This window comes from Nyctereutes procyonoides, unplaced genomic scaffold, assembly GCF_905146905.1.
Source record: "Nyctereutes procyonoides isolate TBG_1078 unplaced genomic scaffold, NYPRO_anot_genome, whole genome shotgun sequence".
NCBI lineage: Eukaryota > Metazoa > Chordata > Mammalia > Carnivora > Canidae > Nyctereutes > Nyctereutes procyonoides.
This window is the reverse complement of record NW_026575137.1, coordinates 6414163-6536058: the sequence shown is the minus strand read 5'-3', so window position 1 is coordinate 6536058 and position 121896 is coordinate 6414163. Positions and strand designations below refer to the sequence as shown.

At 39.2% G+C, this 121896-nt stretch overlaps 2 protein-coding genes across 6 annotated transcripts; one reads left to right on the top strand and one right to left on the bottom strand.

The window, feature by feature from the left end:
• Positions 1 to 319: 319 nt before the first annotated feature.
• On the top strand, positions 320 to 61982 carry NBN (nibrin). 3 transcript variants are annotated; one of them, XM_055303479.1, is made up of 16 exons: positions 320 to 1098; positions 3941 to 4071; positions 5121 to 5269; positions 5731 to 5890; positions 8150 to 8253; positions 17708 to 17825; positions 18821 to 19014; positions 24975 to 25072; positions 34463 to 34589; positions 36944 to 37219; positions 38928 to 39354; positions 47314 to 47385; positions 48096 to 48251; positions 50916 to 51029; positions 60270 to 60319; positions 61799 to 61982. In XM_055303479.1, the coding sequence occupies exons 1-16, from the start codon at positions 819 to 821 to the stop codon at positions 61827 to 61829; spliced, it is 2487 nt and encodes an 828-aa protein (XP_055159454.1). In that variant the 5' UTR covers positions 320 to 818; the 3' UTR covers positions 61830 to 61982. The 3 variants fall into 3 exon arrangements, with proteins under 3 accessions (XP_055159454.1, XP_055159456.1, XP_055159455.1); XM_055303481.1 differs by lacking the exon at positions 320 to 1098 and adding an exon at positions 1176 to 1480; XM_055303480.1 differs by lacking the exon at positions 320 to 1098 and adding an exon at positions 2855 to 2926.
• Positions 61983 to 72290: 10308 nt separating this feature from the next.
• OSGIN2 (oxidative stress induced growth inhibitor family member 2) lies at positions 72291 to 95451 on the bottom strand. Of its 3 annotated transcripts, none has more exons than XM_055303407.1 (6): positions 95428 to 95451; positions 86793 to 86947; positions 81826 to 81962; positions 81045 to 81236; positions 76531 to 76622; positions 72291 to 74180 (listed from the first exon to the last, which is right to left on the bottom strand). In XM_055303407.1, exons 2-6 carry the CDS (start codon positions 86857 to 86859, stop codon positions 73151 to 73153), a joined length of 1518 nt encoding a protein of 505 aa, XP_055159382.1. In that variant the 5' UTR covers positions 86860 to 86947; positions 95428 to 95451; the 3' UTR covers positions 72291 to 73150. The 3 variants fall into 3 exon arrangements, with proteins under 3 accessions (XP_055159382.1, XP_055159381.1, XP_055159379.1); XM_055303406.1 differs by lacking the exon at positions 95428 to 95451 and adding an exon at positions 95229 to 95281; XM_055303404.1 differs by lacking the exon at positions 95428 to 95451 and adding an exon at positions 94571 to 94696.
• Positions 95452 to 121896: the final 26445 nt, after the last annotated feature.

Below are 121896 nucleotides of genomic sequence, written 5' to 3'. Positions count from 1 at the left end.
AAAGCCCTGCTTAATCATAATTATCCTTTTTTATGTACCACTTGATTCAATTTTTGCATTTAGGCTATAACAGGTTGATAAATATGCCTCCTAAAGTAACATTTTTTTTTTTTCCTTCTCATTACAATTACTTTAGAAAACAAGAAATTGGGATGCCTTGGTGGCTCAGTGGTTGAGCCTTTGGCTCAGGGCGTGATCCTGGTCCAGGATCGAGTCCCACATCGGGCTCCCTGGGAGGAGCCTGCTTCTCCCTCTGTATCTCTCTCTGCCTCTGTGCCTATCATGAATAAATAATTAAAAAAAAAAAAGAAAACAAGAAATTATATGATCCCAAGCATGCTCTTGGATGTTTACTTTGTAAGTGTGCAGGATGTAGAATGGATTAGTGCAAGGTGAAGAAGATTAGGGGTCAACTGGAGTATTGAGAGCTTGGACCAGTTTGGTACCAGCGGAAACGAAAAGGAAGGAGAGACTCTGCAGCGTTTAGCTCCTGATTAGACGGAAGGGGAGCATCATGAAATAGAGCAGCTGGGAGAACCTGACGTCAGCTTGGAGAAGAGCAGAAATAATGAGTTGACTCGGGTTACAATCTTTTTACCGTCCTCGTAATGATCAATCACCATCATCAGGATTCCTACAAAGGGATAACCGCGGTTTAAGAACTCGCCAGTGCACGCCATTCCATAACCGGCTGGCATGTTAATGCATTTAATTACAAAGTTTCCTGACGTTGCTTTGTAGCTAGAAAAAAAAAAAAAAGAAAATCCCGTTCACCATCAGACACCGTAATTCACCGTACATCCGCTGAGCACCCCGCGATGGGATCCCTAGGCCGGGCCGGGCCGGCCAGCACGGGGGTACACGCTGCGCAGTTCCCGCCGTCGACCACCAGGGGGCGAGCGGGAGCGCACGTCGCCCGCGTCCCCTCTCCCCTCCCCCCCCTGCGGCCTCCGCCCCGCGGCCCAGCTCCCGGGAGCGCGCACGCCCCGGAGCCCACGCGGACCGCGGGAGCTGCAGCCGCGCGCTCGGCCGGGGCGCGGGGGCCTCGGGGGACCCAGGCCATGTGGAAGCTGCTGCCCGCCGCGGGCCCGGCCCGAGGTGAGGGCGGGGGAAGGGCCCGGCCCGCCGTCCCGGGAGCAGCCGGCTGCGCGGGGCCGAGGCTGCGGGCCGGGGCTTCCGGTCCCGGTGTCCGCCTTCCGGGGCCGCGGGGCCGCCGCGTCCGTCCGGCGTGCGGGGGGGGGGGGGCGCCGCGTTCCGGGGCCGCTTCCCGGCGCGCAGGCCCCGCAGAGCCGAGTGCTGGCCGGCCGCCGCCGCGTCCCCGGGGCGCTCTCCGGTGCGACCTCCAGGGCCTCCCCTGGTGGGTCCCTCCGGTGCCTCCTCAGGGGCGTCCTCCAAGGGCGTCCCCCGGTGCCTCCTCCGGGGCGTCCCTCCGGTGTCTCCTCCGGTACTTCCCCCGGGGCGTCCCCCGGTGCATCCCTCGGTGCGTCCCCCGCGGCGTCCCTCGGTGCGTCCTCCGGTGCGTCCCCCCTGGGCGTCCTTCCGGGCGTCCTCCGGTGCCTCCCCCGTTGCTTCCCCCTGGACGTCCTCCGGTGCATCCCCCCTGGACGTCCTCCGGTGCCTCCCCCGGTACCTCCCCTGGGGCGTCCCCCCTGGCCGTCCTCCGGTACCTCCCCCGGGGCGTCCTCCGGTGCGTCCCCCGGTGCGTCCTCCGGTGCCTCCCCCGGTACCTCCCCCGGGGCGTCCCTCGGTTGCGTCCTCCGTCCTCCGGTGCGTCCTCCGGTGCGTCCTCCGGTGCCTCCCCTGTTGCTTCCCCCTGGACGTCCTCCGGTGCATCCCCCCTGGACGTCCTCCGGTGCCTCCCCCGGTACCTCCCCTGGGGCGTCCCCCCTGGCCGTCCTCCGGTACCTCCCCCGGGGCGTCCCTCGATGCGTCCCCCCTGGGCGTCCTCCGGTGCGTCCCCCGGTGCGTCCTCCGGTGCCTCCCCCGGTACCTCCCCCGGGGCGTCCCTCGATGCGTCCCCCCTGGGCGTCCTCCGGTGCGTCCCCCGGTGCGTCCTCCGGTGCCTCCCCCGGTACCTCCCCCGGGGCGTCCCTCGGTTGCGTCCTCCGTCCTCCGGTGCGTCCTCCGGTGCCTCCCCCGATACCTCCCCCGGGGCGTCCCCCGGTGCTTCAGGCTTCGGGCGAGACGCCGGGAAGGAGTCCCCGGGGCCGGGCGGCGGGCGCCTGCGTGGTGCGCACCTTGCCCAACTCGGCGAGAAGCCGGAGACCGTTGGCTGAACGGCGGCCCCGGGGACCCCTGCGAGCGCCGGCGGGGGCAGGGCCGGGAGCCGGTGGGAGCCGGAGCGGCCGCCCCGTGGCTGCCTCGGCCCCGGCACCTGTCGGCACCTGCCGGCACCTGCCGCAGTGGGAAGCACCCTCTGCCCTCCGTGGCCCGCCTTCTTGACTTTTGGGGGGTTGAGAACTCTCAGCAGCATTTAGTGGACCCCGTGGGCCCACTCCTCTGGGGGGAAAAATAAGTAAACTGAGGCACGATTTTCCCCCTTGAAACAGCCCCCCTCTAGGCCGCGAGTTTCTGATGGACGAAAGCCCGGGTCCGAGCGTGGCTTGCCTTCGCGGGCCCGGGTTACCTGCCCGCATGACCCCGCCACTCCAGGGATGGACTCCCAGGCGCCCCCGCCAGCTTCTGCTAGTCTCCCACTAACTCGCTGTTAGACAATTTGTGATTTTCAACGTGTTTTTGAGCTAATGAGACTTGCCCACTTGTTTGAAACGCTCCCTTTAACATAAACGCGCAGCTCCCCCAAAATGCACACTTTAAATCAGGTCCGAACTTGCTTTGCATGGACCTGCCTGTGGTGCTTTGCTCCTGACTTCCTGAGTGGCGTGCATTCTCATTCCTGTGACTTTACGGCGTCCTGTACCACCTGGTAGGGGAAGTTTCTGTAAACTGCAAATGTTTCTTTACAGTTTTTTGCATCATATTTTCCTAATGGGTTTTTGGATCTGTTTAGGGGAGGTGGGGGGGGGGGCAGAGGGACATATCCAATCCCAAGCAGACTCCCCTGCTGAGCACCCAGCCCAACATGGGGCTGGGTCTCAGGACCTGGAGATCGCGACTCCCGAGATCAGCACCTGGAGATCCAGACCCCCAAGATCAAGACCCGGAGATTGGGACACCGAGATCAGCACCTGGATATTGGGACCCCCGAGATCAGTACCTGGAGATCACGACCCCCGAGATCAGCACCTGGAGATCCGGACCCCCAAGATCAGCACCTGGTGATTGGGACCCCGGAGATCAGGACCCGAGGTCAAGATCCGGAGATCAGGACCCCCAAGATCAGCACCTGGAGATCCAGACCCCCGAGATCAAGACCCGGAGATTGGGACACCGAGATCAGCACCTGGAGATTGGGACCCCGGAGATCGGGGCCCCTCGAGATCGGCATCTGGAGATCAGGACCTGAGATCAAGACTCAGAGATCGGGACTCTCAGATCAGCACCTGGAGATGGGGACCCCCAAGATCAGCACCTGTAGATCGGGACCCGGAGATCAGGACCCCCTGAGATCAAGACCCGGAGATCGGGGACCCCCAAGATCAGGACCCGGAGATAGTGACCCCGAGATCAGCACCTGGAGATCGGGACCCCCGAGATCAGGACCTGAGAGGAAACCAAGAGTCAAATGCTTAAGGAACAGAGCCAGTCACCTCTGACACTTTTCAGTAGTTATCTCTTGAAAACGCTGTAGTTTTCCATCTAGTTAAGTAATCATTTGCATCTTTCAGCGAGGCTTTACTAGAAAGCACAAGTTTGATGTCTATAAAGTTGGTTACTAACATTTAAGCGCAAAATAAAAGTATGTTAAATATTTGCTGTATATATATGTATACATGTGTGTATCTATACATTTACCTTTTTTTTTATATATAATTTTCAGAACCATTCAGACTTTTGACTGGTGTTGAATACATTGTTGGAAGGAAAAACTGTAGCATTCTAATCGAAGGCGATCAGTCAATCAGTCGAAGTCATGCTGCCTTAACTGCTAACTTTTCTGTAACCAACCTGGTACGTTACTCATTTTATTTCACTAGTTTAAGTAAGGGGGTCAAAATTACAAGATTATTTGGGTGTGTAAGAGTTTGTAGGATTTTGAATTCCATAATTAGTTTTTTTTTTAATGTTAAAATGACTTAATTTTGGTAGCGGTAACAGTGGTGCGTGTGTGTGTTTCGATATTTGAAGTTTCTATTCCAGTGTTTTACTCTATTGTAGTGATTTAGAAGCTCAAAGGAAGTAGAGCATATTTATACTTATTTAATGAACATTAAGTGTTTGTTGTGTCCTGCTTTAAAGAGTTTGTGTAGCCATGTGAACACAGGCATTTCCCACATAATGTAGGTTTTCACAGTGGGAATTGGTTTATTTTATTAGGAAAAGCAGTTGTTGCTTATGTCCCACAGTTCTTTTGAGTTTGTTTTGGTTGGTTAGCTTTAATCACAACGGTGGGTGGTAAATGTTATATAAACGGCTGTGCACCTGATAATGCTGGTGATAATAAGAAAAGCCATTATTTTGAGCAAACACTACATATCAACAGATGCTGCATCTGTTCAGTAATATTTAGGTTTTGTGTCTTTATTTTTCTAGTTGTAAAGGATTATTGTTGAAATTCCTAAAGGAAAAATAAAATTGTTACTGCAAGTCAGACATTCTAAGCCTTTTCTCATTGGACCATTTTTTACTGTGTTATTTTGATAATGTAAAAAAAAAAAAAAACTTAGGGACGAAGCTGTCATGTGTGAAACAGACTACACAAAGGCAAAGAATTCTCAAATGTGTGAAATTGAGGGGTCATTCTACCCTGACTGACAAAAATAAAGAAAATGCTTGTTCTGAGAGGAATGATCCTGGAATTCAGACATTTGCCATTAATTTCTAGTTGACTGATGATTCTGTGTAGGCAACCGAAACTAATTATTGCCTTCTATGGTGGGCGGTTAGCCATCTATCAATTACCTAGTCAAAAAGTTACTAGCTTTTTATTTTGAAACCTTTTCGCTTGGGAAACTGTATTTACCGCGTGGTAAAAGACTTAAATGTATTGATTGTTTCAGAGTCAAACAGATGAAATTCCTATATTGACGTTAAAAGATAATTCTAAGTATGGTACCTTTGTTAATGAGGAAAGAATGCAGCATGGCCTTTCTCAAGTTTTGAAGACAGGGGATAGGGTTACTTTTGGAGTATTTGAAAGTAAATTCAGGTAAGAACTTTTTAAATTCCTATTAAAAATGGACAGCTTTCTTTTGCACAGCCCAAATTTTAAAGGACCTGATATTTATGGATAATGAATTTAAAACCATTTAATTTAGTTCCTACTTAGCATATTAGTGAACTTTGCATCACATGTGGGTGGTGCATTTTGTCAATCACAGGTAGTGATTAAGAGGGAATAAGAGTTTGAGTGGTCTCCAAGAACCTGATGGGAGCTACATTTGTTTAATTCTACATAAGTGAACGTATAATGTTAACTTCAGTCATTGGCTTTTTTTCTTAAGTGCAACTCAAGACTTAGGAAGTGATAATTTCATAAATTAGAAAGGGTAATAATACATAAGAATTAAAATAACAGCATGTGATGTGAACTTGAAGTTTAAAGTACTATAAGATGCCATCTCTGGAGCTGTGATAGTATAATTTTATGTAACTTGTTCTCATTTACAGAGTAGAATATGAGCCTTTGGTTGCATGCTCTTCTTGTTTAGATGTTTCTGGGAAAACTGCTTTAAATCAAGCTATTTTGCAACTTGGAGGACTTACTGTAAACAATTGGACAGAAGAATGTACTCATCTTGTCATGATATCAGTCAAAGTTACCATTAAAGTAGGTTAAATGCCTTGTTATTATGTTAAAATAAGTTTTGTGAATCTAAGCTTACTCACCAGCTATACACAGACATTGTTAAGGCCATTTATTTTAAAACTATCAGAGCTGTTAGATGTGGGTTTATATATGTCACATTAAATGTATACCATTTAGGCTAGAATTACTTTTCAGATAACCTGTTTATTATTTGAGACAAGCAAAAACATGTAAGATTATATCTCAGATTTTGATTTAGCATTTTAAAGATGATTTATGTTCTATTTTCACCAATAAGTTTACTACAGTGTGCAGTTGGTATCTTCAGTCTAAAAACGAAGTGACTGAGGTTGACCGCCAGTCTCAGAGTTAGCATCTCTAGTCCCTTCTATCAAGTTGTCTTCCTCCAGTTCATCTCATGGTCTCATCCTCTCTTACTTAGTCTCTTTTTGGTATAATGCCCTGATCACAAAGACTCTTTAAGTTCTTACAGTTTAATGTGTCTTTGCCATCCAGAGATACGTAGATATCTACCATTAGAAGATGCTGACTCTTCATTAAAACTGATATATTTTGGTATGTTTTCAGATTTTGCATCTTCATCAGATTTGGTTATATCCAAAGCTAATTGAAGAATGACATTGGGAGGTGATTCATCTCCTTTAAACAGGTTGACTGTAGATAGGTGAGATTGTTTTAAGTTAACGTCTATAGTGATAAGCAACAAATATTTAGATTCCTTTATTAGATGATACAGAAATCCTTTAATATCTAATAAGAATATGTGTATTATAGCTAAACAGGTATCCTAGAGAAAGGCTTGATTGAACCTCAAGTTAAACTTGTATGTTGGAGGGGTTATCTCTGATAAGGATCAGGTTCTTTCTTTGCAAGGTTATGAAATTTATAAATTCAGAGTGATTGGCCTCCTGAGTACTAATTTATGCTAATAAACCAAAACGTCTATTTATTAGTTTATATTAGGGATGCACCTTTATAGCAACCACATATTTATATGTGGACTCCAACACAATCCCCTTAAAGATACTAAAGTACCTGAGAAGTAAAATTTAAGTAATTATGAGCTTGCTGGGTGAATATGAAATAAGAGCAAAGGCAGTTAGATGGTCTCCAGAGATACTTTACTGAGTCGTGACAGACCTGGAACTGGTACCCATTCACCAGAGTATACACTATTCCAGTGACTGGGAGACAAATGGCGCAGGTATTAGAGTCACTGGATATATACTGACAACATTGCAGAGCAGTCCTTTTTCAGTGTATTTGATCAGTCGTGTGCCAAAAAAGAAAGCCTAGTTATTATATTATTTTTTTGGTTAATTTCCCAAAAGTACGGGTTACTTTATATTTTTTAAATCATTAAGTGTTAGAACCAAAAAGAAACCTAAGGAATATTCAGTTCCATTTTTATTTTTTGAAGAGGAAACTGAGTCATGGAGTAATTAAATCCATTACCCAAGATCCCAGGTATTGAAGCTTGCTCAGTCCGTTGTTAAATTCCACATCACTGCTTCCTGCCAGACGCCAGTTACTTCACTCACGTTTGAGGTTGGTGTATTCAGATTCCAGTCTTGAGACACCTTAGGTTGTTTGCTTGTATTTAAGTAATACTCCATGTTATTAGAAGCATACTTAGAGATTCTTCAGTTGGGTTATTTCCATAGATTATGCTGAATCTTTATTTTCATCTCCAGTGGTGGTATTTTCTAATCTTTTTCAGATTTTGTGGTGTATTTTATTTGCTGTTTATAGCTTAGTTCACTTGTTACTTGAAGTTTCTCCACCCTCACCCCCATAGTCTCTTTGTACTTCTTTTGAGCTTTTACTCCACCTCAAGTAGTTATTCTTTTATTTACTTTCTTAAAAATACTTTATTCCATACTTACAATCTGTTCAAAAGACATTTAGGCAGCAAAGATCTTACAGCTCACGTTTTTCTCTTTTTAACATGTTAAGAACTCTTAAATTGGAATACACTTTAAAATGGGCTTATGTTACCTTGTTCTGCCCTCCCCAAAGCAATTTTTAAATTAATATTGTAATTGGTGGTTCCTTAAAATTAAGTGATTATATAGCAATGTGTATACTGAAACTAAACAGTGACCAAATACTGACTTCTATTTTATGGTTTGTGGCTCCTTTATAAATTTAGAGAGATGAAAGGAAAAATGTCCCTTTATAGTCTCTAACTTAAAACTTTTCTTTAAAGAAAAGCTAGCAATGAGTATTTATATTCACATATGTTTTTCTTCTTTCCAGACAATATGTGCACTCATTTGTGGACGTCCAATTGTAAAGCCAGAATATTTTACTGAACTTCTTAAAGCAGTTAAGGCCAATAAGCAGCCTCCACAAATTGAAAGGTATATCCTGTATTTTTTTTTTAACATACCAATTTATTAGGATATAATAAAGGATACTAACCAACAGCCAGATGAAGGATGCGCAAGGCAAGGTATGGGGAAAAGGCAAGGAGCTTCATGTTCTCTCCAGGCAGGCCCCTCTCCCTGCACCTCCATGTGTTCACCAACTGGGAAGCTCCTATATCATGTATTTTAAATATTATTATGACATACAGAATGTGTGATAGCACTGATTTTATTTAGGTCGATTCCCTCTTTAACGACTGTTTCAAGATGTGGTGTTCAGTTTAACAAACTGAGCCCCCAGATGCCCCCATATCTGCCAATATTTAAACAAAAAAAGTTGAAGGACCGCACATGGCGCAGAGGTACCATCCAAAGGCCACATGTCCCATGTTGAGTATCATGCAATCAGGACCTCTGGAATTGTGTGATGCAGCCTTCCTGTTCTGGAGTCATGTAGTCTCGGTCCAGAATATCAATAGCGCTGTGGCCTTGGGAATGGAGTTTATTTCTTTTGAGCATCAGTTACCGCATTTGAAAAATGAGACTAACACCTGTCCTGTGTTTTAAGTACTTAGTAGTATTAGTAATTTTAAGTAATAGAGTGTACAAGTTCTGAGCATTTTGCTTGGCACTGTATTAGGTGCTTGTTAAAAGAAATGCTGCTAATTGCAATAATACCAGGTAAGATTCAAGTAGCTTTATGATGATGATGGTGGTGATGATGATTTTAGATGCTCTGCTAAATTTGTGAATGACCAGACTAAGGGATCTTAGCTGCTATATATAGTATTTGTGATGCTTTGAAGTAATCTATGGTTGAGGAGGAAGATGTTTGAATTTTTATTTTCAGATTTAGTCAACTTAGCACAAGAACATGCTTGTTTAAAATAATACCAATAAGTTACAGTCTATATGACATAATAGGTAGACTGTGTGTTTATAAGCTCATCTTAATCTCTATATGACAGGGACGCCTGGGTGGCTCAGCGGTTGGGCATCTGCCTTTGGGTGTGGTCCTGGTCCCAGGATCGAGTCCCGTATCGGGCTCCCTCCAGGGAGCCTGCTTCTCCCTCTGCCTGTGTCTGCCTCTCTCTCTCTCTGTGTCTCTCATGAATGAATAAATAAAATCTTAAAAAAAAAAATCTCGATAGGACAACTTTGAATATCTGAGTGTTTAAAAATCTAAAGTGTCATGCAAGTTAAGAATCTTATTAATAGTTGTAAAATGCCATTAGTTGTCATAAACTATTTTGCCCAATGCTGGTTTTTTTTTTTTTTTTTTTTGAGGGGTGGGTGGGTACTCTTTATGCCTAATAATTTGTGTCTGCTTTTAAAAGTAACTGAAATTTTTCTTCTTGGGGAGGTTTATTTTTTTTTCATTTGGGAGGTTTTCTTCTTGTGAAGCCTATTCATGGTTTTCCCAATAAACAATAAGTAATGATCCTTGATACAAATAAGTGATTATTAATCCTATATTACTCGGGAGTGGAGGTGTCTGATAGGTTTTACCACTCGTGATGTATGTGTTATGGTCTTGAAGTTTTTAGAATTAGTCATTGATGTCTACTTATTGTTCAGATTCTCAGGTGTATTTAACCTGGGTCTATTTTTGACTTTAGGTTTAGCATAAGTTTTTCTGGCTTCAATTTATGACTATATTAACTTAGATGACTACAATAAAACATCTCTACTGTAAGATTGTTTAGTAACTTCTAATTCAGTCTTAGCCATGAAAAGCATTTACACTAGCTCATGCTTGATCATGTCAACTGATAATTATATTTTAATATTTTTTTAAAGTAAGTATATTTTTGCCTTGATAGATTCATATGCTTATTGGAATCCATTTTGATATCCTTGTTGTCTTATTTGACTATATAACTATATAAGTTCAACTATCAAATAGAAAAAGGATTAAATTTAAATTAGTAGGGTGGGTTATGAAAGGTTTATGAAACAAATTGTGGTGGCTCCTTAACAAAATGTAACTACCTCTTCTTTTAGTTCTGAAAAAGCATTATCAGTGTATTTAAAATAAAAAGGATGTTTTTAACCTAAAAAAAGTATAATTCTATTTAGTGCAATTGTGTCTTCATCTTTGCACTGTTACCAAAGGACAGGTTAAGACAGAGTTTAGCATGATTTGTGAGATCTCATTTGCCTATCCTGTCATCAGAATACCAATATAGATGAAGTCATTTTTAGAAGACTCCATTTCAAAGTATTTATTTTGGTAATTTATACTTTATTAAAGGAATTTCATTAAAATACTGTAGATTTTCTGGATGTAAAGAAATGATCCCTTAAAAAAGAAAAGGAGTTAACCTTTTATTTGAATTTTTGTAGTCTTATTTTATGGAGTGCTGTTTAAACTACTGAATTTCAAATAACAAGCATCATTGCTGGGAAAAAACTGTTGGGAGAAACTTAGTCTTTGCGTTCATAGACAACTTGTCAAATGTGCCAAGAATGCTAGGCCCTTACTACCTTGAATACCTAGGCCATTTCTCGTGGTTTGTAGTGAGAAGCCTTGAGGGAAGAGTTAGTGTCCTTTTTGGGACAAAGAATAGGCCTGCTTATAGCTTGCTGTGAAACTCCTGGATTCTCAAGTTCATTGTTCCTCTCTCCTGTAACACAGCCTGCTGTATGTGCCTTCTATATCATCCCCACAGAACTTGGTCCGGGAGGAGATCGACTACAAATATGCTGAGGCTTGCCACTCACTTTGTCTCTGACGCAGGAGTCTTGTGTCTTCTGCCCACATCCAAGAAACAGGAATAGGCTAACTTATTGGCTTGAAATCAGATATCAGACCCAAGAGAAACATTAGCCTGAAACAATCTTAGTTTTTGGAGTTGACTGTATATAATCAATCAAAATTCAAGGCAAAGAAATGTAACATATAGCAGTTCTTTTCTTGGAGATAACCTTACATATACAGGTTGTGGATGTCAATGTAATTGGGCCTTTTAGAGATCAACGAAAGGAAATGCTATAGTAAGTTCTTATATGAATCATGAACATATGCCTGTAGGAGTGATGAAATAAATAGCTGTTCAGATGTTGGACAAATGAATATTGTGGCTTGAAATACAGTTTCCATTGCCAGAATTATACATAAGTTGAGAAGAATTCTGTATTTGGAAAATCTTGGGACAGAAATTAAGATGATGTGCTTTGAGTTTGATGAAATTTATTGAAGAAGATATAAAGAATTTAAATAAAGTCATAGGGGATCCCTGGATGGCTCAGCAGTTTAGCACCTGCCTTCGGCCCAGGGCGTGATCCTGGGGTCCCGGGATCAAGTCCCACATCAGACTCCCTGGATGGAGCCTGCTTCTCCCTCTGCCTGTGTCTCTGCCTCTCTCTCTCTCTCTCTCTCTCTCTCTCTCTGTGTGTATCATGAATAAATAAATAAAATCTTTAAAAAAAGTCATAAAATGTACATAAGAAAAGTCAGCTATTTCTAGATTAAAATTTTAGAGAATTTGTGAATTATATGTACTAGTTGCTATATAATAAAACATTATTTGCAGCTCAAAGTTTCTGTAGAAGCATGCCAAAATGTTTCAATTTTTTCATTATAGAAATTAGAAATTATATTTGTGGTAGCCTAGTATTTAGGCATTGTACCTCTGACCTTGGTCTCTGCCAAGTTAATTGACTCTTTTCCAAATTTTTAACTAGCTATTAAGTAACTGGAGCCTCAGAAATGCTTTAAAACTTGTAGAACATATTGCTTCAGAAATACTGATTTTTAGTGATGTTTTCCTCACTTTTATTATTTCTTTTCTTGTTCTCCTCCTTATACTATTAAGGAAAAAAGGCTTATCTAAGTATATAAAGTTCAGAACATAGCATGCTACTTATCACTGTATAATCAATGATTTCATATATCATGTGTGTGATCTCACAAATCATATCTGACTCCAACATTTGGTTAGGTTCTTCACAGTACAGTGATGTTTTTTTTTTTGTTTTTTGTTTTGCAAGATCAGTCTTACTAGTCTTAACTGAATGGCTCAAATTTACCACTGTTTTTAAAAGAAAAGCAAAATATATTTTTTTAGTCCCAGAATTTTAATGCTCAAATCTGCATATTGAGGGAATAAAGAGATGTTTATACTTTCATCTACTTTTAATAGATGAATTTTTAATTTCTATTTTGTACAATCAAATATTTCTGAGTGCCTACCATGAATTAGGCAAGATAGACCTGAGGATACAGTGATGAGCCAAAAAGCATTACAGTTTCTGTCCTCATGGCACTTGGTAGAAAAGCCAAATACTAAAAATTACACACATTAAAGTTAGAACTCTGGTAGTACCATCAAGGAAAACTAACGGTGTATTCTCCTCTATCTGTAGGAACCTGGTTCAAGGTTTAACAAAATGTTCAGTCTTCATTGAACTAAACTAGAGTTGACTGTTCTCTGGGCATAGTAAACTATTATTTGTGACAAAATTAAAAATGACTATTTTTAAGTGGTGTAGATAATTTAAAGATCATGTTCCGTTGTCACTGGAAGGCAGTAAGACTCCCATCTACTCAGCTATATGTACGTGTTAAACACACATCATTTTTTTTTTTTTTTTGCTTAGAACTGGTTACATCATCCAGTGTTATAGTACTATGTACACCAATTCATAAACTAGCCATTTGTAAGTGAAGTGATGCTTGCATTTCACACTGATAGAAGTGTGAAATATTGGAGAATTCTTGTCAAAAGGGAGAGAATAAAAGGCATTCAAAGAGATAACTAAAAATTTATCCGACGTATGAATTAGATATATTTACTAATTTTCTAGCATGAACTTTTCTTATTATAGATTTAACTTTAATGGTTAAAATAGTTTCTACTATCCTCTGTGTCTTTAAAAGAAAATAAACAGAATTGTAAAGTCAGTTATTTAGAAAATCAGATAACACAGTGGGCTGCATTTCACCCTATTGGCTAAGTCAGCTGTTTCCTGCAGATAACTCATTTACTTGAGATTACAAGTTCTAGGAATCACTGTCTTAGAATAGATGTACAATATCCACTGTAGAATGTTAAAACACGTGCATTTGTGGTTTAATCAGTTATCAAAACTTTTTAAAAATGTAATTGCTTAATCACAACTCAGCTAACTTTGTGAAATATGTATGCTGCCAAGAGAAATCTGAGGGGAAAAAAAAATGTAAGGAAGTTAGTTCTAAAATGTGGGATGGTGATCCTCATGACCAAAATATTTTTACCATATTGGGTGTTGTTCTCTGTAGATGGTTAACTCTTGATTGTTTAGGGACTAGTAGTCTAGGTTGTGAATTTCCCGTCCTACATTGTCTTCTCATCATCACTGTGATATATTAGTAATTTTTTAAATTAAAGTTTTTAGAGCAATTTTAGGTTCATACCAAAATCGAGAGGAAGTTATAGAAGCTTCCCATTTACCTCCTGTTTGCACACATGCAGCCCCCCCCCCACCCCAGTTAGGGGTTTCCCCCATCAAAGTGTCATGAGCCTACACTGACCTCATAATCACCCAAAGTCCATAGTATACATTAGAGTTTACTCCTGGTGTTGTACATTCCGTGGCTTTGGATAAAAACATAATACATATATCCATCATAGTATCATACCAAGTATTTTCACTGCACTGAAAACCCTCTGTACCCTATTTATTGTTCCCACTCCCCGCAACTCCCAGCCACAACTGAACTTTCACTATTTCCATAGTTTTGCCTTTTCCAGAATTTCATACAGTTGAATTAAATAGTAGGTAGCCTTTTCAGAATGGCTTTTTTCACTTAGTAACTTGCATTTAAAATTCTCAATATTTTTCATGACTTGGTAGCTCGTTTCTTTTTAGCACTGAATAATATTCCATTGTTTGAATGTACTACGGTTTATCCATTCGCTTACCAAAGGACATTTCCGTTGCTTCCACCTTATGACAGTTAAGAATAAAGCTGCTATTCACATCCATGTGCAGGTTTTAGTATGGACATAACTTTTTCAGCTCTTTTGGATAAATACCAGGGAGTGCATCATACAGTAAGAATGTGTTTAGTTTTGTGAGAAAGTGCCAAACTGTCTTCCAAAATGGCTTTATCGTTTTACATTCTCACCAGCAATGAATGAAAAGTTCTTATCACTTCACATTCTCACAAGCTTTGGTGGTGTTTGTGTCGTGGATTTTGGCCATTCTTATATATGTGTAACAGTGTCTAAGTGTTCTAATTTACATTTTTCTGATAACATGATATTGAACATCTGCTTATTTGCTATCTGTACATGTCTTTGGTGAGATAGCTGTTAAGATTTTGGCCCCTTTAAAAAAAATTCTGTATGTAAATTCAATTTAGATAACGTATGGTGTATTATTACTTTTGGGGGTTGAAGTTAGTGATGCATCAGCTGCATATAACGCCCAGTGCTCATTCCATCAAGTGTCCTTAATGCTCATCACTCAATTACCCCATCCCCCCACCCATCTCCCCTCCAGCAGCCCTGTTTCGTATACTTGAGTCTTTTATGATTTGCCTCTCTCTCTGTTTTTATCTTATTTTTCCTTCCCTTCCCCTAAGTTCATCTGTTTTCTTAAATTCCACATGTGAATGAGATTATATGGTAGTTTTTCTCTGATTTATTTTACTTAGCGTAATAGTCTCTAGTTCCATCCACATTGTTACAAATGGCAAGACTTCATTTTTTGGGGTGGTTGAGTAATATTCCAGTGTGTGTGTGTGTGTGTGTGTGTGTGTGTGTGTCACATCTTTATCCATTCATCTTTCAGTGGACATCTGAGCTCTTTTCATATTTTAGCTATTAGGGACATTGCTGCTCTAAATATTGGGGGGTTCATGTGTCCCTTCAAGTTACTATTTTTGTATCCCTTGGATAAATACCTAGTAGTGTAATTGTGGGTTGTAGGGCAATTCTGTTTTTAACTTTTTGAGAAATTCTGTACTTTTTCCAGACTGGCCATACCAACTAACAGTGTAAGAGAGTTTCCCATTCTCTGTATCCTTACCAAAATCCGTTGTTTCCTGACTTGTTAATTTTCGCCATTCTGATCAGTGTGAGGTAATATCATTGTGGTTTTGATTTGTGTTTCCCTGAAGAGGAGTGATGTGTCTGTTAGGCATTTGTATGTTTTCTTGCAGAAATGTCTGTTCATGTCCTCTGCCCATTTCTTGACTGGATTTTTTAGTTTTGGGGTATTGAGTTTGATAAGTTCTTTATAGATTTTGGATATTAGCCATTTATCTGATAATTGCAAATATCTTCTCCTATTCCATGGGTTGCTTTTAGTTTTGTTGTTTCCTTTGATGTGCAAAAGCTCTTTTTCCTGATGAAGTCCTAATAGTTCATTTTTGCTTTTGTTTCCCTTGCCTCTGGAGATGTGTCTAGCAAGAAGCTGCTTCAGGATTTTGGCCCATTCTTTAATCAGGTTGTTTGTTTTCTTACTTTTGGAGAGTTCTTTGTGTATTTTGGGTAACAGTCCTTTATCAGATGTGTGTTTTGCAAATATTTTCCCCCAGTCTCTGGTACATCATCTCATTTTCTTGACATTGTCCTTCACAGAGCAGAAGTCTTAATCTTTTTTTTTTTTTTAGAAGTTTTAAATTTTAATGAAGTTTATTTAGCATATCATTTACTTCATTCATAGATCATGCCTGTTGCTGTATCTGAAAAGTCACTGCCATAGCGAAGGTCATCTAGATTTTTGTCTGTTATTTTCTAGCAGTTTTATAGTTTAGCACTTTACTTTAGGTCTGTGACCATTTTGAGTTAATTTTTGTGAAGGCTGTAAGCTCTGCGTCCAGATTCTATTTTTGCCTGTGAAGGTCCAATATCCAGTATCATCATCATTTGGTGAAAAGACTAAGCTCCATTGTACTGCCTTTGTTCCTTTGTTAAAGATCACTTGACTGTGTTTATATTAGTCTATTTCTGGGCTCTTTATTCTCTTTTGTGTGTTTTTTCATAATACCAGATTCTCTTGATTACTGTAGCTTTATAATAAATCTTGGGTAGTACTAGTACTCCAACTTTGTTCTTCCTTAATATTGTGTTGGCTGTCCTGGATCTTTTGCCTCCCCATATAAACATTAGAATCTGTCAGTTTCCACAAAATAACTTGCTGGGAGTTTTATTGGAATTACATTTAATCTATAGATCAAGTTGGGAAGAACTGACACCTTGACAATATTGAGTCTTCTTATCCATGAGCATATTTAGTAATTAGTAATTTTTACTTGAAGGTAGAGAGTTAAGCTAACAGACTGATCAAATTGTTGTAGCAAAAGATTTAATTATATAGAAAGTTGAAACTGGACTGATATGAGGCTTGAGAATTATTTGTTGATATAGTGTCTCTATTTTCTTTTTTTCCCTCATTTTTATGAGAGAGAGAAAGAATCCCAAGCAGGCTCCACACCCAGGATGGAGCCTCATGTCCCACAACCCCGAGATCCTGACCTGAGCTGAAATCAAGAGTCACATGCTTAACAAACTGACCCACGTAGGTGCCCCCAGAAGATTGTGTATGTGTGTGTTTTAAAGATTTTTATTTATTTATTCATGAGAGAGAGAGAGAGTGAGAGAGGCAGAGACACAGGCAGAGGGAGAAGCAGGCTCCACACAGGGAGCCCGATGTGGGACTTGATCCCGGGTCTCCAGGATCACGCCCTGGGCTGAAGGCAGGCACTAAATCGCTGAGCCACCCAGGGATCCCCAAGATTGTGTTTTTTAATCTCACTTTGGAAATTTTATTTAAACTGACAAAATATTTGAAGTTTTAAAATTGCCTGAGCTTTGGGATGCCTGGATGGCTCAGCAACTGAGCATCTGCTTTCAGCCCAGGGTGGGATTCTGCAGTCCCTGGATCGAGTCCCACATCGATCGGGCTCCCTGCATGGAACCTGCTTCTCCCTCTGCCTGTGTCTCTGCCTCTCTCTCTCTGTGTCTCATGAATCAATCGATCAATCAATCAATCTTAAAAAAAAATTTTTCCTGAGCTTCTCCAAAGGAATTTTTTTTCCCAAAGGGGTTTTTAATAAAACACTTAATAGTAGTTTGCAGAATTGGATGTGAACATAACACTCCTTGATTCCCAGGAAACGTAAGATGCCAATAGAAATTGATCTTTATGGACGCTGTCTCAGCCTTTTAAAATTCACGTAACTTGTTTGATTCATGTATATTAAATCATATTTTAGGATTGTCCGCTCTTGGATTATATTTTTTCAGAAAATAAGGAACAACTATGCTTTTTTATATGGCACCTGCCACCATTTTGTCTCTGAAAAAAAATGCTTTCTTTTAAAAAAATAATAATTCAGTGATGTTACAGAAATTAAACCTTCCAGTGTCTAGATAGCTATTCTATTTATAAATTTAACAGTATGCATACAAAACAGTATATAATTAGAATATACTTTTAATTTCTTTTTTAACAGTTATTACCCACCTATTGATGAACCAGCTATTGGAAATAAAAACATTGATCTGTCAGGACGACAGGAAAGAAAGCAAATCTTCAGAGGGAAAATGTTTGTATTTCTAAATGCCAAACAGGTAATGTTATGAGAAGAATTTTCCTAATGAAGACATAAACTAGATAAATTATTACTGTTATCAACTGTTAATGCATATTTTTTGAGATTTTGTATAGAAGTGAGAAGTGAAAAAACTCTCTAGGCACTAGGAGTTGTCCAGTATTCATGTATATGAGATTTTTTTGACATATGTTAATTGGCCAATTAAGTTTCTATAAATATGTGGGTTAGGGGGTGGGGACAGAAAACTGATTTACGTCTTTACTTGGTCATTTAGTAGCTGTTGAATGTCTTCAGTGTACCAAAATGGGGATTCAAGGAGCTTATGTTATAGGTGGACAGTGCAAGCAAGCCCACAGTTAGAGCATTGTTAATTATGATAAGGAAGGGCAAACAATGTAACAATCCCAGGGCTGCCAGGATACCTGGTGAAGTGGGGATTCTCTGAGTGGAAGCTCAGATTGTCTTCTAAAAAGTAGAACCAGTTCTGTTTCAACTCTACTTTTATTTTACTTCCCTAATACAAGCGAATGGATAAAAGAGATGTGATACACACACATATGTTATGGAATACTACTCAGCCATAAAAAAGAATGAAATCTTGCCATTTATAGTGATGTGGATGGAACTAGAATATAATGCTAAGTGAAATAAGTGAGTGAGAGAAAGACAAATACCATATTATTTCACTCATATGTGGAATCTAAGAAACAAAACAAATGAGCAAATAGAAGAAAAAGAGAGACAAACCATGGAACAGATTCTTAACTGTAGAGAACAAACTGATGGTTACCAGAGGGGGAGTTTGCAGGGTATGGGGGAAGTAGGTGATGGGGACTAAGGAGTGTATTTGTGATGGGCACTGGGTGATCTATGGAAGTATTGAATTATATTGTACACCTGAAACTAATATAACACCGTTAACTATACAGGAATTAAATTTAAAAGAATGAACTGAAGGAATGAATTGTGCCTATTTCATTATATTTTTTCTGTTTTTTGTTTGTTTTTTAGTATAAGAAGTTAAGTTCAGCAGTTATTTTTGGAGGAGGAGATGCTAGGTTGATAACTGAAGAAAATAAGGAAGAATATAGTTTCTTTTCAGCTCCTGGAATTTGTGTTGTTGATGTAGGAATAACAAATTCACAAACTCTAATTCCTGACTCTCAGAAAAAATGGATTCATTCAATTATGGATAAGCTGCAAAGGTACAGAATTATCTTAATTATTTTTAAAAAGGCAATTTTATATGTAACTTTTTTATTTTACTGAATTTGATATAAAAAGATATACAAGAATTACAAACATTTTGTTATATATGGTACTTGAAAATTTATGGTGCGTTAGTGTGCTAGAGGTACAGCATCCTTATCTGTGACAAAGTTCAAATGTAAGATTTTTTTCCTGAAACTGCCTACAGCTGGAATATATTTGTTCCTTGGTGATTATTACCATTAGGAATGCATATAACATTTTTCAGCCCTGTCACATAGGCTGTCATTCAAAAGCAAGAAAAAATGTCATATATCCAAGAATAGGATTTGTAGTGAGGAGACAATGTGAAAGAGCTAAACAAAGGGTTTTTGTCCTAAAGTCTTCATTGGTATTAATAATCTTAACTTTTTTGTTTTTTAAAGTTTTATTTATTCATGAAAGTGAGAGAGAGAGAGAGAGGCAGAGACACAGGCAGAAGGAGAAGCAGGCTCCCTGCAGGGAGCCTGATGCAGGACTTGATCCCAGGACCCTGAGATCACATCCTGAGCCAAAGGGAGACACTCAACCACTGAGCCACCCAGGCGTCCCTAATCTTAACATTTTTGAGGCTAACAAGTATTATAAAATGTTAGGTTTGCAGGCTGCTGACCAAATTTCTGTTCACCTACCATAAATAGGTAGAGTATTTATGTCTCAAAAGTCCAGAAAGGAGAAAAAATGAGTGGGAAATATCAGAAAGGGAGACAGAACACGAGAGACTCCTAACTCTGGGAAACGAACTAGGGGTGGTGGAAGGGGAGGTGGGCAGGGGGTGGGGGTGACTGGGTGATGGGCACTGAGGTGGGCACTTGATGGGATGAGCACTGGGTGTTATTCTATATGTTGGCAAATTGAACACCCATAAAAAATAAATTTATTAAAAAAAAATGTCCGTAGCTGTTTCCCTACAATATTCATTTTTCCTCTCCCAATAGTCTTCCTGAACATGGAGATTCCCCTTGTTTTATTTTATATATTTGCTAAAACAAAAAATAAAATTTTAGACTTCTGTCCCATAGATATTTTCCTTAATGGGGTTGTATTAACTACTACAAAGAGAAAATAAAGTAACATCTTACTTATATCCAGAATTTACTGTGGTTCTCTTACCTGTTAGGCACCGGAATATAATAGTTACGGCAGCTATGGTCCCTGCCACCACTGGAGCTTACTGTCTAGAGGGAGAGGCAGATAAAGATGAGTAAACAGATAATTACAAATATGCAAAAGGGAAGCAGAATAACAGGGAAAAGGGGAGAAATTTATTCTTAATAGAATGAAGAAAAGAAGGCCTTTTTTAGACAACATTTTACCTGTGACCGGGCTTTGAAAGAACCAAGCAAAATAAGAGCAGTGAAAGCTCCACTTACATCGTACTGTATCACGATATCATCGTGAGCAGATCCTGTTCCAGGAGTTTCATGTATATAAAGACATTCGTCCTCACACAGCTCTGTGTATTATTTACTGTTATGGTAACCACGGTGCAGCTAGGACAAAAGGGATGGAACACAGGGAGTGAGCAAGAGAGCCAGAATGTGACCCCAGGCAATCTGGTTACACAGTCTCTGCTTTTCACCCTTACATCTCACTGCCCTTCAGCATATACCATGATCACGAGGTAAGAAAGTAGCCAGAGTGCAAAGTTGATCAGAGGCTGGTGGCTTTATCGTGAGATATCATTTGGTTCTGTAGTCTTTGGCCCCATTACAACTTGTTTTTTGGGGGGAGGGCAGTCTTTGAGAAAGACTGTCACTTAACACGTATCTACTTCGTCCAAGCCACTGAAAGTCATTGGAGGTGCAGGTAGATCAAGCAAGTGGCCACTAAAGCCAGCTGTTGACTGAATTTTGGATAACACACCATTAGCATTATGTAAGAAGTATGGGTATAGGATATCAGGGGTTACAATTAAATGTCTTCTGAAGAAAATTCAAAAGTGTAAGAGGACGATGTTGCTAAGATATTTTCCCAACATCTTAGCTCAAATGTGGGAACTCTTCCTGTTAATTTATTTTCTCTTTATTTTCCTCCTTCTTTGCCTTCCCTCTCTTCATCTGTTTCACAGTTTTGCACAAAATAGGATGAATGATATTCCTTGGTTCATGATACACTGTCATCATTGAACCATAACAATACACACTAATTTTGTTCACTAGTGAAGTAGTTATTTTAAGTTATATAATAAATGTGTAAGAAGCTACTCCTAAAATGCAAGCTGGATACTAAAAAATACCTACCTCTGTGTTACCCCCAGTCTCCTCCTACATAGAATAACATTCATCTGGAATCCTTTGCTTATCATTTACTTACTTTTACATATAGTTTTATTGTTTCTTTATTTCTAAAATATGTGTGCATATGTTCTAATTGTTTTAACTTTATAACCTGGTCTTCATACTACTATGTAATCTTTGGGGATTTTTCCCACATAATGATACATTACTGATAAGAATTCATCCATTTTGTTACATGTTACTGTAATTAATTTGTTTTGATGGTAAAATATATTTCATTGTGTGAATATACCACAGTTTGTTGATTCCACATTGAAAAAAATCTTCTTTCTGGTTTTTATTATCGTAAACATTGTTACTGAGATCATTTTTGTGCATTTCCTGGTTGTACTCAATATTCTTCTTAGGGTTAGAACTACTGGGTCATAGGTTATATGAATATTCAATCTCTGGAGTTAGTATCAAACTGTTCCACCTTATAGTTCTCCCCCCACAGTATGTAAGAGATTAAATAGATGCACACTGTTTTCCACACTTGATATGGTTAGACTTTACCATTTTTGTTAATTGAATGGATATACAATCCTATCCTGTGATTTTCATTTCTATTTTTCTCATCACCGGTGATGCTTAACATTTCTTCTGATACTTCCTGGACATCTGTTTTTCTTGTTCTGAAATATCTACTCATGTCTTTTACCCAGTTTTCTATCACTATAATTGTATTTTTTTAATATGAATTTCCCGGTTTTTGTGTGAGTGTGTGTGTTAGTTTTGACCATTTTATCACATGGGTTGGTTCATAAATTTACCACCTTAGTCAAGATACAGAACAATTCCTTCACCACAAGGATCCTTCCTGTTGTTCTTTTAAAACCACACCCACTTCCCTTCCTCCCTCCCCACCTCCAACTTCCTGTCCCCGAATCCTGGCAAGCCACTAATTTATTCTCCATTTTTAAAATTTTATCTTTTAAAATAATGTTGCATAAATTAAATGATAGCATATACACTTTAGGACTGGTTTTCTCATTCAGTATAATTCCTTGGAGATTCATCTAAGTTGTGTGTATCAGTTGTTTATCCTTTTTTATTGTTGAGTAGTAGTGTATGTGTATATATGTGTACACTACAATTTGTTGAGTAATTCTTCCATTGAAGGAAATCTGCATTTTTTAAATTTTTGTTATTAATAACACCTCTGAACATGCATGTACAAGTTTCTTTGTGAATGTAAGTTTTCATTTCCTTGGGATACATGCCCAAGAGTGTAGCAATTCCTGGCTCATATGGTAGTTGTATATTTTCTACTCTCCTTTTTTATTTGTAGAAGTTCTTTATATTTCTCGATATTAATTCTTTTTTCACTTGTATGTATTGCAGAATCTTTTACCACTTTGTAATGTTTTACTGTATGATACATGAAATCATTTAATTTAATTTTATTATTATTATTTTTTAAATATTTTATTTATTTATTCATGACAGACACACACAGAGAGAGAGAGAGAGAGAGAGGCAGAGACACAGGCAGAGGAAGGAGCAGGCTCCATGCAGGGAACCCGACGTGGGACTTGATCCTGGGTCTCCAGGATCAGGCCCTGGGCCAAAGGCGGCACTAAACTGTTGGGCCACTGGGGCTGCCCTCATTTAATTTTAATATACTAAAAACTTTCTTAGTACTTTTTATATTTTAAGAAGTCTTTTTCTATTCATAGATTAAAAAGATGTTCACCTAAATTTTTTACTAATTTGTTGCTAGTGTTTTGATATTTTGTGTTTGAAGTTTGCTTTTAATCTTTTTGGAATGGATTCTATTTTACACCAAAGTTCCATATGTACATAGGACTGTTTTTGGCTTTACTGTATTCCATTGGTCAATATGTCTTTATACCAATACCACATTTACCAAATTGTCTTAATTTTTGTGACTTCAATGAAGTCCTCATATCTGGTATGGCAAATGTCTTTGCTCTTCTTTAGAAGCAACCTGTCCGTTTTTTACTCTTTATTTTTGCATATACATTTTAGAATCATCTTTTCAAAAACTCTATTGGGATTTTTATTAGGACTTCCATTGAATTCACAAATCAGTTTAGGGAAAATTAACAATTTTTATAATTTCCCTCTAAAGATCTTGAGTTCCTTTTATTAGATTTATTCTTAGGTACTACATATTCTGTGTAGATATTATATGCTGGTAGGTAGAGTATAAATAGATAATATTCTCTCTTTAATTACATTTTCTAGTTTATTGTTGCTGTATATAAATTTAGAAGACATTTAGATATTAATATTATATCCTGCCATCGTGTTAGCTTCCCCTTTTATTTTTAATGTATCTATACTCCTTTTTTTAATAAAAATCATTATAAATAATGTTTCTATCATGTTTTTTAATCCTTGTACCTCTTATGTTTCTTTTTCCCTCTGCCTTTCTGTTTTGTACCTACTGGGACGTTTAGAGCAGTGTTGTATAGAGGTCGTATTAGTAGCCACATTTATCTTACTATTGACTTCATTATTTTTTAAGATTATATTTATTAATGAGAAACACAGAGAGAGAGGCAGAAATATAGGCAGAGGGAGAAGCAGGCTCCCTTTGGGGAGCCCGATGTGCGACTTGATCCCAGGATCTCAGGATCATGACCTAAACAAAAGGCAGAGGCTCAAACACTGAGACCCCCAGGTGCCCCTCACATTGACTTTAAAAGGATATGTTTCCCCGTTTAGGATAATGCAATTATCTGTATAACATTATTGCATAATACAAAATATTTCTATTTTATGGAACCAATCTTTATAACTAATTTACATAATATATTTACAGTTTCAAAAAAGATAATATGCCAATTTTGAATTGCTTGAATTATAAATAAGTATATGTGATCACTTGATTATGATACTATAAAAATATATTTTAATATAGTACTATCATGTAACTGTATGTATAGTTGAGTTCTATTACATTAATCCAGGACATAGAAAAAACAAATGTTAAGCATTTGAGAAAGACCTTTTAAATTACTACAACCACTTAAAACATCTTTACAATAAGTATTAAAAAGAGTTTTGTAGTTTTTAAAGTCTGAGGTGTAGTTTTATGTAGCAGTGTTATTGTCTTTGTTTCATTCACATAATAGAAAACAGAAGGTAGTTCACTATAAGATTCCTTTAAGGAGAAGATTCCTTAATACATGTAAATTTGTAAAATGATTTTATTTCCTAAACTTAAAATTACAAAACATGTATAGATAGAGCTTATGATATGTCTTTATATTTTCTCCTTCCTTTCCTTTCTCTTCCCTTCTTTTTTAAGTTTTATCTTTGGATCCTAGTAATAGATTTACTTATAAAAATGTATTTTATTGCCTCATCTGGTATTACTGTTTTCTTACTCTGAAAATTATAGAATTTTAGGAATGGAAGGCTCTATCTCCTTTATTTTAGGCCTTTATTTTACAGATAAGATGACTGAATTGCTAAAGAGTGGTGGACTTGCCCAATATAACCTTGCCCCCCAGTACACCAGTGCTCCATGTATTTGTAATTTTCTCCATACCATAAAATTGTGTTATCTCTTTGGGGAAGGAATAAAAAGATTCAACTTGACATCACCTTAATAAAAGTTGTTAGTTTTAATATATTATCATACTTAAACTATTTTATTCTCTTAGGCAGGGGCTTAGACCTATTCCTGAAGCAGAAATTGGATTGGCAGTCATTTTCATGACTACAGAGAGTTACTGTAATCCTCGGAGCCAGCCTGATACAGGTAAATAAAGCATTATTTTATTGATTCTTTAGCAACTTTATTTGTAACTTTGTGATAGGCTGCGTATGCACATTGCTCTGTACTTGTCAGGGATGACCATTTTCACCATCTTTTAAAACTCATCTATTCATTCATTTATTTATTTGATAAGTATTTGTGGCTGCCTTATACTACTGGGCACTGTTTCTTTTATGACAATTTTATTTTTATTTATTTTTTATTACATTTTTTTGAAATTTAAATTCAATTTGCCAACATATAATACCCAGTGCTCATCGCATCAAGTGCTGGGCACTGTTTCTAAAGAAACTGGTAAATCAAGTAAAACAAGATCACTGTTACTGTAAACTTTATATGCTAAAGGTCAGGATTCAAACAGTTGACAGGCAAACAATCTGATAAGTTCAATTAAAGCCAAGCACCAAGAGAAAGCTAAATCAAGACCTGAAATTCTGCTTGTGCAGCTTCTGCTCAAGAAGTCTGCTGCTATCCCCTCTTAACAGCCACTGCCACACTTGAACCTTCTGTTGTCTTCCTTTCCTGAGGGCTGTTATAATGGTGTCCAGTCCTGCCTCTTCACTCATTTCTACAGTTAGCATTTCACTTTGCCAGTATAATCATCTTTTCTTTCTTTTTTTTTTAAGATTTTATTTATTTATTCATGACAGACACACAGAGAGAGAGGCAGAGACATAACAGAGGGAGAAGCTGGCTCCTCGCATGGAGCTTGATGTGGGACTCGATCCTGGAACTACAGGATCATGCTCTGAGCCGAAGGCAGACGCTCAACCGCTGAGCTACCCAGTCGTCCCTATAATCATCTTTTCTTAAAACCTTTTACTAATTCATTATTTATGAAATAAAACCCTAAGCTCCTTGTCCAGAGTTCTGAGCCCTCAACAGTTTAGCTAAAGCCTTTCTCCTCCCAGCCTCATTAAAAAAAAAAAAAAAATATATATATATATATATATATATATATATATCCCTACAGTTTATATGTGCTATTAAAATATATATCTATCTATCTCCCTACAGTTTATATGTGCTATATTATTTATAGTTTCCACACTCCTCAGTCTTGCTCATCATGGTCCCTATTCTAGAATGCCAACGCTGCTCTTCAAAATTTGACTCATTTTGCAGATACTTAACTTCTTTCATGAAATTTTTCTAAGTTGTTTTTTCTCCAGTGACTGTCCTCCAAGTCAAAATTGTTTTGTTTTCTATACTCCAGTAACTTGTTTTTGCATTCCAGTTAGACTTTTTTTCCTACTTTGAAATAGAACTAGTTGTTTCCATGTCTCTTTCAGCCACTAGATTAATTATAAGCTCCAATTAATTTTGGATTCCCTGACAGCACCAAGCATAGTACTTATTTGTAGTAGGTATGAATATATTTACTTAATTAAACTAAATTATTGACACACAGTATTATCTTGGCCGCTGTGGAGCAACAAAGTTTTATTATCCACTGTGGGAAATGTGTTTATAGGCCAAAAGGTAAGCCACCTCGTAAGGCTGAGAACAGTAAAGGTTCCATAAATAATTCATGGCCAAGGCAATTCTAAAATTTGTGTGTTTTCTTTTCTATTTTATCATTTCATATAGAAACAGGGTCATGAGTAAAAATCAACACTTTATTTACTTTTTATTTTTTATTTTTTTTTATTGGAGTTCAATTTGCCAATATAGAGCATAACACCCAGTGCTCATCCCATCAAGTGCCCCCCTCAGTGTCCATCACCCAGTCACCCCCACACCCCGCCCACCTCCACCTCCCTTTCCACCACCCCTTGTTCGTTTCCCAGAGTTAGGAGTCTCTCATGTTCTGTCTCCCTCTCTGATATTTCCCACTCATTTTTTCTCCTTTCCCCTTTATTCCCTTTCACTATTTGTTATATTCCCGAAATGAATGAGACCATATAATGTTTGTACCTCTCCGATTGATTTATTTCACTCAGCATAATACCCTCCAGTTCCATCCACGTCGAAGCAAATGGTGGGTATTTGTCGTTACTAATGGCTGAGTAATATTCCATTGTATACATAAACCACATCTTCTTTATCCATTCATCTTTCGATGGACACCGAGGCTCCTTCCACAGTTGGGCTACTGTGGACATTGCTGCTGTAAACATTGGGGTGCAGGTGTCCTGGTGTTTCACCGCATCTGTATCTTTGGGGTAAATCCCCAGCAGTGCAATTGCTGGGTCGTAGGGAAGATCTACTTTTAACTCTTTGAGGAATCTCCACACAGTTTTCCAGAGTGGCTGCACCAGTTTACATTCCCACCAACAGCACGAGAGGGTCTCCCTTTCTCCACATCCTCTCCAACATTTGTGGTTTCCTGCCTTGTTAATTTTCCCCATTCTCACTGGTGTGAGGTGGTATCTCATTGTGGTTTTGATTTGTATTTCCCTGATGGCAAGTGATGCGGAGCATTTTCTCATGTGCCTGTTGGCCATGTCTATGTCTTCCTCTGTGAGATTTCTCTTCATGTCTTTTGCCCATTTCATGATTGGATTGTTTGTTTCTTTGGTGTTGAGTTTAATAAGTTCTTTATAGATCTTGGAAACTAGCCCTTTATCTGAAACGTCATTTGCAAATATCTTCTCCCATTCTGTAGGTTGTCTTTGAGTTTTGTTGACTGTATCCTTTGCTGTGCAAAAGCTTCTTATCTTGATGAAGTCCCAATAGTTCATTTTTGCTTTTGTTTCTTTTGCCTTCGTGGATGTATCTTGCAAGAAGTTACTATGGCCAAGTTCAAAAAGGGTGTTGCCTGTGTTCTCTTCTAAGATTTTGATGGAATCTTGTCTCACATTTAGATCTTTCATCCATTTTGAGTTTATCTTTGTGTATGGTGTAAGAGAGTGGTCTAGTTTCATTCTTCTGCATGTGGATGTCCAATTTTCCTAGCACCATTTATTGAAGAGACTGTCTTTTTTCCAGTGGATAGTCCTTGCTCCTTTGTCGAATATTTGTTGACCATAAAGTGGGGGTCCACTTCTGGATTCTCTATTCTGTTCTATTGATCTCTGTGTCTGTTTTTGTGCCAGTACCACAGTGTCTTGATGACCACAGCTTTGTAGTACAACCTGAAATCTGGCATTGTGATGCCCCTGGCTCTGGTTTTCTTTTTTAATATTCCCCTGGCTATTCGGGGTCTTTTCTGATTCCACACAAATCTTAAGATAATTTGTTCCAACTCTCTGAAGAAAGTCCATGGTATTTTGATAGGGATTGCATTAAATGTGTAAATTGCCCTGGGTAACATTGACATTTTCACAATATTAATTCTTCCAATCCATGAGCATGAAATATTTTTCCATCCCTTTGTGTCTTCCTCAATTTCTTTCAGAAGTGTTCTGTAGTTTTTAGGGTATAGATCCTTTACCTGTTTGGTTAGGTTTATTCCTAGGTTTCTTCTGCTTTTAGGTGCAATTGTAAATGGGATTGACTCCTTAATTTCTCTTTGTCAGTCTCATTGTTAGTGTATAGAAATGCCACTGACTTCTGAGCATTGATTTTGTATCCTGCCACACTGCCGAATTGCTGTATGAGTTCTAGCAATCTTGGGGTGGAGTCTTTTGGGTTTTCTATGTACAGTATCATGTCATCGGCGAAGAGGGAGAGTTTGACTTCTTCTTTGCCAATTTGAATGCCTTTTATGTCTTTTTGTTGCCTGATTGCTGAGGCTAGGACTTCCAGTACTATGTTGAATAGCGGTGGTGAGAGTGGACGTCCCTGTCTTGTTCCTGATCTTAGGGGAAAGGCTCCCAGCATTTCCCCATTGAGAATGATATTTTCTGTGGGCTTTTCGTAGATGGCTTTTAAGATGTTGAGGAATGTTCCCTCTATCCCTACACTCTGAAGAGTTTTGATCAGGAATGGATGCTGTATTTTGTCAAATGCTTTCTCTGCATCTATTGAGAGGATCATATGATTCTTGGTTTTTCTCTTGCTGATATGATCAATCACATTGATTGTTTTACGAGTGTTGAACCAGCCTTGCATCCCCAGGATAAATCCCACTTGGTCATGGTGAATAATCTTCTTAATGTACTGTTAAGAAGCCAATGATCCGATTGGCTAGTATCTTGTTGAGAATTTTTGCATCTGTGTTCATCAGGGATATTGGTCTATAATTCTCCTTTTTGGTGGGGTCTTTGTCTGGTTTTGGAATTAAGGTGATGCTGGCCTCATAGAACGAGTTTGGAAGTAATCCATCTCTTTCTATCTTTCCGAACAGCTTCAGTAGAATAGGTATGGTTTCTTCTTTAAATGTTTGATAGAATTCCCCTGGGAAGCTATCTGGCCCCGGACTTTTATGTCTTGGGTGGTTTTTGATGACTGCTTCAATTTCCTCCCTGGTTATTGGCCTGTTCAGGTTTTCTATTTCTTCCTGTTCCAGTTTTGGTAGTTTGTGGTTTTCCAGGAATGCGTCCATTTCTTCTAGATTGCCTAATTTATTGGCGTATAGCTGCTCATAATATGTTTTTAAAATCGTTTGTATTTCCTTGGTGTTGGTGGTGATCTCTCCTTTCTCATTCATGATTTTATTAATTTAAGTCTTTTCTCTCTTCTTTTTAATAAGGCTGGCTAATGGTTTATCTATCTTATTAATTCTTTCAAAGAACCAACTCCTGGTTTTGTTGATCTGTTCCACAGTTATTCTGGTCTCTATTTCATTGAGTTCTGCTCGAATTTTTATTAACTTTCTTCTTCTGCTGGGTGTAGGATCTATTTGCTGTTTTTTCTCCAGCTCCTTTAGGTGCAAGGTTCGCTTTTGTATTTGAGTTCTTTCAGTTTTTGGATGGATGCTTGTATTGCGATGTATTTCCCCCTCAGGACTGCTTTTGCTGCATCCCAAAGATTTTGAAAGGTTGTATCTTCATTCTCATTAGTTTCCATGAATCTTTTTAATTCTTCTCTAATTTCCTGATTGACCCTTTCATCTCTTAGCAGGATGGTCCTTAACCTCCATGTATTTGAAATCCTCCAAACTTCTTGTTGTGATTTAGTTCTAATTTCAAAGCATTATGGTCTGAAAATATGCAGGGCCGATCCCAACCTTTTGGTATTGGTTAAGACCTGATTTGCGACCCACTATGTGGTCTGTTCTTGAGAAATTCTATGTGCACATGAGAAGAATGTGTTTTCAGTTGCATTTGTATATAAAGTTCTGTAAATATCTGTGAAATCCATCTGGTCCAGTGTATCATTTAAAGCTCTCGTTTCTTTAGAGATGTTGTGCTTAGAAGACCTGTCGATTGTAAAAAGCGCTACGTTCAAATCACCAAGTGTAAGTGTATTATTATCTAAGTATTTCTTCACTTTGGTTATTTATTGATTGATATACTTGTCAGCTCCCACATTCGGGCCATAAATATTGATGATTGTTAAGTCCTCTTGTTGGATAGATCCTTTAAGTATGATATAGTGTCCCTCTTCATCTCTCACTTCTTCAGGATGAACTTTAATTTATCTGATATAAGGATGGCTACCCCTGCTTTCTTTTGAGGGTCATTTGAATGATAAGTGGTTCTCCAACCTTTTATTTTCAGGATACAGGTGTCTTTATGTCTAAAATGAGTCTCTTGTAGACAGCAAATAGATGGGTCTTGCTTTTTTATCCAGTCTGAAACCCTGCGCCTTTTGATGGGGTCATTAAACCCATTCACGTTCAGAGTTACTATTGAAAGATACGAGTTTAGTGTCCTCATGATACCTATTCAGTCCCTGTTTTTGTGGATTGTTCCCTTGGACTTCCTCTTTCTTTTACAGAGTACTCCTTAATATTTCTTGGAGAGCTGGTTTGGTGGTCACATATTTTAGTTTCTGCCTATCTTGGAAGCTCTTCATCTCTCCTTCTATTCTGAATGAGAGCCTTGCTGGATAGAGTGTTCTTGGCTTCATGTTCTCTCCATTTAGGACCCTGAATATATCCTGCCAGCCCTTTCTGGCCTGCCAGGTCTCTGTGGAAAGGTCTGCTGTTAATCTTATATTTCTCCCCCATAAAAGTTAGAGATTTCTTGTCTCTTGCTGCTTTAAGGATCTTCTCTTTATCTTTGGAATTTGCAAGCTTCACTATTAAATGTCGAGGTGTTAAGCGGTTTTTATTGATTTTAGGGGGGAATCTCTCTATTTCCTGGATCTGAATGCCTGTTTCCCTTCCCATATTAGGAAAGTTATCAGCTATGATTTGTTCAAATACATATTCTGGACCTCTGTCCCTTTCAGTGCCCTCGGGAACCCCAATTAAACGTAGATTTTTCTTTCTGAGGCTGTCCTTTATTTCCCTTAACCTGTCCTCATGATCTTTTGTTTTTCTTTTTTTTCCTCAGTTTCCCTCTTTGCCATCAACTTGTCTTCTGTGTTACTCACTCGTTCTACCTCGTTAACCCTCGTCGTTAGGACCTCTAGCTTGGATTGCATTTCATTTAATTGATTTTTAATTTCTGCCTGATTAGATCTAAATTCTGCAGTCCTAAAGTTCCTTGAGTCCTTTATGCTTTTTTCTAGAGCCACCAGTAGCTTTATAAATGTGCTTCTGAATTGGCTTTCTGACATTGAATTTTAATCCAAATTTTGTAACTCTGTGGGAGAGAGGACTGTTTCTGATTCTTTCTTTTGAGGTGAGTTTTTTCTTCTAGTCATTTTGCTCAGTGCAGAGTGGCCAAAAACAAGTTGTATTGGGAAAAGGAGAAAAAGAGAGAAGAGAAAAAAAGAAAAGAAAAAGAAAAAAAAGAAGAAGGAAAAAAAAAAGAGAAGAAAAGGAAAAAAGGGGGGGTGAGAAGCAAACAGAAAACAAAACAAGGGGGTGTATCCTCTGATTCTATATACTGTAAATCCCTCGACTTCCCCTGGAACTTTCCAGTGCTGCTTGGTCAATAACTTGCTTTTCCCCTGTCCTTCTATCTAGCTGGTCTTCTGGGGGAGGGGCCTGCTGTTCTGATTCTCAGGTGTGAGCACCTGGGGAGCTGCTCCACCCCCTGCCTGGTGCAGGGCTCAGTGGGAGCTGTTTATCCTGTTTTTCCTGTGAGGCCACTGTAAGGCTCAGTAGGGGTTGTTTATCGTGCGAGGCACCAGAAGGAACAACAACAGTGGCGACGGCCAGTTCTCCAGCTCCGGCGTCAGCTCCTGCAGTAAGTACGGCAGCTCCCAGTCCACAGGGGCCTGGATGCTCCGGGGGCGGGGCGCTGACCTGCACAGTTCGGGCCACCTTTCCATCCAGGAAGGTTGGTGAAGCTCCTGCTTCTCTGGGATGGGGCCCTCCTGTCCTGGGGACTCTCGCTGCATGGCCTTAGCCCAGCTCCTTGCGGGGTCCCTCCTCCTTGGATGCCTTTTGTTTCTTTATCCTCCCCCCCCACACACACCATCTTCCTACCTTGATAGAAGTGTGAACTCTTCTCTCTTGTGGCATTCCAGCTGTTCTCTCTTTAAATCTCAGGCCGAATTCATAGGTTTTCAGGATAATTTGAAAGTTATCTAGGTTAAGTTGGTGGGGACAGGTGACTTGGGGACCCTACTCTTCCACCATCTTGCCCCCTCCCCCGAAATCAACATTTTTGTATGTTTTTCCACATACTCATTGGTGGGTCTATGTAGATTCCAAGTCCTCGACATCTGACTTCTAAACAGTTTTAGAATGCAACCTGTTGTGGGGAAATAGAGTAAATGTATGTCTCTCCCTGTCCTCTTCTCCCTCCTTGTTTCCTTCTTTCCATATTTGTTCATTTATAAGTTCAGCAAGCATTTGTTGAACATCTGTTATATTCCTATAATTATTCTAAATACTTGGAATAAAGAGATGAGCAAATCAAAGTCCTGCCCCTGTAGTATTTTTAGCAAGGAGAACATTGTAAATCTTTTGTTGACAAATCATCCCTTTTCTGGGTCATTAGACTCAACTGATAGTTTTCTTTTAGTGATAATAGAAGCATTTGTAATTACTACTTTTTGCAAACTTCTGTGCAAGCTGAAATGAATTCTAGGAATAGTATGTGTTTAAGGAAATGACCGTGAGCTTCTAAGGAGGTCATATAAGAAAAGTGGCAGAATTTGGAATCAGTAATAAACATCTAAGTAACTCCTATGTCATGAGTACCTACCAAGTGATGATTTAGCTTAGACACTTAGTAGCTGTCAACTTTTTAAAAAATTTTCAGTTAACAATTTAATTCCACTAACTTATATCTACCATGTCCCAAATGTTGTTCAGGAACTGCAGATTTAGAAATGAACACAAACCAGTTCCTATTCTCAAGGAGGTCCCAAGTCTAATAAGGGAAAGTAACAAGTAAATAAGTGTAGTATAAAGTTCTGGGGCTGCTGCTGCCACCGCTGACAGCTAATACTTGTATTGTGCTTAGTGTGTTTGAAGCATTTTTCTAAGTGCTGTCCGTGTATCAATTCATTTTGTCCTCAAAACAAAATGGTTCTGATTTAATGGATGAGGAAACTAAGGCTTAGAGAGGTTAAATAACTTAATGCAGGCCATACAGCTAGTAATGTTAAAAGTTCACAGAGTCATGTAAAGGGTGGTATGGAAACTGTAATGAAGGATCCAATACCTAATTCAGTGTTGGAGGTCCAGTGAAAGTATGCCAGAAGAGTGACACTTGAATTTGAGTTGCTAATTCTAGTAAATAAAAAGATGAAGTAATCATTATGGTTTTCTGGAGTGGCCACAAAAAACTCTGTCTTCTTTTCTTATTTTATTTATTTTATTTTATTTTATTTTATTTTATTTTATTTTATTTTATTTTTATTTTATTTTATTTTATTTTATTTTTTTATTTTTATTTTTATTTTTATGTTTAAGATTTCATTTATTTATTCATGAGAGACACACAGAGGGAGGGAGAAGCAGGCTTCATGCAGGGAGCCGGACATGGGACTCAACCCTGGGTCTCCAGGATCACGACCTGGACTGAAGGCGATGCTAAACTGCTGCACCACACCACTGGGGCTGCCCTTTGTCTTCTTTTCAAATAGTATTTCTTCAGAAAGTGAAACTCACATTAATTTTGATTTGTGTCCATAGTAGAATAGATGATACTCTTTCTGTGTGGAAGAAATGGAATTTTTTGTCTTCTGACTTCAAGCATAATCTGAACTATAATCTGATTTTATTTTTAGGTTGACAATACTTCACAAAGAATTTGATGTAGCTTTAAAATGATTTGATTTAGATGAACCCATTACAGATGCCAACAGGCTGCTTTCGGGCTATTTCATTATTTGTTGGATTCACTGAGTGAAGAGAACTCTGTTCTATGTCACCTACTTAATTTCCTCAGCATGGCACAGTCTAACCATTTTAAGTGACAAAATAATGTCCATATGTCTAGCAGTTGTAATTCTTTCTTTCACTTGTGTGATTTCCAGCATTGAAGATGACTCCAGGGCCAGGCCTTTCCCAAGGCATGTCAGTCAATGAAAAACTAATGTCAGGTGCCCCAATGAATACTACAACGTGTGTAGCTGACACGGAATCAGAGCAAGCAGATACATGGTAAAACTTCACTGTTAAATCATTGTTATTCTGTACGTAAATGGTATATTCAAGAAGTAAAGTCAGCGTCTCTATCAGATCAGCTCTTAGAGGATAAAGCTTGGGAAAAAAATAAAAAATAAAAATTAAAAAAAAAATAAAGCATGGGATAATGGGATGCCAAGGAAAATAATATATTAGGTCAAGGATTAGTAAACTTTCTCTACAGGACCAGAGAGTAAATATTTTTAGCTTTGTGAGCCATTGATCTCTGTCACAGCTACTCAGCTTTGCCATTGTAGCATGAACACAGCCATAGACAACATGTAAATGAATGTGTGGGGCTGTGTTCCAATAAAATTTAATTTACAAAAGCAAGTGGCAGGCCAGATTTGGCCTGTAAGCCATAGTTTGCTAACCCCTGTCTTAATGGTAGAGTTTTTTAGTTGTTCTTTACAAATTAATGTGGAAGACTGTAAAGAATTACACCAGTTTATTTGTGACTATCGAAACAAGTTTGTAATAAGTTTGTACTATGATGTTGCCCTCTTCTGAATATTATTTATAACTTGGGAATACTTTCTATGTGTCTACCTGGTTATCTAAATAATGAATATTTCATAATGATAGTTTTCTAGTGGTTCTCTATATGAAGAGGTTTTTGTTCTTTTTTTTTAAGATTTTATTTATTTTATTTATTCATGAAAGACAGAGAGAGAGAGAGTGAGAGAGAGAGAGGCACAGACACAGGCAGAGGGAGAAGCAGGCTCCATGCAGGGAGCCAGACTTGGGACTCGATCCCGGGACTCCAGGATTAGGCCCTGGGCTGAAGGTGGCGCTAAATGCTGAGCCACAGGGCTGCCCCGGGGCGGGGGGGGGGGGGGGGGGGGGTGTTGGGGGGGGGAGGGTTTGGGCGAGGGTAGCTCATTTGTATTCTCCCTGGTATTTTTAAGGAAGTGTATTTTAAATAATATATAATGAATGATTCATATTGAAAAATACTTGTGATATCACTATATTAAATCACACTTAAATTTTTTTTTTTAAATTTTTTTAAAATTTATTTATTTATGATAGTCACAGAGAGAGAGAGAGAGGCAGAGACATAGGCAGAGGGAGAAGCAGGCTCCATGCACCGGGAGCCCGATATGGGATTCGATCCCGGGTCTCCAGGATCGCGCCCTGAGCCAAAGGCAGGCGCCAAACCGCTGCGCCACCCAGGGATCCCCACACTTAAAATTTTAATACATCCTTTTTTTTTTTTTTTATAGAGGCCAGGTGTAAGTTTTAAAGGAAACTATTAATGTTTTGAAAGTCACATGTATGACCAGTTGTTTTTTGTGAAATAAGAATATTAAAGGCAGTTTATGTAACCATACATTGTAGAACTCTGTGTGTGTATGTGTGTGTGTATTTTAAATATTTTTCTGGTAGTATAGAATTCTATTCCAGGGACTGCCATCTGGCTGAAATGTAACCATATCAATTCATCTATATTCCTGCCATCTGGTTGGAACATAACCATATCAGTTCATCTGAATCTAAATTCATCTTATTTAGATCTAAATATCTCATTATATATGATGCTAGAATTGTAGGAGGTTGTTTTCTTCTGATTTTTCCTTTTTTTAAAATTTTTATTTATTTATGATAGTCACAGAGAGAAAGAGGGGGGCAGAGACATAGGCAGAGGGAGAAGCAGGCTCCATGCACCCGGAGCCCGATGTGGGATTCGATCCTGGGTCTCCAGGATCGTGCCCTGGGCCAAAGGCAGGCGCCAAACCGCTGTGCCACCCAGGGATCCCAATTTTTCCTTTTTAAATAAAATTTTTCATGAAAATAATTCTAAAATTTTAAACAGAGCAAAACTATCACCTAGTTTAATTTATAATAGAGTTGATGTTTCATGTCTGTATGGCAGTTTTTTGTTTTGTTTTGTTTTGTTTTAAAGATTTTATTTATTCACGAAGGACTTAGAGAGGCAGACACACAGGCAGAGGGAGAAGCAGGCTCCATGCAGGGAGCCCGACGTGGGACTTGATCCCGGGTCTCCAGGATCACGCCCTGGGCCGAAGGCAGACGCTCAACCACTGAGCCACCCAGGGATCCCCTGAATGGCAATTTTTTATAATAGAGTATGCCAGACATTGTGTGCTACGGGGGATGAAGAAGAGAAAGTTGCCTTTTTTTCTTTAAGGAGCACTAATATAAAAGGAGCAATTTTCTTGGGATAGTGACATATATTCCCTTAATTATTGTCTAAAAATTATGTTCTAAAGCTTTATCACATTAGTACTATCTAGAGGCCTGAGTTTCTAGATAAGAATTGCTAGAAGTTTGATTGTTTCACCTTGCATTCTTTTCTTCTGTTACAGTATGGATTTGAGTGAAAGACCTAAAGAAATCGAAATCTCCAAAGTGGAACAAAAATTCAGAATGCCTTCACAAGAAACGTCCACTGTGAAGGACCCGCCCAGGATAAGCTCTGATGATAGTAAAGCAGTATCGAATGCTCTGGTTAGGATGAAAATCCCAACCTGTCAGCTTTCACCGACTAAATCCTCAGGTGTAAATAAAAGTAGAGATCACACTTCCCAGCAGCTGCAGACCAACTCCATCAAAAATTACTTTAAGCCTTCTATCAAAAAAAGGTATATTTTTAAATAACACCTCTCTGTATCTGTGGAAAATACTGATATAGTAGAATGGCACAGAGTGTGTTCTGCTTGAAGATGCTTTTGTGGAAAACTGACCCTTTGACCTCATTCCCTCTCGGAAATGTCCAAGTCTCCTCCTTCACTAAGGTCATAATAGAGTCTCTCTCATCCTTTTTTCTTGCTCACCTTAAGCTTACCTGTTGTCTCACTTTGCTGCGCTTTTAGAGAAGAGCTTTCCCATGCCTCAGTTCCTTTGCCTTCTCTCACTTCCTCTAGGACCATGCTTCCTCAGTTATTCTCTCATTTTCAAGCACTTTCAATTATTCTAGCCCCTTCTCGATTCAAAAGCTCTATCTTTTACTTTTTTAAAACCTTCCCTGGACTTGGTTCTTTCCTCTAGCTACTGCCTCTTATCTTTCATACTCACAATTAAACTTCTCAAAAAAGGAGGTTATTATTGCTCCCATTTCCATATGAAATATTTCTTAACCAGCAATATTTCATCTCGACGTGATGTCCTCGAAAGTAGCCATTGACACAGTTGCCAGCTCTAGGGGCCTTTTGGTGCTTTTCAGCTCTTGAACCTTTCTTCTCCGAATGGTGTCTTGGTTTTTGTAGCAGTGGCCTCGCCTGGTTGTTTTTGCCTCTCTGACTTTCCTCCTTCGAGGACTTCTTTCCTTTTTTCTACTGCTACTTTTTATGTGCTTTATACTGTACCTTCAGAGTTTTCATGACTGTATTACAGGTGATCAGTATTTTTGTCCGACCTTAACCTTTTAAGCTTCACTTCTACGTTTCCACAGGAATTTTTTTCTGTTTTCCCAAATTATAGGCCTAAGGCTTTTCTCCTCTATCATTGAATATGTGTTTTCTTTGTTAGTAGTTCATTTTGTCAGAATCTTTGACTCTTTCTCCTTTGCTTCCGCAAAACAGCAGTGTGATTATTTTCACTGTTTTATAAATTCCTCCCTTTCCATATTTTTTGTATTGCCAGCTCTCTAATTTAAACTCTGACCAGCTGACTTACTACAAAAACCTCTTAGTCTGTACCCTGGTAATAGATTAGTATTATTAAAGTATCACTTCGACTATTGCAATTTAACAAAAATTTAGTAAACATCTGGGGAGCAGAGATCCGTGTTTTTATGCTCTCTATGGACCTCAGTACAGTTTAAATGAATAAAGTACTTATTCAGTACTTAGTGAATGAAACAGTATTATATAGAAAACTCTTAGTCATATATTCACATATTACTTGCAGTATATAGTCTGTACTGTATTCTGGATTTAACTACTCTTATTATCATGAATCTAGCTCTTACTAATCCATCAGGTTTTATTCCCAAGGTAATTTTTCCCTGCCTGCAGGTTCCCTACATTGTAAAGTAAGCTACTCTTTCCTGGCAACAAGTGCTTTGTATTTTTGTATCTTTCTGCCTTTTCCTTTACATTGATTTATCAGCTACTGCTGCCTTAGCAGAGAAGATAGACCTCTCCCTATGGTTTTAGCCATTGGGTTGACAGTCCTACGAAAACATGAGTGTCCATATGAAGTATGTGCCATTTTCAAATGTCCCATTTTTTAAATTTCCAATCATACTAATTAATAAAATCAAGAATACTGTGAATTAAATGGGGGGAGTGAATATTGCCAAACCACAAAATCACTTAGCTGTGTTCATTTTGTTTTTGCTTTCTTAAGGGAAAGAGATGAAGGAAATCAAGAAATTTCTTCAGCCAAATCAGCAAGAGTAGAAATGTCTTGTTCTCTTTTAGAACAAACACAATCTTCTACACCCTCAGTATGGGAAAATAAGGAGCAGCATCTATCTCAGAATAAGCCTCTGGAAAAGAAGCCAGATAATTTACTTACAGATAGACATTTCAAGTCCACTGTGAAAAATCCTGCCAATAAATCTCTTTCTACAGAAAAAAGAAAGGAAATTGATGACTTTGCCATAGAAGATGAAGTATTAGATCAGTTATTCAAGAACACAAAACCAGAGCTAGAAACTGGAGTGAAAGTTCAGAAACAAGAGGAAGATGTCAATATTAGAAAAAGGCCAAGATTGGATATAGAAACAAATGGCACTTTTGTTGAAGCAATACCGAAAACTAGTGAGATATCTGTAAGTAACATTTTTTAATGAGAAGCATTACAAATAGAAACTTTGAATGTTAAAAAGATATTTATGATGGTATAAGTATCATTTCCTTGAGGAAAAAGTTAATATCTTCAACACCTAATATTAAGTATAAGAATTTGGGGGCAGCCCCGGTGGCGCAGCGGTTTAACGCCGCCTGCAGCCTGAGGTGTGCTCCTGGAGACCCGGGATCGAGTCCCATATCAGGCTTCCTGCAGGGAGCCTGCTTCTCCCTCTGCCTGTGTCTCTGCCTCTCTCTTCGCTCTCTCTGAATGAATAAATAAATAAATCTTAAAAAAAAAAAAAAGAATTTGTTGGTTGATAAGGTAAATACTAAAAATAGTGCTTCTTTGACAGTATATAATAAATGGCAAATAAAATTGTTACTCATGATTATTTTAATAGATTTCCAGGCTATTCTATTACTATACTATCAAACCTTTGGCCTTGATTGTAAGTATAGGATAAACCTTAATAGAGGAAACAGCACAGAAAAATGAAGAAAGTTAGTAAAACAAGCTATCCACTAAATAATTTTTTTCAGGTAAAATAGGTGTAACATCACTAGGAATTTTTATTTTCATTTTGACTTTCAATATCCTATCCTGTTTTCCTGAAGGTTGCTAATTTGTTTTACCACTTCAGATTATTTCCTATTTTTTTGGATAAGTAAGTTGCCTACTTCCTTTAGAATAGTAAGTCATGAAGCGAAATCATGGACCACATGAAGTTAAAAGGTAATAATCTGATATTTTGTATAAGTCCATTAGCTCCACTCTCTTTCCTCTTGTGGTTATTGGTTATCCTCTCCTGTAAATGGCTACTACATAAGGACAGGACTAAGTAAAAAGATAAGGATTAAGTGATTAGAAGGTATAGTGATTCAATTCAATAGGTATTTGTTGAGAATTTACTGTGTATCAAGCACTATAAATCTATTAACTAATGTTTTGAAAAAGCAAAATATATGTCCTCTTTAGCCAAAATACCAGCATCTTCATATGAAGGAGGGAATCTTCATCATTTATTTGTTTTGAGTGAATCCTAAAAGCCCTTCTGTAGACCAGCTGCATCAGAATCACCTAGTGAGCTTTTTTTTTTTTTTTAAGATTTTTATTTATTTATTCATCAGAGAGAGGGAGAGAGAGGCAGAGACACAGGCAGAGTTTGGAGAAGCAGGCTCCATGCAGGGAGCCTGACGTGGGACTCGATCCCGGGACCCCAGGATCACACCCTGGGCTGAAGGTGGCGCTAAACCGCTGAGCCACCCAGGCTGCCCTGGTGAGCTTTTTAATTTATTTTATTTTATTTTATTTTATTTTATTTTATTTTATTTTATTTTATTTTATTTTATTTTATTTTATTTTATTTATTTATTTGTTTATTTTTGAGAGCTTTTTTAAAAATGTGGATACGCAGACCCAAACCCCAAAGACCCTGATGCAATACATCCAGTTATTTTCCCAGAAAAAGTTTCCACGTTTTATGAGCTAAGAATTCCTTTTGCTGTCTTTAAAAATTCTAAACTCAGCATAAAGTAGATGTGGTTATTTTTTTTCTGTAGAAGAAACCCAGACGTAGGTAATCAAAGCTGCTCAGAAGTTCTGTGCTATTAATTTCTTAGGTGTCTGTTTTTCTCTCTACAAGGTGGTACCTCTAGCCATCACATCAACTTCCCAGGGAGGAAAAACAGAATGGAGAGGGGACAGGACAAAGGCTTTTCCACTTGAGTTCCTCCTCACCTTCTAAGGAGCTCTTTCAGAAACCCCACTTTGAAACTTTGGCTTTCGGCCAGAATTTAATCTTGGGCTGCACCACTCCCCATTCCTCACCCTTAGTCTACAAGAGAGTATGGGAAATGTTTTAAGCTTGGCGCATTGCTGTCCCTAACAAACTGAGTATTAGATAAGGAAGAAAGAGTGAATACTGAGATACCTTTTAGTCAAATTGAGAAATTCAGAGAAAGAGGGGTTCTTTATTATCAAAAATTAGCTGGCACTTTACAGAAAAGATTAATTGAACTAAGTGGTTCATATAACCTGTAAGTTACTATTCTATAAGTTTAGCAATTAACCCTATAGTGGAAGTCCAAGAGATGATTTCTTATGTTTAATAAATTTATGTCTCTTTATAAAGATAGATTTACTCTAGTTGTGTTGCAAATTTACATTGTTACTTTAGCTCAGACTATTCCAAAATCTGTTTTCAGACCACTTAATATTATAAGCACTGAATCTTTAGAAAATTAGACTCTATATTATTTTGGATACACTTTTGAAAATGCTCTTCCCTTGCCATATCCTTCCTCCCCGCTGTTTTTATTTCTAGTTTTTTTCTGATGTATTTTTATTTTCTTTCTCTTTTTGTTTTATTTTTATTTTATTTTTATTTATTTTTTTTTAATTTATGCTATATATATTATGCCACAATTTTATTATTTTTTTAATTTTTATTTATTTATGATAGTCACAGAGAGAGAGAGAGAGAGAGGCAGAGACATAGGCAGAGGGAGAAACAGGCTCCATGCACCGAGAACCCGACGTGGGATTTGATCCCGGGTCTCCAGGATCATGCCCTGGGCCAAAGGCAGGCGCCAAACCGCTGCGCCACCCAGGGATCCCCTCTCTTTGTTTTATTACCTCCTTTAGTTTTTAATAGCCTTTTTTTTTCTTTTTCTTAAATTCTATCCCAAATTGGTCCACTGCTCACAGTGGCCATAGCTCTGTCTGAAAATGGTTGTGGTTTTAATAATAGAACTCCTTGGTTCCTCCTGTATGGCTGCTCATTTCTGCTATCTTGACTGCCCATTTTCCCAGAACTCATGGTCGCCCAAGCAATCAGGCACTAGATCCTAGAGTGGGAGGACCAGGAAATGAACATAACACACTAGTGATACAGGAACCATTAAAGTCTTTTGTGTATCTAAAAAGACCTTTCTTGTATTTATTTTTTTAATTTAAATTCAATTTGCCAACATATAGTATAATACTCAGTGCTCCTGACATCATGTGACCTCCTTAATGCCTGTCACCAAGTTATCCCATCCTCCCCACCCGCCTCCACTTCAGCAACCCTCAGTTTGTTTCCCAGACTTAAAAGTCTCTCATGCTTTGTCTTCTCTCTGATTTTTTTCCCCAGTTTCCTCTCCTTCCCTTATGGTCCCTTGCACTATTACTGTATTTCACATATGAGTGAGACCATATGATAATTGTCTTTCTCCATTTGACTTCATTTACTCAGCACAATACCGTCCAGTTCCATCCATGTTGATGTAATTGGTAGGTATTCATCCTTTCTGTTGGCTGAGTAATATTCCATTGTATGTATAAACCACATCTTTATCCACTCATCTGTCAAAGGACATCTCAGCCTCTTCGACAGTTTGGCTATTGTGGACATTGCTGCTGTGAACATTGAGGTGCAGGTGCTCTTTCATTTCATTACATCTGTATCTTTGGGGTGAATACTCAGTAGTGCAATTGCTAGGTCATAGGGTAGCCCTATTTTAACTTCTTTGAGGAACCTCCATACAGTTTTCCAGAGTGGCTGCACCAGCTTGCATTCCCACCAACAATTTAAGAGGTTCCCCTTTCTCCACATCCTCCTCAGCATTTGTTGTTTCCTGTCTTGTTGATTTTACTCATTCTCACCGGCATAAAGTGGTATCTCATTGTGGTTTGATTTGTATTTCCTGGGTGATAGTGATGTGAGCATTTTTTGGGTGCCTGTTGGCCATTTGTAGGTCTTCTTTGGAGAAATGTCTGTTCATATCTTCTGCCCATTTCTTGACTGGATTATTTGTGTTTTGAGTGTTAAGTTTGGTAAATTCTTTTACATCTTGGATATTAGCCCTTTATCTAGTATGTCATTTGCAAGTATCTTCTCCCATTCTCTAGGTTGCCTTTTAGCTTGGTTGACTGTTTCCTTTGCTGTGCAGAAGCTTTTTATCTTGATGAAGTCCCAATAGTTCATTTTTGCTTTCGTTTCTCTTGCCTTTAGAGACATATCTTGCAAGAAGTTGTTGCAGCTGAGGTCAGAAAGGTTGCTGCTTGTGTTCTCCTCTAGGATTTTGATGGATTCCTGTTTCACATTTAGGTTTTTCATCCCTTTTGAGTTTATCTTTGTGTATGGGTTAAAAGAATGGCCCAGTTTCATTCTTTTGCATGTGACTGTCCAGTTTTCCCAACACTGTTTATTGAAGAGATGGTCTTTTTTCCATTGGATATTCTTTCCTGCTTTGTTGAAGATGAATTGACCATAGAGCTGAATGTCAATTTCTGGGTTCTCTCTTCTGTTCCATTGATCTATGTGTCTGTTTTTGTGCCAACACATGCTGTCTTGATGATCACAGCTTTGTTATATAGCTTGAAGTCAGGGGTTGTGATAGCCCCAGCTTTGGTTTTCTTTTTCTTTTTTGAAGGATTTTATCTATTTATTCATGAGAGACAGAAAGAGAGAGGCAGAGTGAGAAGCAGGCTCCCCACAGAAGCCTGATATGGGACTCGATCCCAGGACCCCGGGAGCACCCCTGGAGCCGAAGGCAGACGATCAACCACTGAGCCACCCAGACATCCCAGTTTTCTTTTTCAGCATTCCTCTGGCTATTTGGGGTCCTTTATGGTTCCATACAAATCTTAGAATTATGTGTTCCGACTCTGTGAAAAATGTCCATGGTATTTTGGTAGGGATTGCATTGAATGTGTAGATTGCCCTGGGTAGCATTAACATTTTCATAATATTTATTCTCCCAATCCATGAGTATGGAATTTTTTTATCTCCTTGTGTCTTCCTCAATTTCTTTCATAAGTTTCTAGGGACACCTGGGTGGCTCAGCAGTTGAGCCTCTGCCTTCAGCTCAGGGTGTGATCTGGGGATCGAGTGCGGCATCGGGCTCCCTGCAGGGAGCCTGCTTCTCCCTCTACCTGTGTCTCTGCCTCTCTCTGTGTGTCTCTCATGAATAAATAAATAAAATCTTAAAAAAAAAAAAGCGTTCTATAGTTTCTAGAGTACAGATCATTTACCTCTTTGGTTAAGTTTATTCCAAGATATCTTATGGTTTTGGTGCAATTATAAATGGGATCAATTCCTTAATTTCTCTTTCTTCAGACTTATTGAAGACCTTTCATTTAATAGCCAAGGTTTACATACTGTATAATGATATCAGGGAATACAGTCATTATATTTTGCTCTGTGGTTCTGCAGCATAATTTCCCTGTCCTTATTTTACTATTTTGGAATCCATAACATTCTAAAAAAAAAAAAAATGCAGTGTAAGGGGCACCTGGGTGGCTCAGCGGTTGAGTATCTGCCTTCAGCTCAGGTCATGATTCTGGGTCTGGGATCAAGTCCCCCTGGAGCCTGCTTCTCCCTCTATGTCTCTGCCTCTTTCTCTCTCTCATGAATAAATAGAATCTTTTTAAAAAAAATACAGTGTAAAATATGTTTTAGAAGACTTTTGAAGAGTATGAATAGTGATTTGATTGTGATACATTTTGGGTAAACTAAAAGTTAAATCACTTTATTCTAGTAAGAACCTGTTACATTAGTGTTTTGACTTTCAGTATTAAGATGATTTTTGACAATTTTGTATTTTGAGATAATTGATTGACGTGCAGTTGTGAGAAATTATATAGAGAGATCCAATATACCTTTCATCCTTTATCCTCTAATTGTAGCATTTTGTGTAACTATAGTACAGTATCACAGCCAGGAAATTGACTTGGATGCAATTCATCAGTCTTACTCAAACAATGGAGATTATTTTTAATTCTTCCACTTTTATCACTTTAAGAATTTATTGTTGGAAAGTCCTTGTACATATTCATGGATTAAAGGAATTGTGCTTAATTTTTCTTGCTATGAAAGTGATTATTGGAAAAAAATTCTTAATCCTTTCATTTAAAAAACTTTTTGCAATTTTAAGGCAAAAATGTGATACTTCTTTTTGACATTAGATTCCTTACGTATATTTCAGAAAGGTAATTTCTAAAATATGTTAACAGTAGAACTGCTCTTTTTCTATTTTGAAATTTAAATATAGATTCTAACACATCTATAATATTTTCTTTAAAAAAAATTCATTTATTTTATAGAGGGAGAGAGAGAGAGAGTGGGAGCTAAGGGGGAGAAGGAAGTGAGAAAATCCCAAGCATACGCCCTGCTGAGCACAGAGCCCATCTTGAGGCTTGCTCTCAGGACCCTGAGATCACGACCTGAGCGTAAACCAAGAACTGGACACTTAACCGATTGTGCCACCCAGGCGCCCCCCTGTAAGATCTTCTACAAGCTGAAGTAGAAAGCTGCTGGCTAGATACTCCTGCTAGGCGTGTATCCTTATTTATATATAAATATATGACCGCTGTAGCTGAGTCTTGGCCTTAAAATTTCCTAGTCTCCATAAAATGCAAACATGAAGCATTATCTTTATTTACATTCCTCTTCTGAATAGTACCCACAGAGTATCTTTTCATCACCCTATTCCACTTTCCTATTACAAATTAAGGTTTCTTCTTCTGTCCTTCCATAGCCTAGTAGTGTAATACCTACCACTTAACTGGTACCACCATTCTGTTTTCAGCAACCCTGCAATAAAGTGGCAGCACTAATGTATTGAACTGATTAGGAAACTGATAGTGGGAGGTAGTAAGTAACTGGGCAATGTCACTTAGCTAGGATTGGAACTGGGACAAAAACACAGGCTACTCCGCTCTTTTGGCTGTTCCTTTTGTCAGCTTTCTCAGAGTGTCCTATAATCAGTTATTCTACATGGTGGGTGTGCTAACATGAAAGGCGGTCGAGAGGATAAGTTCGATAGGCCTTTAAAAGGGAGACTTTCCAGGACTTGGTGATTGACTCACCCTGAGAAATGGAGAGGAAAGAGTATAGAATAATTCCCAAACTTAGACTCTGAGTGCCTGAGTAGTTTGTAGCAATGATTCCCCGAGCTAGGAAGTAACTTGCTCAAGAGGATGAGCAAGTTTGAGGGAGTAGAGCAGGATGGGGACGAGGTGTGTGGGGGGGAAGTAAACTGCTCTGACTGTGATAACTTCCAGTGGGGGATACATATGAAAACAGTGAAAAGGTAACATGGTAGGCTTGGAGTATAAATTTTTAATCTTACTATTGATAAATGAAAACATTAATTCTCTTTAGTTCCTAGGCAAATACAAAGTACGTACATTTGTTTTTCTGCCCATTCTTTCCAACTTTCCTATTACAATTTTTCTGAATTTTTATGACTGCATCATTCAAAATTTGATGTAAAACAATATGTGCCCCTATTGTATCCCAAGGGACTATAGTTTTTACTGACAGTTTCAGAAATCCATCTCTGTAATATGCTTTTATCTGGAACCTGGTCCGGATACATGAATGTGGAGGAGGCATGATTGTATACAAAACAATTTCCATTTTATTGCACACAGATATCTTGAGCAATTGAAGTAACCCTCTTTCCTTTTTCCTGGATTAAGGGTGATTCAAAATTAAATACTAAGCATAAAGTTAGATAGAATCCTTTAAAATTGTTTTTATTTTAGTCTGTAACAGTAGTACATAATCATGTAGAAATATAAAAAATACAAACATAAAAATTTGTTGATGATCCTATTGGCTGTGGATAACCATAGTAAATATTTTGGTATTTTCTTTTTGAAATCTTATTTTGTAAGCTTAAAATCAACTGTTAATGAAATTCTATAGCTATTTTTTATTCACTTAGAATCATTTCTCATACTGTAAAATAACTTATATGAATTTATATTGTTTCCAAATCTTTGCTCTTGTAACTCATACTACAATATCTTTTTCTCTATATTTTTCTATTCTCATCTCCTAGCTTCTCTAGGAAGGTTACTTGTAAGTCTCATAACTGTGTCAAGAACATAAATATGTTTAAAGGTACCATTTTATAATTTTTATGAACAGTATTTTTTATTTCCTTAGCAAGAAAATGAAATTGAGAAGAAATGTGAGCTCAAGAGTGAGTCACTGTGGTCAACGAAAGAAGAACTATCTGTGAGGAAATTTTTATTTTTATAAAATCTTTTATTTTTATAAAAATTAGACTTAAGAACCAATGTCTCATCAATTTATGTCAGTTTACATTCTTAGTATTAATCATTTCTCTTTCTGTAATTTTGTTGTATTTCATGAGATAAAGAATCTTATCTAGCAGCAGGAAGGAATTTCAGGCTGATTTAATCTGCAATTAAAAAATGGCTTTCATTCAGTAAGGTAGTGTATCCAGAATTAATAATTTTTGGAGGTGTCAAAAATAATAAAATAATAAATAATAATAAAATAATAAAATAAAAATCCAAGAAAGCTTAAGTATAGTAGATGAGAACTTTGTAGAACAGATTGTGCAATAATGCTAATTTATGGTTTTAATGAAAAGTAGACAAAACTGAGATTTCTTGCTAAGAAAATATATACAAGAAGATAAATTATTTATTGGGATGATATTAGAATACACTAAATTAAAATGCTGTATGCTTCTATCATATAAATATTTCTAAAATTGCATATTATTTGAGTAAGTAACTTTCTGGTTTGAAGTAGATATGATTTGATTCCAAATACAAAGTTTAAGTGCCAGAAATAAACCTTTTTTGTACTGTTTTTTTCAAGTATTTGAACTTTTTTTTGTAGATTCCCAAGTGACAAATAATATTCTTTTTCCCTATTTTTTTTTTGCTTATGTATCCATCTTAACTCCATTTAAGATCAAAGATGAACTTGAGGATGATGGTGATATGCTTCCAAGGAAGGTGTTACTGACTGAATTTAGATCACTGGTGGTTAATAACTCTACGCCCAGAAACGCATCCAGTGTAAATAGTGATTATGGTCAACCAAAGAATTTCAAGAAATTCAAAAAGGTATGATATTCCTTTAAAATATCACAAGAGGGCAGTGTTTGAAATGTTTTTAGGAATACCGTTGATGCTAAGTAGTGAAACCAATTCCTATTGAAAACTGGTGTTATTTCTTCTGCTTAAAGCAGTTAAAATTACTGTAGGAAGGACATGAACTGACAGGTATTGAATATGTGAATAAATATATAATGAGTATTTGGAAGCAGACTTCACCAAGACTGAATTCTTCAAAGGGTGCTGTTTATCTGGCCTTCCCTACCTTAAGAGGCAGGCTTTGGGTTAAATTGATAGAGTCCTTCTACTTCTAATAGTGATCTGCGTCTACCAGAAGGGGTTCTTTATCTCAGGAATTTATGAAAGAGCTAAACACATTAAATACAATGAAAAGTAATCACTTTACTGTTACATATATATATATAAAAAAATATAAGTATGCACCCTGAGTATTATCATCAGACCGGAGTTTCTTCTCCTCTAGGAACTGATGTTTAACTTATCAGTATGTTTAAAAGAATATTTCTGACCTAGTCTGTATTCTTTTGTTGTTTTTTCTGGAATATTTGCTTCTTATCCCATATCTACTACTGACCACTATCTTATGTTTAAGCATTTAATCAGAATACAGTAATTTTGTCAAAGGTGATTTCTGTGGAAGAATGCTTTTTATTAGACTATGATCTGTATGATTCTCACTGTACTATGAGGTGTTGTAGCTTTTTCTCTCTAATGTGAGCTACTAGTAACATTTGTCAGTTAAATTAATTTTTTACCTACTACGACAGTGTGTAGAAGTTTCTAAACTCCATCTCTTAGAGTGGAAGATAGAAATGTTTCCCACTTAGATGGCACCCACTTACCCTTTTCCATCCCACAGGTGTGTCTCATGAATACCATATGGGCCATTCTTATCTGTATGGTTACTTCATGTTCAATATCATGTTACTAGGTCTCATTGTTAAGTCAAAATTCAAAAGAAGTACTATTCTTTTTTTTTTTTAATTAATGAAGTTACCAAAGATAAAGCAATAATACTCACTTTTGGCCCCAGGGATGATCAAGAAATACAGAATAGTACAAACTGCTAGAAAGTAGTTTGGAAAAATTTTAAACTCTTAAAAAATATTAATATCTTTGACTAAGGAATTTTTTTTTGAGACTATAAAATTCAAACCAAAATTTATGTGGTGGGATGATTTAACTGGATTGGCTCTAATGAAAGAATTTGTTATTTTCTTTATATACCTGAATCCAATAACATGGCTTTTTTGTGTCTTTAAAGTATGTTTAATGATGAAAATTAATTTAAAATTCCCTTTCTGTGGGGGCTGGGTGGCTTAAATGGTTAAATGTCTACCTTCTGCTCAGGGTTATGATCCCAGGGTCCTGAGATCAAACCCCTCATTGGGCTCCCTGCTCAGCAGGGAGGCTGCTTCTCCCTCTGCTCCTCCCCTTGCTCATGCTTTATGTCTCTCAAATAAAAAAATAAATATAAATAAATTCCCTTTCCACTTCATATATTGAAATTTTAAAGGTATGTCCCATAGATATTAAGGTTTTATTATTAACTAAATAGAATATTAGCAGTGAGCTTCATTTGCATTTTCACAATATTTTTAGCACCTGTTTATTGATAAACAATTAAAATTTTAATTAAAAATATAAACTGTCATCTCTAGCATCTTTTACTAGAGATACATAAATTGGAAAGTTTTATTTTTTAAAGATTTTATTTATCCACAGGAGACCCAGAGACAGAGGCAGAGGGAGAAGCAGGCTCCCCGTGGGGAGCCTGATACGGGACTCGATTTAGGACCCCGGGGTCACAAGCTGATCCAAAGCCACCCAGATGCCTCGATTGGAAAGTTTTAAAGACGTACATTTTCATGAGTTCTAGACAAAGCTTAAACTTTGAAATCTTTAAAAGAGGGACGCCTAGGTGGCTCAGTGGTTGAGCGGCTGCCTTTGGCTCAGGGTGTGATCCCAGAATCCTTGGATCGAGTCCCACATCGGGCTCCCTGCAGGGAGCCTGCTCCTCCCTCTGCCTGTGTCTCTGTCTCGCTCTGTCTCTCATGAATAAATAAATAAAATCTTATATATAAAAAAAAGAAACCTTTAGAACAAAATATACTTTATATATTCACCTTAAGTTGCTTCAAATGCTAAATGATGAGCTAAGGCCATTTTTTAATAAAACTCCCAATTAAAAATCTTAATTAAATTCTTGGTACATAAATCCCAGTGATATATCTAAATCTGGGTATAGCAATAGCCAAAAAAATACGGCAAAAAAGTGGGTCTAGCATAGTTACTTATCTCTCACTTTCATTTATAGGATATAAACATTTTTGGCAGTTATATGTAATTAATACGCTTTAATTTTTATTAAGCTTTTTAAAAAATGATCTTAGGGGTACCTGAGTGGCTTAGCTGGCTTGGTAGATGACTCTTGATTTCATCTTAGATCATGATCTCAAGGTCATAAAATCAAGTTCCACATTGGATACTCTGCTCAGCAGCAAGTCTGCTTCAGATTCTCTCTCCTCCCTCTGCCCTCCCCTCCCCTCCCCACTCACTCACACACTCATTCCCTTTCTAAAATAAGAAAAAAAAATGAGACGGTCTTAATTTGTTAATGCATTTAACCTTAAAACTTTTACTATTTAACAGGTCACATTTCCTGGAGCAGGAAAACTTCCACGCATCATTGGAGGATCAGATCTAGTAGCTCATCATGCTCGGAAGAATACAGAATTAGAAGAATGGTTAAGGCAGGAAATGGAGGTCAGTAGGAAATGGGGCCTGGTGACTTGCTTGGTTTACATTTTGGTCCCTCATGGTTTCCTTAGAGCAAATGAGAGACCCTAGATGAAGGTCAAGCCCCTCGTCCAGCTCCTTGCTCAGCAGAGAGTCTGCTTCTCCCTCTACCCTTCCTCCTACTCATCTGCTCTCTCTCTGTCTCAGATAAATAAAATAAAATCTTTAAAAAAAATGAATTTTACATCCTAATGTAAAGGGGAGAAAAGAGACTTAACGTACAAAAATGAAAAAGAAAGCTAACGGGATCACAATTCAAAGATGGTTGTACAGTCATGTGGGGGGGGTCATTGCAAATAATATCAGAGTTACATACTAAGTAAATGTACTGGGCTTTCTGAATCTAGAAATTATCTTTCAGTAGTACCAAGGATTTCTCAGGCATTATTTTACTGAGTTCCACCTTTTTCCTATTCTCTTGTATCTTTTTTTTGCCTACGTTTAATTTTTATAGAACTGCCATATTGTTTTCCAAAGCAACTGCTCCATTTTACATTGTCACTAATACTGCACAAAGGTTCCAGTTTCTCCGTATCCTCTCCAACACTTGTTATTCTCACTTGTTATTCTTCACTGGTTTTTTTTATAGTGGGCATCTAACTCGTGTGAACCTCATTGTGGTTTTGATTTGCACTTTCCTAATGATTAATGATATTGTGCACCTTCGCATATGCTTGTTGGCCATTTGCATATCTTTTTTGGAGAAATATCTATTCAAAAAGCTCTCTTCCTATTACTAATCAGATTGATTTTTTTTATTGTTATGAATTAGAGCTGTTCTTTATGTATTCTGATAATCCTTATCAGATATATGATTTGTATGATTTGCAGGTGTTTTCTCCCTTCCTCTGTGTTACCTTTTCACTCTGTTGTTTGTGTATTTTGATGCACAGAAATCTTAAATTTTGATGTAGTTCAGTTTATCAATTTTGTTGTTGTTACCTGTGCTTTTGGCCTCATATCCAAGGAATCCTTGCCAAATCCAATGTCAGGAAGTCTTTGCCTTTTTTTCTTCTAAGAGTTTTATAGTTTTAGCTCTTATATTTAGATCTTGAATTGATTTTGAGTTCATTTTCATAGGTGTTACAAGATTAGAGTTTAACTTCATTCTCTGTGGTTGCACTTTTGCACTGTGGTTTAATGATGAATGAGCGAGCGCAACATCTCGAAGGTGAAGGAGGGAGTCTCAAGTCAGTTGTAACTATTGACAACTGTTTGCTGTGGGAGACTTGCCTTGGTGCCTCCTCCCATGAGCAGTTGTTACTGATCTATCTCATTTCCCCCCAGAGTCTTTATAAGTTTTAAGAAAGTAAGAAAAATTGTTAAATAATATTGGTAAGTAGTAACTATTTATATGTAGTTCAAATTCTTAAAATTTTTATTATGAAAACTTTTCAGACATACACAAAATAGTGAAACAAACCCCAAACAACAGCTATAACAAATATCAGCATTCATCTGTTTTCTTTCCCAACTTTTTTTTCTTTCTGGAGTATTTTAAAGCAAATCCCAGTCATTTTATCGGTTCATTTATATTTATATGGTCAAACATATACAGATTACTGATCAAATACGTATGTATGGTATCAGAAAATGCTTTTCTATGTCCTTTCTAGTAAGATACTTACATCATCAGTTCACATTGCTTTAAATCCTAGACTAGGACCAGCAGCATAGTTTTTTTGTTTGTTTTTGTTTTTTTTATCAGCATAGCTTTGACACTTGAAATTGCTTTAGATTTTTTTGCAGACTTGCTTTATGGCATGTCTTTGATCATATCTACAACTAATATGTTGTAAAACTAAACCTCAGTTATAACTTGGTTCTTTTGGGAAAATATGAACTGTTTTACTGCTCTTCATGTTAAAATGTGATTTTCAGGAGTTCACTGCACATATCAGCTACATATATACTCTATAATGAGAACTTACAGGAAAGATTATAAAAATATGCTTCTCTGTTTCTTTTTTTTTTTTCTTTTTTTTTTTACTTTCTTCCTGGATGTTTTGAGTCCTAATGGATATTTTGTAAAATGACCATCTAAGTAATTCATAATTCTTTCTACCCCTTACTTACTTTTAACTGGAGAATTTAATAGAATTTAAAGTGGGCATCTTTTCTATAGAGGAAGTTACTGCATGGAAGTCAAGATTTCAGAAACACATGACTGTTGAATTGAGAAATAATCATAGACCTCTTCCAAGTTAGAAAGTTTTCTTCTTAGCCTTTGTATTGCCTGATTATCGAATACTCCGGAAACCCAGAGATGTGCTCCAGAAAGGTCCTCCCAACAGGCTATTTGGTAATTGGCAAGTTAGAGGTATTATCTCTTGAACTCCAATTTGACAGAAGTCAAATTTCACTTTCTTCTCTATCTTCTTTTTTATCTATCTTATCTCTTTTTTTTCCCCCCTCTGGATTGCATTTTTTGATAACTCCTCCAGATTATCTTCCAGTTTTGTACTTTTCCCTTCCACTCCATCTGGTTCGTATTCCCACTGTCCTCTGAGTTTTCATTTAGCTTGTTATATTTTTTCAATTCTGGATGTCTGTTTCATTCATCTCTAAGTCTTATTGTTCCCTGTTGATATTTTTAAGCTTTTCTTTTGTATTATTTGTCTAAAGTATTTGTTGATACGTTTCTGCTACTCTTCTCTTAATGGAGCCTTGTTTCCAAGTATGTATTTTGTGATAGTTGAATGTGAACTGCTTTGTTTTGCTTGGAATTTAATCTGTAGAAATTCCTTGAACCCTGAGTTCAAGTTTATTTCCTCTAGAAAAGAAATGTTTGTGTCTGCAAGTCTTGTTCTACCAATATGAGACCACTTTACCTCTGCTTGTGATTTTTATGGATTACCTAGGTAATATGTATTTGGACCAGAAGTCCAAGTGAAAGGCAGCTTGTCATAAGAGACATTGAAAGAGAGGGAGACACATAGGTAGAGGGATAAGCAGGCTTCCTGCGGGGAGCCCCATGTGGGACTGGATCCCTGGACCTTGGGATCACATCCTGGAGCCCTAGGCAGATGCTCAACCACTGAGCCACCCAGGTGTCCCAGGAGAGTGTTTTAAAAATTTTCTTTCACCTTGTGCTAGGGTCGAGGCAGACAAGTTTCTTTCTTACCTTCTTTTTCTATTGTATTAAACAGTTTATTCCTCTTTCTCCCTTTAATGCTGGAGTCTCTTCTTAGATTCCCCATCTTTGATTTTCTTTTTTCTCACTCATCCTCCATTCAGACATCAAAGCAGAGCCCAGTTTTTTAATGCTTTGCAGATAACCACAGGGCAAGGCAAAAGCTGACCGTGGTACTTGTTAACTTCTCAGGGTTCTTATTTTGTGCCATTGTGGGTTTAGGGTAGTTTTCAGCAGTTTGTGTTTAAAAATACTTTTTAGGGATGCCTGGGTGGCTCAGCGGTTGGACGCCTGCCTTTGGCTCAGGGTGTGATCCCAGAGTCCCGGGATCTAGTCCCACATCAGACTCCCTGCGTGGAGCCTGCTTCTCCCTCTGCCTGTGTCTCTGCCTCTCTCTGTATGTCTCTCTTGAATACATAAACATCTTAAAAAAAAAAAACTTTTTGGTCAAAAAATTGTTAAAAAGTAGGGTTGTTAAGGTCACTCAGGATATTTAGTGTCAAAAAATGGAAGGATGGAAGTCACATCCCTTCTTCCTTTCTTTTTTGAATGAATAAATGGCCTTACTTAAAATGTGCATTTCAAAGAATTATGATAGTACACAAAAGAATGATGAAGTGAAAATCCCGGAGTCCAGAAATTACCTATTTAAACATTAAGTGAATTATTCCAGATACTTCTTTATTGAAGAGGAGTAATAGCCAGACAGAGTGGGAAGAGAGAAAGAGAGCTGATAGGAAGTAAAGCTGAAAGCATTGCTAAATTTTTGCAAATGTTTCTTCTTTTCAAGGTATTTTATTTCCTGAGATCCAAGACCAAGCAGTGATAAATATGACCAAAACCAAACCAAACAAACAAACAAACCCTTGTCAGGTTAGAATCAGTACTTGTTTCAAGCTGCCTATTTTGATTTTAGATATATTTTTTTGGCTCCCTGCTGTAAACAGGAAATTATTTGTACTTCAGCCCTCCCCCCACACCCCCCTCCCCCCATCTTAGGACAGTCCTATTTAGAAAGTACTTGCATGCCTGCAACATTCCTTCTTAGGCTTGCAAGTCATTAATGATGAGAATATATCAATTTTCCATTTGTTTTTCCTGGAATACAGTGTGTTATTTTCATTTGCAGATGCAGGTCTTTTTATTTCAAGGAACTCTTATTATGTCTGTGAAAGCATTTTTATATTTGCTGGGTTGTCTACATTTAAGACATAATTATCCTTTTATTAGATCACCTTTGCTCTCCACATCCATCTCTTCTGCATTCACTGGGGTTTTTTCTTTTTCTTTTTTTTTTTAAAGACTTTATTTATTCATGAGAGAGAGAGAGGAGCAAGCTCCATGCAAGGAGCTCGACGTGGGACTCGATCCCAGGTCTTCAGGATCAGGCCCTGGCCGAAAGCAGGCGCTAAACCACTGAGCCACCCGGGCTGCCCCACTGGGGTTTTCTTAAGCTCTTTTACTATGTCAAAAATTCAGATTTCAGCTGTGTCTGTTCTGTTCTTCATCAGCAATGTGGTCTTGGGCATATTACTTCCTTATGTTTACATTTATTCCTGTGCAAAATGGGAACAATAATAGTACCTCTGTTTCACGGAATTTTTCTAAGGATTAAATAAGATGCTACTTATAAAACATAGCAGTGGAAACAGTCACTGTTAGGTGTTTCTAATTTATTTGATTCTGAAATGGTGTTAATGGGTCTCAGTCTGTTAGCATTTGTTCTCTTTTCATTGTCATTGTGTTTTTTTGTCATCTAACTTTTTGGTTTGTGTTGCTTTCATGTTCTTAGTAACTTCGTTTTTTTTTTATCCTTGGGTTATTTCTTGCAGACTGGGTTCTTCATGCATCTTGCATGTTCTGTTCCAGTTGCTGTCTTTTTTCCCCCCCTTGGTAATGTAGTTTATAGTTTCTTTCATCTTGCAGCTATTTAGAGTAAAATACTCTGTCCAGGTACTTTATTTACTTTGTGAAGTATCGTATGCTATCATGTGCAGGGATTACAATCTAAAGACCATTTGTGCAACTGATGAGTTAATAAGCTCTACATCTGAAACTAATGGTGTACTAATTGAATTTAAATAAAAAATACAGATGAATGGATAAATATACACAATAGAATATTACTCAAACATTAAAGAATGAAATCTTGCCATTCATTTGCAATGACGTGGATGGAGCTAGAGTATATTATGCTAATAAGCAAAATTAGCATAAGCAAAATAAGTCAGAGAAAGACAAATACCAAATGATTTCACTCCTATTTGCAATTTAAGAAACAAAACAGATGAACATAGGGGAAGGAAAGGAAAAATAAGATAAATCAGAGAGAGAGGGAAACCAGAAGAGATTCTGGATTGTAGGACACAAACTGAGGGTTGCTGGAGGGGAGAAGGGTGAGGGGATGGGGTAACCGGGTGGTGGGCATTAAGGAGGGCACGTGATGTGATGAGCACTGCAACTGATGAATCACTGAAGACTCTACCCCTGAAACTGATAATACACTATATGTTAACTAAATTAATTTAAATAGAAATTAAAAAAAAAACAAAGACTGTGAGGCAAAAAGTGAAGTATCAGAATTACTCCTACCCAAGCTCTTAGTGTGTCTGGAGACGATGAATCCAGGAAAGCAAGGGCTCAGCTGGAGCTCTGTGCTGCTCCTTCCGGGGACTGGGATTAAATGTATACCAGGGAGTGTATATCTTACCCCAGAAGACAGTAGTAACCTGCCATTTTAGGTGGTTTTCCTGATTTGTCAGGGCTGCATGGAGCCTGCGCCTTTGGTCAGTGTCAGTCCCGCCTACTTCCCTGTGCCAAGCGTCCCTTCCAGCAGTCCACCAGCAGTGTTTTCTTTCTCCTGCTCAGGCTCCTTTTCCCCAAATGTGGAGTATTACTAAGCATTTTCAGGTTTGGCTTTAGTTTGTATAATGGGCTGGGGCACCGGTAGGAATGTGTTGCATCAATCTTTGGGTTCTCTGCAGGCTGCCTTTTTCAAGTCTGTGCGCTCTTGATGATTAGGGCTGTAGGGTTTTGTTTGTTCTTGTCTGCAGAGGAGTTGAGAGAACGACAGTGTAGCTGCTGACTTTTTTCTGACTTTGATTTATTCGATTAGAATTAGTAGAGAGCCTCCACCAGACCCTCTTTTTACTAGAGCAATTTTAGGTGCAGTAGGTTGGATTTACTCTTTAAGATAAGAGAGTTGAGGGATCCCTGGTGGCTCAGCAGTTTGGCGCCTGCCTTCGGCCCAGGGTGTGATCCTGGAGTCCCGAGATCAAGTCCCACGTCGGGCTCCCTGTATGGAGCCTGCTTCTCCCTCTGCCTGTGTCTCTGCCTCTCTCTCCCTCTCTGTGTCTCTCATGAATGAATAAATAAAATCTTAAAAATAAGATGAGAGAGTTGACTTCGTTGTGCGGCTGCAGTGTGTGTATAGAAGTATGCTCTTGTCGTGGTGTCCTCTTCCTAGGCTCGTCCCAGCTACTCTTCTTAAGTACTTTTTGCCTTTCCTTCTTTTTTAGTTCTTCTTTCTCTACTTCTGCTATAAACCAGGCTTGGTTTTCATGACCACTGAATACATTCCTGAAGTTTCCTTCGATTTAGGATATTTTCATTTTGTGCATTAAACATAATAACGCTTTGAGACACTATCCAGCCTGATTTGAATTTTGAAAGACTGGAGATGTAATTCTCCCCAACCCTTTAAAAAAATGCCAGTAATAGGAAGATTTCTGTTTCTTAAAACTACTTTACTTAATGTTTTTACTAAGGCACATAAAGCTGATTTTTCCTTATTGATTGTTCTTTACTGTATTATGACTTTAAAATTAGTATCTCCTTCCAGGAAGCCTTTTCAGAGTAATTACGATACGATAATGATGCCAGCTGCTTTTTTGACAGCTTTATGGGCATCGTTGTCCTCCCATTTATGTTCTGCTATACCTGTTAGAAAATGTGGAAAGATATATCATGTAAGATCGTTTTGATATTTCACTGTATGGATTGAAAATCATTCTATAAGAATCCCTGTAAGTCATTCTTCTCGGCCCTTCCCAAAGACGCAGAATCAGTGTGATATTGATGGTGCTCCTCGCACTCAGGGAGACCTAGTCAAATCCCACTTTTTCCATATGACAACCTTTTGATCTTCTGCACGTTACTTAACCTAAGTCTTTGTTTCCTTGTTGGTTAAAACTGGGATAATAATCCAATAGCAATAATGAAGTTATATGAAGATCAAATGAGATTGTTTTAGGAAGAGTTTTAAGATAGTATCTGGAAAATGTACAAATGTAAGTTATTAACCCTAAAAATGAACAGTATGTACATTCAGCCTTTTAATGAAGATAAGATACAGGGAATTATAACAGAGGGGAGAAATTGATGGGCATTTGTAAGTTGTGTAGCTGAAGGTTTATGGGAGTTCTTCATAGCAGATATTATTTTTATACTTTTATTTTTTTAATTTATTTTTATTTTTTTTAAAGATTTTATTTATTCATGAAAGAGATTGAGAGAGAGGCAGAGACAGGCAGAGGGAGAAGCAGGCTCCATGCAGGGAGCCCAACGTGGGACTCGATCCCGGGTCTCCAGGATCAGGCCCTGGGCCCAACGCGGCACTAAACCGCTGAGCCATCGGGGCTGCCCTATTTTTATACTTTTAAATGAAGAAGATTGAAAACCATTGCTAAAGGGTGAAGAACATGTTCCTGGACACATAGTAGGCCTTAAGTTAATGCACGCTGAAAGATTGTCAGATATGGGAAGAGGAGAAAAAGGAGGTAGTTTTCTGGGCAGAGGGACAAACAAGAATATCTGTTAGGAAGGGAGTCTAGTCTAGTTGGTAGTTTTGTGATTCACTTTTAACTGGCAAACAGTGTTTGTGAGAAGGGACGTGAGAAGTAATTGAGAATGGAGAATGGGGCCAGGTTATGAAGAGCCTTTCCCATGTTCGGGGCCAAACTCAAGAGTTTGTGTTTTCTTTGGTATGTGGAAAAAATCACTGAAGGCCTTTGAATGGCACACAATAGGGTCATAGCTATTATTTTAGAAAGATGCACCCAGCACAGAGTTTTTCCGGTCCTAACTCTCAAAGATGCGTTAGGAGTCTACTACGAGTTTGTGTGTGTGTGTGTGTGTGTGTGTGTGTGTGTGTGTGTGTGTGTGTGTGTGTTTAAGGTTTTATTTATTCATGAAAGGCACAGAGAGCGAGGCAGAGACATAGGCAGAGGGAGAAGCAGGCTCCTCAAAGGGAGCCCCAGCGCAAGACTCAATTCCAGACCCCAGGATCACATCCTAAGTTGAAGGCAGATGCTCAAAACGCTGAGCCACCCAGGCCTCCCGATGAGTCTGTGTTTAAAATTACTTTGTCAGTGGGGCTCAGGGTGGCTCAGTCGGTTAAGCGTCTGCCTTTGGCTCAGGTCATAATCCCAGGGTCCTGGGATCGAGTCTTGCATCTGTCTCCCTGGCTTCTCCCTCTCTCTCTGCCTCTCCCCACATTCCCCTGCTCATGCTCATGTGTTCTCTCACCCTCTGTCTCTCTCTCTCTCAAATAAATAAAATCTTTTTTGAAAAAAAATTTTAAATTAAAAAAAATAACTTTGCAGTGAAGAGTTCAACTGCAGCTTCAGAGCCCAGGTTTGGGACCTTGGGGATGAAAACCACTTCACCCGTAGAGCTGCTGTAGTTGAAAGTGGGATAGATTTTGCCCTCTCAGCCCCTTCCATCAGTCCTATGACCTCAAAACGATGATATTTCATGTAGTAAAACGGTTCTCCTGGGAAAAAAATTCAAAACTCAACAAGCTAGCAATATATACATATGTTGGTTGCCTTTGGAAAGGGGATTGGCTGGAAAAGGTTGTTTAAGTAGAGGACTTTTGCAGTAATCTTGGCATGAAGTTGAAAATGGAGAGGATCTGATGAACGGGGGAAATACCCTAGAAGCAGAACTCGTAGACCTGCTGACCTCCTGGATGTGGAAAGCTCTGCGATGACTGACCACCCAGTGTAGGAGTTGATTAACCATGTATTTATTCATCACTGAACATATGTTTCAAATTATGTTAATTTTGACAGGTGCAAAACCAGCATGCGAGAGAAGAGTCTCTTGCTGATGATCTCTTCAGGTAAAGTTTAATTTCATCTTTCTCATGAATCTTTGAGATGTGTATAAAATTCAGTTTTTATTCACAGAGATTAAATACTAATTTCTTCTGTCTTATGGGGTGCCAGGCTGGTTCAGTTGCTCGAACATCTGACTCTTAATTTTGTTTTTTTCATTTTTTTTTTTTTTTTACTCTTAATTTTGGCTCAGGTCACAATCTCTCAGGGTTGTGGGATCAAGCCCCACATCGGGCTCTGAGCTCAGTGTGGAGTCTGCTTATCCTTCTCCCTCCACTCCTCCCTGACACAACGCACGCTTGCTCTTTCTCTTGTTCTCTCTCGCATGTGCGTGCGCGCTCTCTCTCTAAAATAAATAAAATCTTTTTAAAAAGAGAAAAAAATAATCAGTCCCTTCACCTAAAGAATGTTTTGTTTTAATGTATGTATTTCTTTTTACTACTTGAGCACCCCTCATTTGGGTTTGCTGGATATGTCTTCAGGGTTTAGGGTTGATTCAGTTGAACTCTATCACAAGATATTTAAAATTTGTGTGAAGGCATTCATGCAAAAGAAGGGTCCTGAACTGGTGAATTTGGTTGATAATGTTTGTGAGATTTTCACCTCTGAGTAGAATCATGAGTGAGTGGGTTTTGAGTTAAGACAAATTACATACCAGAGCATTTGTTCAGGTTTAGTTGGCACAAGCATAAAAACAAAAGGCTGGATTAGAGTTTCAAATCAGTGTTTTGTGGGAGGTTTAGAGGAGTTATAATGGTCGATTACAATTTAATTCTGATTTAACACGTTTTCAGCATTCCTGCAGGCCCAAGACCTTATAAAATTAGCTCTCAAAAACAAATAGTTTAAAATCAGATTACCTTTATCTACTTATAGATAGGTACTGGCTAGGGGAGAGTAACACACTCCCAAATTTATATAAAGGCAGAACCAAGAACTACTGTATTTTTGAGTCTCTTTTGTAGCCAGTTTGAGTCTTTTAAGTTCATTATTGACAGTGTATATGTCATTGGGGTTAAAATGTTGACTGTGCTGATTTTTCATAAGTAGTTAATATCTGGTTGCCAGTTAAATTTATTTAATTACTGTAGGAGAAAATTATATGAAGCAAATCTGTTGTAGGCTCATTATACTCTTTTGTGCAAATCTTCTACATTAGTTGAGAGTGGAAGGAGTCTGAAGCCAGACTAGGAGAGGTGTAAACATGTATTTTATTTTTTAATTGTTTTAATTAATTATTTTAATGCTTGTATAGGACTTTTTCTATTGTTGATGTTCTCTTTTTACCAAATATTCATCAAACCAACATCAAAAGGATAAATAAAAGTAAAAATGTCTGTGCTTAATATCAGACCCTCAGGATAAAATTGTCATTCTCATTGTGTTTGCCAAAGTGTAACCATGTTTTGAAAACCCTTTTACTTTAAAAGTGAAAGAAATGCCATCATTTATCTAGATATCTTTTAACTTTTCTTTCTTTGCAGATACAATCCAAATGTAAAGAGGAGACGATAACTGAGGATTTTATAAAGAAGTCACAGAAAAGCATTTCCTATCAAGCATTTACTTCAAGATTCCTCTGGGATACATTCATTAAATCTCTAGAAAGGATTTAAATTACAGAGGTTTTATGGCCTAAATTTGTTGAATAAAATGTACAGAACTCCACTTTTTTTTGTGTGTGTGACAGTATTATTATTCAATCTTCAGTCATCTCTTATGGTAATTTTTTTCATTTCTAAATGTGGCTTTTTATTTATTGAATATTTAATAATCAGCTCAAAATTCTAAAAGTATAAAAGGATAAGAAATGAAAAACTCGTGCCTCTACCACAGGTCTAGCTATTTAGTTCTCCTCCTCAGAAAAAAATCCATGGTACTCATTTGTTAGGAGTCTTTCCAAAGAGTTTTGATGCCTATTTAGATTTTTGTGCATATTATTTTTCAATAATTTCCTACAAAAATGATAGTATAACATATACAGTATTCTTCACCTTGCTCCTTTTTTGCCAAATAGATTGGAAGATCATACACATATCAGAGCATACTTTCTTCCCCCATTATACCATAGGCTTCCTCGAACTGAAGTGACCCAAATGAAATGCATGAAATGCATTTCAGGGGGGAAGATGTCACCCACATATTATTCTAGTCCTAGAAGAGACAAGATGGAAGACTTCCTCAAGCTTGTGGATAGGTCTTAACTAGAATGGGACGACTTATTTGGTGGTAACTGAGCTGGGTGGGTGTGCCTCTCTTTTGAGCTTCTTAGAGTCCTAGTTTTCCTCTCTGCAAAGTAGAAATGATAAAATTGTCTTCTTTCTCTGTTAAAGGGAGATGGTAAGAAAAAAAATGTCTTTTTTCAAATTTTGTAATAGAGACAACTTTGTACCTTAGAATTATAGTAGTGTTTTTATCAACTCCAAGGACTGATGCATTAAGTTCGGGGAAGTAGAACAAGCTTTTTATACGGATTGAAATCTCCGTGGTCTCACACAGCTCCTGCCACCCTAACGAGCCAAGCATTTCAGCTGGTTAGCGATAGCCTAGCATGAAGAATTATACTGTAAGTTAATATGTACTGTTGCTACATCCTCATGGAAGATGATTGATGTTGAACACCTTTTCATGTATTTGTTGGCCATTTGTGTATCTTTCTTTGGAAAAAAAAAAGTCTATTTAGCTCCTCTGCCCATTTTCTTAATTGGATTGTTTGGTTTTTGCTACTGAGTTGTAGCAGTTCTTTATGTATTTTGGATATTAACCCCTTATCACGATCATAACCCCATATCATATACGATATATGATGTGCATGTATTTTCTCCTATTCCGTAAGTTGCCTTTTTGTTTGGTTGATGGTGGCCTTCAACGTGTAGGACCTTTTTAGTGTGATGTAGTTCTATTTGTTTATTTTGTTGATTTTGCTTGAGGTATCAAATCCAAAAAAAAAAAAAAATCATTGTTATGACTGATGTCAAGAAGCTACGTTTTCTTCTAGGAGTTTCATAGTTTCAGGTCTTACATTTAAGTCTTTAAGCCATTTTTAGTTGATTTTTCTGTATATGGGTAAAGATAGTGGTCCAGTTTCATTCTTCTGCATGTGGCTGTTCAATTTTCCTGCAACCATTACTGAAGAGAGAACTATCTTTTCTCTGTTGTATACTCATGGATCCTTTGTCAAAAATTAATTGACCATAAACGTGTGACTTTATTTCTGGGCTCTCTATCATATTCGATTGATCTCAGTGTCTTTTTATGCCAATACCAAATAATTTTTATTGATACAGCTTTGTGATATACTTTGAAATCAGGAAGTGTGATGCCTCCAGCTTTGTTCTTTGTCAAGGCTGCTTTGGTCATTTGGAGTTTTAATATGGGTCCAGCTTTTTTTTTCACATGTGACTATCCAATTATTCTACAACAATTTATTGAAGACACTCTTCCATTGAGTGTTTCTTGGCAGGTATATATACTTGGGTTTCTTTTGAGGCCCTGGATTCTGTATTTGTCTTGGTGTATTTGTTTTTATGCCCATACTATATGGTTCTACTGACTAAAGCTTTATAGTATAGCTTGAAATAAGAAAAAAAGGATGACTAATTCTTTGCTCTTTCAGGATTTTGGGGGGCTATTTGGGGCCTTTTGTGGTTCCACACAAATTTAGGAGTGCTTTTTCCACTCTAAAAAAATGCCATTGGAATCTTGATAGGGATTGCGTTGAATCTGTAGATGCCTTTTTGTAGTATTGATGTTTTTAACAATATTAATTCTTCCAATCCACCAACAAGGGAAACCTTTCTCTTAGTATCTTTAATTTCTGTCATTGGCATTTTATAGTTTTCAGAGATCTTTTTTACCTCCCAAGTTAAATTTGTTCCTAAGTATTTTGTTTTTGGCTCCATTTCAAATGGGATCTACTTTATTTTTTCAGAAAATTTGGTGTTACTGTATAGAAAAGCTACTAGTGTGAATCCCTGGGTGGCTCAGTGGTTTAGCGCCTGTCTTTGGCCAGGGGCGTGATCCTGGAGACTTGGGATCGAGTCCCACATTGGGCTCCCTGCATGGAGCCTGCTTCTCCCTCTGCCTGTGTCTCTGCCTCTCTCTCTCTCTCTCTCTCTCTGTCTTTCATGAATAAATAAATAAAATCTTTAAAAAAAGAAAGAAAGAAATGCCCACTGGTTTTTGTAAGTTAATTTTGTGTCCTGTAATTTTACCAGATTTACTGATTGGATGTAACAGGTTTTTGTTGAGTGTTTAGTATTTTTTATAGAATCATGTTGTCTGCATATAGAGACAATTTTACTTCTTCCTTTCCAGTTCTGATGCCTTTTATTCCTTTTTCTTGCCTGACTGCTCTAGCTAGGACTTCTAACATTATGTTGAATAGGAGTGGTGAGAGTGGACACCTTTTGTTCCTGATCTTAAAAGGAAAGCTTTCAGCCTGTCACCATTGAGTGTGATGTGTGGGCTTGTCATGAATGGCCTTTATTATGTGGAGGTACATTCCCTCTGTACCTACCTTGTTGAGCGTTTTTATCATGAATGGATGTTGAATTTTGTCCGTGGCTTTTCTGCATCTATTCAGGTGACTATATGATTTTTAACCTTCACTTTCTTCAAGTTGTGTATCACATTGAGTTATTTGCAAATGTTGAAGCATCCTCATACACCTGGTTATGGTGTATGATCTTTTTAACATATTGTTGAGTTTGGTTTGCTAATATTTTGTTAAGGATTTTTGCATATATATTCAGCAGGGATATCGGCCTATAATTTTATTTTCTTGTAGTGTTATTTTTTGCTTTTGTCATCAGAATAATGCTGGCCTCCTGAAATGAGTGTTTCTCCCACTTCTGTGTTTGGGAGAGTTTGAGAAGGATTGGTTTTAATTCCTCTTTAAATGTTTTGTAGGATTCACCAGTGAAGCCACCTAGTCCTGGGCTTTTCTTTCTTGGAGGTGCTTGATTACTCTTTGAATCTCCTTAGTAATACTTGACCTATTCAGATATTCTATTTCTTCATTATTGCTTCTGTGTTGATTATATGTTCCTAGAAATTCACCCACTCTTGCAAAGATCTACCAGTTTTTGGCATACAGTTGTTTATTATAGTCTGTTATGATCCTTTCTATTTATGTAGTATCAGTTGTAATGTCTCCTCTTTGATTTCTAATGTTACTTTTTCGAGTTCTCTCTCTCTCTCTCTCTCTCGATGTATCTAGCTAAAGTTTTAATCTTTTGAGAAAAAAAAAAAAGCCTTAGTTTTATTGATCTTTTCTGTTGTCTTTTTAGTCTCATTTATTTCTGCTCTTTGTCATTTCCTCCCTTCTAATTTTAGGCTTAGTTGTTTTTTTGTTGTTGTTGTGGTTGTTGTTTTTATCTCAATGAGGTGTAAATTTAGGTTGTTTGAGATATTTCCTGCTTCTTGGTAGAGGCAGCTTATTGGTATGAGCTTTCTTCTTCGAACTGCTTTTCTGCATCCCATTCTTTACATTTTATTTTGTCTCATGGTACTTTTATTTCTCTTTTGATCTCTTCTTTGGTCTATTGATTGTTCATTAGTATGCTGTTTTATATCCAGACATTGTGAGTTTCTCACTTTTCTTGTAATTGAATTCTATTGTGATCAGAAAAGATGCTTGGTAGGACTTCAGTCTGAAATTTTTGAGACTAGTTTTGTGGTCTAACATGCGATCTGTCCTGTAGAATATTTGTGTGTGCCCGAGAAGAGTATGTATTCTGCTGCTGTTGGATGGGATGTTCTGTAAAGGTCTGTTAAGTCCATCTGGTCTGATGCATCACTTCAGACCCATATTTCCAGATTGCTTTTCTATCTTATCTTCCATCGCATAAAATGGGGCTTTGAAGTCTCCAACTATTATTGTATTGATGTCTATTTCTTCCTTCCAATCTATTAATATTTATTCTATATATTTGAGTGATTCTATGTTGGGTGCATAAGTATTTACATTTGTAATATCCTGTTGAATTGATCCTTAATATTATATAAGGATCTTCTTTGTTTCTTATTATATTCATTGGATAGAAGTGTGGTTTGTTTAAGCATAGCTGCTCCTGCTTTCTTTTTGTTTCCATCTGCATGGAGTATCTCTTCCCATCCCTTCACATTCTGTCTGGGTGTGTCCCTGAAGCTGACATGAGTCTCTAATAATCATAAGCAGCAGGTAGTTGGGGCTGGGCTTCTTTGTTTTGTTTTCATCTATTGAGCCACTCTATGTCTTTTCATTGGAGGATTTAGACTATTTACATTTAAGGTGATTATGGATATATATGAACTTATTGCTGTCATTTGGCTGTTTTCTGGCTAATTTCTGTAAATTGTTTTGTCCTTTAGCCCTTCCTTCTTGCTCTCTTCCTTTGTGATTTGGCAATTTTCTGTAGTGATATATGTATATTTCCTTTTATCTTTTGTATATCTAATGTAGATACTTGCTTTGTACAATTGATCATGAGGCTTTAAAACACCTTACGGTCATACAATCTATTTTAAATTGATACAAACTTAACTTTGCATACTAAAGCTCCACATTTTTATCCTTCCCTGTTTTATGTTTTTGATGTCACAATTTACATCTTTATACCTTGTGTAACTATTAACAAATTATTGTACTTACATTTTCTGCTTTTGTCTTTGGACCTTCATACTAGATTTTAGAAGTGATTTACCCATCACTGTTACATTAGAGTATTTTCAATTTATGCATTTACTTTTACCAGTGAGATTTATAATTTCATATATCTTCCTGTTACTAATTACCATTCTTTCTTTTCAGATTGAAGGAGTCCCTTTAACATTTCTTGTAAAGCTGGTTGAGTGATGATAAACTTCAGTTTTTGTATCTCAAAATTGGAGATTGGAGAACTCAATCTCTCCATCAGTTCTGAAGGACAACTTTGCTGGGTAGGCTGTTCTTGATTGGCAGTTTTTTCGTTTAGCAATTAAAATATATCATTCCACTCCCTCTAGCCTGCTATATTTCTGCTGAACATCTCATAATCTAGTAGAGTTTCCTTGTAAGTAACAAATTGCTTTTAAGATTCTCTCTTTAACTTTTGACAATTATTTAATGTGTTGATGTGGGTGTTTTGGGATTCCTCTTAATTGGAACTTTTCAGTTTTCTTGGATCTGGATGTCGATTTAATTCCCCAGGTTAGGGCTATTTTCAGATATTTTTTTCTTTGAATAAGCTCTCTGCCCTCTTATCTTTCTTCTGAGGTCCCTATGATGCAAATATTGGTCCCATGTGTCCCATATGCTGTCTTCACTCTTTCTCATTTTCTTTTTTCTTCCCTGATTAGATCCCCTGCCCTGTCTTTGAGTTCATGGTTTCTTCCAGTTTCATTTGTTGAGTCCATGTTTTGAACCCTCTATTGAATTTTTCAGTTCTTTTTTTTTTTTTTTTTAATTTGCAGCATTGTGGCATGTATGGCTTTTTTTTCCTCTTTGTTGAAATGTTCACTTTATGCATGTATTGCTCTGACCTTGATGAGCATCCCTATGACCATAATTCTTAACTCTATCAGATAAATCATTAATCTTCAAGGTCTATTTCTGACTTTTTGTTATTCTATGTGGAACGTTTCTGTATTTCTTCATCCTTTTTGACTCTCTGTGTTGATTTCTGTGTATTAGGTAACAGTCATAGATAACATAGTTGAAGGTTTGCCAAGTTCTCTGTCTTTTTTTTATTTTTTTATTTATGATAGTCACACAGAGAGAGAGAGAGGCAGAGACACAGGCAGAGGGAGAAGCAGGCTCCATGCACCGGGAGCCCGACGTGGGATTCGATCCCAGGTCTCCAGGATCGTGCCCTGGGCCAAAGGCAGGCGCCAAACCGCTGCGCCACCCAGGGATCCCCCAAGTTCTCTGTCTTAAAGGGGAGAATCTTAGCGTCTAGATGCAGGCTGATTGGAAGCTGGACCCTCAGGCAGAAGCTTTAAAAGTATCCAAGTAGCTATCCTTCATGGAACTGTGAGCTGGGTGTGTCTCTCTGCTTTTTCTGCACTGAACCCTGGGGTAGTAGCTACTTAAGAACTGTTTCTGGTTAGCTACCGTCCTGGGTGACCTATGAACACAAGCTCCTTCCAGTGATGTTGGTGTTCTGGATTGGGCTACAGAGAGAATGCAGGCATGGTGTCTGCTGGCTTCCCTGGTCTCCGAGTAGAATGGTAGTCTCTCCCTAGAAGTGAGCTAAATTAGACGACTGACCCTTAGGCTGCAGCTTTTAAGATATACAAATAGGCCTCTTTCAGGAAAAGACTGAGATAAGGACATTTTTGCCTACTGATTTTTTTTTTAAGACTATTTATTTATGAGAGACACAGAGAGAGGCAGAGACATAGGCAGAGGGAGAAGCAGGCTCTGTATGGGGATCCTGATGCGGTACACAATCCCAGAACCCCAGGGTCATGACCTGAGCCAAAGGGAGATGTTCAACCACTGAACCACCCAGGTGCCCCTTGCCTACTGATTCTTTATTGAGCCCTGGGCATGTAGCTGGTTAAGAACCGTTTCTTTGTTAGACGGTCTTGTTCAGCCCACAAACACAAGCCTTACTGGCCACCAGTGTCAGGCAATTAAGGAATGTGCCCTCTGGGTGCAGCTGCAAGAGCTAGTGCACCAGATAATGTGCCAGCCCCTTTTAGGAAGACACCAGTGACCTAGAGCAGAGCAAAGGGAGAATGCAGAGACGATACATGCTGGCCTCTGGAGAGGATAGCAGTCTGTTCCTGGATGTGTGCTAAATTAGTCTGCTAAATCAGACTTTCAGGCAGCAGCTTATAGGATATGCAAATAACGCTCTTTTAGATGGGGAAGGAAATGGACATTTTTCTTTGCTGCCTCTGCTGGGATATCCACAGTAAGTCCAAGCCACTTAAGAACCTTTGTTCTTTGGTTGTTGTAGCTGTGGGTCTTATGTGCACCAGGCTTGATGGCTTTCAAACCTAGGTGTCTTGAGGGGGGCTCATCCCTCAGATGGAAGTCTTAAAAGTTGGGACATAGATGTTGCATCCCAACCTGTCAGTCCTCAGGGAGCATATAGAAGTTCCTTCCTGACTGCTGCTGTCAGAAGGGGGGTTTTGGTAAGAGCGTGTCTAAGCCTCTCCAACCCCTTTTGATGTGTGTCTTTTCCTTGTTTGCCCATAATTTCTCAGCTAGTTTCTGGCTTCTTTTCAGAAGGAATTGTTTCATGTGTAGCTGCAGACTTGGTGTGTCCGTGGGAGGAGTCAGGAGACGCCTGTATTGCTGTCTTGACCAGAACTTCATTTATTTTAAAACTCAGTAATTAGGTGCATATACATTTAAGATTGGTACATCTCTGGACTTTTGTTATGAAATATCCATGTCTAGTAATACTTGTCTTGAAGTTGCCTTTCATTGTAGTGTTTGCATCCTATGTCTGTGTCTTTAATCTTTTTACCTTTAACCTATTCAGTGTCTATATTTTCTTAAGCCTCTTTAAACAAGGTATTATTGAAGCTTGCTTTTTATCCACTATGAGGATAGTTGCATTTAAATTGATGATGTTTAATCTATTTACATAATCTGTGGTTGGGTTAAAGTCTGTCACCACGTTTCTTTGTCCCATTTGTCTTCTTTTCCTCCTTTGGATTCAGCAGGTATTTCTTAATATTCTATTTTATTGCCTCTATTGGCTTTATAACTACACCATTTACAGTTTCTTAAATAGTAAGGATACATTCTTTACTTGCTATAGGCTACCTTAAATAACATACCATTTATGCCTGTATCATGTATAGGTCATAAATGTGTATTCCACTAATCCTATTATTTATGGCATACATTTTTTAAAGATTTAAAATTTTTTTCATTTATTCATGAGCAGCACAGAGAGAGGCACAGAGACACAGGCAGAGGGAGAAGCAGGCTCCCTGTGAGGAGTCCGACATGGGACTCGATTACAGGACCTCGGGATCATGACCTGAGCAGAGGGCAGATGCTCAACCACTGAGCCACGCAGGGGCCCCTTATGGTGTAATTATATATTTTACTTCTACATATCCTGTAGAAGAAGAAACTCTGTTTTTTAAATTTTGCTTCAAATTGTTTTAAATACACTTTTATTTTCATCAGTTAACTGGATTTTAAATAATTTAGGCTCTAGAAAAATAATTCTTATCTGTCATTTCTGGCACTGTTTTTTCCTTCATAAATATATAGGTTTCATCTGGAATCACGTACCTTCAGTGTGAATAATTTCCTTTAATATTTTGTGTAGTGCAGTTCTCCTGAAATCAGATTTTTTCAGCCTTCATTAAATTTAAAGGATATAGAATTTTATGTAAAGATTGGCATTTAGAGGGATCCCTGGGTGGCGCAGCGGTTTGGCGCCTGCCTTTGGCCCAGGGCGCGATCCTGGAGACCCGGGATCAAATCCCACGTCGGGCTCCCGGTGCATGGAGCCTGCTTCTCCCTCTGCCTGTGTCTCTGCCTCTCTCTCTCTCTGTGTGACTATCATAAATAAATAATAAAAAAAAATTAAGATTGGCATTTAGAGTTTTAGTTTGACAGGTTTTTTTAAGCACATGAAGACATTTGTCTCTTGTCATTTGTTCATTATCATTCTTCCCTGTTATGTATCCTTTTTCCTGTCTGCTTTGAAAATTTCTGTTTTCCAACAGTTTGATAATGATGTGCATAGGTGTGATTTCCTATGTATTTGTCTTTTTTTTTTTTTTTTTTGCAGTTTGTTTCTGTGCATTGCTTGTTTTTTTTAATCAAATTTGGAAATTTTTCAGCTTTTATTTCTTCACATTTTTCTGCCTTGGTTGCTCTCCCTCTCCTACTAGATTCCAGCTGTACAGGTTAGATCACTTGCTATTTATCCCATATGTTAAAATCTGTTCATTTTTTTAATCCTTTTAACCTCTTTATGCTTCAGTTCGGATAGTTTCTAAAGATAAACTAAGTTCACATACTTAGACTGCCTAAAACACTAAGAGCTGCGCCTAAATCTTATTATTTTTCAAACCCTAAAGAGATGTTGCTTTTTAAACATTTTTTTCAAGAGCTAGATAAGGGATGAAGGAGACATCAGAGTATGAATAACTAGTGAATTATTTAGTGCTTTCTTCCACCTCCTGAAAGCTAGTTGAACTGAAGAATAAAAGATTTAGAAATACGGGAGAGAAATTGGTTAAGAGTACAATAGTATGGTATATCTGTACCCTACGAGAGTGAAAAAGGTCATTTTCAATTCAGAAGTGAATTGGTAATAGAAGACCAAGGTAATAAGAAAAACATCCAACCCAACTCATTCAGAGCTCAGAAGAACAGACAAGCAAGAATGTGCTCAATCCTACGCAGTCAGAGGATGTTATACCATTCCAACAGGTGTGAAATTTGAAAGTTACCGTTACAGCATACCATACTATAGTGTTTCTAATCTAAGGTAAACGTAATCACACATGGCACATATCAAGACTAAGAATTCATCCATTTACCTAAAACAGCTACTTGTAGAAGTGTATTATAAACATTTGTTTTAAGGAAAATTGTACTATAACCACATAACAATTGGACAGGAAAATACTAAGGAAAAGGGAATAACATTCAATAAACACATTCCAGATGAAATAAATTTTACAAAAAAAAAAAAAGATGACTGAGAAATTCAATTTGCCATGAAGAACTTCAGAAATCAGACTTTTTTGCCTAGCACTACAAATTCTGGAAACTTGTGTGAAAATACAGACATTAAGCACATCTAAATAAATATAAATCAAGATAGGGCATATAATTCAATAAATAACCATACGATAAGCTGCTATGTCATCTCCAATGAACAGATTTCAAAGTAATCATCACGGGAATGGGAAAGACAGGTTTTAACCTTAAATAATTCTAGCAATACCCAAATACTATTACAATAGTAGAGGTATTTATGCCCAAATGTTAGTTTTAATGACAGAAACTCAGTATTCACACAGGGATAAGTAGTTTCACAATTTATTGAATTGCAAATTAGATTATTATGCTAGTTAGAGAATAAATCTCCAAAATATCTTTGCAGGTTCCTGTATGTCTAAATGTATGCCAACATTATTGGACTGTTTAAATTATTAGAAGCTAAGAATATGAAGTACTTATCAAGGTTCCAACAATAAAAATATTTTTTAAAATACCGTATTTGGTAATAAATTAGATTTATAGAAATTGAGAATTCAAAATAAATTAAACCTGAGTTATAAGTGCCTCCTACCCTGCCCACCCCCAGAATACATAACTTATATCACATTCTCTTTTATACCAGTGTGCCTCAAACTTTAATAAGCATACATAATAATTCCTTGAAGATCTCATTAGATGCAGTTTCTGATTCAATAAGTCTGTTGTGGGGTCTGAGAGTCCACATTTCTAACAAGCTACAGATGAAGCTAATGCTGGTCTTTAGACCACCCTTTAAGCAGCAAGGTGACCTACTCTATAGTGAAGATGATTTCTGGCCTAATAGACTGTATAGTTTTAAAGATTATTCAAGGCTGTAAGAGATTTTGGAATCAAACATAACCACAAATGATCACAAAAAAATAGGCCTTAGAAGAAAAGAATGTTTTAGTTAAGTGAAAGCTTAAGGTATACCAAATTGGCAGTGTTTCTATTCATCCGACAATGACACCTTTCATACAATATAAATCAGGACACCAAGTTCTTGTAACTTTAAATAGTTACTATAGCTTGAGGCGCTCTTCCAGTTCATCCAAGTCCAGAAAATCCAAGCCAGTGCACTGCAAAACCAGTAAGAAAAATCTTTAATGGTTAACTGTCCATATAGATTACTTGTAAACTTGCTTTAGGCTATCCCATCTCCTCCTCCTCTTTCAACAAATAAATGCTTTTTCTTCTGTCTTGTAGCCAAACAGCGTGTAACAGCCAGTGCCCCTCCCTTTAAAAATCGAACAAAATTATCTCCAACCAAAGGACCCAATGCAAAGAGGTTGGCTTCTTTAACACATTCGTAGGTATATGCATCTATTTCCACAGGATTGTTCTTACAGGTGATTGGCTGGCTTGAGTTATGGCCCAGGTAACAGCCCTGCTCCTTCAGAAAGGACAGATTGGGATGAGAACCGATCAGTACTACGGCCGCAGAGAGCTTAAATACTTTTTTCAATCCAGAGAGGCTTTGAAGAATGCATTTCATGTCCGACTTAAAGGAAAGCACATGGTGCTCAGGAAAACTGGTATAATCAGATAAAAGATTTGAGTCTACAGAATATGACTGAGTACACATCATATGATAGACTTTATGGTATTCTGGATAAAGCTTTTTAGGAAGCTGTTTGAAAATTAAGCTTGGATCAGTTACTCGTCTGCGAAATACATGAATCACAGGAATGTTATTGTTGTAAGCACACAGTACCGCGTCGGCTGCAGTAAGCCCCGAACCTACAATTAACACCGGATCCACTTTGCCACGCAACTTTCCTTTGCTTATAGCAGCTCCAAACTCAGGCATTGAATGAAACACAAAAGGAAAATCTTCCCCTTCAATCTCCAGATGGGCAGGAGAATCCAATGTTCCAGTTGCCAGAGCTACATTCTCAGCAAAGAGACAGAAGGGAACATGGGACCCGTCTGCTGTTCGCTGATAACCCCTGACTTCCCAATTCCTCTTGATAAATTTTGACTTCTCTATCTGTAAATGCTGTGTTGAAATATTTCTGTCTTGTCCATCATCATCATCTTGATCTCTGTAGAGTCTTGATACAGAGGTGATATAAGTATTCTCTCTGAAATTCTTCTGAAGACCCATGACTTTTACATAATGTTTATAGTAGCGAGCTATTTCCTCGGGCATGACCCGATCCCCTTTTAGGTTCCTAAAAGAGAAAAAGGAAAAATATCCTGAGGAGAGTACTGTGACAGTTTCCACGATTATTCCCGCTCCATCTAGTTGGCTACCATTCAGATCTTTTTAATTCCTCTGGACTGTCTTAGCTATAAATTGACCTTTTACAAAGAAAAAGTTTTTTTCTTTAGTTAAAAATGTTAGTTTTATCAATAGAAGTCCCATGAAGTACAGACTGTATTTTAACGCATCTGTTTCCCCAGTGCCTTGCATAGGATCAGACTGGCTACCTTTATCAATAAATGTGTAAGTAAATGAACTGAAATGTGGAATTACAGACTTTTATAGTCTGTCTCACACCAATAATTCAGTCTATATACTCTTCAGCCTACATTCTGTAATGGACTGAATTAGATTATAATTATTTGAGAGCCTTGCAGGTCCAACTGTGGTATAGATAATTCTTAAAGATAGATGTGTCTGGGCGGCTCGGTCGGTTAAGTGTCTGCCTTTGACTCAGGTCATGATCTCAGGGTCCTGGGACCAAGCCCACATCGGGCTCCCTTTCCTTGCCCTGCTTGTACGAACTCTTTAATAAAAAAATAAAAACCTAATTCTTAAAGATCATATATGTATGATCTTGACATGATTTTTTTGTCATGATGACTGATTTTATTTTCCTGATGACTGAAAATAATTCACATCAGTCCTCTCAAAATCACCTAACATCTAAGTACTTAAAACATTTCTGTGTTTTCCTGTTCATAAAGAAACCTATAAATATAGTAAAATCCTTTTTTTCATAAAGAGCAGATCCTTTCATTTTCCACTTGAACTTTAAAGCAGTCATCAGTGCCCCCTCAACACTGGGCCCTGATTAGAGATAAGTAGCAGTAAAAACATATCAAATAATTTCACATCATCCATTACAAATTGTAACTGGAAGAAGTCCATAAAAGTTTTTCTTAAAATGTAATAATATAATTAAGATTTAGATTAACTCTCACTTTTCACAGAAACCTGATGTAGGTTTTATAAATGAGGAAATTAATAGCTAGTTTAAGTTACTTGACCCATGGTCACAACATTAGAAGTTACTAGGATTCAAACCCTGACAGCCTCTCAAGATCTGATGGTCAACACTATGCAAAGGCAGGAGGTGAAGCCAGTATTTAAACACAAGATTCAAAAACAAAACAAAACAAAAAAACCCCACAAGGTTCTTTTTCATATATTACTTCAATATACAACGTGCCCAATGTAAAAGGACGCACACTGCTAGCACAGAAAAAAAATCATAAAGCTTCCCCATTACCAGTATCACAAAAGGAAGAATGTTGAGCAATTTTCACTTGCTTGCTTATGAAAATCAAGAACTTGTTCAACTTGCCTGATTTTGTTACTTTTCATTTCAAACCCATATAAAATTCCTTTTTAAAAACTCCCAAAGGGGGGGTGGCCTGGCTGGCTCAGTCAGAACATGTGACTCTTGATCTCAGGGTCATGAGTTTGAGCCCCACGTTGGGTGTTGGGATTACTTAAATGAATAAATAAACCCCAAAAAACCAAAAGGAGTATTTGAAAAGTTTAATCTCAGTGATTCATGCTGGTCTGAATTTGCTCTTCTTAAATCTATGCAAATTAAGGATAATTTCTATGGATTAAGATGGTTTCTATCTAGCAGGAAGCCAAGCACTCAAATGTTTACAATCCTGTACTAACATAGGTTAAAGAACTTCCTGCTTTACTTATTCTTTCTGTGAGCAAATTAGATTCTCTGTATTAGTAATTCCCATCTAGTTTAATACTATCCTGGAAAATAAGGCTTTTCATATTATTTATCCTTTTAAATTTGGGGTTCTTTTTCCCCAAATAAACTTGTATCCTTCCACAAGAGATTTCTTCTCAATTATTTCTATTTTCATATTTCGTATCAAATCTTTACCTCTGTAGCCAATAGGGTAGCAAATCACATCACAGATTCTGGTTTATTCCACCATTCTACATTATGAACCATCAACACTCCCAGGCTCTGAAAGCCAAACACTACAGGTGTGTATACAGGAGATACCCATACACAAACCTGGATCGCCACTGATAAAAGTAAGTGTAGAATGGATGAGAAACTAAACAGTGGTTTAATAGGAGAGCAGGATAAATCCATAATCAACGAGGAACCTAGTCTATAGACAAGCCTTTACCGCTGTGTGCTTAGTTCTATAACATCTCTAAATGGAGACTAGCCCATCATCATTGCTGCAAAGAGGTTTTATCTGAAAGACACAAATTTGTATCATTCCTCTAAGAATCACAAAGTTTTTGAAATTGGCCAATGGACTCTCCCATTGTACATCAAAGAACTGTAACAGTTTGATCTTTACCTTCGTTTGCTAGATACCCAATCTTTAAATTTAAGTCCAGGTAGTTCCATCCAATTTCCAAAGCTGATTGTCAACATGGAACCTTCCATATTCTATGTGAATAAAAAAACACACAAACACATTTAAGCGGTAAGATGGATTTTTTAAAAAAACAAATACACTTTCATTCACTAAAATTAAGAGTCTGGATAAGGAGAATTAAAATAAGACCTAAATGGCTGTGTAAATTACAAACACTTTCATCATTTTGCAGGATCTATAGTCCTTCTTCCATAAAGTTAAGCCCTTATAAAACAAGTTTATGATACTGCCAGATGCCCAATGTTAATAGCTTCGGCCTGTAATAATATAATTCAGATACAGAGTGTGTTAGAGGAATACATCAGTATTTTCACTTTTTAAACAAAAGGAAAAAAGTTCATTAATTTCTAACACGTTATATATTCATTTTAATATTAACAAGTTTTTTAAGAAATGCGCAGAACAGCTTTTCCCCCCTCCCTCAATTAGAACTGCCAATCTAAGCTGGTTTGGATACAGCAGCAGCTCTTTCTAAAACCAGGGAAAGCACCAGTGGTTACCAGTTAAGAGGAGACTCCCCGCTGAGGCTACTGCTGCCTGTAAGGAAGTGAGCCCTTCCAGCTTCCTTGTCCTGCTTCTCTCTGCGCTGCTCACTACAAAGCAACCAAAAGCCCAGGGCCAACAGCACCTGTCCCGACGGCCTCCATGATCACTTTCAACCAACTCTTTTAGAAAGAGAACTCTGGCTTTGGTACGGAGATTGTACTAAAGAAGAAAAGAGTGGAGTAGGCAATCTTTCCAATAATTTGGGTCAAAGATGATGATGGCCAATACAGCAAAATTACAATCACGGTGGGGAAAAGTAGGGTGGAAGGACTCACAGTATGTTTATGAGAAAGAGTGGAGAAGATACAATAATGGGTTTGAATTGGGAGTTGGGGAAAGAACCACCAAGGAATGTTTCTGGCTTGAGGAACTACAGCCCAGTGCTACTACCCCGTAAGGAAATAAAGAAATCAGATGATAAAGGTGACTGGTTATGTAGGCATGCGGAGTTTGGGAATCAAACTCAAGGGAAGGTGTCTCGATGAATATACAAGAGATAGTAACATGGGCCAGGGATCTTGATTTGGGAATCACTCAACATGCACATGCTAGTCACTGAAGTATATGAGACAAGCCAGGGAGAATGAAGAATATAAAGAGAGGACCTTGGACTGGCACAGAGTTTACAGACAAGTCCACAAGATAACTGAAAAGGAGTGACCAAACAGGAAGAAAGACAAGGAGATGAAATGTTCAGCAAATCTAAGAGGGGTATCTTCACTGTCAAATGCTGCAGAGGTCAGGAAAAGATAAATTTTGAGACTGTCAAACTGAGCAAAAAGGGAAGATAACAACCTTTAAAAAGAGAAATTCCACCAGAAGAGGCAGTGACAGAAGCTAAAGTGAAGCTAGCTAAGGAACAGGAGGTAAGGCATAGGAGTAATGGATAGGTAACTATTTCAAGAAAGTGGCTCTAAAGCAAAGACTACAGATAAGCTAGCACATAAAACTTAATAATTGAGAATAATTTTAGTATATTTATATACTGAGGGACAGAAACTGGCAGAGAAACTTAAGATACAAGAAGATAAGGTGAAAATCAAATAAGCAGTGTCCTTGGAGAAGACAGAGGTCCAGAATATGTCTGGAAGGTTAGCTTAGACGTGCTACCACTTGCACAATGACAGGGGATAAGACACAAAGAGGCAGCATGAATGCAAGTAAGTTTGCAAGTCTGAGTGTAAAATTATGCAAGTTCAATCCTGATGGATTCTGTGTTCTAAGAATCAAGAGTATTCCTAAGTAGGAAGGTGGGAAAAAAAGGGATTGAGAACTGAGAAGAACATTCAAAAAAGAAATATCAAAGGATTACCAAGTAGTGTTCAGGACCCAAATGAGGTTGGAGAATACTTTTCACAGTTGTAGGACCTTTTTTTTTTTTTGTCTGGCAATGTTTAATAGCCCAAGTAGAGGAAAAGATAAAGTGGACAGTTTTATGAATTGCTTTTTTTTTTTTGTCAAGCTCATGTGACAGAAGGACAATGGGTCAAAAGCACTAAGGAGAATGGTTGTTAAACTACAGAACTTAAGCGGGTAAGTAAGGAGGTTAAGATCAGAGCTTCAAACTCTGTGTGTGAAGATTCAGTAGGGTGACGCAGCTGGAAGAATAAAAAGTTGTGTTCATAAAGTAAGAAATTTGAAAATTTAGATTTTCACTGAGTCGTTACTGTAGAGGCGCTGGAGTTAGTATCCAAGGAGGAATGGAAGAGATCGTTGAAAATGAAGCGATTAAGAGACTAAGAGGTTAAGATGTTGCTTGTGTCACGTATGTAAAGTTACTCGAGTTGACAATAAAACCTGGGATATAACGACAGACCGTGACTTAGGAACCACAGATTCAACAACTGATGGGAACATTCCGGGAGGTAGAGGGGCCAGGCATGACCTTGTTCAAAGGAACAGGAACTTCGATGGAAGAGCACTGCGGAATAAAGAGAACACCGATGTCACTAGTCAACCTGACAGGACACAGGGCCGTGAGAGAGTGAACAAACTCCACTCAGGGAGCTGCAGCGAGAATGGTATCTTCAGGAAAACAAGATTTCAAGGAAGGGAGTGAAAGCAGCTCATAACTGAAGTGGTTAAGAGTATACAGAAGCTTATTTATTAGCAAATGGAGTTGTAGGGGTCCATGGTTAGAGTCTGGAGGTGAGGAGAGGTGAGCCACTGGGTCACGAGAAAAGCAGAGAACTACGCAGGAATGACTGGGAGAGGACAAATGACTTAGGGGGCCTACATCCTGAGTAATAACCACGGTTAACTAGGATGTATATGAGGCATGGCGGGGCGGGGGGGGGGGGGCTGTCTATAACGACAAACAGTACTCGGGTCAAGAACCTGAAGATTAAGGTATGGAATGCAGAGGTGGGAATAAATAATTATGCCCCCGGAAAAGTCAAGTAACTTCATAGAAGTGATGTTTGAAAAATGGATAATAGCTAAAATATCATTTATTTATATCCCTCTTCTAGTGGGTATCATATGATGCATGAAAAAAATTCAGCAAATTTTCAGTACATTTCAAGCTTTACCACTGATTCAACTGTGTTTTTAGTAATCAAGGCTTATTAGGGTTTGACTTTCATATATATAAGGGAAAGAAATGAAGTAACAGAGATCATTGTACATTTTCTAAGCAAAAAAGAGAAGTACAAGAAAACTTCAGGAATTTAGAGAAGCATAATGCATTATGTTTTTCAAGAAATACTGTTTAATTAACAATGCTACTCACCATTAGCACAAATATAAACACTTAAGACAAAGGGCGCAGGGTAATTTGTTAGTTGCTATCCGTTACCATTCGGGGAATTAATATTAGGAGAGGAGTTGAACATATATTTAATCTATAAAGTTCTCAAATATCCTAAAACAGTCGCTTATTAAATATAAATATTTAAACATACAGCATTGCACTAATATATGAATATTCAACTGAAATCTGTACTGAAGATCTGATATTTAATGTTAAAATTCCCATGAAATCCTTATTCATAAAATAGCAGAAATTACTTAACATTTATTTGTATAACAAATGAGCATTCAATCAGATGCCATACTAACTGATAAGGGCCAAGGAGGAAAAGAAAAATGATTAGTTCCTGACCCCTAAGGAAATGCTCTGAATTATGTAGATCAATTCTCTGGTTTAACCCCTGCCATGAACTGAATGTGTCACCCCCAAAATCCATGGGCTGAAGCCCTAACCCCCAGTGTCATGATATTGGAGATGGCCTTTGGGAGGTAATTAGGGCCACATGAGGTCATAAGGGTGGTGCCCTCCTAATAGGATTAAGTGGCCTAACTAGAAGAGAGGCAGAGGGGAGGAAGGAGCATGCACCAAGAAAGGTGATGTCTGCAAACCAGGAAAAGAGCCCTCACACGAATTGAACAGCCTGGCACCTTGATCTTGAACTTCTCAGCCTCTACATTATGAAATAAATATCCATTGTTTAAGCTACTCAGTCTGTGTTATTTCAATACAGCAGCCAAGCAGATAAATACAACTTCCTTCTTTTATAATCCATTTTTCACTTAAGATCTTGAAAACACTGGGAAATAATGGGTATTGGTATGAAATACTGTGTGAGATTTTATAAAGTCTAAAATGAATTTAAAACTTTTTTTACTATACAAAACATTGTTGAAATATTTTCTTATAGTTCTTATAGTATAGAGAAGTTTATATTCTAAGACTATACTGGTAATCAAATTTGGCTTAATTTCTCGTTACCCATATTTTATTGAATGGCATTAAAATTCTCAGATAAAAGTTTGGTAAACATATATAACATATAATAATGTAGATCATAATGTTTCAGAATTCAAATGGTCTTATCAAGATATGTAATTACTCACATACGCTAAAATACTAAGAAAAAGATACTCACGTGCCAAGCTCCACCAGGTGGACCTTTACCAAGAACTAAGTGAGGGATGTAATGATGTTGTTCTAATTTCCAATGCAAAACAGATGGATAATCATACCCAAAGTCAGCATCTGGATGAAGAAGTGTGTCGAAAAGTACTGCAACTGGATTGGATGATCGGCCCTCAAGGCCCTCAGACAAGTATTCTAAGTCCTGAATGAATTTTTTTTTAAAAGACAGAAAAAAGGTAGAGTTTCAAGGAAAAAACAAGAAAATAAAGACAAACCAACCCCAGCTGTTGCAACAGTGGAAGCCATTACTCTAATCCAGCATTTCCCACAGAGTGTTGTTGCTATAAAACACTGATGTTCCTTGAGTCATAGATTCTTGATCAAAATGATTATAGGAAAAGACTGGATTTCACCAAAAATATTTAGATCCTTTTACTACAATACTTGAAGATTCATTTAATGCATTAATATGCCTTGGTACGTCCACTGTAGCATTCCAGTAACAAAAAAACAGCACATCCCAAACTTATTTGAACACAGAGCACCTATCAGAGCTCCCACCAGGAAATAATGTGGGAAATTCTGCTCTGATCGATTCAGGAAAAATAAACAGATGACACTTGGCAGAACACATTTACAAACTGAAAGTAAAAATGACAGACAATGTTATTCAGAAGAAAGGATTTTCAACTGAGAAATACAATGCTTATATAAGTAGAAAGCCAACCTTGTTTGAGTATCAAAACAAAACAAAACAAAAAGCAAAAAGATGGACATGGAAGAGAGAATACCTGATCAACAATGGAAAGGTGTCTTGCTTCTTCTAATTTGCTATGTAAGATTGTATTTGGATGTATTGCTTCTGATGAGAAATATGGCCTGTAGCCTGATAACATGTAGGAAAGGCAGATTCCTGAGGGTCCATTTCCTAGTAGAAAAAAAAAAAAGGTGGAGAGAGGCGCATCATGTGTCTCAATAACTCTTATTCGTTGGCATTTCTCCAAGATCCATTTTCTCCCTTACTGATTTGTCTTCCTTCTCTATACTCTTAAAACCAAGTATTCATAAGATACTGACTTTTGTCTTCTCCGTTTTCTTTTGGGATTCTCATCTATTTGAAGCTTTAAGTCTCTATGCTACTGACTCCCCAAATTAAACCTGCAGGCTGGCCTCTTGCCCAAAATTATAGATCCCAAATTTCCAGATGCCACTTCTTCACTCCACTTGAACTACTAATAATTTAATCACAATGTGTTCAAAAGCATATTCATGAGTTCCTTCATTTAGGTGCCCTCTTCTTTACATCCTATCCACTCGCCAAGTTTGATGCTAACAAAATCTTTAATCAGGTTCTGATTCTAAATCTATTCAGTCACTATATCCACTCAGTTGTCTTTTTTAGTGTCATTCCTAGACTCTCAGGAGACAAAGTCCTAAGTGACAAAAGTTTGTCCTAAAGATACAACTATTCCAAAATCATTTCACATTCTACATTCAGATGAATTTTGATAAAACAAAGTTCCTCATCATACTACCCTCTCCATTTGGAAAATCTTAATTGTTTGCTTCTGATAACCCAGAGCTCACCATGTTCTGGTTTCAATCATCTTTCCAAACCCATTTTCTAATAGTATCTTCCTATATTTTTATATGTTTAAAATAAAACCAAACTGGATTTTTTGTTGAATCCTGGTGAACTATTTCCATTTCTGTGGTTTCTTAGTCTGGGTTTCCATTTCTCTCTTTGCTCCATCTACCAAAAATTTAATCCAACTGGGATAAGGGTTAGCTATCAGGAAGAAAATCTTGTTCTATTCTCTAATATTTTGCCCCAAATAAAATAAGCTCAAAGATGTTAATATGAGAAGTAAAGTCATAAGAATATTAGAAAATGGATTCCTACTTCTACTACTTATAGTGCTGGAGTGGCAAGGCTTTAAGCATGACACAAAACTCAAAAGACAGAAAGGAAAGTAAACCATTTGACTTCATAAAAATTCAAAACAAATGAGAAATAGTGAAGTTAAGATCTAAGGGAAAGAGCTAATTTCCCTGAATCAAAAACAAAGAAACAAAACTAAAGAATAAATATCACATGATAACATCAATACAGATAAAAGCACTTAACGAAATCCAACCCTTTTCATGGTAAAACAACAACAACAACAAAAACACCTCAGCAAACTCAAATAGAGGGATACTTCCTTAACTTGATAAAGAGTATCTACAATAAACCTACAGCTAACATCATACTTAATGGTGAAAAACTAGATGCTTTCCCTCTAAGATCAAGAACAAGACAAAGATGTCTCTTCTCATCATTCCTTTTTTTTTTAAGATTTATTTATTTATTCATGATAGATGTAGAGAGAGAAAGAGAGAGGCACAGGTACAGGAGGAGAGAGAAGCAGGCTCCATGCTGGGAGCCCGACGTGGGACTTGATCCCGGGACTCCAGGATCACGCCCTGGGCCAAAGGCAGGTGCCAAACTGCTGAGCCACCCAGGGATCCCCTCATCATTCCTTTTTTTAAAAAATATTGTATTTACTTATTCATGAGACAGAGAATGAGAGAAGCAGAGACACAGGCAGAGGGAGAAGCAAGCTTCATGCCGAGAGCCCAACGAGGGACTCGATCCCGGGTCTCCAAGATCACACCCTGGGCTGAAGGCAGCACTAAACCACTGAGCCACCCGGGCTGCCCTCTTCTCATCATTCTTACTCAACAAACACCGTAATTAGGAGTCGTAGTTAATGCAATAAGAAAAGGAAATACAGACTAGAAAGAAATAAAACTGTCCTTGTTCATAATAGCCATGATTTTCTATGCAGAAAATTCCAAAGAATGGCCCCAAAACTCCTAGAACTAACATCAAGATTGCACAATACAAGGTTAACATACAGAAACCAGGTTCTTTCCTATATACCAGCAATGAACAAGTGGCATTTGAAATTAAATACACAACACTGCTTAGTTTGTGTTGAGATTACTTAACTTGGGTTATGGATCCAATTAAATATATTTAAGATGATAACTATATGTATAAGATATATACAAGGAAAACCACAAAACTCTGAGGAATGAGCCCAAAGTGATGCTCATGAATAAGATTCGATATTGTTAAGATGTCAGCTCTTCTCAACTTGATCTACAGTTTCAATGCAATCCAAGTAAAAATCCCAGCATGTGACTTTGTGGATACAAACTAATTCTGAAGTTTAAATGGAAAGGTGAAAGACTCAGAATAGTGAGCACAATATTGAAGAAGCAAGTCAGGACCAACATCATCCAGAGTCAAGTTGTACCATAAAATTCCAGTCAACAAGACAGTGTGGAAATTATTAAAGAGTAGACAAATCAATGGAATGGAAGAGAGCACAGAGAGATCCTCACAAATACAGCCAACTTATTTTTGACAAAGGAGGAAAGGCAAGCCAACGGAGAGAGGATAGTCTTTTCCACAAATGGTGGAACTGGACATCCATACGCAAAAATACGAAGCTAAATACTAACCTTGCATCTTTTACAAAAATTGACTCAATATATCATACACCTAAATATAAAGCACAAAATTACAAAACTTAGAAGATAAAATAGGGAAAAATCTAGGTGACCTTGGACTTGGTAAGTTTTCAGCTGTAACAGTAAAAGCAGGATCCACAAAAGAAAAAAACTGATAAACAGAATTTCACTGAAACTTAAAATTTCTGCTCTGCAATGGACACTATTAAGAGAGTGAAAAGATAAGTCACACTGGGAGAAAATAGTTGCAAAATGTAACAAAGAACTCTGGAGTCTCAACCATAAGAAAATAAACAATCTAATCAAAGGATCTGAACAGACATTTCAAAGATACACAGATGACAAGAATATGAAAAGATGCTCATCGTGTACGATTACAGCACTGCAGATTAAAACAATGAGGTGCCACTACACACCTATCAAAACGGCTAAAATCCAAAATAGAGACAATACCAAATACTGACAAGGACTTAGAGAAACAGGACCTCTCATCCATAGTTGTTAGGAATGCAAAATGACAGCCACTTTGGAAGACAGTTTGACAGTTTCCTAAAAAGCTAAACAGTTTTAAGATATAATCCAACAGTCATACTCCTAGGTATTTATCCAAATGAGTTGAAAACTTAATGGCTATGCAAGAAGCTACACATGCATGTTTACAGCAGCTTTACTCATAATTACCAAAAACTGGCAGCAGCCAAGATGTCCTCCAGTAAGCGCACAAACTCAAACATCCAAGCAATGGAATGGTATTCAGCGATAAAAGAGAAATGAGCTATCAGACCATGCAAAGACCAATCTTTAAGGCCTACTATTAAGTGGAAGAAGCCAGGATGGAAAGATTCCATACTGTGTAATTCCATGAATATGATACCCTAGATAAATCAAAACTACACCAACAGTAAAAAAGACCAGTAACTGCCAGGGGTTGGGGGTTGAGGGACAGGATAAATACGAGGAGCACAGAAGGCTTTCAGGGCAGTGAAACTCTTCTGTAGGATACTATAACTGTGGGTACAGGAGATTATATATCCAGGATGAAAAACCTGGACTAACGGGAGAAACTGGAACACCAAGCGCAGCCCTGAGATATCCTGGAAGCGAACTTCTACAAACACCATCATCTCTATCCTCACCCTTCAAGAGAAATCCAGGGCAGAACTATCTGCTTACCGCCTTTCCTCCTCCTTCCTCCCTCCCTTTACTGTATCCACCCCACGTCCAAGGACAAGACTTTTCCTTCCTTCCTGTTAATTTTGAAAGAGGCCATCAAGGGCACCTGGGCAGCTGAGTCAGTTAAACATTCAAGTCTTGATTTTTGGCTCAGGTCATGATATCTCAGGGTCGAGGAATCGAGCCCCATGTCAGGCTCCATACTCGGTGGGTCAGTGCTCCCAAACTAAAGGAAACACAGTCTGCTGGAGATTCTCCCTCTCCCACCTTGCAAGGGAACATACACTCTCTCATTCTCAAATACATCTTAAAAAAAAAAAAGGCTATCAAAGAAGCTAAAGAAGCTATATGCCATCAAGGTACATGATGCCCCATAATTCTTTCTGGAAGCTTGCTCCACACTGTGGTACTTGTCTGACTTGCTTAAGTCTGATTATCAGATGCAAGACATATGTAACAGTTAAAAACATGCAACAAAACAAAATCATAAAAATTACATCTATAATTCTGAAGTAATTAGGTTATTATAGCTTAACTTTTAGTATTTTATATGCCTATCTGTTGAGGTGGTACGAAGGATATATGATGAAATCACTATGGTTATGGTCATTATGCATACTACTGCCGAGTACCACGCCGTTCATTCCTGAGAACGAGTTACTTGCACAGGTTACTCAACTTCTGACTATTATTTCCCCCACAAAAGAGGGTTGTGAGGCATAATCCAGTAATGTACACTGCATGCTCAGTACAGGGCTCTAACAGTCTTGGTTATCATCACGGCCATGACACTAGCATAGTAATTAACCCAACTGCTAGTATTTTAACACAATAGGGTAATAGCAATCCTTTAGTGAAAAAAAAATGTTACATTCTAACACAGAATCTAGTATCAGATAAACCAATTACTGTCTCTCCAAAGATCTGGTTATTGGGTACTTAAGCATATCGAAAACTTAAAAATACTTTTCAATATGATCCTAAGAATGTGCGCCATGTAACTATGCATATATAGTAGTAAGGATCATAACTGTAATTTTAAGAGTTAAAATGCAGTACTTACCTATTACTACCACAGGCAAAGTCACCGATGAATCTTCCAGTAAAGAAGTTTCTTCAACTAATGGCATAGCTTTAACTTTCTGTCCCAAGTTATCACCAAAATATTGCACTAAGGAATTAAAAATCTCTCCTTCGGTTTCAGTGTCACTATAGTTTCTTAAAAAAAAAAAGGGGAACAAAAAACAAGAGATATAGTCATTATAGCCTTTATAAAAAACCTGTCTTTATTCAGATTTTCCTTAGGCCCTTAAATATTCAATAGTTCCATAAAAGGAGAAAAGAAAATCCTTCCGATTGATGCATTCAAATTAGTAGCTTAGCTTATCTGTCAATCTGTACCATTTTTAACGTCAGAAATCCTAAATAGCTGCTAATGTCTTATAGTACCACGTAGGCAAGTCCCACACACGTTCTAAATAGGAAGCTAAGATGAAAGAAACAGCATTGTATTGGGGATTTTTACAATTCTCTGAGATTTCCCCAGAATGGCTAATTTCTCTTTTTTTTTTCCTCATTAATAAAAAGGTAAGTGCACTAGAGGCAGTATATTTGGAACAAAATAGTCATATTTTAAGGAAAAGCGAACTGTACTTCTGTATTACAAACTGTGCATTTTGGTAAAAGAAATGAAGTTTATTCATGTTATTGATTTTCAGATGTTGAAATATGGAAACATCTTTATCTCGATTTCCAATCTACCTCCTTTCCCAGGGGCCACCCTAGAAGCTGGTTTGAGCATCCTGACATGCTCATGAAATGGACGGAGTGGCCTCCAAACGCAGTCAATGTGCTTCACTACACTAGTGATGCCTTCCTAACAGAATCCCCAAATTAGTTTTCATCCTTACATAGTCAGCAGCGAGCCAGTACCTGGAAATACTAAACTGAGGGCCCACACGGGTTCAGGTGCTTACTACTGCTCCCAAAATGATAAACACAAGGTGCATCGGTTATTGCACAGGACTCACGGATCCCAGAGGAGAATGAAAAATGGGAAGAATGAAGCAAAGACCAAAATTTCCATTTCCTTATGACTCCCCGGGTCACAGGCTGCCCTATGACAGTGGTGGTCTCTAAGATACGCTAACGTCCACCCCAATTATCTGGACTCCTCTGATGGTGGTGGCCTGGCGGGGCCAGAACGGGCACCCCCTGGACAGGTCTACTAAGGAAGGCCCCTCTGCACGCGGAAGCCTGCTCCTGGGAGAAGGGCCTCATGCTCAATCCATCCCTTTCCGATCATTCCAACCGCTTCTCTAAGCAGATCCAGGTACGCGAGTTACCCAGGCTGCCGATGCTTCTTGGCAACAGAGTCAGGTGTTCTTACACCCAAGCCTATTTCTGGTATTTCTCCTCAATGGGCGCCAAGGACAGATCCCCCAGCTCCCCGTGGACACTTCTGATCAAAGTCCTTTTGGATGCTAAGGCCTAACACAGTGGCGGCGATAAAGGAAAATGCACAGCTCATCGTCAGTCTCTTCCGACAACCTTACGCTCTTGTTCCCAGATATATAACCCAGGAAATTATTTTTTTCAATGATAATCACTCTAAATTTTGGTTAATCAAAGAGATGTTTCTTTCAGACCTTAACATTTCCTCCTTTTCAAGTGCACAATTCAGGGTTGTTAGTGCAATCACAAGGTTTTGCAATCACCACTACTAATTCCAGAAAAATTTTATCACCCTAAAAGTGAACAACTAAGTTAATAGGAATAAACTAAGTTAGCAGAAAACTACAGCACCCATTAAAACTCATTCTCTAGTCTTCCTCACCCAACCCCACCCCTGCCCAGCTAATGGCAACCACTAATTTACTTTCCGTCTTGTTGGACTTGCCGGCTCTGGAAATTTCACATAAATGGAACCTCTCACACATTATGTGGCCTTTTGTGTCAGGCTTCTTCCACTTAGCATATTTTCAAGGGTCACCCATGGTGTAGGATCTGCTGGTACTTCCTCTTTTTTCATGCCTAAGTAATATTTCACTGTATAGATAGAACACAGCTTGTTCATTCACAAACTGATCAACATTTGAGTTGTTTCCGCTTCTTGGATGTGCAAACAATGCTGTGAATGCTCCCGTATAAATTTCTGTGTGGATAAATGTTTTCATTTCTCCTACAAGTACATGCAAAGGCTGTGTCATGAACTCTGTTTAACACCTCAGGAACTGCCGAGATGTTTTCTGAAGTAGCTGCATCATTTTACATTTGCACCAGCAATATGAGGGCTCCAGCTTTTCCACACCCTCACCAACACCTATCTTTTTGTAGCTACCCTCATTGGTGTGAAGTGACCTCTCACAGCAGTTTTGACTTGCATTTCCCTAATGACTAATCATGTTAAGCACCTTTTCACATACTTTTTAGCCATTTGTGTTACCTTCTTTGTAGAAATATTTTCCACCCACTTTCAAGTTGGGCTTTTTATTGTTGGGCTTTAAAAATTATATATGTAGCACACAGGTTCCTTATCAGATGTATGATTTGCAAATATTTTCTCCCATTCTGTGGGTGGTCTTTCCTTTTGTCATATTCAGAATTACAAAAGTTTTGATTTTCCATCAAGTCTGATTTTTTTCTTTAGCTACTGTGCTGTTGGTGTCTAAGAAACCACTGCCTAATCTGACATCACCATGATTTATTCCTCTTTTCTATAAGTTTTATAGATCTAGTTTTTTTAGGTTTATGTCTTTCTTCTATTTTGAGCTAATTTTTATATCACACATTTTGAAGTGTCCAACTCCATTCTTTTGCTTGTGAATATCCATTTGTCCTGGAATCATCTGTTGACAAGACTGTATTTTCCCCTTTGTCTTGTGAACCCATGGGAAACCAACTGACCATAAATATAAAGAATTATTTCTGAACTCTCTATTCCACCTATGTTAATCATTACGCAAGCACCACACTATCTGGCTCACTGTTTCTCTGTAGTAAATTCTGAAATTAGGAAGTGGGAATTCTCTTTGTTCTTTTTCAAGTTGTGTTGGCCATTCTGGGTTCCTTGCAATTCCTTATGAATTTTAGGGTCTTGTCATTTCTGCATAAAAGGCTGCTAGGATTTTGATAAGATTGCATTAAACTTATAAATTAATTAAGCTTATTGCCATTTTAATTAAGAATACTAAGGTTTCCAACCCATGAACATGGGATTGCTTTTATTTAGGCCTTCTTTAATTCTTTTTGATGATGTTTTATAGTTTTTGGTGTACAAGTCTTAAGACTTAGGAATAAGTATTTCATTCTTTTTGATGCTCGCATAAATGGTATTTTTTAACATTGTCAGACTGTTGTTCATTGTTAGTGTCTAAAAGTTGGATTGATTTTTGTATCTTGATCCTGTATTCTCCGATGTTGTTTAATTCATTTATTAGGTCTAGTAGGTTTTGGGTGTGGGCCTCTAACAATTTAACTCTAGTCTATTCCAAGACTCTAATACATTAAGTAGAGCCAAAGTTTTAGCTTATCTGTACAGTGTAAGTAATTTATTCTCATTTTCTTCTGGTTATTAGTATAATCTAGTATAATCTGTACATACGTAATATGTATATAACCTATAATATTATTGGTATGTATGTAATATGCATATAATCTATAATATTGGTATTAACTATTTGTAATAAACTTGCATGGTATTTAATAAATTTAATATGGATTAACAGATGAAAAACAGAATCAAGAGAAGCAAACAAAAAAAAAGAAGTATGGTTCACTGGTTTTACATAAAGCAACAATGAAACAAAAGCCTTCTAGTAAGTAATTTTCCTAAAAAATTCAGAGCCTAAGTTATAATTCGGTATTACTGCACAGGTCTTACAATATGTTTATACTGTATCACAGGTCTATGGACAGTTTCAATTTCTACCTGAGATATCCAATTTGATGAATGTTAGTTTTAAAACAAGTATTTTGAGTAATAAAAAAAAATTTTCCTTTATTTGGGACACTAAGTTAGAAAAATATATAATTACATTTTAGGAAAGAGTAAACAGCACTTTGCACACATGGGAAACAGCTACACTAATAAGCAAAAGACTATCTGATATTTAAGATTTTAGGGAACTGGGATCCCTGGGTGGCGCAGTGGTTTGGCGCCTGCCTTTGGCCCAGGGCGCGATCCTGGAGACCCGGAATCGAGTCCCACGTCGGGCTCCCGGTGCATGGAGCCTGCTTCTCCCTCTGCCTGTGTCTTTGCCTCCCTCTCTCTCTCTCTCTATCATAAATAAATTAAAAAAAAAAGATTTTAGGGAACTTCCATCTTTTGTTCTTGAAATATTATAGTCCAGTCTTGGAACAAATTTAAGAGGATGGCACAAGGGATATAACTTGGGTAACAAAAAGACTTTTCTCACATCTAGCAATACTTCTTTAAATGATCACTCAAACTCAAATGAGAGGCTTAGTATCTGAATTTTTATAGTCTTTAGGAGCATGATTCTAAATTGTCACCAAATTGATACTACTATATATATATATATACACACATATATATATATATATAAAGTTCTAACGACACAAATGAAGTAGTCACACTGTTCATCTTACAAAACTGTAGGTCTGGAACAATGAGTGGACAACTGGAAAGTCAGTGGACAGTTAGCACAAACCTATTCTTTTCTGATATTACGTGAGATCCAAAAGATACAGGTTGTCACAACCTGTTTTAAAATGTGTGTTCCTGTGGATCCCTGGGTGGCTCAGCAGTTTAGTGCCTGCCTTTGGCCCAGGGCATGATCCTGGAGTCCCGGGATCAAGTCCCATATTGGGCTCCCTGCATGGAGCCTGCTTCTTCTCCCTCTGCCTCTCTCTCTGTGTCTTCTCCCTCTCTGTCTCTCATGAATAAATAAAATCTTAAAAAAAAAGTGTTCCTAATAAAATTGCTCAAAAAAAAAAAGACAACCTAAGTAAATCATAAAGCCTTTCCTAAAGAATAGGCCTTATATGTTTTATTTTTAAAATCTGAGATACAATATAGCTATTTTTACAAAGGAAATATGGCTTATTAATCATAATTTTCATCCTGTGACTAGTAAGGCTCGGTTTCCTTTATCCCTCAAGATTGAAACATACCAACTACTTTGTCATCTCCTTCTCCAAACTTCTGTACAAAGAGATAAGCATATGGTATCCACAGCCTAGGGTTGGATGAACGGATATGAATCCCAGTCTGTGTCCCTAGAGTTCAACTACACCAAAAGTGGTCAAAAGGCTTTTGGACAGCAGTTTCTGAAAGGCATCTTCATTTCTCCAAGGGCTTCCATTTAACAAGTTTTCATGAGAGGGAAAAACTCCCCAAAGTGGATCTAATTCTCTCAAATCAATGTCTGTCAAGTAGTCAACAAAGAAAGTTGCCTAAAACTTAAAATCCAGCAGTTTATTACATAGGACATTTTTTTTGTTGTTGTTGTTTTTAATATCCAGGACTTAGAAACCCCTAGAAAACTCACGGAGAAGCTGAGCAAGCCTGGACAGTTGCTTTCTATTAAAACAGGAGTTCTGAACCTTCTCTGTGCCGTATACTCCTCTGCAATTTGGTGAAACCTCTGAGCCTCTTCCTTAAATATTATCATTAAACAAATAAAAGATACATAGGATTTACAAAGAAACAAATTACATTAAAATACAGTCATAAAATGTCAACTTGTGACGTCTATTTGCACGTCTCTATTGTATTAAACAACAAGCTAGGTGATGTGTAATTACGGTAATTTTGAAGAAATAAGCGTACAGTATTTCTAGATCTGTGCAACTGGGATATGAAAATGTCTGTGAATTTTTACTGGTGACAAAGTCACAAATACTCGGGGACCTGTTGCTTACGTTCATAATTGAAAGGCATTTTAGAATTTGGTTAAAGTTCTCAGTTGGACCCTTCTTTACATCCAAGTTCAGCACTAGCACTACCTGAATTCTACCGACGGAATCCAATTCTAAAACCCCCGATCTGGGGCCCCTGGGGGGCTCGGTGGGGGGCTCAGTGGTCGAGCGTCCGCCTTGGGCTCAGGTCGTGACCCGGTCCGGTCCGGGTGAGTCCTGCATCAGGCTCCTGCAGGGGGCCTGCCTCTCCCTCTGCCTGGGTCTCTGCCTCTCTCTGTGCCTCTCGAGAATAAATAAATAAAATATTTAAAAAAAAACCCTCTTGATCGGAGTTTCAGGTCTTGATGAAAATGTCATATATCATCATTCTAGCACGTTCATGTATGTAAAGTAAAATAACGTACGGAAGTCTCCGCTAAGTTTGACATTTCTCACCCCAGGGTTAAACCACCTCCAGGGCCTCCGGTCTCCGGTGACCGACGTCAGTGCCCGCCGAGCCGCCGCCCCGCCCGCCCGGCTCGCACCCTCGGGCTCTAACGCAGGAACCGCCGCCCCACGACTCCGCCCTCAGGGGAGTCCCGGCCGCCTCCGTCGGTCCCACCGCCCGCTACGCCGCGAGCGCCTCGGGCCACGGGACGGGGGGCTCCGCGGGTCCAGCAGTGCCCCCGCCTGCCGCCCGCCCGGTAACCGCGCCTGGGCCGCCCCGTCCCGGCCCCGGGCCCGGGCCCCGCGCGGGGGAGCCCGCCAGCCCCTCGCGGAGGCTTCGCGCCGCTCTCCGGTCGCAGGTCGCAGGAGGCCACTCGCTCCGGGGCTGCCCGCTTTCGGGGTCCCGGGACCCGCACGGTCCCGGGGGAGGGGGAGGGAGGGGGAGAGGGGCTACAGCGGGGAGGAACCGGGAGGCCCCTGCGGTCCCGGCGCTCGCTCTCCAGCCGCACGCGTCCCGGTCCCGGACCCGGCCCCGGTCCCGGTCCCGGTCCCGACCCCGACTCTGCACGTCGCGGCCTCCGCACCGCTGCGGGGCGGGGAAGCGCTCCCCCCGCCGGCCCCGGCCCCTCGGCCCCCGCACCCCCGCCTCCGGCCTTCGTCCCCACCGCCACCGGCCACCGGCCCCCGGCCCCCCCCACCGGCCCCTGGCCCGCATCCACCGCCCCCCGCGGCCCCCGGCCCCCCATCACCCGGCCCACATCCCTCCCGCGGCCCGCAGCCCCCCCACGGCCCCGTCCCTCCCGCAGCCCCCCCGACCGCCCGGTCCCTCCCCCACGGCCCCCGTCCCCCCCCCCGCATCTCCACCCCCGTCCCCCCATCACCGGGCCCGCATCCCCCCCTTGGCCCCCGTCCCCCCCATCCCCCCGCGGCCCGCATCACCCCCCAGCGGCCCGCATCACCCCCCCGCGGCCCGCATCCCCTCCGCGGCCCCCGTCCCCCCATCACGTGGCCCGCATCCTCCCCCCGCGGCCCCCGTCCTCCCCGCATCCCCCCCGCGGCCCCCGTCCCCCCCGCGGCCCCCGTTCCCCCATCACCCGGCCCGCATCCTCCCCCCGAGGCCCCCGTCCTCCCCGCATCCCCCTCCCCCCGCGGCCCCCGTCCCCCCATCACCCGGGCCGCATCCCCCCGGCGGCCCCCGTGCCCCCATCACCCGGCCCACATCCTCACCCCGCGGCCCCCGTCCTCCCCGCATCCCCCCCCGCGGCCCCCGTCCCCCCCCCGCATCCCCTCCGCGGCCCCCGTCCCCCCCGCGGCCCCCGTCCCCCCCCATCACCCGGCCCGCATCCTCCCCCCGAGGCCCCCGTCCTCCCCGCATCCCCCCCCGCGGCCCCCGTCCCCCCCCCGCATCCCCTCCGCGGCCCCCGTCCCCCCCGCGGCCCCCGTCCCCCCCCATCACCCGGCCCGCATCCTCCCCCCGAGGCCCCCGTCCTCCCCGCATCCCCCTCCCCCCGCGGCCCCCGGCAGGGAAGTCACCTGAAATGCCCGGCCAGGGAGCAGCGGCAGCACCACACCGGCATGGAGCGCGGCGCACGGGGCGCCTGAGCGCGACCGCACCGGCCGCCGCCACCGCCCGCCCCGCCTGGGCCGCCCGCTCGGGGCGCCCGCCCGCTCGCCCGGGGTCGCGGGGTCGCGGGGTCCGCGGGGCGCCCCGCGCGTTGCCGTCGCCGCGGCCGCCCGGAAGCTGCGGCTCAGCGGCCCGGCCGGGCCCGGGCGCCCCGAACGCGCCTCGGGAGAGCGGCTTCCGCTGGTCGGCCGCGGGGAGCCCGGCGGCGGAGGCCCATCTGGGGGCGCCGCGCGGGGGGCGGGACGGGGCGGGGCCCGGCGGGGGCGCGCGGGCTCCTCCTCGCAGGTGCGGCGGCGGCGGCGGCGGCGGCGGCGGCGGGCGGGCCCGGCGATTGGTGGAGACGCGCGGGGGGGCGGGGCCGGGCCGAGGGCGGCTGCGCGGGCGGGCCCGGCGATTGGCGGAGACGCGCGGGGGGCGGGGCCGGGCCGAGGGCGGCTGCGCGGGCGGGGCCGAGGTCTGCGCGCCTCCCGCCCCCGCCGGGCTCCGGGGCCTCGGCCTGCACCCCCGCCCCTCTGCGCGCCCCGGGCCGCGGCGAGACCAAGGGAGAGCCCCCCCCGGGACACCCACCTTGGCGCCTTTCCTCGGGGGGCGGCCTGGGCGCGGGCGCTGGGAGCTTCTACACGCTTGGGGCTCCCGACCTGGCCGCGCCCGGGGGGAAACCCCAGACCTCGGGGCCCGGCCTGCACCCCGACGGTTCCGATCGTGCAAGCCCCGCCTGCCAACGGGGGCGCCCCCCGCCCCTGGGAAGGGCTCGCAAACAGGTCACCTGTGCTGCCGCCAGAAGCACGGGGGCTCGGCCCGCCCGCGGCTCCGCGAGCCTGGTCCCCGGCGGCAGAGGGCGGGACGCGAGTGTCCGTCGGGGATGCGAGTCCTACAAGTTAGAGAGCGCCCAGGAATAAAAAAAATATATATAATATAATATAATAAAATAAAGGCGGCGGAAAGCTCCTAGAAGTGGTTGCTCGCAGGTGCTGTGAGGCACAGGTGTCTCGCTGTCCCCACTGCCAAAAAAGCCCAGTCCTCTTTGAAATCGACTTGTAAGATGCACAGTTTCTGTCTTTAGTTTTCTTTCCAAGTTCTCGGTTTTTGCTGAATGTCGTTACCGAACGAGCTTGCACATAGCAGGGGTTTGGGATTCTGTGGAGCTGAAAGGAAAAAATCGTTAGGACTCAACCTGCCCCCAGTTTGATAACACATTTTTTTTTAACAAAAATTTTTTTTTCTCTTCTTGGACTTAACACTTTGACACGTTCATTTCACTTTAATGGTGTTTCGAAAAGGGAAGGATGAAGTTACTTTTCTGTTAATAGTCATAACGTTTTTCCTTTTAAAGGACCTGACTTCCTAAAATGTGTGCCAATCCGGAGAATTGGGATATCTAAAACCGTGAGAATGTTTGTAAGTGCTTTGTGTGATTTTTTCCTTTACGCACTTTGTTTTTCCCTTGGAGTTCTCTTGCAGTATTTCAGATCAGATGGCAGAGCGGGCGTTATCAAATTTTAGGTTCAATCCGGTTTGTATTGAAAGCTTGTGAACTTGCTATCAAGGGTTTACGCTTTATAAAGGTTTAGGATTGAATCAGGCCACGATGACTACGTAGAGGATTCTTCTTACAGCTAAGGGGACATGTCAAGAGTGTTTGCGTTTTTATTTTGAATTGTAGGTGAGGTCTTACTTCCATAGAAAATCCAGGTTTTATCATTAAAAAAATATGAATGGTAGGTGAGGTTGTGGGGCAACAGACTCAGATATAGCTGGTGAGAATGTAGATTAGTGTGTAATCCAAGACTCCCTCGCCTGCCCAGTAGAACCTCAGTTGACCTGTCAGTCCTCACACTAGCGTGTTGAGGGTGCAGCTCATCTCACACCAGTCGCCTGGCCACTCCACAGCACCTCCTGGGCTCCCAGCATTACCCAGTTGTAGGCTCCCTCCTGCACAGCTCTTCTTACTGGTATGTAACGTGCCTGTATGTCATACGTTTCATTTGAACATAGTGGCTCCAGGGACTGTCTGTTGGACTCTTCACTGTGCCAGCTAGGTTGATCTTGGACAAGTGACTGAGCATCTCTGGGCTTTGATTCCTCATCTATTATGAACTTAATTTCATTGGTTGTAAGGATTAAATAAGAAAACACTTAAAAAAGCACTTAACACAGCGTCTGGCTCATGTTAATCACTGAATAAGTGTTTTCATTATTACCAATGATAACATTGTAAGATATTTTTACATTTTCTTTTTTTAAAGATTTTATTTACTCATGAGGGAGAGAGAGAGAGAGAGAGAGAGAGAGAGAGAGAGAGAGAGAGAGAGAGAGAGGCAGAGACACAGGCAGAGGGAGAAGCAGGCTCCATGCAGGGAGCCCGACGTGGGACTCGATCCTGGGACTCCAGGATCACACCCTGGGCTGAAGGCGGCACTAAACTGCTGAGCCACCCGGGCTGCCCTATTTTTACATTTTCTAAAGCAGAAATCCAGAAAGCTTGGATTGAATTGTGCCCCTTGCCAGACTCCTATGTTGAAGCCCTAACCCTCCTCCCCGTGTGACTATGCGTTCAGATAGGGCCTGTGAAGAGGCAATTGCGGTTATATGAGGTCATAAGTGTGGGACTCTAATCCAGAAGAGCTGGTACCTTATAAGAAGAGGAGCTTTCTTCTTCTGCCAGGAGAGGGTGGTAAGCCGGGAAGAGCCCTCATCAGGAACCACATTGGCAGGCACCTTGATTTCAGACTTCCCAGTCTCCAGAATTGTGAGCAAATGTCTGTTGTTGAAGCCACTCAGTCCACGGCATCATATTATGTTAGCCCCAACTCACTAACACAGTATGTTTTTGCATCTTCTAGAAGCAAACAAAAAAATGTTAATGGAGACTATTCAAAATAAATCATTGCATTTCATAAACTGCGTCATCTATCAATGTATCATCTCGTGAGGCAGTTTGGTAGTGTAATGTTCAGTTTCAGAGTGTTCAAGAAAACATTCTAGAAAAACAGTTCCTCCTTTATTGAAGCCCTCGGCAGCTCAGATACCTCTCAGATTTCTTATCCTCAAGCCTATCAGTGCTTTTGGGTACAGGGAATACCTCTGTTGAGCTGTCAGTTTGGAAGTCTTACCCATTCAATTCTACATTTTGATGGCAAATGGTATGAGTGCTTTCTTGACTACACAGGAAACTGGGGGCAGAAGCTGGGGCTGGTGACTTAAAGTTGGTTCCTGCAGTTTGAACTTAGGACAGAGAGAAAAATACCAAAGAGGCTGCTTGCTAAAAATACAATTTTTGTGAATTTTTGTAGCAGGTTCTGTTGCAGAGAACAGAAATCCTGAATTCACGCTAGCTGCATTAAGGAAGAAAAAGGAATTTCTTACAGGGTATAAACATGTTGCAGAATCCTAGGTAGACTGAAGAAACTGTTAGAAGCTGAGAAAGAATACTCAAAGTCACAGTGAAAGGGCAAGCCACCAAGGGAGCTGCTGCCTCTCTATGGCCAAGATGCCGCCTGCCAAATCGGCTACTTTGGCTACAGCTGCTGATTCCAGAACTGTACCTGGCATTGCAACACTATTTCTTGTCTGTCTCCCTCTTCTACAGAGAAACTTCAATTTTCTGTTCACGGTGATCCACCACAGCACGGAGGACAGATCTCGGCCTGTAGTAGGATAAGCACATAGCATCATAGGTAACGCTCATCCAGTAAACCCCAGGGCTGATGCTGGCTAAGCCTTCCGTTCAAGGGAAGGAGGAAACGTGTGTCACAACTCATTTGTCTGTTTCATTCCCTGTAAGGGCAACTTCTAGATTCTATTTGCACAACGACAAGACTAGAGAAAAGGGGAAACGTAGAGAATGAAGAGTAGTCAGAAACCGTGACCAAAAAGATAGAGTCATACAGAATTAATCAAGTTTTCAACATCGAAGTTGTTGGTCCAGAATAGAAGGTCCAGAAAGAGCAGAGCAGATGGTTGGATGAAATTTGCAATGAAAAAAAAAATTCAGAACGAAAAGGAGACATGAGTCTGCAAACGTAGAAGTTCTACTGAATCCTGAGAAGGAGAAAAGAAAAAGTCTGCATGGAGCAGATCTTACAACGTAAGGCTAATGAGAGTAAAACGATTGTAAAAGCTTCCCGGGAGCAAGCACAGGTCCTCCACGAAGGGAAGAGAAGCAGGCTAGCAGTCGGCTAGCTTCCCAGCCGCAGGACTGGCTCTCTGGAGCCCCACAAGCCTGACTCTTCCATGGGAAAGTGAACTTGGAATTCCAAACCAAGCCAAACTATCAATAATTTTGGTGGGGCGCCGGGGGGGTGGAGAGGTTGTAGAATGAAAAAGAAAGACGTAAACTGAGAAAGCTTCCTTTCCCAAATACTGTTCTTTGGGATGTTACCTGAGAATGTGTACTGGCAAAACAAGGGAATTATCCAAGAAACTGGAGCAGGTTGGCTGTCTGGACCACAGGACCAGCTCAGAAAGGCAACGAAGCCAAGTCCCAGGATGACCGGGCAGCGGGCCCGAGAGCCACCCATCGGAATGGACAGGGACCTCAGGGCTGCAGAAGAACTGCCCAGGAAAAGAAAGGAGGCCTTCGATGTGACAGGTGTCCTGGAAATGTTGGAAGAACCTATCCTGATGACACCACGAAAGCAGACAATGCAAGACGAAAACACAAAGGCCATTAGAAGCCAAGAGGGGGTAGGAACGTAGGACTAAAAGTTTACAAAAGCACAATATAGTCATGGAAGACAAGTCACGTGGGCAGAGGACCATGGTTACGTAGACATAAGCACTACTCACTAATTTTCACATTTACGCTTCGCCTAGAGACAAGGCAGGAATCTCTTACCTAGGGTTGCAAAATGCATTTTAAACGTTCATCATGATCATGTAAAGAGAGCAAGAGAGATGAAGGGGAAGCTATGGGTACAATAGTCTTACTTGGCGAAGTCATTGAAACTTATCATACTGCTCGTAACTGAAACAAGAAATACGATTTTAAGATTATTATTCAACATCACGAAAGTAATTAATGGAAAAGCTAACAAAGTGGTATAATTTATGAGGCATTACAGGCAGATTTTGAAGATTTGAGGTGGTTTGGTTCATCCCTGCCTGCGTTGGCAGGGAGCATGCAAGATCTAACACGGACATGTCCCAAATTAGCGGCCTAAGCCTGTTATTTAGAAGTAGGCCGGTGCCACTGTGCTAAACATGCTTGCTTCTGGGGAGCAAGACTGGGAGCCAGATTGGGCAAGGATGGGTTGGGGGCTCATTGCTTTGTGTTCAGCCCACTTGAGTTGACCCATTCGTTTATAGGACGAACATTTGTTGTCTGCCAACAGTGTGCCAGGTGCACAAACGAAACAGAATATTTGGGGACACGGAATATTTTCTACCATGACGAGGCCAAAAGTTGAAATTAAATATTAGCCCTGTTCTTAAAATGCTTTATTAGGCAATCGATGCCAACCACACCATTCCTCCCTTCTCTTGCCCTTGCTCCTAAGTCGTCCTGTTGGAACACAAACCCTGCAGTCATCCAACACCCTACCCAGTATTGTTTGTTGGTTTTGTGGGGAGCCTGGGGTCGAGGCAGCGAGGGAGCAAAGTGCCTCCCCGACCTTTCTCCCCCAGGGGGTGGCGGGCAGGGGTCCCAGGATCTCTGAAAGGTGACGCGTGGCCTTGGAGTTGCTGCCATGGGCTGGGGCAGGCAAGAGCATGCCCCCCACGGACCAACCCCGGGAGCAGGAGTTGGGGGAGCGGCCCCCCCCTTCTTCACACAGAGCCAAGCAGCACCTTTCAAGCCTGGCTGCATATTCAAATCCCCTAAAAGCATTTAAAAACCGATGCCCGGGTATAGCCCCTTCCTACTGCGGATTAAATGAGAAGCAAAGGGACATCAGGCACTGGATTCGAATCAGTAACATTCAAGTCCCAAGCAACGTTTGCACACTTGATGGGACTGACAAAACAAATTAGAGCTCCAGACCATCTCTCATTCTGTTGTGCCCACTACAGCAAGTGTGAGAAAGACCCACACTCACTTCTTCAACCCTACAATGCATGGTTATAGCGTAAATAGAAAGTGGGCAGCTTCTATTTCATTAACAGTGAATTTATTGATCAAAAGTCCCCTACAGACACAGACGAGTTTACAGCTGTCCTCTCCCTTTTATTCTTAGCCTCCCCTCCCCACCTCGCTGTTCTGTCCAAACGTAGCAGAGCAATCTCTCCTTAGGAGTTTGCGTTGGCTGTTCCCTTTGTCTAGAACACTCTTCCCACCGTATCCACATGGCTCTCTCCCTCCCTTCCTCAGTTTACTCAAAAATCACCCTCTCAACGAGGTTGACTCCGATCACCCTGTTTAAAATTGTAATCACCCCTCCTCGCCCCCAGTGGGTACTCCCAATCTCACCGCATTCTTTTTATCAAAGCACTTATTACCTTCTGACATATTCTATAATTTGCCAGCTTCATGGATCTACTGTGTCATGTTTGTTCTCTCCCCTTAGAATGTAAACCAGTAAGATAGGGTTTGTTTGTTTTGTTTTTGTTTTTTTTTCCATTTTGTTCACTAATGAAACATAAGAGTCTGGAACGGTGCCTAACACATAGTTAACACTCAATAAATATTTGCTAAACTTCAGGGGCCTCTTAAATATCATCTAGCTCATTATCTCTGTAAAAGATATGTGTTTAGCCACGTTAACGATAATATGTGTTTGGAACGTGCTAGCATTACGCTGTTACATAAAGTCTTTATGGAGTTGTAAATCTACCCAGGCAAACATTCCGTCTCTCCCAGCGAAGTGTGCTGGAAACCTGGGAGGAGAGTCGGAAAACCTGGGTTTTCCTCTTGTCTGTTAAGTAGGTATATAATTTTAAGCAAATTACCTTTCACCTCTCTGAGACTCACTTGCATCATCTGCAAAAGGAGGTTGGTAATATTTTATTACCAGAGGTGAGATTGAAATGCAACATTAAGTTTGTGTTGTTTTCTATTTTATTTTTTTAAAGATATATTTATGAGAGAGAGAGAGGGAGAGCGCACAAGCAGGAGGGGCAGAGGGAGAGAGCAAGAGAATTTCAAGCAGAGTCTGAGTGTGGAACCTAATGTGGGACTCGACCTCATGACCCTGAGATCACCACCTGAGCAGAAACCTGTGCCACCCAGGCGCCCCTGTTGCTTTCTATTTTAATATGAAAGCAGTTAAAATACACGCCAATCTCCACATTGCAGGTTGAATATCATATGGTGGTTAAAAGTCATCCTCTGTGGAATCAGATTGTCCTTATTTTAATCGTTGCTTAGCTCTCATCACTTCTGTATCAAACTAGTTAATTAAACACCTCAGCCTCAGTTCCCTTTTCCCAGTAAAATGAATATGGTAATAGTACCAGTTTCAGAAGTCAGTGTTATGTTTACCGTGAAATTAAACTAGATAATCCACGTAAAACATTTATTAGAGCGCATGGTTTATGATCAGGGCTCAGTAATTGTTAGTTATTAACTTTTGACGAAATAGTCATCTTAGCAATACTTTCTGTTTGTGGAAATAAATGAATACTCATCAGATGAGAAAAGCAAAGGCTATTTTTATTCTGAGCTTGCTATAGGGTGGCGTTGGCCACCATCACAGGTTTTGGCAGTCACTCAGAGGCAAGCAGATGAAAGCTTGAGTGGAAGGGACGTTTTTGGGAAGGCCCTGATTGGAGGCTGCTGGCAAGGGGTGGTTATGGGCAGGCTAACTAGAAGCCAGGCATGGCTGATTGGCTTGGGGTGCATATTTGGCTTTTTCCGTTGGGGACGAGGTCAGAAGCAGGAACAAAATTAGGGGAGCTGGCAGTTATTTAGCAAATCCTGGACATTCGGAGCCAATCATTACAGAAGTTATTGTTTAGCTTCCGGGCCTGTCACTGCGGGTAGCAGTCTGGCTCCCGGTAAGCCTGCCATGGAAGGTGGCCTTCCTGGGCTGTTTATTGAAGATAAAGATGTTGGATTCCTGAGCAGGTTGCTACAGGTTGTGGATCAAAAGTTCTGTTTTTATCTATGGTCTGATCATCACTTGTTTTGCATATTCAGCCTCTCAGATTCATAAGAAAACAGTCAAAATTTAATTTCCTTCATTGAATGTGGCTTTTTAATATCACAGAATAATATTAAGTCTGGGGACAATTTAATTAACTCAGTTAATTAACTTACACTGATACAGTAATTTTCAATGTTATTTCAATTAAGAATCGATTTAGGGGGGACCCGGTGACTCCGTCGGTTAAGCATCTGACTCTTGATTTCGGCTCAGGTCACGATCTCAGGGTCGCGAGATGGACCCCGACGTCAGGCTCCACGCTCAGCAGAGTCTACTTGAGATCCTCCCTCTCCCCACCTCACACGCTCACTCTCTCTTTCAAATAAATAAATAAATAAATCTTTGGGGTGGGGGAGAATCAATTTAGTGCCAGTGGGAGATTCTATTTGGAGGATGATGGTAGCTAAGCTTTATTAGCAAGGTTATCAAGAATATTGACTGGAGAAAAGTGGATTGTTTAAGCTTTATAATAGATTGCTTATTTATTTGATTTAAATATTGATATTTTTGATATACACTTACCCAATCAGTGTCTTCCAAAATACGTTACCTTCCCTTAATCAGTTTTGTACATAAAAAAAGGCTTAGAACAAATATAATTATAGATATCCTTTCTACCTATTCATCCTCTTCAATAATTCTTTGCTCATTAAATCAGAGAAAATTCTAACATGCCCAGCAAAGTTATTTTTAGAAAGAGACCCATTTCTGACATTTCCCTCCAGAGGCTTTAGAATTTTAGTTTATGCCACCAAATAGGATAATTTCATAAGGATGCTGACATTATTTTTTACTTTAAAACAGATTTCTGTTATTTTGCTCCTAATTTTATTCTTTTTCTTTTCCTTTTTTTGAGAATATTTGGCCTCCTTGGTTGATAAAAGGGTTTTATGATATAGCAGTTCTTTTGGATGGATGCATCTCAGAGCATTTCGAGTTGCTTAACAATTAACAATGACTTATTTGAAGCTTCTCACTCCTATTGAACATCCATTGCTATTTTGCATTTATTTCCTGTAGATTTGAAACAAAGACTACGATGTTAAATATGTCACAGATTAGATTACTTGTAAAGAACAGTTGAATTTCCACCATCATATAATTTCTTCTTCATATGTGCAATGACAAAAGAAGAGGAATTGCAAACTTGGCATTTTAAGGCATTTAAAATTATAAAATTATTTAAAGATAAGACAACCTGTATTTAAATAATAGTGCTATCATCAGATACATGGTATTAATAAAATACCTATATATTTGTCCTTGTTCTCAATCTTAAAACAGATTATTTTAAATCCAGAAATAATAGCTTCAACCATAAACGTGAACATATAGCTATTTCTAAATTTTGTTAGAATATATACTGGTCATAACGTAGTTAAATTAACCATTTTATTGACTGTCTAATTGCCTACGACATTTCCAGAACTAGAATCTTTGATAGGCTTGTTCTTTTGGAAGGTGGCCAAGGAATGTGCTTATTTGAGTTTTGTTTTTATGAACCATAATAGAAGGCAATAAAAACTCATGCTAAGTATGCGAGAAATTTAGTGTGGCATCCAGAGCTCAGAACTAGAGTTTGGAATCAATTACTGTAAAAGCATGTAAAACACATCTAGCTTCCATATGCAACTCCAGGGAGGGGCTGGAGGATCAATTTTCTTTCTAAAAATACCACATATGCAAGATTCGATCCCCAGAGTTAAATCACAAAACACACGGAAGCATTACACAAACTGATTTAAAAAAGGCATTTGAAATCTATACACTCAGGATTTTTTTTTATATGAATATATGTTTTACTGCAGGAAGATTCTGTTTGGCTTATTTACAAATCTGTATTTAATGTAAGGTCTCATTCTTTCCTTATGATTTATATTCTTTCCTTCTTCGAAAATATGCCAAAGTATCTTTCAGACTAGATTGTACCCTTTCTTCTAGTGCTTGGTGTGCAAATTCTTCTGTTTGTTGTGTCTGCTAATACTTTCTCCAGTGATTGGAAGATTCAAGAAGAATATGGTTTCCAGCTATGAATTCATTCCAGCGGGGGTTGATTTGGGGGCTCATGCTGTGCACTCAGGATGGAGATACCACAGCCCAGTTTCACATTTGCTTCCACTTAGGCCAGCTGGGGTCTATCATGTCTAGAGGAGTTTTAATGGAAATGTCTTAGTTGAGGACCATTTGAGCCAAGCAGAGAATGAAGTTTGACTCTACAGCTACCTACAGGCTGAGGTGCTAGATTCCTATGGGTGACTTCTTTTCCACCCAGCTTCCTGGCAGTTTCCTGCGCAGGATCAGTGGTTTTGCCATTTCATGGAAAGATCAGCACCTTATGATGCCTGGTCATGGGCAGGAAGTGTACCGGGAGGTGTTTTGGCTGTGACATGCTGCGTTCCTTTGTGTTTCTTAGGATCCCAGCACCCTGCTCTTAAGCATAATATCTGGTTTTGACCTATCCATTAGCTGGGAGGACCTTATCACCTAGCATCCAAATTAGGGCACTTTGCATGTTGGAAGAGGACATTGTTTGCATTACTCTGAAGCAGCAGGTACAGAGCAAGCCAGTCCTTAGCAAACCAATCCTACAGTCACCCTAAGGTGTGCGCTATTTTGGCTTCTGCCCCTGCTCACTACTCATTGCCCCATGCTTTCCATGTCTTTATTTCTACAGTGCGAAGATTTTCCTGTGCATTTCTAGCTTGACAAGTACATCTGAAACTTCCACTGTTATAGTTGATCTGTGCGCTTGTGTTGGGGGGGGGGGGTCCTTCCAATACCGACTTGTTCTGAAATACGTTGACCTAAAATGTCTTAATTTCTTTAATATATGCAAGTCTTCCTGCTGCTTGTGAGAGCCAGTTGAGTTGATTAGCTAGTTCCCTTTTGTCATAGTCACGTTTACTTGACTCCTGGATACAAAGATGGTAAATAATTTCCCCCTTTTTCTCCCTTGAAAGAGCTGACTGAATCTTGTCTAATATTCTATGGTTTCTGGAGGTTTCATTATTCTTAGGGTAAAATCAACCAGTCCTTTCCCTTCCCTCAAAAGAATCAAACTAGTTCTTTGAACTTGAATTTACTACTGATATGCACAATGCTTAATAACACTTTACTGTTATTTGGCATCTGATTTTAGCCAGGAAAACTACTTTGGCAGTAGACTTCACACCTAATTGCTCATTACTCAGAGTCAGGATTCCATTCTATGGGAGTGGGCCCAGCCAAAGCCAAGAAAGTTCTGACTAGACTCAAGTACAGGGAAACTAACAGAAAGGATGCTGACATATGTGAACAAAGGAGGTCTGTTTTTAAATCAGAATTAAGTCAGAATGGGCTGGAGGGTCTTAGCCTGCAATAGGAATCTAGTGACCAGAACTGGGTCACAAGGTGGGCGAGCTGAACACTTGAGGCAGAACCCGCATGTGTGCTGAGTTTAGACCTTCATGGCACAAGCACAAATTAAATGAGGCCACATGGGTCATAAGCTCTTAGAGAAGAGCTATTGGAGTGCATTCATCGTGTCACACGTCCTCCTAGTCCCCTATTGGTGGTTCATCCCTTCCGACATACATCCCTTCCTTCCAACACGATCATCTGCTACCTTTGAAGACTCTACAGGCCCAGGCAGACTCTTGAGACTGGCAGAGACAAGCCTGTTGCCAAGGCAGCCATTGGCCATTGGCCTCCACTAACAACAACTTGGCTTCACTACAATGGCTGCCCGCCTTCTCTAGCACTCCGACTTCTTCCATTCCAGCTTTTCCCTACTGACCATAGTCTGCCTTTTCTTCCTGCTTTATATCTTTATCTGGGCGCTCCTACCATCAACGCACCCTCATGGGTTTGGTCAACAAAGTTTTTTACGGTCTTACATTGAGGAATGGCCCAAACCCTATGTAATTCATTGATGTGTTAAACTTCTTTGCTTCATCTTATGAAAGTATAATTTAGAGCCAGAACCTGAAATAAAGCAGAGCTCACGCTTTATTTACTCTATTGACAGAAGGAACTATTGTCTTCTTTGTTCCTCTATAGCCATTTGATTACTTAAAAAAGTATCATATTTCTGCAGCACCTGGGTAGCTTAGTCGGCCAAGTATCAGACACTTGGTTTCGGCTCAGGTCCTGATTGCATGGTTCATGAGCTAGAGCCCCAGACTGGGCTGTGAGCTTGGCAGGAGTTGGTTTGGATAGTCTCTCCCTCTGCCCCTTTCCCTGCTTGTTCTCTCTCTCTTAAATATATACATATATATAATCTCTGATTGTGCCAATACAGCTACCACTTCTCTAAGTTTCATAATATGTTAATCTGAACTTAAAAGAGAAACTGTACATTAAAAGCAAACATAGAGTTGGGCAGCCCCGGTGGCTCAGCGGTTTAGCTCCGCCTTTAGCCCAAGGTCTGATCCTGGAGACAGGATGGAGTCCTGTGTCAGGCTCCCTGCATGGAGCCTGCTTCTCCCTCTGCCTGTGTCTCTGCCTCTCTCTGTGTGTCTGTCATGAATAAATAAATAAAATCTTTAAAAAAAAAAAAAGCAAACATATAGAAACACACTTGTGTGTTTCTATCTTACATATTTAAATACTTGTATCCTGCATATTTACATCACATACTATGGAAAATTCCAAGGATGCTACTGTTCTCTTTCCTGTCTTTGACTCCTTAACTTACCCACACAGGTTAGGATTCCTTGACAATAAGTCAATTCATGCTCTGTTGAACAAATATTTTCTATGTATTTTATCTCAGCACCTCTCTATTTTCCTTATCGTACCCAGATCAAATTGTAGAAATTATCCCTTCACCAAAAATTTAAATCTTAAACTTTTGCAGAGCAATCAAGGTATGTGGTCTATTTTTAACTGCCATTTAACATCTTACACATATCTTTCTGGTGACCTTCAGTTTGTAGTAGTTCTAGCAATACACCAAGATATGTCTTGTCTCAAGCCTTTGTGCCAGCTTGCTTCGTTCCCTGGAATGTCCTTTTAAAAAAAATTACTGAGTAGTATTCCATTATATGGTATTCCATTAAAGAAACTACTTTAGCTCTTTACCAGTTGATGGACATTGGAGTTATTTACAACTTGGTGTTGTCAAGGACGAAAATTTAAAAATAAAATTGTCAGAAACATTTGCAAGCCTGTCTTTGTGTAGACATACATTTTCATTTCATTTTGGGGAAGACCTAGGTGTGGGATTACTGACTCATATGATAGTGTATTCTTACCTTTAGAAAAAAAAATCCAGAACTATTTTCCAGTGTGGTTAGATTACTTTGCATCCGCACCAGCAATGCATGAGAGTTTCAGTTGCTCAGTATCTTTGACAACACTTGGTATCGTCGGCCTTTTTAATTTTAGATATTCTGGTAGTATATCAAGCAGCATCTCATTTTGGTTGTAAATGTGCTCTTCATGAATGACTAATACTTTTGAGCATCTTTTCATATGCTTATGTAGATTCTTGAATACAAGTTCTTTCAGCAGAGGTTTTCTACATAAGGTTCCACTCGACTAATCCCTCTCAGTATTCCCTGGGGAGATAAAGATGTGCAATAGTTCGGGAAGTCATGTTATCAACCCCTGATATCTTTTCTCTCTTTTTTCATGAGAGAGAAGTTAAGCCGTAGTTATTTTGGATTTATCTCTCTATTAGCTGAACTAGAATCCAAATGGACACATCATAGTATCTTGCCTGTTTCTTCTTAACCTCCTGAATTTGGTTAATTAATTTCCTTCTGAGAGTTGACATCGAAGTCAAAGGAGTTCGACTTGAAACATTAATGGAGTTCTTGGTCATGGGGAGAGTGATTTGCTGTAATGTGAGGGAGAATAACAAAGAAGAAAATTTTGGTTCAGAATGGGAAATCTTCCCAACAAAGAGCAAAATAATCATGTAGAAGGAAACGGTTGGGGATTTTAGATTAATGGTTGTGGGCTGGCTTTTGCTGTGTGATTCCTAGACAGGGTGCCTCAACTCTCACATTCTGTCTCCTAATGCATACAATGGGGATAATAATTTTCAGTATCTCTACTTCAAAGGATTTTGAAGACGACAAAGGACTCAAGATAACATGAAATAATATATGTGAAAGGTCTGTAGAAATGCAATAGAATTAGCAGTAGTAAGAGCCATAGCAGGAGCAGTAGTGATAAAAATAAAAATAGGTGTAGAAATGAGCACTGGTCAGCATTCAGTGTGTTGCCTCGGGAAGAATGGGGCTTCCTGCCTCCTGCGGTAATATTCCGGCAGAGGCTGGACAACCAGCCCCTAGCGTGTTGCGGAAAGGAATCTGTTGGACAGAACTTCAACCATCTGGTCTTTAATGTGCTTTCCAAGTCTAAGCCTCTGTATCTTCGTTATTGTCAATCACAGTATGCTTTTTCTGGGCCTTTGGCAAAGTGCTACAGTCAGTACCCGAGGAAGCAGGGACACAGTATAAAATAAGAGGTAGTGAGATATTTTAAGTACTCTAATTGTGAAAGCTGTTCATTTCATTTCTACCACCTCCTTCGAAACACTATTAGTGAATAGCAAGTAGGCTTCAACATTAGTCACTTTTAGGAACACTGAGCTGAAGTTGATCCTTGTGGAAGGCAAGGCGTGGATTCCATTTGTGGGCACAGAGCTCCCATTTTGGAATTCCTGGGAGCAAAGATTTCCAGGGTCACTGATATTTTTCATTAAGTTCTTAGGCCGATACACAGCTATATCTGAGTAAATCAGTCATCACGCAGCAAATAAATGCATAAGCTAAGTGAATGATCGAATTTATACAATGAATAAATATGTGAGAGTATACATTTTTACTATACCCAAAGACAGGGACAAATATTAAGGGGGATAGGATATTTCAGATGCAGGAAGTTCAGTAATTTTTAAAAATTAACATTGTTAGGAATAGACATTTTGGAGCCGATCAAGTGTCTGGCACGTTTTAAAAGCATTTATATTTAAATAATTTTCAAGTACGTTTAAGCTAATAAACTTCTTCCTTGAAAAATATATATCTGAATTTTTACTTTAGAAGTAATACCTGGTTATCATATAAAGTTAGGAAGAGGGTATACATTTCTATAAAAAGAAGAAAATGAGCATTGTAAGAATCATACCACTAAATGTAACTACTCTTAGTGTTTTGGGGCATTCTCTTCTGTGACATCCACACACACACACACGCATAAACACCCAACAGATGCATATGTATATACACTTTTAAAATCCTGCTGTCACTAAATATTTTTTGAAAATAATACTGTAGTAGTTTCCTAATAATACACTCTATATTTTATATCTAACATTGTTAACAGTATTCTCTCCCACTGAACATTTGGGCATAAAACATGGGACTTGCTTAAACATCTAAACCGGGAAAATTCCATTCTGAGCTCTTTTAGCGTGTTCTTTAATTCCTCAGTGCAATGTGAGTTTGGATTGGTTCAGGTTGTCGAGGTCCTTTTTGTATCAAATCCAGTTGTCTGCAGACAGCTATGTCATTGGGCCCTATCTTTCACGGTTCTCTTCCTCCTGGCCAAATACGAACAGGGAGTTCTTCCAAAGAAAGAGGGGAAAGCAAACCGCACTGTGTTCCAATGGATGCCACACACTCACAGATCGTATGAGGCATCAGGGTGGTCCCTGCTTTAAGAGGGAGGTTCTTTTCAGGTAAGTCACCCTTTACCAGAGGTCTTTATCTGGAATCACACAGTCTTGCAATGAATGAAAGAAGTTGAGGATGCAGTGTTGTACTTTCTTCAGAGGATATTTTAAGGAAAACTGAAATTTGATCTGAAAATGTAGCCTCAGAAACACCAGCAGGATAAAATTGCAAAGGAAAAACTTAAAAATCAGATGTCCCTTACATTTTAGGAAAAATCAACCTCATAGAGTGTACCTAAGACAGAGTTTAATGGCCAGCTAGGTAAGCGAGGTCAGCAGCGTTACAATCCTAATGAAAAGTTAAAAATGCAGTTGGAAATCAGAACACGGAGCACTGGGTGGGCTGAGAACCCTGACGGAGGGGGAGGCTCACAAGTCCTCTTCCCCACAGCCAACAGCAGTCTTCTTCATTCCTCATAGAAATTGGATGAGGCCTCTACCATTTAGGACAAAGACTGGGTTCACACCACAAGCCTATAGCCACTTGCACAACTCAAATGTCCCATGTCCAGGCCCAGAGAGTGCCGAGCCAAGACTCTCTGCACGACTTTTTCCTCAGATGAACCTTTAAAGTGGGAAGTGGGCTACATCTTAAGATGCTGTTGCCCCTTAGATATATATATATATATATATATATATATATATATATTTTAAATTTGTATTTTATTTTATTTAAATTCAAGTTAGTTAACATATAGTGTATCATTAGTTTCAGGGGTAGAGTTCAGTGCATCAGCTGCACATAACATCCAGTGCTCATTCCATCGAGTGGCCTCCTTCATGCCCATAACCCAGATCCTCTCCACCCACCATCCCCACCCACCTCCTCTCCAGCAACCTTCAGTTTATTTCCTATAGATAAGAGTCTCTTATGGTTTGCATCCCTCTCTGTTTTTATCTCATTTTAGTTTTCCTTCCTTTCCCCTACAGTCATCTGTTTTGTTTCTTAAATTCCACATATGAGTGGAATCATATGATAATTGTCTTTCTCCGACTGACTTATTTCACTTAGCACAATACCCTCTAGCTCCAAGCACGTCATTGCAAATGGCAAGAGCTCACTCTTGCTGAGTAATATTCCATTATGTACACATACCACCTCTTTATCTGTTCATCTGCTGATGGATGTCCGGTGCTGCCCCTTAGATAGTGTTCATGGGGTAAAAGCAGTTATAAGCAAGGATGCAGAACATGTGACTGGCATGATTCTAAGGGGTCAATGGGTGAGAATAAGGGGGGCACAAAATAATTAGCACACAATACTTGTCAGGCACTTCTAAGAGCATTGTACATAGTAATCCATTTAAACCACTGAGCAATACCAAGGAGATTTTTTTCATTATAAAATATAGCTTATTTCCGATCACATGACAATACGTAATTTTTGCATGTCAGCCAGTAGACCTAAGTGACGCAGAGGGAGACCTGATTCTTGAGCTGCCTCCAGTTGCATCCTGAATAGGGAAGAGTGTCCAAAGTAGTTTAAGAAGGGCACGTAGATAACTGCCTAGAGGGCAAGGGAGGCCTGAAGAGCTCCAACTTACCAGGCTGCTCGTTCACATTCTGGGAGTGGGTGGGTTTGGGCTTGTGGCAGGTTATTACTGGCGGCTGATTACTTTTTGACCCCCCCTACATTTAGTGCCTTTCTAGGACAGCTGCTTCTCCCGGGTTATTCCTTTCCTTTAGAATGTCCCTGGCTGCAGGCTGAGGGTTTAGATAAGCACTATGGATTCGAAGCAAAAATGTTGACTTCCAACTTAAAAACAAATCGAGATTAGGAAATGCTGCTACATGGGAAGTGGATAAAAGCAAACACTGATGGAGCGTGACTCACCTTAGTGAGTGGTTTGAGAGTGAAAAGTGATGCGACATACGTGACTGTGTAACTCACACCAGGAGCTGTTGATTTTCGTTGCTTTCAGCACAAAGCGCCCCAGTAGGGAGATCTCGCCCTTGAAAGACAACATTTGATGGGCTCTTCCCTTCCTCCTTCCCTTCAGCTGGTGCTGACTCCGCAGGATGACACCTGACACGGGAAGGGGAGCCCTGGGCTGGATCCCCCCATGCTTCTGTCTGCTGGAGCTGGGACTCTAGGTGGGGTGAGCCTCAGGCCACAGCCGTCAGGTGGAGCTTGGCTATGCCTTTGCTGGTTGGCTTGGGACCGTCTACACTCTTCTTCTGGTTCTTTTTATTTTATTTCAATTAAGTTTGAATTTTTTTTTTTAACTGAAGTGTAGTTGACATCCAATATTAGATGCAGGTGTACAGCAAGATTCGACAAGTGTATACATTACAAAATGCTCACCACCTCACGTGTACCCACCATCTGTCACCATGCAATGTTACTACGCTGTACTCTTCATCTCCTGGTTCTTTTTATTTATTTTTAAAACGATTTTATTTAATTGACGAACTAACTAATTTATGTATTTTAGAGGGAGGAGGAAGGAGAGAGAGAGAGATGGAGAGCGCACAAGCAGGGGTGGGGGCGGAAGGCAAGGGAAAGAGAACCTCAAGTGGACTCCACACTTAGCAGAAGCCCTAGGTGGGGCTCGATCTCGTTACCCTGAGGTCATGACCTGAGCCAAGAGTTGGAGGCTCAACTAACTGATTGTGCCACCCAGGCACCGAGATATCTCTTGGTTCTTTCTAAATATTAGGTGGCTGCTGCTGCATCTGTCCTGCCAGGTGCCAGGTGGCACCTCTGACTGCTGTGGACCCTGCACCCTGCTGTGCTGTGCCACAGGTTAGGGCCCAAGGATGAGGAAAGATGGTTTAGTTGTCAGGATGGCAGGTGGGGGCGAAGTACACTGGGAAGGAATAACCTAGAAGCAGCCTAGATATAACTTCTCCTCTTGACTGTGGTTAACTCACCCAGTCAAAAGGAAAATCACAGCAGTAAGCGTGTGAATCACAGAAAAGTCACTTAAAAACTGTTTCACAATTGGTATGACCCTAACAAGACACAAAAATTAAAGAATACCCGTTTAAACGGATGCATGGGTCTAGACAAAAGAGAGGGGAAGATGATCCTACATTCTTCTTGGTTGTAGGCCTTTTCAGTTATTGTCACAGTTCTGAGAGAGGAAATGAATTGTTATAAAATAACAACCAGACCTCCTGCCAGTCAGAGGAAAAGATAAAACCCTACAGATTGATGGTTTTCATTGTTCTTAGAATTTAAAACTTTTGATCACCATTCTGCTGATGAAATTATCTATTTTTAGGTAGTTTGATAAATAAAACTCTAATGTATATGATTCTTACTAAGGACTAGAGTTGATTTTTGAACATCAAAAAAAAAAAGCATAAATCCAATATTCTGGCATAGACAATTATTGCTTAATTTTTTTTTATTTTTAGTGTTACACTAATTGCTCAACAAACTTTAAATGATTCTTCTATGACTCACGTGCTTCCTGCTGTGATTATTTTTGACGTTCATTAGAGTTTTGGTTCCTGTGGACTGAGATTACATTGGACAATTGAGGCATTTTTCAGACTGTAAAAAATAAAACATTTGCCATAGTCAAATGTGAAGAAGACATACTGTTTCTGTTTTGGAGAATTCCTGTAGAACTGGTCCTTTTTCCCCCCCTAAAAGACAAAATATACTTCATTGTTCAGTTATCTATAAACGTCCCATTTATACTATTTGGGGCAGGGACCGTGGACCTTGGGGAGTGTGAGGGATGTGAAATCAGGGCGAGTTTGGGACGTAACATAAATGGCTCTAATAACATATACAAGCTTTTAGCATTTGATTCTATTTTGGAAAAAAACAAGTTTAATTCTAAAGGAAAAAATTTGTCATGTGTTAGCTGAGTTCTATTTAAAGGTCCTGGTATTTTTAATTATAAACATTGTTCTCTCTGCTTCTATGGTCCTCAGCCATATGAATATGTTGTACAGAGAGAAGACCACCAGATGCAAAGTTCAGTGTGTAATAACTGTATTTAAAAAACAGAAGGGAATGTGTCTGCAGCTAAATCAAATAAAGTATATTAAAACAGGTCCACCACCCCTTATATGAAACTTTTGGGTTCATCTGTATTTCAAACTCTTTTTTAAACATATGTCTTTTATTATGCATGTAAGAACCTTATCAGGGCCCGAGGAAGCACCCTGTAATCAAACCCATTAATATGTTTACAACAAAATACGAAAATATTCACACTATGTGAAACAGACTGTAAAAAACCTCACATCTTTTCAGGCGACGAGTTTACACCAAAATTGTGAAAAAGCATTTAGTCTTCCGAATTTTTGTTTTGGAATCGAAGGGACAACAGACCTATAATGATGCTGCAAGGCAAAATACTTTATTTTTCTCTTGTTCTAATCTATACTATGCCCCAAATAAACTACCTATTTTAAAAGCTACCAGTTTTTTGTTTTGTTTTGTTTTGTTTTTTAGGGCAAATTCATTAAAATAGGAAAGAAATAGATGTCAAACTTATTTTTTCATCCAATTTCAGGTATGTTGAAATATCTTAGATTGCCAAAAAAACCATAAGGATATCTAGTATTTTACAAATACTGACATTTGAGATTAGAGCTGTCATATTTTTTAACAATGTCTCCAATGAACCCAAAGTAAAATATTAGACTGATATCTACCATTACTAACTTCACAAATATATGACTTATGAAATAATATGATGTCTGAGATTTGACATGAAAATGCTAGCAAAAAAAATGGAAGTGGGGGGCATAAATGAAATAAGATTGGCAAAATATTAATAATTGTTGAAGCTGGATAATGAGGGTTCACAATATCTATTTTGAGTTTTGTTTGAAAATTTCCATAATGAAAAATTTTGTTGTTGTTATTTTATTTAGTACAGATGAACAAACTTTCCTTTAGCTCTCTTAACTATTGTGTAATTCCCTTTTCTCTTTGAATTTGCATTGCCATTCCACAGTCCCTACATACTTTTATCTTAATGTAATTTTTAAGCTTAAAGATCTTGATCACCCAATCATACTTCTCTTTAACAAAATAGGTAAAATGAATTTTGAAAAGTTATTTTCTATGTTCCTAGAACTCTGAGCACAAATGTTTCCTCAATTGAATTTTTAATACAACCATGATTTGGACATAAGATAAATATATTACATAAAACGTATGCAGTTTTGATAAATAAAAGCTAAAATTTTATTGGACTTACACCTTTTCCAGAGATGGATGGGTCTGTGCTTTAAATTTTTTTTAGACTATCTTTATGAGATGAATATTATTAATTACTAGAAGGAGACAAGGCTCTAGTCTCATCAGTTCTATTCCCATATTTAGGAATATTGAATATTTTGAACTATTCCTATTTTTTAATACTTATATATACTTAGTGCTGGGAAACTGTTTACATCAGTAACTAGATACAAATGTGAAAAGTCTGTAGTAACAATGTCATTTTGAAGTCTTTCCAAGTCATATACACTCAAAACCCCCATAATGATCTATATTTAAAATAGACCTATTATCAAAAGTTATTTTAATATCTATCAGCTGACAAGTTAGATTAGGCTTTCCTTCACTTCTGATGAAAGCAAATAATTAGAAAACCCCTCAAAAATGATCATTACCCAGTCATTAGAATAATCCACTTTCTCAGCACTGACTTCCATACTTGCAATTTTCCCTTTGCCTTGCACCCTTAGATGTGTTCCTATCTGAAGCAAGATAGTCTTTTGTAAAAAAAGGAGATAAGCCATTAATTATCAAGATCTCCTGGGAAAGAGGGAAGATAAAGATCTGGCAAATAATTCCCTTAAAATAGCCACATCTTCTTATCTCACTGTTTTTGACTTAAAATTACTTTTAAACTTAAGAAGTCACCAACAGTAACCAGCCAATTGTATGGCCAGGTTGGTTGCGGAAAAAAAATGGTTAAATGAAATAGACGTTTCTAATGTTATTTCCTCACCCTCAGATGTGAGATCAAGTTTAAATGCTTGATTAGAAACCAGAAAAAGAGAAAAAAAAAAAAAAAAGGAAAGAAACCAGGAAGAAGGCCTAACTCAAAATAAAGAGGCAAACCCAGTATGAAATCTGAGATGAGCGGACGAACAGAGGACCAGAGTTAACCATGGATAAAAGAGCAAAGAGTTCTTCACAGTAAATATTTTTCCTTCTTTAAAAATTTCTACTAACTTCCAAGTTTCCATGGTGGAGAGTGAGACAGTTAATTCCAAAAGGCTAGGTGGGTGTAGAGGATGCAAATGTTCATGAATGGAGGGAAGCTAAATACTGTAGGTGTGTGCCAAGAGAAAGATCACAAACAGGTGAAGAGTTAGGGGTTAACCCAAATCAAAGAGCCAAAAGGGGGTTCTCCAACTAGGCTACTGAATCAACAATCTGGGCCTAGAAAAGAAGCGGGCACAGCAGATTTGGAAATACATAGGGATATGGATCAGAATTCCAGGGAGTGATTTATCTTCTAGAATCTGAGCACCTGTCTAAACTCCAGAGACCTCATGAATGTTTATTGGCATCTTGCTTTCGAGAATGGCCCGGGGCACAGCCAGGGGTCATTAGTCCTGATTTAAATCACGAATTTTACATCCTCGGGTTAAACATCTTGAATAACTTTCTGCTAAAGTGTAATCGTGGCCACAAAGGATGACTGACCTGGTCCTTAGCCAGAGTGAAATTAGGAGCCTTCAAACACTTCCCCCACTGGCCAGAATTTATTGCTTTCTTAAAACTGGCTCAATTCTGTTGTATGTAAATTGCATCTTAATAATTCAAATGAAAAAAAAATCAAGCAAACAAAATGTTGCACCTTCCAACTTTTAGGGTGGGAGGAAGAATTTTCAACTGGGAAACAACTGGACTGAGTGGTTTTCAACTCTGCTGGAGTCTGACCTTCCCTTCGATATTTTCTCATCGGGTTCTATCCATGCAACGCTTCTTGAGGCATGTGTGGCTCTCACTTCTTAAAATGCGTATCTCTTCTGACTTACAGCATGTTTTCATTTAAAAAGTCGGGAATGATTACAAATGATCAAACCTTACAAAATGTAATGTTTCTTCCATATCTACTTTTCCCTACAAGCTTCTCTCCTTAGATGTAACCATCCATTTTTAACAATTTCAGTTTTTATCCTATTACACCTTTCTTTATGCAAATTCAGATACACATATCTTTTTTTAACCAGATTGTATCATGACTAACATATTATTCTGAAACTTGCCTTTTTATTTAGTGACATATCACGTGTATCTTTCTACTGCTTTTACATCTACTTCATTATTTTAAGTCGGAATTCTATTCTACTGAAAGAATGTGCCACAACTTTTTAAACCAGCCCTTCACTGATTTACTTTAAATTTGTTCTAATTCTTAACAATTTCAAAAATGCTACTAAGAATAGTCTTGAACAAGTATCCTTGCCCACTTTATATAAATATTTCTGCTCCAGAGATACTAAGAAATGGATTTGCCGAGGCAATGATATGTGTATTTTTACTTTTTTTTTTTTTTGATAGGTACTATTTTACACTTCTAATAATAGTATATAGGAGTATCCTTATCTCCACTGTGATGTTTGGGATTTTTGCTAATCTGAAAAATAAAGGTAGGATCTTACTTGGATTTTCATGTCCCCATTCATTAGTAAGGTTAAGTATTTTAAACTATGTTCACTGGCCATTTGTATTTATGTTCCTAGACTTTCCTGGTAAAGGAAACCAGGATCGCTCATCCCAGAATATGCCACTTTGGCATATTGGATATCTTAAGTTAAAGAGACACTTAAGAAACAGCAGGTGCAAGGAGAACACTCCAACCCTCCTTTTTTTCCCCTGAAAGCAGAAGATAAAATCCCCACGTGATAAGTACCTTCCCTATACCAGAAGGTAGGAAGACATCCTTATTGCCAGTGATGGGGAATTTGGGGGCAATGATCTGTACAAACAACCTTGTTAAACTCACCCTTATCTTCTTACTCACTTCTTCACCATTTATTATTCCTATCCCACTTTGCTTTGTCTTGTCAATTCGTCACAAAAGTGTTGTTTCTTTGTCTAAAGGGTATAAAAAGCTCCCTGCTCTGGTCATTTCTCTGCATCTTCATTCTCTTGTGAAGGCTCCCATGTACATGTAAAAAAGTATATAAGCCTGTATCCTTTTCTCCATTAATCTTTTATTTATTTATTTATTTATTTATTTATTTATTTATTTTTACAAATTTAATTCTTAGTCCCAACTGGAGATGCTAAGAGGATAATGGAGAAAGTTCTTGCTCTACAGTGATCATATCTGTAACTATTTTTTCAATTACACTGCCCACAGGAGCAATTTGTTTATAAGGGATTAAACTGTTTTCCCACCATCATAAACTGCTGGTTTGTAAATTGACATAACACCTTCAAAAAATTCTTCGGTAATATGAAGTGCTCTGGTGAATTGGAGATGTCACTGATCCTAAGATACAACTTTATCACAAAGAAAGTATTAAAACCTGCCATATATGCTGATGCAATGATTTCTTTCATTCATGGCATTTATTTTATGCTTACTGAGCTTAGACATTTTTAGATGTGAAATTATATCGTTTATAATTCTAGCAAATGGATAAAAAGGAGAAATATAAGCCAACTTCTTTATATTTGGAAATCAACTCTTCTGTGTCACCCTTTCAGTTGGGTTGTTTGCCTCCATGTTTTTCTACATAATTTTGTACTCTGTAAGGGTAAGATGGTATGTCCTTCTTTCAAAGTGAGCTCTAAGGGGATACATTTTGTGAATTTTGAGACATGTGCTTTCTTCGTCCTAGCTAGTACCAATGGAAAGGGTTTGGAGAATAACCAGGGTCTCCACTAGGTGTGTTGACTGAATTGGGAAGGTCACAGCACTCCAGCTGTTGCCACCAGGTGTAATTCACCACATTCACACACACGGATGCACAGAACATGACAGCCAGGTCAATGACTGGTGCTTGGCAGACACCATGGATTGAATGTTGCCTTCTGATTTCAGAGATATTAAAATGTAAAAAAAAAAAAAAAAGACCACAGAACCCATCAAATATTATTTGCAATGGTAGCAAAATTATATATGATTATATAGTATATGAAATTAACTGATTATATATTTTGGTCCTCTTGCTAGCAATGAATCTGTTGCTAAGAAGCTATCTTGCATAATAATAATAAACGCAGAAAAGTCTACATAAAAAGATGTTTGCAACAATGTTACTTATATTCATAAAAATTAAAATAGTCTCTGACTACAAAGAAATAGCTAAATAAGGTATGATAAATTCATGCAGAGTACAAAACAGGTGTGCAGTAGGATTTCAATTATGTATATTTTTAAAATGCTCAAAATTTATGGTTAGGAGAAAAATAGGAAGAAAATACATCAAAATACTATTAATCAAATACAAAAATTTTTAAAGATTTTATTTTAGAGAGAGAGAGAGAGAAAGCATTCACTCTTGCAGGGGGAGGGGCAGATGGACAGTGAGAGAGAGAATCTCAAGCCCACTCGGTGCTGAACCTGACCCAGGGCTGGACCTGAGGACCCCGAGATCATGACCTGAGCCGAAGTCAAGAGTCAGGTGCTTAACCGACTAAACCACCTAGGTGCCCCTCAAATAAACACTTTTACAAATGTCATTATTTCTATTTTTAGGTAGCTTGGGATTTGTCTTTGCTGTTTACTTTTCAGTGTACTGAATTTTTAAATGTTCTTTTTGATATTTCTTTTTAAATTTTCTAAAAGTATATACAACTTTTATTGTTGATTGATTGATTTTTAATTTTATTTATTCATTCATGAGAGACACAGAGAGAGACAGAGAGGCAGAGACCCAGGCAGAGGGAGAAGCAGGCTCCCTGCAGGGAGTCCCACATGGGACTGTGATCTGGGGTCTCCAGGATCACACCCTGAGCCAAAGGTGGCGCTAAACCACTGAGCCACTTGGGCTGCCCTATTGTTGATTTAATATCCTTTAATGTTTTATCATTATTTAATGAAAATTGCAGCCCCATATTGTATAAAACAATTTTCACTGTGTAGATTTTCCTTGCTATCACACGCTGCAGGCAGTTTTGTGATTTAAAAAACCCTGTAAATAAGAAAGTATTTGTCAGGAATGTTTAAATACGTCTATTCCCTTCCAAAATCTTCAGCTGACCACAAAGTGCAACTCTTTCAGAAACTTAGAATATAACTTTTCAGTCTGAAAGCACCACTGCAAATTTATTCGTTCAGCTGCCTTTTTAGTTCCAAGCATTTTTCTGTCTCCTCGGTGATCTCGAAATAGCAAGGCATGTTGTTGCTAAAGTATCACCTGCCTGGTCCTGTGAGCTCAGGAACAAGGCAGACTTACACCGAAGAAATCTTGCCTTTAACTCTCCTATAACATTTTCATCTGCTCAGTTTTAACAGTCCCCCTATTAACATGATCGCCTTTCCTGTTTATACCCCTATGTTATATCACCAAAAAAAGCCAACAGGGAATCCTGATTTTGGGTCTGTTCTTTTATCCCCATAACTACATGCATCTCGTCTCGTGCGATTCCAATCCAAAGTTATTGAAAGGGAAGGAGGTATGAGGTTTGCTTCCAAATCAAGAGAGCAAAGTACCTATCCTGCCTTATTTGGGGAAGAAGACAGTGTTATCAATTTTCAGAATATTAGCGACAGCCACATCCAAATATAGGTAAAGAAACTGATTTCAAAGTTTAAGAAAATTTGTCTTTTAGCCTCTGTATTATTTACACTTAGGCTGCTTGCATAAGTATCTGAATTAGCTAAACGATATTATTTTTCACATATATTCAGTTAAAGGAAGCATTGTTGGAGTTAGTGTGGTGTTAGGATATGGGGTCACATGGCCGAGTTTGTTTTCTCACCACTGGTTAGGTGATATTGGGGAGGTTATTTAAATTCTCCAAAGCTTGGGGGAACGCCTGGATGGCTCAGTGGTTGAGCATCTGCCTTCGGCTCAGGTCGTGGTCCCGGGGTCCTGGGATCGAGTCCCCCATTGGTTTCCCCATGGGAACCCTGCTTCTCCTTCTGCCTGTGTGTGTGTCTCTCTCTCTCTGTCTCATGAATCAATAAATAAAATCTTAAAAAATAAATTCTCCAAAGCTTGGTTTCTCTGAGTGTAAACTAGATAAAATGATAATATTTGTCAGAGGAAACAGCAGGCTTTTGGTTGGATCACTACAATTTGACTCAATAACCCTTTTGATAAGACCTCTCTATAGTCTTATCAGTTGATGATCCTCTTTACTCCACCCCTGACCTAGAAATTCCATATAAGGTACAATTCTTCCTGGCTTTTGTGAATCATCACAGGGTGCCGAGTTACAAAAGAGCAACATGCCTTACCAGTAGGATAAAAGTGTCCAAACTGGTTTGGCCAAGAAAGTGCTCAAAGGACGCTCTGTGCTATCTGTAGTTGCAGATACTGTAAAGTCGCAAACACTGGTCAGGACATGGTCTTGACTGTGGGAGAGGTGGGGAGAGGC

Bases quoted from the DNA above. Each gene is read 5' to 3' on its own strand.
- NBN (XM_055303479.1), top strand. From the start codon at position 819: ATGGGATCCCTAGGCCGGGCCGGGCCGGCCAGCACGGGGGTACACGCT. The intron at 8,254-17,707 runs GTATATCCTGTA...CTTTTTTAACAG, and splicing joins CAGCCTCCACAAATTGAAAG to TTATTACCCACCTATTGATG. The intron at 17,826-18,820 runs GTAATGTTATGA...TTTGTTTTTTAG, and splicing joins TATTTCTAAATGCCAAACAG to TATAAGAAGTTAAGTTCAGC.
- OSGIN2 (XM_055303404.1), bottom strand. From the start codon at position 94,614: ATGCCGGTGTGGTGCTGCCGCTGCTCCCTGGCCGGGCATTTCAG. The intron at 81,963-86,792 runs GTAAGTACTGCA...TTTTTCTACTAG, and splicing joins TTTGCCTGTGGTAGTAATAG to GAAATGGACCCTCAGGAATC. The intron at 81,237-81,825 runs GTATTCTCTCTT...AAATTCATTCAG, and splicing joins ACCTTTCCATTGTTGATCAG to GACTTAGAATACTTGTCTGA.